Source organism: Oncorhynchus kisutch, linkage group LG16 (genome assembly GCF_002021735.2).
Source record: "Oncorhynchus kisutch isolate 150728-3 linkage group LG16, Okis_V2, whole genome shotgun sequence".
NCBI classification, from domain to species: Eukaryota; Metazoa; Chordata; class Actinopteri; order Salmoniformes; family Salmonidae; genus Oncorhynchus; species Oncorhynchus kisutch.
Genome location: NC_034189.2, coordinates 14,860,685 through 14,990,874, shown reverse-complemented (window position 1 = coordinate 14,990,874; position 130,190 = coordinate 14,860,685). Strand labels below are relative to the sequence as shown.

At 42.1% G+C, this 130,190-nt stretch overlaps 2 protein-coding genes across 9 annotated transcripts; both read left to right on the top strand.

The window, feature by feature from the left end:
* The first annotated feature begins 25,911 nt into the window (after window positions 1-25,911).
* On the top strand, window positions 25,912-81,437 carry LOC109906371 (astrocytic phosphoprotein PEA-15). Its single transcript, XM_020504051.2, has 4 exons — window positions 25,912-26,337; window positions 70,146-70,320; window positions 70,649-70,804; window positions 71,389-81,437. The coding sequence occupies exons 2-4, from the start codon at window positions 70,149-70,151 to the stop codon at window positions 71,451-71,453; spliced, it is 393 nt and encodes a 130-aa protein (XP_020359640.1). The 5' UTR covers window positions 25,912-26,337; window positions 70,146-70,148; the 3' UTR covers window positions 71,454-81,437.
* Window positions 81,438-81,768: 331 nt separating this feature from the next.
* On the top strand, window positions 81,769-110,403 carry LOC109906197 (sterile alpha motif domain-containing protein 9-like). Of its 8 annotated transcripts, none has more exons than XM_031793004.1 (7): window positions 81,802-82,034; window positions 84,677-87,521; window positions 92,725-92,853; window positions 92,965-93,100; window positions 93,208-93,243; window positions 109,643-109,744; window positions 110,085-110,403. In XM_031793004.1, the coding sequence occupies exons 2-7, from the start codon at window positions 87,477-87,479 to the stop codon at window positions 110,150-110,152; spliced, it is 516 nt and encodes a 171-aa protein (XP_031648864.1). In that variant the 5' UTR covers window positions 81,802-82,034; window positions 84,677-87,476; the 3' UTR covers window positions 110,153-110,403. The 8 variants fall into 8 exon arrangements, 7 of the variants coding, with proteins under 7 accessions (XP_031648861.1, XP_031648868.1, XP_031648864.1 ...); XM_031793006.1 differs by lacking the exon at window positions 84,677-87,521 and adding an exon at window positions 90,951-91,150 and having other exon boundaries at window positions 81,810-82,034; XM_031793008.1 differs by lacking the exons at window positions 109,643-109,744; window positions 110,085-110,403 and adding an exon at window positions 95,261-95,984 and having other exon boundaries at window positions 81,799-82,034.
* Window positions 110,404-130,190: the final 19,787 nt, after the last annotated feature.

Sequence of the window (130,190 nt, the reverse complement as noted above, 5' to 3'; positions counted from 1 at the left end):
ATAAATATTTTAATGGCCATTTTGCGACTGTGGTTATTATATTTGCTCAAACCTGGCAAACCTGTCAGTGAATAAAGGTACCTAAAGAGCGAGAGAGAGAGAGAGAGAGAGAGAGAGAGAGAGAGAGAGAGAGAGAGAGAGAGAGAGAGAGAGATCAAAATCCAGAAAAGAGCTGTTAAATTCCACAACCACATAAATGGAAGTGATTCCCAAACCTTCCATAACAAAGCCATCGCCTACAGAGAGAAAGAACACCACTATAGCAAAGCATAGTTTTTAGATAACCTCGTTTTTTGGCTAGTCATCCATGTCTCCTAAGCAAGCTGGTCATGGGGCTCTGTTCACAAACACAAACTAACCCCACAGAGCCCCAGGACAGCAACACAATTAGAGCCAACCAAATCATGAGAAAACAAAAAGATAATTACTTGACACATTGGAAAGAATTTTTTTTTTAAACTGAGCAAACTAGAATGCTATTTGGCCCTAAACAGAGAGTACACAGTGGCAGAATACCTGACCACTGTGACTGACCCAAACTTAAGGAAAGCTTTGACTATGTACAGACTCACTGAGCATAGCCTTGCTATTGAGAAAGGCCGCTGTAGGCATACCTGGCTCTCAAGAGAAGACAGACTATGTGCACACTGCACACAAAATGAGGTGGAAACTGAGCTGCACTTCCTAACCTCCTGCCAAATGTATGACCATATAGAGACACATATTTCCCTCAGATTACACAGATCGACAAAGAATTAAAAAACAAACCCGATTTTGATAAACTCCCATATCTACTGGGTGAAATACCACAGTGTGCCATCACAGCAGCAAGATTTGTGCCCTGTTGCCACAAGAAAAGGGCAACCAGTGAAGAACAAACACCATTGTAAGTACAGCCCAAATGTATGTTTATTTATTTTCCCTTTTGCACTTTAACCATTTGCACATCGTTACGACACTGTAAATATACATAATGACATTTGTCATGGAACTTCTGTGACTGTAATGTTGACTGTTCATTTTTATTGTTTATTTCACTTTTGTTTATTATCTACACTTGCTTTGGCAATGTTAACATATGTTTCCCATGCCAATAAAGCCACTTGATTTGAATTGAATTGAAAGAGAGAGCTGAAGCCAGAGCAAGAGACAGTGAGAAAAAGGGGAGCATGTCAGATATTAGTTTACAGAGAGAGAAAGCCTAACGTTTCCATATTTTTTTTTTAGCTTTGGCTGACTGTGACATATGTTGGCTAGTTTTGCGTGTGTGTCTGCATGCAACACTATATTAGTGAGTGTATATATATTTAGGGGGCTTGGAGAGCCAGAGAGAGAGAGAGAGAGAGAGAGGGGTATTTACACTAGAGCTGGGATGATAAAGCGGAAATTTGAGAAAGGAGAGCTAAAGAGGGAGAGCTTGTCAGATATTAGTTTACAAAGTGAAACAGGAGAGGAGAGTTATTAATAATGGTGTAACCTGACCTCTCCTGACCTCTCCTGCACTCTCCTGCAGTTTAGGCCTATTTAGATCCCAGGCCAAGAGGGTGCAGGAAGATGGTACTGTAGGTATGGGGTAGGTAACTATAGCAAGGTTGGTGGAACATCTGTTTTATTGGTGGTGAGTGTACGAGAGAGAGAGAGAGCGAGAGAGAAAGAAAGAGAGAGAGCGAGAGAGAGAGAGAGAGAGCGAGAGAGAAAGAGAGAGAGCGAGAGAGATAGGCAGACTGGGTGTGTGTCGACCAAGCCTGTGTGCATGTGTGCTTGTGGTGTGTGTGTGTGTGTGTGTGCGTTCGTGTGTGCGTGTGCGTGCGTGTGCGTGCGTATGTGCGTATGTGTGTGTGTGTGTGCATGCGTGTATGTGTTAGGGGTGTGTGTACTAGGACACCCACCCCCTCTAGGATACGACGACCACCGACAGATAGCGTGTACTGTATTGCACCTCAGTGGACAACAGCACCCTCACCTGGCCGTAGCAGTACTGGCACCAAACCTGTTGAACCCCAATCACTATGATCGTCAGTCACCTGCTTTGCACACATCTACAACCCCAGGAGGTTGGTGGCACCTTAATTGCGGAGCATGGGCTCATGGTAATGGCTGCAGCAGAATCAGTACAATGGTACTGATGCCATTCCATTTGTGCCGTTCCAGACATTATTATGAGCCGTCCTCCCCGCAGCAACCTCCACTAGTTGTTTACTCCAGGGATATGTCCACTCCTACTGTTCAAAAGTTTGGGGTCACTTAGAAATGTCCATTAAAATAACATAAAATTGATCAGAAAGACAATGTTGTAAATTACTATTGTAGCTTGAAGTGGCTGATTTGTAATGGAATATCTTTGTAATGGAATATCTACATAGGCGTACAGAGGCCCATTATCAGCAACCATCACTCCTGTGTTCCAATGGTACGTTGTATTAGCTAATCCAAGTTTATCATTTTGAAAGGCTAATTGATCATTAGAAAACCCTTTTGAAATTATGTTAGCACAGCTGAAAACTATTTTGCTGATTAAAGAATCAATAAAAATTGCCTTCTTTAAACTAGTTGAGTATCTGGAGCATCGGCATTTGTGGGTTTGATTACTGGCTCAAAATAGCCAGAAACAAATACCTTTCTTCTGAAACTCGTCAGTTTATTCCTGTTCTGAGAAATGAAGGCTATTTCATGTGAGAAATTGCCAAGAAACTGAATATCTTGTACAACGCTGTGTACTACTCTCTTCATAGAACAGCGCAAACTGACTCTAACCAGAACAGAAAGAGTGGGAGGCCACGGTGCACAACTGAGCATGAGGACAAGTACATTGCAGTGTCTAGTTTGAGAAACAGACGCCTCAAAAGTCCTCAACTGGCAGCTTCATTAAATAGTACCCGCAAAACACCAGTCTCAACGTCAACAGTGAAGAGGCGACTCCGGGATTCTGGACTTCAGTTTCTTGGAAATAACTCGCATGGAATAGCCTTAATTTCTCAGAACAAGAATAGACTGACGAGTTTCAGAAAAAAAGTTATTTGTTTCTGGCCATTTAGAGCCTGTAATCAAACCCACAAATGCTGATACTCCAGATACTCAACTAGTCTAAAGCAGGCCAGTTGTATTGCTTCTTTAATAAGCAAAACTGTTTTCAGCTGTGCTAACATACTTGCAAAATGGTTTTCTAATCATTAATTAGCCTTTTAAAATGACAAACCTGGATGAGCTAATACAACGTAGATATTCCATTAAAAAAATCTGCAATTTCCAGCTACAATAGTCATTTAAAACATTAACAATGTCCACGCTGTATTTCTGATCAATTTGATGTTATTTTAATAGACAAAAAATGTGCTTTTCTTTAAAAAAACAAGGACATTTCTATGTGACACCAAACTTTTGAACGGTAGTGTACAAACATTGTTTTAAATGGAACTTGGACTGGTCACAATATAACCCACCCTCTTCCAAATAGAACTTACACATCAGAATCAACGTTGTTGCCCTCAGTAGCCTCCACCGGTCTACGCAGATACGTAATAGGATAATATTACTGCATCTTAATGTCCAAAACAAAAATCTTAGTGATGTAAACAAAAATAACTAGCAATTTCTGTTTGGCCTCTGAAGCTAAGCGGGGTCGGCCCTGGTCAGTCCCTGGATGGGAGACCAGATGTAGCTGGAAGTGGTGGAAAAAAGTCACAGGTGGGGAAATTATTTTTCACATTAGGGAAAAACATGTGAAAAATGTAACCGTGTGTCTGACTCGTGAAAATATCAAATGTTTTTTTCTTTTACATGTGACATTCTTCACATTTTCTTGTTCATGTTGTTTTTTCTAAGGGTCTCTCTAAAACCAATTGTATTGCTTTTCTCTTATTTTCATTTTTCTTTCTTTCTCTACTCTCTCTCTCTCTCTCTCTCTCTCTCGCTCTCTCTCTCAGTTCCCACCATGCATCTGGTCTGAGGGAGGTGACATTATGTACAGTACATATCATACTGTGCATTTCACAAGGCTTGATTTAGAAGAACCGATTACATGCAATCACTTATTGAAGGGATACATGAGATGATGAAAACCTCCTCTTAGTAGACATGGTGTACTTGCAAGATTAGTGATATGACACTAACACATATGTGTAAACAAACACCTTCTTTGTTTAAGTGAGATCCTGCAATCACGGTGGAAACAGCACACACACAATTTACAATGACTGCAGTAGCCAACCATATACAGTCTGTCTCTTTAGTAGGAGAACTTGGGAGAGGAAGGGAGTATATTCAATGGTTGTTGGTTAATCTTCAGTAATCACATACGTACAGTGGTGATTTTAGCATGTAAATCTTGATGGGGCAAACTGACCATTTTTTTTTTACAATGATTACATTTCTCTAAAACAGGCTAAAGGCTACATGTGCACCACCAAATCAGAACAGTAGAATAAATTATGAGGGGAAAGGGACCAGATATTAGGGTGAGGCACATGGGCTTCTAACATCTTACTACACAACATACACTTAGTATTACTGTCTTAGCTACAGTATACACTCCTCCCTGGCATATTACATCATTTATGCAGCAGCATACAATACATGGACTCACCTTGTTGTGCTGTGCTCACATGAACAGGAAGTTGGCATGGCGGTCCTTCTGGTGGGCAAATTTAGTCATCAAACTTTGTCATCAAAGTCTGGCATTCTCTTGATTTATGGTGCTTTCAAGACAACTGGGAACTCTGAAAAAAAGCAAGTTTTAATCATGACGTCAGTGATCTTCAGGTCGGAGCTCTAGAAAGATCCCCAAGTTTCCGACTTGGAATTCTGAGTTGGATGACCGTTCAAAATGTTCCCGAGTAAGTAATCGTTTTTTTCAGAGTTCCCAGTTGTCTTGAACTCACTGAAGTCTGAGATTTCCCCGTTCCAATTTTACAGTTTCCCAGTTCCAATTTTCCTGCCCTGAATGTCGGGTCGCCACTGCATACATACATACATACATATGCTTAACACCCCGGCAATCCTACAATCTAAGCTAGATGCCCTCAATCTCACACAAATCATCAAGGAACCCACCAGGTACAACCCTAAATCTGTAAACAAGGGCACCCTCATAGACGTCATCCTGACCAACTGGCCCTCCAAATACACCTCCGCTGTCTTCAACCAGGATCTCAGCGATCACTGCCTCATTGCCTGTATCCGCTACGGAGCCACAGTCAAACGACCACCCCTCATCACTGTCAAACGCTCCCTAAAACACTTCTGTGAGCAGGCCTTTCTAATCGACCTGGCCCGGGTATCCTGGAAGGACATTGACCTCATCCCGTCAGTTGAGGATGCCTGGTCATTCTTTAAAAGTAACTTCCTCACCATTTTAGATAAGCATGCTCCGTTCAAAAAATGCAGAACTAAGAACAGATATAGCCCTTGGTTCACTCCAGACCTGACTGCCCTCGACCAGGATAAAAATATCCTGTGGCGGACTGCAATAGCATCGAATAGTCCCCGCGATATGCAACTGTTCAGGGAAGTCAGGAACCAATACACGCAGTCAGTCAGGAAAGCTAAGGCCAGCTTCTTCAGGCAGAAGTTTGCATCCTGTAGCTCCAACTCCAAAAAGTTCTGGGACACTGTGAAGTCCATGGAGAACAAGAGCACCTCCTCCCAGCTGCCCACTGCACTGAGGCTAGGTAACACGGTCACCACCGATAAATCCATGATTATCGAAAACTTCAACAAGCATTTCTCAACAGCTGGCCATGCCTTCCGCCTGGCTACTCCAACCTCGGCCAACAGCTCCACCCCCCCCCCCGCAGCTACTCGCCCAAGCCTCTCCAGGTTCTCCTTTACCCAAATCCAGATAGCAGATGTTCTGAAAGAGCTGCAAAACCTGGACCCGTACAATCAGCTGGGCTTGACAATCTGGACCCTCTATTTCTGAAACTATCCGCCGCCATTGTCGCAACCCCTATTACCAGCCTGTTCAACCTCTCTTTCATATCGTCTGAGATCCCCAAGGATTGGAAAGCTGCCGCAGTCATCCTCCTCTTCAAAGGGGGAGACACCCTGGACCCAAACTGTTACAGACCTATATCCATCCTGCCCTGCCTATCTAAGGTCTTCGAAAGCCAAGTCAACAAACAGGTCACTGACCATCTCGAATCCCACCGTACCTTCTCCGCTGTGCAATCTGGTTTCCGAGCCGGTCACGGGTGCACCTCAGCCACGCTCAAGGTACTAAACGATATCATAACCGCCATCGATAAAAGGCAGTACTGTGCAGCCGTCTTCATCGACCTTGCCAAGGCTTTCGACTCTGTCAATCACCATATTCTTATCGGCAGACTCAGTAGCCTCGGTTTTTCGGATGACTGCCTTGCCTGGTTCACCAATTACTTTGCAGACAGAGTTCAGTGTGTCAAATCGGAGGGCATGCTGTCCGGTCCTCTGGCAGTCTCTATGGGGGTGCCACAGGGTTCAATCCTCGGGCCGACTCTTTTCTCTGTATATATCAATGATGTTGCTCTTGCTGCGGGCGATTCCCTGATCCACCTCTACGCAGACGACACCATTCTATATACTTCCGGCCCGTCCTTGGACACTGTGCTATCTAACCTCCAAACGAGCTTCAATGCCATACAACACTCCTTCCGTGGCCTCCAACTGCTCTTAAACGCTAGTAAAACCAAATGCATGTTTTTCAACCGTTCGCTGCCTGCACCCGCACCCCTGACCAGCATCACCACCCTGGATGGTTCCGACCTTGAATATGTGGACATCTATAAGTACCTAGGTGTCTGGCTAGACTGTAAACTCTCCTTCCAGACTCATATCAAACATCTCCAATCGAAAATCAAATCAAGAGTCGGCTTTCTATTCCGCAACAAAGCCTCCTTCACTCACGCCGCCAAACTTACCCTAGTAAAACTGACCATTCTACCGATCCTCGACTTCGGCGATGTCATCTACAAAATTGCTTCCAACACTCTACTCAGCAAACTGGATGCAGTTTATCACAGTGTCATCCGTTTTGTCACTAAAGCACCTTATACCACCCACCACTGCGACTTGTATGCTCTAGTCGGCTGGCCCTCGCTACATTTTTGTCGCCAGACCCACTGGCTCCAGGTCATCTACAAGTCCATGCTAGGTAAAGCTCCGCCTTATCTCAGTTCACTGGTCACGATGGCAACACCCATCCGTAGCACGCACTCCAGCAGGTGTATCTCACTGATCATCCCTAAAGCCAACACCTCATTTGGCCGCCTTTCGTTCCAGTACTCTGCTGCCTATGACTGGAATGAATTGCAAAAGTCGCTGAAGTTGGAGACTTTTATCTCCCTCACCAACTTCAAACATCTGCTATCTGAGCAGCTAACCGATCGCTGCAGCTGTACATACTCTATCGGTAAATAGCCCACCCATTTTTACCTACCTCATCCCCATACTGTTTTTATTTATTTACTTTTCTGCTCTTTTGCACACCAATATCTCTACCTGTACATGACCATCTGATCATTTATCACTCCAGTGTTAATCTGCAAAATTGTAATCATTCGCCTACCTCCTCATGCCTTTTGCACACAATGTATATAGACTATCTTTTTTTTCTACTGTGTTATTGACTTGTTAATTGTTTACTCCATGTGTAACTCTGTGTTGTCTGTTCACACTGCTATGCTTTATCTTGGCCAGGTCGCAGTTGCAAATGAGAACTTGTTGTCACGAATCCCGTTTCCTGAGTCTGTTTTTTGCCAGTGTTCTGTCCTGGAGTGTTTTTTCCGGCGTCCTGGAACACACCCTGTCTGGTTGCCTGGCAATGTAGCCAGTTGGGAGTTCTGATTACCCGCACCTGTATCCCATCAGCTATCTGCACACCTGGTCCTGATCATCATCTCTCCTCTTCATAAGCCCGGACCTGACAACCATTCCCTGCCGGATCGTTAGCCATGAACAGTATGTTGTGCCATAGCATCAGCCTCAAGTTGGATAGAATTTGTTTTGTTGTTTTGTACGTCTTGCTTGCCTTAAACTTACCTCCGTTTGTTCTGTCTTCAGTTACTCACCTGGATCATTTACCCCATTCCCGCCTGGTCGTCGGAGGATTCCGCTTCCCCATTGGATCCACCTATTTACTCCCATCAACTCACCACCGCTGCCCGCTACGCCACCTGGATATATCTACCCATTCACATTCACTTGTAAATAAATACTCACCTTCTTCCTACTCTCCTTGTCCTGGTCTGCTTCTGGGTTCGATTTTGAAGAAACGTGACACTTGTTCTCAACTAGCCTACCTGGTTAAAATAAAGGTGAAATTTAAAATTTAAAAATTTAAAAAATACATACAGTGCCTTGCGAAAGTATTCGGCCCCCTTGAACTTTGTGACCTTTTGCCACATTTCAGGCTTCAAACATAAAGATATAAAACTGTGTTTTTTTGTGAAGAATCAACAAGTGGGACACAATCATGAAGTGGAACGACATTTATTGGACATTTCAAACTTTTTTAACAAATCAAAAACTGAAAAATTGGGCGTGCAAAATTATTCAGCCCCCTTAAGTTAATACTTTGTAGCGCCACCTTTTGCTGCGATTACAGCTGTAAGTCGCTTGGGGTATGTCTCTATCAGTTTTGCACATCGAGAGACTGACATTTTTTCCCATTCCTCCTTGCAAAACAGCTCGAGCTCAGTGAGGTTGGATGGAGAGCATTTGTGAACAGCAGTTTTCAGTTCTTTCCACAGATTCTCGATTGGATTCAGGTCTGGACTTTGACTTGGCCATTCTAACACCTGGATATGTTTATTTTTTAACCATTCCATTCAAGGGGCCGAATACTTTCGCAAGGCACTGTACATACGTATGTACATACATACATACATACGTACATACGTATGTACATACATATCTATGAGAAAATTAAAATCATTATGAGGCAAATGTAAATTGTCTCTCTGACTTGGCAAGTATCACAGTAATTACTCTCAGTAATGACTGAGTTATACTCAAAGACTCACTGGGAGTGTGTATAGTGCACACACACACACACACGCATGCACACACACACACATTTTGCATGGGCACACACATACACTGAGTACAAAACATTTGCACCCCTTTTGCCCTCAGAACAACCTCAATTTGTCAGGGCATGGACTATACAAAATGTCAAAAGAGTTCCACAGTAATCCTGGCCCATGTTGACTCCAATGCTTCCCACAGTTGTTTCTAGTTGGCTGGATGTCCTTTTGGTGGTGGATCATTCTTGATACACAAGGGAAACTGTTGAGCGTGAAAAACCCAGCAGCGTTGCAGTTCTTGACACACTCAAACCGGTGCGCCTGGCACCTACTACCATACCCCGTTCAAAGGCACTTATATGTTTTGTATTGCCCATTCACCCTCTAAATGGCATGTCTACATCATCTCAAGCCTTGAAAATCCTTCTTTAACCTGTCTCCTACCCTTCATTTATACTGATTGAAGTGGATTTAGGAAGTGACATCAATAAGGGATCATAGCTTTCACCTGGATTCACCTGGTCAGTCTGTGTCATGGAAAGAGCAGGTGTTCTTAATGTTATGTGCACTCAGTCTATATTCACACACATGCTCAAACACACAAACATTTGCATAGACGCAAGCTCAAAAATGCTTCTGTTTGCTCACACACATAGATAGAGACAAACACACACACACCTTTCCGAACAGTCCCTTCCATATTGATGTTGGCTTGAACCTGAGCTCTATCATATCATTAAACCCTCATAATCATACATCTCCTTTTCCTACCATTAGATCTCCATAACCTAAAAATCTAACAGGAACACAGTGTATAACATACCAAACACACACACACACACACACACAAACATACCCTGCTGGGACTGTAATGGCCCTAGTACCTGCTCCCCCTCTGCAGCTCACCCACAGTCCGTATGTTAGTCTAAACGTTGCTAAGCTGTGTGTGTGTGTGTGTGTGTGTGTGTGTGTGTGTGTGTGTGTGTGTGTGTGTGTGTGTGTGTGTGTGTGTGTGTGTGTGTGGGTGTGGGTGTGTGGGTGTATGTGTGTGGGTGTGTGTGTGGGGGGGTGTCTTTCCCCTCTGCTGTGAGCTCACCAAATGGTTTTGGGAAACCTATGCCAGCCTTTTACACTGGTGTCCAGGCAACCACGAATGGCTGAGAAGTGTGTGGGTAAGACACACAAACACGCACGTCAGCCTGAGGAGTATTACTTTGACATTTTAGAGAGATTTTGAAAAGGGTATTGTGTGTGAAGGAACACAAATGATTTTGTATGCTTTGTATTATTATCAAAATCACTATTATTCAATACGCCTTCTATTGGCTTTACTCATTTCAGACCTGGGTTCAAATACTATTTAGGAAATTTCAAATACTTTTTTGTGCTTGATTGAGCATGCCTGGTTTAATTGACCAATACAATAGTCCCCAAACTGCTAATCCTGTTCACCTGGCACTCCAGGCATGCTAGACCAAACACTGAATGTATTTAAAATATTTAAAATAGTATTTGAACCCATGTCTGACACATATTGGCATTTCAGGATGACAAGAAGATGACAATGAGTAGTCACTGTTTGCATCCCAAAAGGCACCCTAGAGTACCCTTGTCCATAGGGAATAGGGTGCCATTTGGGACAAAGTAAGTGTAAAAATGGAAGGATTCTTTGACAGTTTGTTAACGACTCAGGAAAATGCTGCTTGGTAACTGCAGAACCTTACAGAATGTCACAATCTAAACTCAAAGTGTGTGTGTGTGTGTGTTTTACACACTCTCTCTGTCTCTTTCTCTCTATCCACACACATACACACTAAAGAGCTGTATCTGAGGCAGATGGTGCTTTAACCAAAGAGCAATACAGAGGCCCTTTCTTTGTGTTTATCTTAATTCTCTGTTTATCATGTTCTGTGGAAAACATCTTTGTCCGATTAGTCACTTCAGTTCCTGAAATTGTAATTGCTTTCCTTTAGTCTACATGACCTTGAATCAACTTGATGCAGCAATTTTATAGTCAAAAAACATACTGTAGGCCTACTGTAAACAACCTCTTAATTGTTTTTGTAAATTGTTACAAAGTCAATCAAATGGATCACAAAGAAACAGAACATTAATTTAACCCGCTCTAGTTTTGCAACCCGCCATTACTGTTCTTCTCCCTGACCCACACTGAAACTGCAACCATTTTGGATATTTTCCCTCCAGCTGTGCCACACTGAAAATGCAGCCATTTTGGATATTCTCCCTCCACCTGCACCACACTGAAAATGCAGCCATTTGGGATATTTTCCATGCTCCTGCACCACACTGAAACTGCAGCCATTTGGGAACTTCTCGCTCCACCTGCAACACACTGAAACTGCAACCATTTTGGATACAGATTAATGAGGTAAAAGCTGTAGCTCAGCAGGGGTTCTGTGCTGCAGTTGCCAGGGCCTAGTAGCTGCTTAATCGGGTCTGTAATTACAGCGTGGCTTCCAGTCACAGCCCCCGGGGTAGGGGCCTAATTAACGAGCTTCTGGTAATATATACTAATTAGTGTTGCCGTTAGTGTCCCACTCGGGTCTTAGGCCGGTTCTGTGTGGCACCCTATTCTCTATATAGTGCACTACTTTTGACCACAGCCCTGAGAGCCCCAGGTCAGAAGTACTGCACTATAAAGGGAATAGGGTGCCCTGTGACCTGGCCTCGTCGACTCTCACGCAGCACTGGGGAGAACACAAATTGGTGTTGATGCATGGCTGTGAGAAACTCAGGGTCCCATCCAGTTAGTTAAAATGTTTTGCTACGTTTTCTAGCTGTGCATTCTGAATAACACATTCTCTCTGAATAAGGCTGGATAAATTCCGCCTACCGAACATGGCTTCCCAGGGTTTTAAGCAGAAAAGGTCAACTCAAAAAGCTGAAGTACCTCAGAAGGCAATCCAGGAGCAGGGTTGCCTTTCCTACCACTGCACTGGAACACACATCTCTAAGTACTAACTAGATGTCAATATTAAGCACTCTTTACTTCCTTACGCTTGTTATTGACGTTCAATTAGTACTTAGCGACGTGTGTTGGCCAGCCTGTACTTAGACACACGCACGTGCACACGTACGCACACACACACGTACACACACACACACACACACACACACACACACACACACACACACACACACACACACACACACACACACACACACACACACACACACACACACACACACACACACACACAGGACTGTCCGGTCTCTAAACAGGGCTGTCAGATCAGTGTCAGACAGGACAAAAGAGAGTGGTTTAAAACAAGCGAAAGAGCAAGAGTTAAAAGGAGAGAGGGGCAGAATGACTCCGCATTTTCACTTTTTGTCTTTTCTGTCGACTCCACCCCCACAACAAGCGTTCCTTTCAGCAACATCACAGCCAGTGGTCAGGGAGAGGACACACACACACAGACGCTCTCTCTCTGTCCTTCTCCTTCTCCCTGTCTCTCTCTGTCCTTCTCCTTCTCCCTGTCTCTCTCTGTCCTTCTCCTTCTCCCTGTCTCTCTCTCTGTCCTTCTCCTTCTCCCTGTCTCTCTCTGTCCTTCTCCTTCTCCCTGTCTCTCTCTCTGTCCTTCTCCTTCTCCCTGTCTCTCTCTGTCCTTCTCCTTCTCCCTGTCTCTCTCTCTGTCCTTCTCCTTCTCCTTCTCCCTGTCTCTCTCCTTCTCCCTGTCTCTCTCTGTCCTTCTCCTCCCTCTCTCTCTCTCTCTCTCTCTCCTTCTCTGTCTCTCTCTCCTTCTCCCTGTCTCTCTCTCTCCTTCTCGCTCCATCAGATGACTAGCAGAAATGTGTTTAGGCTGTATTGTACAGGCTGCTCTCAGAATCCACAATAACAAAGCTACTTTTCTATCTACAACAGTAAATCTTTGTCTTTATAAATTAAAACAATATATATGTCTCTCCTCTATCTCTCCTACTAATCATTTAGTTTTATCTTTGTATCTAATATTTCTTCCTTACATTCCTTTCCTTTGTTCTCAAATGGCCTTGATAAGCATAGCTCCTAAGGGAGGGTTGTTTTTGAAGAGTTCCTCTGTGTGTGTGTGTGTGTGTGTGTGTGTGTGTGTGTGTGTGTGTGTGTGTGTGTGTGTGTGTGTGTGTGTGTGTGTGTGTGTGTGTGTGTGTGTGTGTGTGTGTGTGTGTGTGTGTGTGTGTGTGTGTGTGTGTGTGTGTGTGTGTGTGTGTGTGTGTGTTCGTCTCTGATAGTCACTTCTTCTTCTCCCTAAATGAGTTGATCTTGTGATGGGAAATGAGAACTTCCCTTTTAGACTTTTTCCTGGGTGTGAACACACAAACAAACAAACACACACACACACACACACACACACACACACACACACACACACACACACACACACAGACACCCACCGCACTATGCAAAACAAACATGCTCTCTCACACATAATACACACACACACAAAACAGACACACACACACAGACACACACAATAACAGAAACAAGCACACACAAAGACAAACAGACACACACACAGACAGGGCCTTGTTTCCTAGTGTGTTCTATGTCTCGACCCAGGAACATGCAGTCCCTGTAAACACAATCCAGACCAGACAGGGAGAGCCAACACAGCACTCCAAATGCACTTCAAAAACACACATTTGCATGCATGCAAACACACTAACAAACACATATGGATTCACACGCAAGTATGTATCTGTGCATGTGCATAAACTCACACACACATATGCGTGCACACACATGCACATATACACACACAAGCACATATATACTCCTGAATAGCACACACTAGCACACACACACACACACTTCTGAATAGCACACACTGGCACACACACACACACATACACATGAACATGGCAGGACACGTGCTGTGTTTGTCAAACAAACACGATCAAATATTAATATATGTGAAAAACAGGTAAAAACACAATCCAGGATCCAGTCAGAATCTCTTGGGAACATTATGTAAAACCACTGCATGAATATTCCAAAACCAAGGAGTCTGCGTTTCTCTATAATACTTCATAGTAATTACTTTTGGGTTACTCTGTAGATCTGCTGTGCTATTCAAACGCTGGGTAACTCTTCATTTAATTAAAGAGTATGGAACAAGATCTGTAAAAAACATACTCATTATCCATTGCAAAGTCACAGAGAAAACATGGATACTTTCTATATTATATACAGCTGAAGAAAGAAGTTTACATACACCTTAGACAAATACATTTAAACTCAGTTTTTCACAACTCCTGACATTTAATCCTAGTAAACATTTCCTGTCTTAGGTCAGTTAGGATCACCACTTTATGAATGTGAAATGTCAGAATAATAGTAGACAGAATGATTTATTTCAGCTTTTATTTCTTTCATCACATTCCCAGTGGGTCAGAAGTTTACATACACAAAATTAGTATTTGCTAGCATTGGCTTTAAATTGTTTAACTTGGGACAAATATTTAGGGAATCCTTCCACAAGCTTCCCACAATAAATTGGGTGAAATTTGGCCCATTCCTCCTGACAGAGCTGGTGTAACTGAGTCAGGTTTGTAGGCCTCCTTGCTCGCACATGCTTTTTCAGTTCTGCACACACACTTTCTATAGGGCTGAGGTCAGGGCTTTGTGATGTCCACTCCAATACCTTGACTGTTGTCCTTGAGCCATTTTGCCATAACTTTGGAAGTAGCCTTAGGGTCATTGTTCATTTGGAAGACCCATTTGCGACCAAGCTTTAACCTCCTGACTGATGTCTTGAGATGTTGCTTCAATATATCCACGTAATTTTCCTACCTCATCTATTTTGTGAAGTGCACCAGTCCCTCCTGCAGCAAAGCACACCCACAGCATGATGCTGCCACCCCCATGCTTCAAGGTTGGGATGTTGTTCTTCGGCTTGAAAGCCTCCCACTTTTTCCTCCAAACATAACGATGGTCATTATGGTCAAACAGTTCTATTTTTGTTTCATCAGAACAGAGGACATTTCTCCAAATAATACGATCTTTGTACCCATGTGCAGTTGCAAACCGTAGTTTGGCTTTTTTATGGCAGTTTTGGAGCAGTGACTTCTTCCTTGCTGAGCGGCCTTTACGGTTATGTGGATATAGGACCTGTTTTACTGTGAATATAGATACTGCTCCCAAGGCTGAACCAGACTTGTGGAGGTCTACAATTTTTCTTCTGAGATCTTGGCTGATTTCTTTTGATTTTCCCATGATGTCAATCAAAGAGGCACTGAGTTTGAAAGTAGGCCTTGAAAGACATCCACAGGTACACCTCCAATTGACTCAAATGATGTCATTTAGCCTATCAGAAGCTTCTAAAGCCATGACATTATTTCTGGAATTTTCCAAGCTGTTTAAAGCCACAGTCAACTTACTGTATGTAAACTTCTGACCCACTGGAATTTTGATACAGTGAGTTATAAGTGAAATAACCTGTCTGTAAACAATTGTTGGAAAAATGACTTGTGTCATGCACAAAGTAGATGTCCTAACCGACTTGCCAAAGCTATCGTTTGTTAACAAGAAATTTGTGGAATGGTTGACAAACGAGTTTAAATGACTCCAACCTAAGTGTCTGTAAACTTCTGACTTCAACTGTATTTCTTTGTTCTGTTTTCTGTTGGCTATTGTGCTGTATCGGCTTCAGCAACAAGGGACCACCAATCAGCCCTTTTCTGTTGGCTATTGTGCTGTAAGGGACCACCAATCAGCCCTTTTCTGTTGGCTATTGTGCTGTATCGGCTTCAGCAACAAGGGACAACCAATCAGCCCTTTTCTGTTGGCTATTGTGCTGTATCGGCTTCAGCAACAAGGGACCACCAATCAGCCCTTTTCTGTTAGATGTATGCAAATATAGAACGGGAAGAGGATTTGCATAAGTCAAAAACAATATGCAAGTGTTATTCTTGAAACCAACTGTCAATATGATGAAGAAAGCCATGGGCCTATAAGGTAGTTGAACAGTGCAGATGCAAAGTTTGGTAACAGAACGACGGCACAAACAGCAGAAACCGTAATTCTCTCACCAAACTTTGCACTTTGGTATAATGATTCCAACTTAAAATAACCAATCTATGCTTTATAGCTACCTATTTTTATTATGTCACATCCGATATCATTGTCATGGAGATATGTAATTATAAAGTAATTGGTCTTGTGGAGTCGAGCTTGTACTTCGTATTATCATTTTGAATAATACAATAAAGATTTTCTTTGCAATTACTTGTCTAGTGTCATCCATCCTAACACACACAAGTCCTTTCACATAAAACATGTCAGGGGTGTGTATTCACATTTCATATTAGGATACCAGATGATATTCAATACCATAATGAGTTTGGATGTAAAGACATGGGGAATAGGGTCAAACGTAGTGCACTACTGTATACAGAGAATAGGGTCCCATTTGGGATGCAGACTCTGTTCATTTCTCACAATTTCTGGCACAGTTCTTAGAGTACTAATGCTGCTTTTAAACAGATCAGGGCATATTCAGATATGGCGACATGCCCTCTTCAACACACACACACACACATACACAGAGAGAGGCAGAGACACAAAGAGACAGGGAGACAGAGAGAGAGAGAGAGAGAGAGAGAGAGAGAGGTATTTACACACTAGAGCTGGGATGATAACGCAAAAATGATCGACACTGACCATACCGATCACTTATCCCAGGCATTTGTTGATATCATTCATTATGATAAGTAGTCTATGCTAGAGAAATGTTAAGTTTGAAAAGAAATATATGGGTGATTGTTAGTGGGACATTTTATGGCTCCATGTCACGACTTCCGCCAAAATCGGCTCCTCTCCTCGTTCGGTGGTCGAGGTCACCGGCTTTCTAGCCATCGACGTTCCACTTTTCATTGATCCATTTTTGTCTTGTTTTGCACACCTGGTTTTCATCCCCCAATCACACTGCATGTATTTATTCCTCTGTTCCCCTCCATGTCTTTGTGTGAGATTGTCGTGTGTTACGTGTCATGTTTGACGCGCCAGACTGGTGTTCGTATTTCCCATGTTTTGTCACGAGGTATGTTTATTTGTTTGAACATAATTATTGTGGCGCGATTTGCAGTTTTGCCTTATTGGCTGGAGGTTCTGACTCAGTTGCGTCCGTCTGTTGGTTTTATTCCTGCCTCAATAAAGTGTGCGCCTGTTCACAGCTCTCTGCTCTCCTGCACCTGACTCCGCTCCCAGTACACACACACCTGACTCCGCTCCCAGTACACACACACCTGACTCCGCTCCCAGTACACACACACCTGACTCCGCTACCAGTACACACACACCTGACTCCGCTACCAGTACACACACACCTGACTCCGCTACCAGTACACACACACCTGACTCCGCTACCAGTACACACACACCTGACTCCGCTACCAGTACACACACACCTGACTCCGCTCCCAGTACACACACACCTGACTCCGCTACCAGTACACACACACCTGACTCCGCTACCAGTACACACACACCTGACTCCGCTCCCACTACACACACACCTGACTCCGCTCCCAGTACACACACACCTGACTCCGCTCCCACTACACACACACCTGACTCCGCTACCAGTACACACACACCTGACTCCGCTACCAGTACACACACACCTGACTCCGCTCCCACTACACACACACCTGACTCCGCTCCCACTACACACACACCTGACTCCACTCCCAGTACACACACACCTGACTCCGCTCCCAGTACACACACACCTGACTCCGCTACCAGTACACACACACCTGACTCCGCTCCCACTACACACACACCTGACTCCGCTCCCAGTACACACACACCTGACTCCGCTACCAGTACACACACACCTGACTCCACTCCCAGTACACACACACCTGACTCCGCTCCCAGTACACACACACCTGACTCCGCTACCAGTACACACACACCTGACTCCGCTACCAGTACACACACACCTGACACTACTAGTAGTAGAAGTTCAAAAGATAATTAAGAAAAACTGTGGTGCACATTGTTCTATTTATTCATTTTATTTAACCTTTATTTAACTAGGCAAATCAGTTAAGAACACATTCTTATTACAATGATGGCCTACCAAAAGGCAAACGGCCTCCTGTGGGGACTGGGATTAAAAATAAAGGACAAAACACACATCACGACACCACAACACTACATAAAGAGAGACCTAAAGACAACAGCACAGCATGTTATCGTTCTACATATCGTTTTCATATCTATTCAAGATTTTTGTCCATATCACCCCTGCTCTAATACACACACACACACACACACACACACACTCACATCTCTACCTCCATTAAACACCCCTGTGAAAGTGTGGCATGTCTGCGTCTAAAGTTACACTTTTAAATAAAGGAGGCCATTCCATTCTCTGTTCTCTCTAGTCAAAAACAGCTGTCCCTTCTCTTTCCATCTCTGTTCCTGCCATCTCACTCCTCTGCTTCTCCCATAATACTCAACCCACCACATCCCACCCACATAGCCTGGGTCTAGGATAGCTACAAGATGACCGTTTAAAGGTGGACTTAGCTAAAGAGCGTTGCCACGAGAAGCACCACAGATATTGAGATGAGCAAGATGCAAGACTTCGCACAGTATCTGCACTGGTTTTCTTTGTAGCCAGGTGACCAAAACAGTGGAGAAGTTGAGTCTGGGCTTCAACCCTATTAGTTGTTGTGGAAATTGACGTGCTGTGCTGTTTACTTTCTGCATCTATGTCATATTTCAGAGTCTACTTGTAATAAACCCTATAGTAGGCTAACCTCATCCCCAGGATAATCACGTATTAAGCGGAAGTGGCTGGTGAATAACAGCAGGCCTACAAATTTGGCTACAACTGCATCACAGTTGAGAGAACATTGTAATTCTAATGTTTTTTAACTGTGATAAACAAACCTATTCCGCAGTCTAGAGAATTCCATGCCATCTCCCTAGCGCTTTTTCTGGCATCTCGCGCTTCCGATGGCACACTGAGATAGTAGAAAAAGAGTTGGATGGGAATTGTGTAGGGGATGGAGGGAGGGAGGGAAAACGAGGTAGGATTTACGAACCGGATAGCGCGGTGACATCAGCTTGGAAAAATGCGAGTGTCTGCAAAGCAACATTATCAGACGGTTTCTACTAGTTACCAACAAAATTGGCTGATAATTCAAGGTTAGGGGTTAGGAATAAGGTTAACAGTGTGGTTAAAATTAGGTTTCAGGTTAGGGTTAGGTTTAAAATCTGATTTTAAGAAGATAAATGGTAGAAATGGGCGGGGTTTATGACTTTGTGTTCATGGTAACTAGTTAGGACCCAGACAGCGCGTGTGACCGGGAACGAAAACAGAGAGAGGATACCGATAGTGTAATATTTTCTGTTAATTTTTTATTGTTTATTTCACTTTTGTTTATTGTCTACTTCACTTGCTTTGGCAATGTTAACATATGTTTCCCATGCCAATAAAGCCCTTGAATTGAAAGAGAGAGAGGGGGAGATTGCCGTTTTCCTAGCAGCAGGATATTATGATGGCTGCACGAACGCGAAATGTATCTTTTCAAAATAAGAGTCCCTCTGCAAAGACATGCTAAACTTTGGGAATGTCGAGAGAAAAAAGGTAGTGGAAGTGGAATTAGTGTATCCTCTTATTCTCTTTCATACTGGCTTAAGGAATCCATAATTGTTCCATTTGATGTAATGCTATTACCGCTAGCATATGTTGCATATCTATAGCTGGCTATAACTGTCCAATGTGACTTCAAGATCACAGGCACTATTACATGATCAAAACACCAGCAGTTTTGGGCCATGCAAGGCACATTTGGCATAACCTTTTCGCTGTCACTAAACAGACTCTGTAATTGTTGACTTGCAAAAGACGCAGGTGACACAAATTGTTCCTTCACACAGACTTCATGTGGTCGATGAACCATTATTTGGTCGATGAATCGTTTTGGTTGTCTTTGGAATTAGAAGTTTAGACACAGATGAGTCATTCTTTGTGCCTTTGTCAGAGCACAGATACTTCTGTCTTTCTGAAAAAAATGTAGTACTTTTTCACTGTGCTTCTTTTCGTATGATACCAGATAGAACACAGCATGCTTCAGGAGCTCGTGGACCTCCTCTAAAGTTAAGCCCACACTTGGTTGGGATACATGAGTGCAGTCAATATAACAGAGCTAATGTGTACGATTTCACAAATGTGTAATTATCGGAAAATGCTATAACACTAGATAATTCAGAGAGGTGTATGCTATATATGCCGGATAGATTCAAGCTCCTGGGTAAACAGCTCTCTGCTGGCCTGTCTACCTTCACAAGCAATGTCTTCAAATCAAAATAAAATAAAATTGTATTTGTCACATACACATGGTTAGCAGATGTTAATGCGAGTGTAGCAAAATGTTTGTGCTTCTGGTTCCGGCAATGCAGTAATATCCAACAAGTAATCTAACCTAACACATGAACCTTTTACTGCAGTGAGCTATAACAGGGTCACACCGAGTGATTCTTGGTAGTCTTAAACAAATCTACTTTGAAACAAAAGAATACACCTCACACACATGGTTATGACCTTAAATTAAAGAAGAGATCTGTACCATGTCAGATATAGAGTTGAAATATGTGACATTTTGAGTTTGCATCCCAATATTACACTTTATATACAGTCGTGGCCAAAAGTTTTGAGAATGACACAAATATTAATTTCCACAAAGTTTGCTGCTTCAGTGTCTTTAGATATTTTTCTCAGATGTTACTATGGAATACTGAAGTATAATTATAAGCATTTCATAAGTGTCAAAAGCTTTAATTGACAATTACATGAAGTTGATGCAAAGAGTCAATATTTGCAGTGTTGACCCTTCTTTTTCAAGACCTCTGCAATCCACCCTGGCATGATGTCAATTAACTTCTGGGCCACATCCTGACTGATGGCAGCCCATTCTTGCATAATCAATGTTTGGAGTTTGTCAGAATTTGTCCACCCGCCTCTTGAGGATTGACCACACGTTCTCAATGGGATTAAGGTCTGGGGAGTTTCCTGGCCATGGACCCAAAATATTTATGTTTTGTTCCCCGAGCCACTTAGTTACTCCTTTTGCCTTATGGCAAGGTGCTCCATCATGCTGGAAAGGCATTGTTTGTAACCAAACTGTTCCTGGATGGTTGGGAGGAGCTGCTCTCTGAGGATGTGTTTGTACCATTCTTTATTCATGGCTGTGTTCTTAGGCAAAATTGTGAGTGAGCCCACTCCCTTGGCTGAGAAGCAACCCCACACATGAATGGTCTCAGGATGCTTTACTGTTGGTAGGTGATGGTAGCGTTCACCTTGTCTTCTCCAGACAAGCTTTTTTCCGGATGCCCCAAACAATAGGAAAGTGGATTCATCAGAGAAAATGACGTACCCCAGTCCTCAGCAGTCCAATCCTTGTACCTTTTGCAGAATATCAGTCTGTTTTTCCTGGAGAGAAGTGGCTTCTTTGCTGCCCTTCTTGACACCAGGCCATCCTCCAAAAGTCTTCACCTCACTGTGCATGGAGATGCACTCACACCTGCCTGCTGCCATTCCTGAGCAAGCCTGCTGCCAGCCTGCTGCCATTCCTGAGCAAGCTCTTGCCCCGATCCCGCAGCTGAATCAACTTTAGCAGACGGTCCTGGCACTTGCTGGACTTTCTTGTGCGCCCTGAAGTCTTCTTCACAACAATTGAACCGCTCTCCTTGAAGTTCTTGATGATCCGATAAATGGTTGATTTAGGTGCAAATTTACTGGCAGCAATATCCTTGCCTGTGAAGCCCTTTTTGTTTAAAGCAATGACGACGGCACGTGTTTCCTTGCAGGCAACCATGGTTGACAAAGGAAGAACAATGATTCCAAGCACCACCCTCCTTTTGAAGCTTCCAGTCTGTTATTTGAACTCAATCAGCATGACAGAGTGATCTCCAGACTTGTCTTTGTCAACACTGATATCTGTGTTAACAAAGAGATTCACTGACATGATGTCAGCTGGTCCTTTTATGGCATGGCTGAAATGCAGTGGAAATGTTTTTGGGGGATTCAGTTCATTTGCATGGATTTTCGAAATTAATTGCAATTCATCATAACATTCTGGAGTAAACACAAATTGACATCATACAAAATGAGGCAGCAGACTTTGTGAAAATTAATATTTGTGTCATTCTCAAAACTTTTGGCCATAACATGTCCACTATCTGTCAAAAGTTTTAGAACACCTACTCATTCAAGGGTTTTTCTTTATTTCTTACTATTTTCTACATTGTAGAATAATAGTGAAGACATCAAAAATATGATATCCGTTTGTGTATTTCCCACCCTGAATCATGGAGGAGGGGGTGTCAGGGGGTGGAGTGCTTTGCTGGTGACACTGTCTGTGATTTATTTAGAATACAAGGCACACTTAACCAGAACAGCTGCCACAAAATTCTACAGCGATACGCCATCCCATCTGGTTTGGGCTTAGTGGGACAATCATTTGTTTTTCAACAGGACAATGACCCAACACAAATGGAAATTGATGGAGTGCTGCATCAGATGACCTGGCCTCCACAATCCCCCAACTTCAACCAAATTTAGATGGTTTGTGATGAATCGGGCAGCAGAGTGAAGGTAAAGCAGCCGACTAGTGCTCAGCATATGTGGGAACTCCTTCAAGACTGTTGGAAAAGCATTCCAGGTGAAGCTGGTTCAGCGAATGTCAAGAGTGTGCAAAGCTGTCATCAAGGAAAGGGGTGGCTATTTGAAGAATCTCAAATATTAAACATAATTTGATTTGAAGTCAGAAGTTTACATCCATCTTAACCAAATACATTTAAACTCAGTTTTTCACAATTCCTGATATTTAATCCTAGTATAAAATCCCTGTTTTAGGTCAGTTATAATCACTACTTTATTGTAAGAATGTGAAATGCCAGAATAATAGTAGAGAGAATGATTTATTTCAGCTTTTATTTCTTTCATCACATTCCCAGTGGGTCAGAAGTTTACATACACTCAATTAGTATTTGGTAGCATTGCCTTTAAATTGTTTAACTTGGGTCAAATGTTTAGGGTATCCTTCCACAAGCGTCCCAAAATAAGTTGGGTGAATTTTGGCCCATTCCTCCTGACAGAGCTGGTAGGCCTCCTTGCTCGCACATGCTTTTTCAGTTCTGCCCACAAATGTTATATAGGATTGAGGTCAGGGCTTTGTGATGGCCACTCCAATACCTTGACTTTGTTGTCCTTAAGCCATTTTTCAACAACTTTGTAAGTATGCTTGGGGTCATTGTCCATTTGGAAGACCGATTTACGACCAAGCTTTAACTTCCTGACTGAAGTCTTGCGATGTTGCTTCAATATATCCACATAATTTTCCTACCTCATGATGGAATCTATTTTGTGTTGTTCTCCATTCCCTCCTGGAAAAATCCTCCCCCGTTTTCCTCCAAACATAACGATGGTCATTATGGCCAAACAGTTATATTTTTGTTTCATCAGACCAGAGAACATTTCTCCAAAAAGTAGGATCTTTGTCCCCATGTGCAGTTGCAAACCATAGTCTGGCTTTTTTATGGCAGTTTTGGTGCGATGGCTTCTTCCTTGCTGAGCGGCCTTTCAGGTTGTGTCGATTAGGACTCGTTTTACTGTGGATATAGATAATTTTGTACCTGTTTCCTCCAGCATCTTCACAAGGGTCCTTTGCTGTTGTTCTGGGAACTATTTGCACATTTTGCACCAAAATACGTTTATCTCTAGAACACAGTCTTCTTCCTGAGCGGTATGATGGCTGCATGGTCCTATGTTGTTTATACTTGTGTACTATTGTTTGTACAGATGAACATGGTACCTTCAGGCATTTGGAAATTTCCCCCAAGGATGAACCAGACTTGTGGAGGTCTACCATTTTTCCTGAGGTTTTGGCGGATTTCTTTTGATTTTCCCATGATGTCAAGCCAAGATGCACTGAATTTGAAGGTAGGCCTTGAAATACATCCACAGGTAAACCTCCAATTGACTCAAATGATGTCAATTAGCCTATCAAAAGCTTCTAAAGCCATGACATTATTTTCTTGAATTTTCCAAGCTGTTTAAAGCCACAGTCAACTTAGTGTATGTAAACTTCTGACCCACTGGATTTGTGATACAGTGAACTGTAAGTGAAATAATCTGTCTGTAAACAATTGTTTGACTCCCCGTACTTGCTTCTCATCCCCAGCGTCGGTCCTTACGGTAATTTGTTAGATATTACTTGTTAGATTTTATTGCACTGTCAGAGCTAGAAGCACAATCATTTCGCTACACCCACAATAACATCTGCTAATCACGTGTATGTGACCAATAAACTTTGATTTGATTTGATTGAACTGAATGCCTCGATGCCTGTCAGCCTGCTTTATATAGCAAGCCACGCCCGGTGACTCACTGTTCGTAGGAGTGTTCCATTTTCGTGAATGGGGTGCGTTACCTAATAAACTGTCCGGTAAGTGTATAACTGTTGCAGTGGCCTCAATATTTGGGTCTTCTATAGAAAATGTCTTAATCTTAAATGAGTCAAATATAAACTGGGCCCAATAGTGTCCTTTCTTGGCTTTTATCCCTGAATGACAGATTACTGAGCTCAATCTGTAGGTCAACCTCTCATTGAAAACTGCTGGAAGATCAATAAAGCGAAATGGGGATACAGGGTTTTGAATTACAGTGGTGACCTTTGACCTTACACAAGTAACAAAAAGTACAAGAATATCTGGAGTGCCGGTGTAAATTGTTTGTCTACTGAGTACTGCTGCACATTTCACTGCATGTGTGTGGTGCTTCTCCCTTTGTAATCATTTGCTTGAAAATGATGTTAAATCTTTTGTCTTTGTTCGTGGAATGCTAAACATGGAAGATTTTAATAAGACAAAGGCCAAGTAATAATCACTTGTATTTCTCACAAATTGCAATTTGGAGAGATGATCAATGATCTATGAATGAGTCCAAGAGGCAAACCTTTGATTTGATTGCGACCAAAGTGTGTTTAAGTAAGTCATTGGAAGGCTTTGCATAATTGAGGTGATGTAAACCTATAGCAACGTGATTTTCCTAGGATACTACCACAAAAAAAACATTTTATTTGTCAGGTCAAGCGATTGACTTGATGCATTTTTTTGGCACATGTCAGGGCTTGCCTGAGGCTGATTTCAATGTGTAATGGTTAGTCTATTACCATCACCATTAGGTTAATCTAGGTCGTTAACAGGTATGCCAGTCCATCATTGTGTGCATAGTGTCTTTGTTTACATTTTATTTCACGCTGGGAGAACAAAGTAAGCAACAACATAAAAGTGTTCAGTCTTTTCAACTGATATTCAACAGAACAACAGTAGATTCATTTATTGTTTTGGAATTCATATAACATGCATGACTAAATACATACGTGTATAACACAGTCCCCCTCCAAAACCAACCATATTTGGTTAGTAGAGAGTAGAAACCCTACTGAGTATTTTCCATCCCACTTTAGCTGAAACAAGTCAATCTGTATCCCATATTACAGTGTATTGCATTGGAGTCTCTGGGTTGGTGGACAAGGAAGTGCTGCTGGGTATGTATGACACAGCCCCCCTCTAAAACGACACATATTTGGTTAGTTAGACCCCACTGAGTATTCTCCACCCACTTTAGCTGATACAGGTAGAACAGTTCTCTCTCTACAGTCCCATTTTCTCAACATACCGGTGTCCAATTTCATTTTTTTCGTTATTGGCCTTAAAACATGTTTTTAAAACCATATTTTTTAAATTTGTTTTCTCAAATTACTTATTGCGTGGCCATTAATTAACATGCAATATAATTTGAATGAGTTATCCACATTGCAATGTTTTGAAATGGGGGCTTTTATTTTTGAAGGATTCCTTATTTGCATACAGTGTAACATCATCGTTTGTGCTGCTGCCAGAATACCAGTAGGAAAAGGCGTTTCCATCCACGATCCGGCAAGACTGTGTAGTTTATCCTACTTACAACCTGACGGACGGATCAAACTTGCCTGGACCAAAAAAACAACGCATTTATCCACACTAGCCAATATAATTTCAACATTGTTTTTGTAATCGCTTTTATATATTTAGGCTATACAATAAAATCCATTACAAGACAGCGGTCTAAAGCTAACAACATCCTAAACCAACTACATTCTGGATAGAGGAGCTGTCTGAGGAAGAGTACTTTGCAGCAAGATTGTACGCGTGTACATCAAATATAAATTACATTTTAATAAAGTTTTGTGATAGAAGTGAACACTTCCTCTTACGCACAGACACAGATCATCTCTCTCGCTTCGCTGACTCATAGCCTACACAGAACCCAGGGTAAGTCACCAAGTCATCTTTTCGTTTCTGTCATCACTCATTCGTTTTGATGTTATAATAATGTTGGTGTTATATATTGTATTGTGTGCGAATGTGTTCGGCTGTAGTTTTGCTTGTGGAACTTTGTCATGATCAAATAATCAATAATCAATCATTGGACTTGCTGTAAACTATAGCCTATCGTCATTTTTGCACCATCGGTGTGCATTCCCACACACAATGGACCATAAACCATGATACTTTCATAATGCTGTGTTTCAAAACGCTTGACATGGTTCGTTTTCATTTAGTTGTCGTTGTTTTTTTTTTGTCTGGGATGATGACCCATTTCCCAACAAGTTAACAATGCCAGTAATTTTCCTTGGTTTGAATGATGGCTGGTTACTCGGAAGAGAACCCGGCTTGAATGAACCGGTTTACATGGACCTGACGGTTGAACCGTTACAGGAGACGGCCCTATCCTCCAACTAAGGACCATTTCATTTAGTTGATTTATGGATTAATCGTTGTGATGATATTGTGTAGGCTGTCACTCCTGCTTTCTACACATTGTTGCGTAGACAAGGTTAACCTCTTCAAATAAAATAAAATGTTATTTGTCACATATACATATTTAGCAGATGTTATTGCGAGAGAAATGCTTGTGTTCATAACTCCAACAGTGCAGTAGTATCAAATCCCATCCTTTAATAAAATGATTTTATTTTGACATCGAATGGCAACCCATACATCTGGAACGTTCTATGATGTTCAATGTTGGACGATAATAATCGATGTTAAAATAACAACCTTCGATCTAGTTAGTGTCAGTTGGTGTTCATCGGTGCCTCGTGAGTAGGAATGAATGGGGAAAATGTCGAGCCTACATCATTCTTAATCGTGAGTGTTGCGCGAGTCCAGCATCACCAAGCACGAATGTGTGCACGACTCGCGAGTGAGAAATTGGGGGGGAAAGTGAATGACTGCTTGCTGAATGACTACTGTTGGGCTATACCGTAATGAATAAGGATGATTATTGAGACAATAGTGTTATTACTAACACTACTGTAATGAAATGATAACAACATTATTAGGTGGTTAATTAGTACTAATGCATTACTAATGTATTATCATCAAGATATAATTTTTGGTCGATTTCATTCTCATTTCTGTCAGTGATTTGGTGCACAGTGTTTATATTTTCCTTGCACTACTAGGCTACAGAGCTGCTTCCATATAGGTAGCATCTCAGAGTAGGACTGCTGATCTGGAAACAGTTTATCATTTTGATTTTTAAATGGAAGGTTGGGGGGGGCTGATCCTAGATCTGCAATGCTACTCTGAGACACTTGATGAAACATATGGTTCCTGATCCTCCCTACAGTAAGTATAGTGATCCAGATTGAACCATTCTGTACGAGAATTAGCCAAACATGGTGGAATACACAAAGGATGGTTAAGCAAAGGATGACAGCTGTCACTGCATTTCCTGTCACTGCATTTCCTGTCACTGCATTTCCGGCCATTGCTTTTCCTCTCAAAAGTGACATTCCAAATATACCAAGTACACTTCCACTAGTTTGACTAATGATATGTATGTGCACAATACTTGTGTACAAAAAAAAAAACCTCATAAAATAATATCTGTTGTAGGCTACCATAACACGTCGTGTCAAATGTTTTATACGTCTGTTGTACCTGAGTGTGTGTACTAGGCCAATGATATTTGGTTACAAACACATATTTGGTAACAGGCAATATTTATATTGTCCAAGGTCATTCTGTAACAGGGTATAACGCTTAAACTGTCACAGCAAAGAAAGTTCTGCTCTGATCTGTGCTATTAGAAAAGGACCAGTTGTTTTTGTGTTTAATGTTTTTAAATGTCTTCCTGAAACCCCTTTTAGTTGACTCAGAGACTGCTGCAAACACTCGACCACTAACATTCCCACAGACACAGACAGGAAGTAGCCAAGGGGAAGCACATTTCTGCTGCACTGGCCATTTTTGTCCACCGAGCAAAAACACTGAAATCAATAGATCAAATGGGAGCACACTGCCCGACCTGGCAGAGAGAGACAGAGACAGAGAGAGAGAGAGAGAGAGAGAGAGAGAGAGAGAGAGAGAGAGAGAGAGAGAGAGAGAGAGAGAGACAGAGAGGATATAGGGGGGGAATCATTCAACCAGAAAGCTGACTCAATGTCACATATCTACCACCACGTCCAGGAGACACACCCTGTTGTTATTTTGGCTTTAGAGATCAGAGCAGAACTTTCTGTACTGTGACCATTGAGAATTTTCTGAATGACTCACTTCACTTGTGGATTAAGGAATTCCCCACTCTCTTCCAGAAGGAAAGGACTCTATAAATGAAATGCTTTGTCATGATATGATTTAAGATACAGCAGTGCTTCTGTATTGGTGTTGGCAGTCTCTGCACATATTTTTTGTTTCCGACAGACAGTAAGGGAGTAAGGGATCGTGACAATGCACAGTATCCGTTATAGCTCTGGAATGTTAACATGTTCATCTCACTCTGCCAGATGTAGAGGAAGCTCTGTCTCAAAGGGATCCTCCTGTTGGGTCCTGTGTTACATCATTTAGTCCCGTGTTACATCATTTTTCCCTGTGTTACATCATTGAGCTGTAACAGTTTATATTGCGTTGAACTCTGGAGAGAATTTTGGAATTGGAAATCTCCCCAAAATCTTTCAAACCATGATTCCATTCTGGAACAGATTTGGATCCAGATTTATTGTGATTCAGTCACACACAAATGTACACAGAAATGCACACGCTCACACACATGCGCAGGCAGACACACACACACACACGGGGACACACATGCGTACACACACACACACCATCAAATGTACATCCTTGACTGGCACAGAGGAGCACAACAACCCACACACTAATGGAAGTCTTTCACTTTAGCCTAATAGAAGAGGAACTAATCAAATGTGAAGCAACGGAGAGACCTTGCATTTTGTGTGGTGTGTGTGTGTGTGTGTGTTTCACCTTGTGCTGTGCTTATGTAATACATGTGAATACCTTATACCGTATCCTAATGCTTTTGCTGCTAGCTCTCAGCTGTAGCATTTTAGGTAACATGTTAGATGGCTGTGTGTGTGTGTGTGTGTGTGTGTGTGTGTGTGTGTGTGTGTGTGTGTGTGTGTGTGTGTGTGTGTGTGTGTGTGTGTGTGTGTGTGTGTGTGGTATGAGGTATGAGGTATTTCCTGAAGGTTTCTTGGGATAACTGCAATGGAATAGCAGCATTACCGTACTGTATATTCCATCGTCATTGGCAACTATGCTAAATTAGTAGTAGTACTGTCCTCTCTGGCTGAACACCAATGTTTCACATGGCATCTATTGAGTGTTTCTGACTGTGGGCGTATAATATGTGTAATAATATATAATATGTGTTTGTTTGTTTTGTCACCACAGTCTGTTGATGGAGACACGTAGCTCAGTCTCAGAGCTGTTGCATTGTGTTATATCATGAGTTTGGATAAAGTGTTTTTATTCTGTAAAGCCAGTTAATAATTGGTTAGTACAACACGTGTGCAGAAGGGTCAGTGTATATGCCAAGAGCTCAATCTGGCAGTTTATCAACAGCTGCTGTTTGCCTGTTACACTGGAAATTCAACACTACTGTGAAAATATGCAGAAGGTAGGGCAATGCACACACACACACACACAAACACACACACACACACACACACACACACACACACACACACACACACACACACACACACACACACACACACACACACACACACACACACACACACACACACACACACACACACACACACACACACACACACACACACACACACACACACACCCCTCTGGACCGCAGCCAGCCCCAGTGAACAGAGCATTAGAGCATTACAGACCCCTTTATCTGTGTGTGTAATGCTCACATCCGGACCAAGGCCTGCTGTGTGTGTGTGTGTGTGTGTGTGTGTGTGTGTGTGTGTGTGTGTGTGTGTGTGTGTGTGTGTGTGTGTGTGTGTGTGTGTGTGTGTGTGTGTGTGTGTGTGTGTGAGAGAGAGAGGGCGAGAGAGAGAGAGAGAGAGGAGCAGAATAGAAGGAAAATGAATGAGGAAATGCTACAGGATGCAATGACCTTTTCCCACTAGCGCACCAGGGTCACAGCTGCAACACACACACACACACACACACACACACACACACACACACACACACACACACACACACACACACACACACACACACACACACACACACACACACACACACACACACACACACAGCCTACTTCCCATTGAATGTAGGCCAAAATCCTGATTATAGTCAACAGCCCAGCTGCATCATGGGAGGAAAGAAGCTTCCGTTTTGTATCTGCATTTATATATTTGGCAGGAATGTGTTCTTAACTTACTTGCCTAGTTAAATAAAGGTTAAATAAAATAAAGAAATAATCAAATAAACCAATGAAGCAGGAGGAAGGTAAGGACAGGCCGTTGGCATGGAAACGTTATATTATTATCCACTGTTTGCTTTAATGACAACACCCAAAGCCTCTTACTCTAACTGCCCTAGTGGTGGAAACTAAAGAGGGAGAAACACCTGTTAGTGAAGCCTTTGACTTTCACCCATGTTGTTTTTCACACGGACTCTGAGTCAGCTGTAACATGTTGCAGAACAAGTGATGTCAGGTTATTTACTGTAAGACCTGATCCCAGTTCAGGTTTCAGGTGTCAGCTGGTTCAGGTGTCAGCTGTATAATGTTCTGTGTCCAACAGATCCAGGGTTGCTTTTGATTCTCAGATCCTAATGGGCAACCTGATCCTACAGTACATCTGTTAATGGCAAGTACAGCCTGCAGCGTCACGTTGCTTTACTTTCCTTTCAGAAGGGAAGGGGAGTAACAGGGAGGGAGAGATGGAGGAGGGAGGGAGAGGGGAAGGAGGACATATTTTCAGAAGGGAAGGGGAGTAACAGGGAGGGAGAGATGGAGGAGGGAGGGAGAGGGGAAGGAGGACATATTTTCAGAAGGGAAGGGGAGTAACAGGGAGGGAGGGATGGAAGAGGGAGGGAGAGGGGAAAGAGAGGAGTGTGTCTGAGTCATCTACAGTTACAGACATCATCGGAGAACAGAGGGAGGGGCGGACGAGAGGAGAGGAGAAGAGAGAAGAAGGGACGAGAGGAGAGAGGAGGAAGTTATCATTCATGGCATCCATTACCTAAGAGGGTTTAGATCTGATGATGTCAGTGTGGGGGCTGCTAGGTGACCTCAACTCATCTTCCCTTCTATCTAGTTTATATCTATACCTTAGTAGTTGTATTTGAGCTACTAACCTCCTTTACTCTTCTATCTGATGTATATCTATTCTATAATAGCTCAAACCCATACTTAGCGTTACCGTCTGTGTTTAACCTAGCAGTATGGCGCAGAGATAAACACTTAATTAGAGTATGACTTTACTCCCAAGCAGAAGCATGGCTGTGTGACTCAACACTTTACAGCATGATTCACAGGAGTGTGTGTGTGTGTGTGTGTGTGTGTGTGTGTGTGTGTGTGTGTGTGTGTGTGTGTGTGTGTGTGTGTGTGTGTGTGTGTGTGTGTGAGTGTGTGTGTGTGTGAGCGCACGTGAGTCTGTGCGTGGGTGCACTTTGTTCTTTCCATTAGTGGAATCAGCAGCATGGATGTAGGAGGAGAAGGGGGACGCAATATGATTCAGAGAAAATGAAACTCAGTCAATCATCCAATCATCGTCCTCCTGCGCGTGCGTTCCTTCTATAGGAGATGAGACATTTATTAAATGACATCCCAGCTAGCATATAACGTTCTGAGAACCATATGTTTCTTAGAGGTTGGTGAGAGCGTGGTTGTCTTATGGTTCTTTTGCATACAACATTCTGGGAAGGGTGCAGTTCTGGCAGGTATCCTAGCTGTTAGAGCGTTGGGCCAGTAACCGAAAGGTTGCTGGTTTGAATATCCAAGCCGACAAGGTGAAAAATCTGCCAATGTTCCCTTGAGCAAGGCACCTAACCCTAATTTCCTCCAGAGGCACCATACTGTTATGGCTGACCTTGTAAAACCACACATTTTACTGCACCTGGTGTATGTGAAAATAAAATTAAAACGTAATAAAATATGGATAGTTGCTTGGCTTTGGAACATTCTCAGCACATTTGAGGAACTTGACAAAAACACGTTCATACAGGTTTACTCTCACTTTTATTTTGAAGTGATGTTCTCAAATTGTTCCAACAACTTTAAACAATGTTCTTCTGTGGGAATGTCAGTACTTCATCATAATGTTCCCTACAGGTTTACCCCATGGTTCTATTTAAAGTCATGTTCTCAAATTGTTCCAAGAATGTAAAGAAACAATGTACTTCTGTGGGAATTTCAGTTCTTCAGCATAATATTTCCTACAGGTTTCCTCATGGTTCTATTTAAAACGGAAATCCATCACTTTCTTTATTCTGCAGAACACGGAAGAGTGCATGATCAGTTTCATAGAAAATTCCATCACAGGCCTTGAGCAAAAAGCAGGTGGGTGCCTTTGACAGCCAAAGATCAACTCCGGAGGCCATGGCCAGGGTTTCACCATACCAGTCATCCGGATTGTCCCTCATAATCCAGAACTGCGCATTGGTAAAGGTAGATGGTCTGCACCAGCCTGGAGGTTGAGTTCCATCTGGTTGGCACGGCCCTCAGTAGAGTCGGCTGCTAGCAGTGCAGCCACAGAGCCAGCCTTTCCGTTGATAACACTCAGACTTAAATTGTTGTGCTATTTTAAATCCCTTTTGACGTAGGTCCCTAAACTCAGGTATTCTTCTTCCATGCCTTATCACCACAATTTTCACGAGATAATCCCACTTTGAAAACTGTTTGAGATGCAACACGTAAGCCATCCCGATCAGCTTACTTTTATCTAGCAGTAAAACGAACGTAAAGTAACCGCCAAAAGGCAGCAGATGACGTATGGCGTCTATAGGCAGGGCTGAACTCTATCCCTTTACTTTTTTAACGTCAATGTATTATTTGAGTGCAATGAAAATGAATGGGACATACCGTAAAACTACAATTAAACGCAGCCTCAAATAGGCACCTGTCCCTTTTAATAGCCGGGCAATAGCAAAAAGTTCAGCAAATAAACACCTTTTTCAAATAAACCCTGGGTTTCAATTAATTGTTTACGAGGTTACCATGAATAATAATTTATTGTTGATGAGGTTTAATGTTTGATTTGTGACATTAAATAACGCAGTAATGATTTTAAAAAATGATGTCAAACTTCAAATGATGGACATTATCGAACAAAACAAATATTTATTGTGGAACTGGGTTTCCTGGGAGTGCATTCTGATGAAGATCATCAAAGGTAAGTGAATATTTATAATGTTATTTCTGACTTCTGTTGACTGCACAATATGGCAGATATTTATTTGGCTTGTTGGGTCTCTGAGCGCCGTACTCAGATTATTTGCTTTTTCCGTAAAGCTTTTTTGAAATCTGACACAGTGGTTGCATTAAAGAGAAGTATATCTAAAGTTCCATGCATAACAATTGTATTTTCATCAACATTTATAATGAGTATTTCTGTAAATTGATGTGGCTCTCTGCAAAATCACCGGATGTTTTTGGAACTACTGAACATAACGTGCCAATGTAAAATTTTATAATAATATGAACTTTATCAAACAAAACATACATGTGTTGTGTAACATGAAGTCCTATGAGTGTCATCTCATATGTCCTATGAGTGACACCGTGCTTCTACACCTGCATTGCTTGCTGTTTGGGATTTTAGGCTGGGTTTCTGTACAGCACTTTGAGATATCAGCTGATGTACGAAGGGCTATATAAATACATTTGATTTGATTTGATTTGATCTGATGAAGATCATCAAAAGTTAGAATGAATCACTATCTCTATTTCTGATTTTTGTGACTCCTCTCTTTGGCTGGAAAAATGGATGTGTTTTTCTGTGACTTGGCTCTGACCTAACAAAATTGTTTGTGGTGCTTTCGCTGGAAAGCCTATTTGAAACCGGACACTGTGGTGGGATTAACAAGAAGTGTATCTTTAAAATGGTGTGAAGTACTTGTATGTCTGAGAAATTTTTATTATGAGATTTCTGTTGTTTTGAATTTGGCGCCCTTCACTTTCACTGGCTGTTGTCATATCGATCCCGTTAGCGGGATCTCAGCCCAAAGAAGTTTTTAACTATGCAAATGAGCCAAAGTTGTCTGCATTGAGGAAATAGACACCTGGCTCAAATAGAAGCCTGTCTCTTATAAGTGCCTGTTGTTTTAGTGATTTAAGAAAATAAATGCCTGTGCTATTAATAGATGTTTTACGGTATTGACACATGAAAGGCATCGTAGCTCTGTGCCTTTTGACGTCCATTAGCTGGCAGTATAAGGTAGAAACACGCATGTGCAAGTCATGTCAATGGCTTGCATTGAGTTTTAAAGGTGAGAAAGGCCCACGCAGAGTCTGCGTTTCCGCTGGCCTCCTTGCGCATTTTGTACCAGAGCACCGCAAGTTTTAGAAGTACTAGTTCAGAAATCAAGGACATTCAGAGACTTTTTCCGAAGCCACTCCTATGTTGACTTGGCTGTGTGCTTAGGGTCGTTGTCATGTTGGAAGGTGAACATTTACTCCAGTCTGAGGTCCTGAGCGCCCTAGAGCAGGTTTTTATCAAGGACCTCTCTGTACTTTGCTCTGTTCATCTTTCCCTTGATCCTGACTAGCACCCCAGTCCCTGTCACTGAAAATCATCCCCACAGCATGATGCTGCCACCACCTTGCTTCACCGTAGTGAACAAGATAATCTTGTTTCTTATGGTCTGAGAGTCCTTTAGGTGCCTTTTGGCAAACTCCAAGTGGGCTGTCATGTGCCTTTTACTGAGGAGTGGCTTTCGTCTGGCCATTCTACCACATAGACCTGATTGGTGGAGTGCTGCAGAGATGGTTGTCCTTCTGGAATATTCTTCCGTCTCCACAGAGGAACTCTGGAGCTCTGTCAGAATGACCATTGGGTTCTTGGTCCCCTCCATGACCAAGGCCCTTCCCCATATTACTCAGTTTGGCCAGGTGGCCAGCTCTAGGAAGAGTCTTGGTGGTTCCAAACTTCTTCAATTTAAGAATGATGGAGGCCACTGTGTTCTTGGGGACCTTCAATGCTGCAGAAATGTTTTGATACCCTTCCCCAGATCTGTGCCTCGGCACAATCCTGTCTCGGATCACTACGGACAATTCCTTCGACCTCATGGCTTGGTTTTTGCTCTGACATGCACTGTCAACTGTGGGACCTGAGTCTAATATCCAAGTGTCTGAATACTTCTGTAAATATGTCACGTCTGCTTTCGCTCTGCCTCGCTGGCACTCGAGGTCACCAGGCTGCTCATCATTACGAACACCTGTCACCATCGTTACTCGCACCAGTGCTTCATCGGACTCACCTGGTCTCCATCACGTCCTTTATTGCCTCCCCTATATCTGTCACTTCCTCAGTTTCATCCCAGTGTCTGCATTGATGTTGTTTTGTTTCTCTTGTCCAGACGCTGTTCTTTTTTAGTTTCATGTCTATTTATTATGAAATCCTCACCCTGTACTTGCTTCCTGTCTCCCAGCATCTGTATTTAAGGAAAAAAAAAAAAAAAAAAAATCATTTTTTTATACAAACATTTCTGAAAACCTGTTTTTGCTTTGTCATTATGGGGTATTGTGTGTAAATGATTTAATCCATTTTAGAATAAGGCTATAACGTAACAAAATGAGGAAAAAGTGAAGGGGTCTGACTAGTACCAATCAAAATTTTGGTCACAGCTACTCATTCCAGGGTTTTTCTTTATTTTCTACATTGTAGAATAATAGGGAAGAAATCAAAACTATGAAATAACACATGTGAAATCATGTAGTAACCAAAAAAGGGACAGCTTTGCACACTCTTGGCATTCTCTTAACCAGCTTCATGAAGTAGTCACCTGGAATGTATTTCAATTAACAGGTGTGCCTTGTTAAAAGTTAATCCTTGTTAATGCGTTTGAGCCAATCAGTTGTGTTGTGACAAGGTAGGGGTGGTATACAAAATATAGCTCTATTTGTTAAAAGACCAAGTCCATATTATGGCAAGAACAGCTCAAATAAGCAAACAGAAACGAATGTCCATCATTACTTTAAGACATGAAGGTCAATCAATCTGGAAAATTTCAGAAGAAGAAGTTTGTTCAAGTGCAGTCGAAAACCATCAAGTGCTATGATGAAACGGCTCTCATGAGGACCGCCACAGGAAAGGAAGACCCAGAGTTACCTCTGCTGCAGAGGATGAATTAATTAGAGTTAAAAGCCTCAGAAAGTGCAGCCCAAATAAATGCTTCACAGAGTAACAGACACATCTCAACATTAACTGTTCAGAGGAGACTGTATGAATCAGGCCTTCATGGTCGAATTGCTGCAAAGAAACCACTACTAAAGGACACCAATAATAAGAAGAGACTTGTTTGGGCCAAGAAACACGAGCAATGGACATTAGACTTGTGGAAATCTGTTCTTTGGTTTGATGAGTCCAATTTCAAAGACCGCCGTGTCTTTGTGAGATGCAGAGTAGGTGAGCGGATGATCTCCGCATGTGTGATTCCCACCGTGAAGCATGGAGGAGAAGGTGTGATGGTGTGGGGGTACTTTGCTGGTGACACTGTCTCTGATTTATTTAGAATTCAAGGCACACTTTACTAGCATGGCTACCACAGCATTCTGCAGCAATAATTCAACCCATCTGTTTTGCGCTTAGTGGGACTATTATTTATTTTTCAACAGGACAATGACCCAAAACACCTCCAGGACGTGTAAGGGCTATTTGACCAAGAAGGAGAGTAATGGAGTGATGCATCAGATGACCTGGACTCCACAATCACCCGACCTCAACCTAATTGAGATGGTTTAGGATGAGTTGGACCGCAGAGTTAAGGAAAAGGAGCCAACAAGTGCCCAGCATATGTGGGAACTCCTTCAAGACTGTTGGAAAGCATTCCAGGTGAAGCTGGTTGAGAGAATGCCATGAGTGTGTAAAGCTGCCATCAAGGCAAAGGCTGGCTACTTTGAAGAATCTAAAATATATTTTGATTTGTTTAACACTTTCTTAGTTACTACATGATTCCATATGTGTTATTTCATAGTTTTGTCTTCACTATTATTCTGCAATGTGGAAAATAGTACAAATAAAGAAAAGTAGGTGTGAAAAGTAGGTGTGTCCTAACTTTTAACTGTTACTGTTTTTAAAAAGTTTTTTTTACAGTCCCTAAACGTTACATTTATAAGGACAATGCTGTACTTTGACATGGGTAGGGTAATTTCCAGAACAATGGTGAAGTTAATATTTAGTTACTCATACCAGCTCTTCAAGTAGCTCCACACAATTCAACTGACTATTCCGTTCCTATGGACATCGTCAGATTCACAGTAGGAAGAGCATAATGTACACATACTCGATTAAGGAGAGAGTATTTCGGTATTGAGTACTGCACTGTTGGGTAGGACTTGCAAGTTAAGTATTTCACTGTACTTGTGCATGTGACACATAAAACTTGAGTGGAGGTAGAGATAGGTGGAGAAAGAAAGAGAGGGAGAATGAAGGAAGAGACACGGAGAAGGGGAGGAGAGTGCTTTAATTCACACACTAGATCTACAAATCAAACTATAAATTAATGTACATATATTTTAGTTATATCTCCTGTTTTTTTATATATATATTTTACTGTTTGCCATATCAATGTTTACTGTCAGAGTTGTGAACATGGAGCTGTACCCATCTTCTGATGTGTCGATACAAGTAGTCGGACTTTGGACTGTTCATTCAGACCAGGAGTGCATTGAAATCAAGTCAACAACAGCCACAAGCCTGTCTCTAATATGTGCCTGTCTCTGTTTCCAGCTATGGAAACCCTCAACAGTCTCCAGTATGTACAGAAGTTTGAGATCTCCTTCTGTCTAAATGTGTTCTCTGACTCAGTCACCACCTCATGTGGACACAAGTTTTGCCAAGGCCTGTAATGAACAAACACTGGGAAAAAGTGACCCGTTCAAGTGTCCACTCTGTCAAGAGCCATTCCAAAGAAGACCTAAGCTACGTGTCAACACAACACTAAGAGATGTTGTGGATCAATTTAATGCAAAGTGCCCAGCTCCTGCACCAGTCCCAGCTACAGCCCCATGTACCAGCCCCAGCTCAAACACCTGTACTAGCCCCAGCTCCAACCCCTGTACCAGCCCCAGCTCAAACACCTGTACTAGCCCCAGCTCCAACCCCTGTACCAGCCCCAGCTCAAACACCTGTACTAGCCCCAGCTCCAACCCCTGTACCAGTCCCAGCTCAAACCCCTGTACCAGTCCCAGCTCCAGCCCCTGTACCAGCCCCAGCTCAAACACCTGTACTAGCCCCAGCTCCAACCCCTGTACCAGTCCCAGCTCAAACCCCTGTACCAGTCCCAGCTCCAACCCCTGTACCAGTCCCAGCTCCAACCCCTGTACCAGCCCCAGCTCCAGCCCCTGTACCAGCCCCAGCTCAAACACCTGTACTAGCCCCAGCTCCAACCCCTGTACCAGTCCCAGCTCAAACCCCTGTACCAGTCCCAGCTCCAGCCCCTGTACCAGCCCCAGCTCAAACACCTGTACTAGCCCCAGCTCCAACCCCTGTACCAGTCCCAGCTCAAACCCCTGTACCAGTCCCAGCTCCAACCCCTGTACCAGTCCCAGCTCCAACCCCTGTACCAGCCCCAGCTCCAACCCCTGTACCAGTCCCAGCTCCAGCCCCTGTACCAGTCCCAGCTCCAACCCCTGTACCAGTCCCAGCTCCAACCCCTGTACCAGTCCCAGCTCCAGCCCCTGTACCAGCCCCAGCTCAAACACCTGTACTAGCCCCAGCTCCAACCCCTGTACCAGTCCCAGCTCAAACCCCTGTACCAGCCCCAGCTCCAACCCCTGTACCAGTCCCAGCTCCAGCCCCTGTACCAGCCCCAGCTCCAACCCCTGTACCAGTCCCAGCTCCAGCCCCTGTACCAGCCCCAGCTCAAACACCTGTACTAGCCACAGCTCCAACCCCTGTACCAGTCCCAGCTCAAACCCCTGTACCAGCCCCAGCTCCAACCCCTGTACCAGTCCCAGCTCCAGCCCCTGTACCAGTCCCAGCTCCAACCCCTGTACCAGTCCCAGCTCCAGCCCCTGTACCAGCCCCAGCCCCTGTCACAGCCCCCAGCCCCAGCCCCCAGCCCCAGCTCCAGCTCCAGCTCTATCCCCTGTCCCAGCCCCCAGCCCCTGTCCCAACCCCCAGCCCCAGCCCGCAGCCCCAGCTCTAGCTCCATCCCCTGTCCCAGCCCCAGCCCCAGCTCCTGCCCCTGTACCAGCCCCAGCTCCAGGCTTAGCTCCTGCCCCAACACCAGCCTCAGGTCCAGCCCCTACCAGTACCAGCCCCTTCCCTGGTGAGACCTGGACTTGTGCTTTGTATGATCATGGCCCTGGTGCTCTGGTTCTGATGATGTATCCACAGACATACCTGCAGTCTGACCAGAGTGAAACATGCTCACTGAAGTACCCAGAGGGGGGTGTAAGAAGCCAGACAAACCTCTGGGGGGAGAGAAGATGTTCAAGAAAGCGAAGGCAGAAATGCAGCAGATGATCTAGGAGCAACTGGGGAACGTTAAGGAGATCAAACACTCTGTGGAGCTCAGCAAGAGTAGAGCAGACAGCGAGCGAGAGATCAGTTTGAAGTCCGTCAGCGATATGAAGCTCTTAATTGAGATGAGCCCGGCTGAGCTCATAGAGATCAAGGGGAATCAGAAAGCAGCAGAGAGGCGGGCTGAAGGGTTCATCAAAGAACTGCAGCAGGAAATCACTGAGCTACACACACACACACACACACACACACACACACACACACACACACACACACACACACACACAGCCATTGTGCAGCCTGACATGTTCAACATCTTACCTGTCCATTTAGGATTAGAATAATTCACTCAGGCATTTGTTTATACTAGTAATTTATAGAAAGGTACATTACTGTTGGTGTGTGTTCCCCCGTTTGTGTGTGTGTGCGTGCATGCGTCCAGCTCCTCAGTAAAGTCTAAACGACTAGGTTCATAGGTGCTTGTGCACATGTTTGCATAAAAGGACTTTGTATTTGAACAGGTAGGAGGCTGTGTGTTATGCTGTGTACAGCAGTATGAACCTTGTGTTGTTGTGATTCTTGGCAGTAACATCCTGTGAGAGGTTGATGTCAGCCAAGCTATAGCACTCTCTCCTTCTCTCTGATTTTCTCTGTCTCTCTATCCCTCCTACACATATTATCTGGAGGTGGGTGATGAGAGAGAGAGAGAGAGAGAGAGAGAGACCAAATTCTGAGATTGCGATAACCCAGCACCGTCTTGAGAGAGAGAGACCAAGTTCTGAGATTGCGATAACCCAGCACCGTCTTGAGAGAGAGAGAGAGAGAAAAGGAGAGCAAGACAGAGGATAAATAGAATAACCATGTGTGAAGAGGGTGATAGGAAGGTGGAGATAGAGGGAGGGGATAGAGAGGGTGTAGGGAATGGTTGGAGACAGAGGGTGTAGGGAATGGTTGGAGAGAGAACAGCAGGATGGGTGAAGGGAAGGAAACAGAAGAAGTGTTGGAGGAGTGAGAAGGTGAGAAAAGAAAATGAAAGGAGCATGTTATCTCTCATTTTATACGTGTCTAATCCTGAAAGCTGATTGGTAAGAAGCGCATTCCAGCCGGTGTCTATTCCACAAATTACCACCGGCTAAATCTATGAATTTAAAATGCCTATTTACTCTGTTCCATCGGAGGCTGACGACAACGAAGCAGAGAATCTTCACTTGTAAACTCAGTTACAGAAACCGATGCACACACACACCACACACCACACACCACACACACACACACACACACACACACACACACACACACACACACACACACACACACACACACACACACACACACACACACACACACCACACACACACATACCACACACACACACACACATACCACACACACACACACACACGCACACACACACACACACACATACCACACACACACACACACACATACCACACACACACACGCGTGCTGGTGAATACTAAGAAATACTCTTGTTAATGCCTGATGATCCCTGACCTCCAGCTTCTTGACTTGATGACTTAATTATTTTTAACCCGTTGTGGTTCCAGGAAATGACCTGGCTCTTGTGCTCGCCATAGTCTCTGTCATTAGGCTACATGCTAAATACCCAATACTCTCTCTATTTTTCTCTCTGTCTCTCTCTCTCTCTCTCTCTCTCTCTCTCTCTCTCTTCTTCCCTCAGGCATCTCTCCTCTTGTCTCCTTTATTCCTGTGTGTTCATCTTTCACCCCATTAGATGATCCAAAATGTCACCCTCAACATAGTGCACAGAGAACCCTATGGGCCCTGGTCAGAACTAGGCCACTATATATGGAATAGGATGCAATTTCGGATGTAGGCTAGGAGCTACCAGACAAACCCCCAGACTGATTTAGACCAAAATGTCTGTCTGAGCTTCCTTACTGGCAAGTTGTCCTCAAACTGTCTGTGTGTGTGTCTGTCAGTGTGTGTCTCTCTATCGTTAGGTGATTCATTCTCTCTCTCTCTCTCTCTCTCTCTCTCTCTCTCTCTCTCTCTACACCTACCTCTCTCTGTCCATGATGTATTGTTAGCTCTCATTAGCAGCAGTAGTCAAAGTTGTCACCATGTTTCACTTGGGTGGCCCTGTCTCTGTGTCAAAAATGACACCCTGTACCTATTCCTAGTATACTGCACTACTGTCTTCCTCTAGTCAGAGTAGAACAATTACAATCATAAGCACACACACACACACACACACACACACACACACACACACACACACACACACACACACACACACACACACACACACACACACACACACACACACACACACACACACACACACACACACACACACACACACACACACACACACACACAGTACTGAAAAATCACAAATGATCAAGTGAAGTAAACTCACACCTCTCTCTCTCGCTTTTTCTCTCTCTCTCCACCCACAGGCAGAATTATATTTTTATCTATTGTAACGCAGAGCCACTAATGAACCATTAGAATACAGAAATACATTTCATACCCCGCTACTAGAGCTCAACTCTCATCCATGTTAACCTACATTCACAGTCTCACACACACACACGCACACACACTCAGTGTCATCCACAGTCAAGAATGATCCATACACAGTCATCTGTGTTTCTAACTCACACATTCTGCCACATTAGTACTTTGACATTATCTGGATTTTTTTGTTGCAATTTATAGATAGAAGCGATTTGTATAGTGTTTTTGGGATGCCTCCAGACAGTCTCTGCATTATACAATATATTGTCATTGAGGACAGAGAGAGAGGAAAGAAGAGACAGAGGGGGAGAGAGGGAGGGAAGGAGAGACAGAGGGAGAGAGAGGGAGGGAGAGAGAGGGAGGGAAGTAGAGACAGGGGGAGAGAGAGGGAGGGAAGTAGAGACAGGGGGGGAAAGAGAGACAGAGGGAGAGAGAGGGAGGGAAGGAGAGACAGGGGAGAGAGAGGGAGGGAAGTAAAGACAGATGGAGAGAGAGGGAGGGAAAGAGAGACAGAGGGAGACAGAGGGGGAAGGAGAGACAGAGGGAGAGAGATGGAGGGAAGGAGAGACAGAGGGAGAGATAGGGAAGGAAGGAGAGACAGAGGGAGAGAGAGGGAGGAAAGGAGAGACAGAGGGAGAGAGAGGGAGGGAAGGAGAGAGAGGGAGGGAGGGAAGGAGAGACAGAGGGAGAGAGAGGGAGGGAAGGAGAGAGAGAGAGGGACAGAGAGGGAGGGAAGGAGAGAGAGAGAGGGACAGAGAGGGAGGGAAGGAGAGAGAGTGGGAGAGAGAGGGAGGGAAGGAGAGACAGAGGGAGAGAGAAGGAGGGAAGGAGAGTCACGCATCACTACCAATCCCTACCATAATAATTTTAATAGCTGTAGCGTGTTGATACCTTCATGTGCTTTTTCACTGACAGATTCAGTTGGTGCTTTAGATGTAAAAATTATGCCACTGCTAAATACTAGTCTTTGACAATGGAGTTGAATGTCAATTAGAAAATGCATGTTTCTTTGTTTCTGAGGTAGGCTACAGTGAATCTGAAATGTTCAACCACACTGACCATACAGAACACTAGCTTATGCTAAACTATGCTATGCTCTGCCTTCAATCAGTCCAAATGCTAGGAGTTCATTCTACTCACGATGCTAGCTAATGCTAATCGTAAACACTAGTGGCTTGCAGCTATTCATGATCCTCATTTTATGCTAGCCACTAATGCTAACAGTAAAAAATGATTGGCTTTGAGTACTTAGTGACTTCTTACTGAAGACTCTGCTGTTATTTAGCCCTCTGAACATGGGGTTATTTCCAGGATGAAGTAATTACTGTAGACCTGGGTATGCAATATGTCTCCGTTAAAATGTGTGGAATCCCTAAATAGTGCACAACTTTTGACCAGTTCAAAAGAGGTGCACCACATAGGGAATAGGGTGGCATTTGAGACACAGACACAAAGACACTGTGTGTGCCAGTATTGTCAGAGTGAACTGTTCATCCCTTTGCCCTCTTCCACTGATCTATTCACCCTATCCCTCAATTCCTCTGTCATTCTATCCCTCTCTCTCTCTCAACCTCAAATGCACTCTCTCCTTTTGTATGCCTCCTCTGTCTCAGACTCTCTCTGTCTATCTCGTTCCCTCTCTCTGCCCCCCCCCTTTCTCGCTCTCTCTCTGCCCCCCCCCCCCCTCTCTCTGCCCCCCCCCTTTCTCGCTCTCTCTCTGTCTATCTCGTTCCCTCTCTCTGCCCCCCCCCCCCTTTCTCGCTCTCTCTCTGCCCCCCCCCTCTCTCTGTCCCCCCCCCCCCCCTCTCTCTGTCCCCCCCCCCCCCCTCTCTCTCTCGAATTCAAATTCAAGCTGCTTTATTGGCATGGAAAACATTGTGTCAATATTGCCAAAGCAACAATGTATTCAATATACATTGTAGTAAAATTATAAACGATAATAAATAATCATATAAAATTTTAGTAAATAATAATACAAAATTAAATACAAAAATAATAACAATATAATGGTAACAGTCAATAGAAGAAATGTAATAAATATAAAAATATAAATTATGGAAAATGAAACTATAACTAACTAACTAAATAACGGTCATCTTCACCATTACATCAGTACTACAACAACTATCATCATTACTACTACTACCATCACTAAACTGTCATCATTACCATTACTACCCATACCACTACTATTTGGAATGATAAACAGCAATAGTAATAGTAATAACAATAATAGTAATAATAAGTAAGTTACTGCTTACTATGCAGATGTTATTATTCAGTGTCCCTCAGGCTATGGCAGGAAAATACATATTTGGCTGCAAGAGGAGCCATTGCTCCTTCACCCATGAGGATTCTTAGTTTTTCCTCTGGGTTTAATAAGTTCAAATTTGGAATAAATGTAGTCATTTCTGTGAATAATGAATCTCTTTTTGAGGAATATTTCTCACAGTAAAGGAGAAAGTGCATCTCTGTCTCTCTTTGGGTAGCCATGTCTTTTTATGTCTGCCGGTTTCTATTGCCAATCGGTGGTCACTCAGCCTGTACTTGGTAAGGATCTGTCTCTGCTTCGTATCTCTGACAGAGTAGAGATAATCAGCCAATTCATATTCTCTGTTTAGGGTCAGATAGCAATTTAGTCGGCTTTTGGGATTTTGTTTCGTTTTTTCCAATGTTGTAAATATGAGCCCTTTGATTGGTTCATGATTTTGTTTATTGTAATTCTTTATTTTGAAGCAGTGCTGGTGTCAGCTTGGTTGGTGAGGTCCAACACCAGCTGACTGAGAGGGCTCTTTTCTGGGCTCAGCCTGGTTGGTGAGGTCCAACACCAGCTGACTGAGAGGGCTCGTTTCTGGGCTCAGCTCCTGGGTTTGAAGTGCTTTAAATTGCACACTTCAATTTGGACTTGAATTTAGATGTAGCCAACATTTTTAGGATCTTTTCTGAATTTTCATTACTACTGGAAAGCAGCCCAATTCTTCCCTACGTGCATTAGTTGGTTTATTTCTCTGGAAATAAACTTTCTCATTATTGCATACAATGATCTGCGGGCTTTTTCTTTGAGTGCATTCACTGCCATATTAAAGTTTCCCGATGCAGATATGGTCAGACCAAGGTAGGTGTAATTTTTAGTGTGTTCAATTTTGGTGTTGTTCAGGGTGAATTTATATTTGTGTTTCTGACATATGTTTTTTTTGTGGAAAATCATGATATTCAATTTTGGGCCAGAGCCCAATTATGGCAATATTGTTCTAGAATATTAATGTTCTGTTGAAGACCTTCTTTGATTGGTGATAGAAGTACCAAGTCATAAGCATATAGCAGGTATTTCACCTCTGTGTTAAATAGTGTCCTGGGGCTGGAGAATGGTCCAACATGTCTGCTAATTCATTGATATAAATGTTGAAAAAATTTGAACTCAAACCTCAGCCTTGTCTCACACCTCGACTTTGTGAAAATAGTTATGTTCTTTGGTTTTTGATTTTTATTGCACACTTGTTTTCTGTGTACATACATTTTATTAAGTCATATACCTTACCACCAAGCCCACTTTGGAGAATTTGGTAGAATAGCCCTTCGTGCCAAATAGAATCCAATGTTTTTTTAAAGTCAATAAAGCAAGCAAAGATTTTGCCCTCTTTTTTTGGTGGATGTGTTTATTAATTAGTGTGTGTGAGGTGTATATATGGCCAGTAGTGAGATGGTGTTTATTAATTAGTGTGTGTGAGGTGTATATATGGCCAGTAGTGAGATGGTGTTTATTAATTAGTATGTGTGAGGTGTATATATGGCCAGTAGTGCGATGGTGTTTATTAATTAGTATGTGTGAGGTGTATATATGGCCAGTAGTGAGATGGTGTTTATTAATTAGTATGTGTGAGGTGTATATATGGCCAGTAGTGCGATGGTGTTTATTAATTAGTGTGTGTGAGGTGTATATATGGCCAGTAGTGAGATGGTGTTTATTAATTAGTGTGTGTGAGGTGTATATATGGCCAGTAGTGCGATGGTGTTTATTAATTAGTGTGTGTGAGGTGTATATATGGCCAGTAGTGCGATGGTGTTTATTAATTAGTGTGTGTGAGGTGTATATATGGCCAGTAGTGCGATGGTGTTTATTAATTAGTGTGTGTGAGGTGTATATATGGCCAGTAGTGAGATGGTGTTTATTAATTAGTGTGTGTGAGGTGTATATATGGCCAGTAGTGCGATGGTGTTTATTAATTAGTCTGTGTGAGGTGTATATATGGCCAGTAGTGAGATGGTGTTTATTAATTAGTATGTGTGAGGTGTATATATGGCCAGTAGTGAGATGGTGTTTATTAATTAGTATGTGTGAGGTGTATATATGGCCAGTAGTGAGATGGTGTTTATTAATTAGTATGTGTGAGGTGTATATATGGCCAGTAGTGAGATGGTGTTTATTAATTAGTATGTGTGAGGTGTATATATGGCCAGTAGTGAGATGGTGTTTATTAATTAGTATGTGTGAGGTGTATATATGGCCAGTAGTGAGATGGTGTTTATTAATTAGTATGTGTGAGGTGTATATATGGCCAGTAGTGAGATGGTGTTTATTAATTAGTATGTGTGAGGTGTATATATGGCCAGTAGTGAGATGGTGTTTATTAATTAGTATGTGTGAGGTGTATATATGGCCAGTAGTGAGATGGTGTTTATTAATTAGTATGTGTGAGGTGTATATATGGCCAGTAGTGAGATGGTGTTTATTAATTAGTGTGTGTGAGGTGTATATATGGCCAGTAGTGAGATGGTGTTTATTAATTAGTATGTGTGAGGTGTATATATGGCCAGTAGTGAGATGGTGTTTATTAATTAGTATGTGTGAGGTGTATATATGACCAGTAGTGAGATGGTGTTTATTAATTAGTATGTGTGAGGTGTATATATGGCCAGTAGTGAGATGGTGTTTATTAATTAGTGTGTGTGAGGTGTATATATGGCCAGTAGTGAGATGGTGTTTATTAATTAGTATGTGTGAGGTGTATATATGGCCAGTAGTGAGATGGTGTTTATTAATTAGTATGTGTGAGGTGTATATATGGCCAGTAGTGAGATGGTGTTTATTAATTAGTATGTGTGAGGTGTATATATGGCCAGTAGTGAGATGGTGTTTATTAATTAGTGTGTGTGAGGTGTATATATGGCCAGTAGTGAGATGGTGTTTATTAATTAGTATGTGTGAGGTGTATATATGGCCAGTAGTGAGATGGTGTTTATTAATTAGTATGTGTGAGGTGTATATATGGCCAGTAGTGAGATGGTGTTTATTAATTAGTATGTGTGAGGTGTATATATGGCCAGTAGTGAGATGGTGTTTATTAATTAGTATGTGTGAGGTGTATATATGGCCAGTAGTGAGATGGTGTTTATTAATTAGTGTGTGTGAGGTGTATATATGGCCAGTAGTGAGATGGTGTTTATTAATTAGTATGTGTGAGGTGTATATATGGCCAGTAGTGAGATGGTTGGGGAGAAAGCCAATTTGCCATTTACTTAGTACATTTTTTTTCTTGAAGAAAGGTTTGAATTCTTGAATTCAAAATGCTACAGAAAACCTTTCCCAAGTTACTGTTTATGCAAATTCCCCTAATGTTGCATTTCTTTCGTTTTCTCAGACTTGCTTTTTGGAATATGCAGTTGATGTTTTGAGTAGCCAAATTGACATCATCTTTATTGTTTTGGTATTGTGAGTTATTGAGAATCTTTATAGAGTTCATCATTTCATTTGAGTTCAATGTTTCATTGAATCTCTGCACTGTTTGGAGCATATGAATATTGAATATTGCCAGTTCATTTCTTCAGAAACACGTTGATCTGACTGTGATCTGACAGTGGTGTCTGTGGTCTGACAGTGAATGCACTAATGGAGGAGGAGTCAATGTCAGTGATGGCATAATCGACTACACCTCTCCCCCTCTTCCTATCTCTCCCTCCCTCTTCCCCTCTCCCTCCCTCTCCCCCTCTTCCTCTTTCTATGATGATATGATTCCATGTGGGACTTTTACTGGTGAATCAATTGACATATTACACCAGACAAAACCAACAACAGGGAACTGAGAGCTGCACAAATACAACATTCAAAGAGAGACAGACATATAAAGGGAGAGAGACAGGCAGAGAGTGAGACATACAGACAGATACAGAACGAAAGAGAGAGAGATAAAGAGTGATAGAGAGAGAAGGAGGCGAAAGAGAACGAAAGACAGGTAGGGAGATAAGAGGGGGGAGAAGGAGAGAGAGAGGTAGGGAGATAAGAGGGGGGAGAAGGAGAGAGAGAGGTAGGGAGATAAGAGGGGGGAGAAGGAGAGAGAGAGGAAGAGGGCGAGAGAAAATGCAAAATCCCTCACATCTCCTTCAAAATGTAACACTGCATTCAAAATGCCATAAACACATGTTTGAATGAAACATTTGCATCAAATGGCAAACACTGCTTTCATAATAGTACATTTTTGGATATACCATGTAAACACTGTTGTTCTAAATCTAAAGCTCTTTGGTCTTTCATAGGCTTATATCTACATTTCAATACAATGTTCTACTGTGAAAGTAATCTGCTGAGAGGGGTAACAAGTACACTGTAAACACCAATGCAATGTAGAAACAGAAAATATTTATTAGGCCAAACATTACTGTTGTATACAGTAGCAGACAACAAAACCATAAACATATGTAAACCAAAAAAAAGTATATTCTTTAGAATACAATAAAGAACAAAATTGTGTATGTGGGGTCCCGGGGGGGGGGGCAGTCCAGGAATTGGTAGGGGGGGGCAGTCAACAGTGCTAAGCTACGCTTCATCTCTTCTCCGGTTTGAGTCTGACCACAATACTTCATAAACATCACAAGATACGTTTTCTCTTGCCAAACATCGAGGGAAGTATCTCCTAGCATGGCGTATCCAACCTTGGACAGAGGCAACCTCTATGTCCCCACATGCGTCCTCCATTGCCTGGAGAAGCGGCATGCGGGCATAGGGTTGGCGATCATACACTTTCCAGCGCCAGGCTGAGAAGAATTCCTCTATGGGATTTAGAAAAGGTGAATATGGGGGTAGGTACAAAACTACAAATTGTGGATGGGTGGCAAACCAGTTTTGGACCAGAACAGCCCGGTGAAAACTAACATTGTCCCATAAAACCACAAATCTAGCAGGCTCCTGATCTGGATCAGGGACAAGCATTGTGTAAATTGCATCCAGAAAATTGAGCATATGGCCGGTGTTGTACGGACCCAGTGTGGCATTGTGATGGAGGACCCCGTTTTGAGTGATGACAGCACACATTACCCCCACGCTGTCCAGGGACATTGGTAATTGCCCTCTGTCCTATTACATTTCTTCTGCGGCGCCTGGTTTTGGTGAGGTTGAAGCCAACCTCATCCACATAAATAAATTCATGGCGAATTACATGGGCATCCAGCTCCAATACTCTCAGTAACAGACAAAAGGATATACAGATGAGTAAATATGGTATGTCTGAAGTACTGGAAGTAGTGTTGCATACATACCTCTACAAAGTCATGTCGCATATTCTTGACTCTGTCAGAGTTTCTCTCAAATGGCACCTTGTAAAGTTGTTTCATCGTCACTCGGTGCCGTTGGAGGATGTGTTGTGTGGTCGACAGGCTTACAGCATTGATGTTGTTAAATATGGTGTCATTATTCAAGATATCCTCTCTTATCTCTCGAATCCTAATTGCATTGTTGGCCAAAACCATATTTATAATTACAGTTTCTTGTACATCTGTAAACAAGCGTTCTCGTCCTCCATGATGTCTTTGCCTTTCCACTCTGTACAGAATTCAAACACAGTAGGTGTTCAGCACAGGAACTGTAAACAATGTACAAAAAAATGTAGTACAGCATGATAACCAACCTCATTCATTCAATGCAGTGCAGTAAATGGATGGCTTAGAGTTACAAATGTTTATGCAATACTATGCAGTCATAAGTATTTTATAGTACATTACTGTGATGGTTGTGTTTGGAAAAGGAAAGCAAGTCACTTCCTGTTAGATTCTTGTGTTTTAGGTGTTTTTATTTGTTGTGTGTTTTAGAATTGTGTGTAGTGTTTTGAAAAAAGTGTTTTATGCAATTGACAACTGAGTCAAAGGCTGAGAAATAGCTTATGGTTTTGGATATTTGGTGTGTAGTTTTGCACTTTGAGTGAGAGGTTTCAAAAATCGTGTGACATGAAAAGATTTTGTGTGTAAGCAGTTGGAAAAAACTGTAATACCGATGGTAAATCCAGCTGCTGTTTTTTCCTCTGCTGCCCCCCGACAACCAGCCAGGAAGTGTTTCTATGGTGATGGCAGGAAGCAAGCTTGTGTTGGTCACTTACAGCTGGGTTACCACGACAACCAGGCTTGACTCCTTAAGCCCAGAGAGAGAGCGAGAGAGCGACGATGAGGGAGGGAGGGAGGTTTGGGAGGGAGGGAGGGAGGGAGGGGAAAAAGGAAAAGGTGGTTAAAGGAAGAAGAAATGGAAGCAGGGGAGAGGAGGGGAAAAGGAACAAGGGAGGAGAGAGGGATGGGAAGGATCTCATAGTGGTGGTGAGCTGTTTTTTAACTAGGCAAGTTAGGTCAGTGAAGAACAAATTCTTATTTACAACTGCATTGGTGTTTGTGTACTACTGTATGCCACAGTACATTCAACTCTCATCCTCTCTCCATTCTCTCTTTCCCTCCTCTCCATCCCTCCCTCTCCATAGTGTGTGTGTGTGATTGAATGTGTATCTGTGTGTGAGGAGGAAGTTAGTTGGTCTGTTTGTTGGACGTCTCCCATGGTTTCTGTTTGACCTTAGACCCTCATCTTATACAACAGCTACCGCCAGCGAGCATCAGTATGCCCAACACACCCACCCACCCACCCACCCACCCATACACACACACACACACATTCACAAGCAACAGTCATCACGATTGTTAAAAGTTATAATAATTGTTATAAATGCCACAAAGGACAATGGATCAACATACTCCATAAACTTCTAGATTTAAAAAACAAATCCATTAGGTATTGAAGGAATCATAAAACACTTTACTGGCACAGGCAAATAAAGACATTCAGTTCAGGGATTTTGGTCAGAATTCAGGTTTTCCATTTATTGTAAAATGTTCCAGTTTTTTATTTATGGATGGCACTCCTATATATATGTGCTCTAATCATATCAGGTATTTATTTTATATTTTGTATTAAAAGAACGAAAATAATATGTGCCTCATTTGCATAAATACACGGGAGGTGTATTTGTACATATGCATTAATTAACATAAAGGGGTGGAACAAGGCCGCAACCACAAACAACTCCTCTGTTTAGGTGTACCTGCACTCAGCTACGCTGTCTAGACCACTTCATTATTTACTGTTGTTGTCACGTTCTGTTGCATAATTCAACAATTACAAGTCAAAACGCTTGGCTCTAGATTACACCCATCTATACATACATGACATTGTTTTCCAGATCAGACATAATATCACTATAAAGTGTTCATTTGCTTTGATTTCAGCGCATCTAATTTGTAAATATTTCCACTGTATCAAATGATCACTTTTTTCAATTCCACAAAACGTTTCCATCCATCAAAATATACTTATTGGGATTTAAAATGGAGATAATGAGGTAAATCCCAGACGAAGCTTTAGCGTTCTTATAGATGGAACTACTGACTAACTACTGACTAACTGCAAACTAACTACTGACTAACTACTGACTAACTGCTGACTAACTACTGACTAACAGCTGACTAACTACTGACTAACAGCTGACTAACAGCTGACTAACTACTGACTAACTACTGACTAACAGCTGACTAACAGCTGACTAACTACTGACTAACAGCTGACTAACTACTGACTAACTACTGACTAACAGCTGACTAACTGCTGACTAACTGCAAAATAACTACTGACTAACTACTGACTAACTGCAAACTAACTACTGACTAACTACTGACTAACTGCTGACTAACTACTGACTAACTGCTGACTAACTACTGACTAACAGCTGACTAACTGCTGACTAACAGCTGACTAACTGCTGACTAACTGCTGACTAACTACTGACTAACTACTGACTAACAGCTGACTAACAGCTGACTAACTACTGACTAACAGCTGACTAACTACTGACTAACTACTGACTAACAGCTGACTAACTACTGACTAACAGCTGACTAACTACTGACTAACTGCTGACTAACAGCTGACTAACAGCTGACTAACTACTGACTAACAGCTGACTAACAGCTGACTAACTACTGACTAACAGCTGACTAACTACTGACTAACTGCTGACTAACAGCTGCCTAACTACTGCCTAACTACTGACTAGCTACTGACTAGCTACTGACTAGCTACTGACTAACTACTGGGTGTCTTTTAGTATTGAGGTTAATAATATGTGTGTGAGTCTGTTTATCAGTGCGTGTGCGTGTGCGTGTGCGTGCGTGTGTGTGTGTGTGTGTGTGTGTGTGTGTGTGTGTGTGTGTGTGTGTGTGTGTGTGAGAGTGAGAGTGTGTTTCACCACTGAGCAGTAATACCAGATGTCCTCTATCAACAGGGGAGACTTTTACCTGTATGTAACACACACACACACACACAACACACACACACACACACACACCAAAACACACACATACACTTTGCCACAAAGTTAAAAAGATTCAAAGTAATCAACAGCTTCTCTCTCCCCTGTGAGTTATATCATTCAATAATAATCCATTTTTATAAAGGCACACAGAGCCTACATATAAATACACACACAAACTATCTAGGTCAAACAGGGGAGAGGCGTTGTTCCGTGAGGGGAATAGATGAATGGAGAAGCATCTGGAAGTTCAAACAAAGGACCCAGATCAGGGAAGCTCAAGTTTCAGCCATTTCCACCGATCTAATGTCCAACAGTTGTTTTCATCTGTAGGTAATGATACATGAAACATTCTTACCAAATGTTTGTCATTTTATTTAACCTTTATTTAACGAGGCAATTCAGTTAAGAACTAATTATTATTTGTTTACAATGACGGCCTACCAAAAGGCAAAAGGCCTCCTGCGGGGACGGGGGCTGGGATTAAAAATTACAAATAAATTAAATAAAAATATAGGACAAAACACACATCACGACAAGAGAGACCTAAGACAGCAAGACTCTCTCTCCCTTTTCACTTTCTCCTTCTCTCCCTCCGTCTCTCATTCTTTACCCACTGAACACACACACTCCCACTGTAGGGTAAATAGGGTCGGAGAGGAAGGGAACATGTTGTTTTTAAAGACTGGTTGGCCGGTTGGATGGAGCGCTTAAATCCTGTAGCTGTCGAGGAAGGCAGTTGGAAGCATATGGCATGATGGGGGAGTGAGAGAGAAACAGAGAGAGAAACAGAGAGATAAACAGAGAGAGAAACAGAGAGAAACAGAGAGAGAAACAGAGAGAGAAACAGAGAGAGAAACAGAGAGAAACAGAGAGAGAAACAGAGAGAGAAACAGAGAGAAACAGAGAGAAACAGAGAGATAAACAGAGAGAGAAACAGAGAGAGAAACAGAGAGATAAACAGAGAGAGAAACAGAGAGAGGGAAAGAGAGAGAAACAGAGAGAGAAACAGAGAGAAACAGAGAGAGAAACAGAGTTAGAGGAGGAGATGATGTGGTAGAGAGGGTCAGGGACGTGGGAGGGGAGGAGAAACGAGGGGAAAGAGATATAATTATGTTTACATACCCTACATTACTCATCTCATATGTATATATACTGTACTCGATACCATCTTCTGCATCCTGCCTATGCCGTTTGGCTATCGCTCATCCATATATTTATGTGTACATATTCTTATTCATTCCTTTACACTTGTGTGTATAAGGTAGTTGTGAAATTGTTAGATTACTTGTTAGATATTCGCATTATTGTCTGCTAAGCTTGTGTATGTTGATTGATTTGAGGTGAGAAGGAGAGGAGAGGCGAATGGCTGTGACCTTAAACGTGGCCTTTAACCTTTAATTGGCTGTGGTGAGATCAAATCTTCATTTGGTGTGTGGGCGTGTGTGCATGGATTCACATGACAATGCTTAATTGAAGCCCTCTAGCTGTAAAACAGAGAACAGACAGAGACACAGTCAGTGGAATAGTGCTTCACTGTTAGCTCATTTTCCCCCAACATCGGACACCCCCTAACTTTAGACACTCTCTAGTGGTTGGAGGATCACCTCGAGCTCAACGTTTCAATGCCCTAAAAAACGGTACGTTTTGCGACTAAAGACACCCTCTCGCTAGCTGACCACTGATTTTCATTGCCGTTTAGGTATGTTGTGACAGGTCGTTAAATATCCAACTTTTTACCAAAATTATTCATGCTCATTTATATGTTATTATTAAAATGTTATCTACGTTCTCAAAACATAAGATTAATCTGTAAAACAAATAATGAGACATTATTTGGTTAAAACACTGAATTAGTGAAGAGTCTACAGGAGTGTGCACCGGGCTACGCAATGACAAGTTGACAGACAAGTTTTACTGGAAGGCTAGCCAACTCCTCAACTATCTAGTAAACACTTCGGATACGAGGTCGGTGTCTCTTTTTTCAACTAAATTCAACTGATAAGCCAATAACTGGGGACCGTATGCCGATAATACCGGACTTATTTTTTTTGCTAAACTGCTGATAGTCGTAGTATTTCCACTGAAATGTTCAACATGCTAATTGCTAACACGTTAGCTAACATTTTTACAACACCTGTCACGTTCTGACCTTTATTTCCTGTGTTTTTGTATTTAGTTAGTATGGTCAGGGCGTGAGTTGGGTGGGCAGTCTATGTTAGATTTTCTATGATTTGGGGTTTTCTATGTTTCGGCCTAGTATGGTTCTCAATCAGAGGCAGGTGTCATTAGTTGTCTCTGATTGAGAATCATACTTAGGTAGCCTGGGTGTCACTGTGTGTTTGTGGGTGATTGTTCCTGTCTTTGTGTTTTGCACCAGATAGGGCTGTTTAGGGTTTCACACGTTTCTTGTTTTGTTGTATCAGTTGTTCATGTTTACTTATTAAAAGAACCATGGACACTTACCACGCCGCATATTGGTCCTCTGATCCGTTTCGCCTCTCCTCTTCGGAAGAAGAGGAGGAAATCCCTTACAACACCAATAATCCCAAAACATTGACGGCTTGATCACAAGATAACAGTGTTGAAGGTAATATATGTCTTAAAAGCTGTTGAATATGCCGATAATACGGGTTGCTAACGCTAGTATCAGATATACGCTATGGTTCTCGAAAAATGCCAAGTGGCATTCAATAGCCCAATTTAATTCCCAAGTCATCTCAAACCACTGGTAAATTGGAATCAAGAGTCATGAATCAAGTGTCACAAATTACATAATAATATGTGAATATAGTATAACCAAATAGTATTCTTTCCATTTCAGTTGGCCACCGGTCTGTAGTGTAGTTTGGACAAAGTGGATCTGTGTTTAAAGATGTTGGAGTAGTACCTTCTGTTCCGCAGGGTGTATCAGCCAGCTGTGTGTGTGTGTGTGTGTGTGTGTGTGCCTGTCAGCGACCCAGCAGTGGACAGAGATATGCTGTGGCACCATGCAGAGAGTCTGAATTGTCCCCTGTTGTCCTGTCCTAGTTTTGGGAGTGGGTGTTTGTTTATGTTTTGTTTTCAGCAGCTCCACACGATGTGACAATTCAACACTGTAGCGGAGAAGGAAAGTGGGGCTGCCGTGGGGGGACTGAGTTTAGAAAAGATACAGGATCATTTAAGATTATGAGAGTGAATAGAATAAAGACTGACAGGGAGGCATACAAAGATACTACAGTTTACTATAGAATACTACAGTTTACTATAGAATACTACAGTTTACTATAGAATACTACAGTACTTACTATAGAATACTACAGTTTACAATAGAATACTACAGTACTTACTATAGAATACTACAGTTTATTATATAATACTACAGCACATACTATAGAATACTACAGTTTACTATAGAATACTACAGTACTTACTATAGAATACTACAGTACTTACTATAGAATACTACAGCACTTACTATAGAATACTACAGTTTATTATATAATACTACAGCACATACTATAGAATACTACAGTACTTACTATAGAATACTACAGTTTACAATAGAATACTAGAGTACTTACTATAGAATTCTATAGTAAACTTTAGTATACTGTAGAATATTATACTACACCCTATAGTATCCCTTGATCTTGGAAAGTTAAGCCTGGCAATTTTGAGGATTTTACTTAAATTCATCAGAAAAGTTAGCTTATAACAGTGAACCTTTTTTGTGGGATACACATAAGGCAATTCTAGGTATTGTGGCATATTTTAGTTAAACTATCACCAATTCAATTCAACCCTCTGCATGCACAGTGCATTCTCCCATCACATGTGCAGTGCACTCTTCCATCACATGTACAGCTGATTCTCAAGATCTTGCACACTAATGAGATGCTATTGAGCCCCCACTACTACACTGTCTGAGCCAAGGACTACATGCTTTCTGGTAAGTTTTTATTACAATACTGAGTGGGGTGAATATTTTTTAGATGACATACATAATTTTTTGTTAACTAGTAAATAGTAGCCCACAGCAACATGTGTTTAAATAATTTCTAACTTGTTAACAATTTCTGCTAGTTAGTTTTTGCTACCATGTTATTTTTAGCTTGCTTGAGCCTGCTAACTGAGGAGTGTTAATTCACCTGTTTTCATACATGTTTCATTTTAAAACATGTATCTTACAAAGGAGTTGTTTAATCTATATGCTTAACTATTTATCTGTACATGTAATAGTATTTTTTCTAATCTTTACAGGAAAACGCCACGGGCACTATCTGATGTGTGGAGACATTTCACTGCAGCTGTGTATATGTTCAAGTACTGTGGCAAATCATATGTGAAGGATGCAACAAAGATTCAGAATCATCTGGCCAAGTGCATAAAGTTCCCTCAGCAACCTCTGACAAAAGTCCCTCTATTTCTATTTGAGGTGAAAATTATGAATCAGAAACCTTATTGATAGCAACAACTCATGGTCCTCCTGGAATCTGAAGTTGTTATTGACTCAATGGAGGAACGTAGTCAGAGAAATGCTGATGAATGTCTTACTCGAGCTGTGTCTGCAACTGGTTCACCACTGATGCTAACAGGCAACGTGTATTGGAAGAGATTTCTGAATGTTCTTCAGCTAGCATATGCCCCTCCAACCAGACATGTTTTATCTACTCATTTGCTGGATGCAGAGTTCAAGTGAAGGTCAAGCAAATCATAGAGAAAGCAGACTGTATTGCAATCATCTCTGATGGGTGGTTGAATTTTCGTGGGAAAGGAATAATTAACTACATCATCTCCACCCCTCAACCAGTATTCTACAAGAGCACAGACACAAGGGACAACATACACACCGGTCTCTACATTGCAGATGAGCTGATGGCAGTCATCAATGACCTTGGACCACAGAATGTATTTGCAATGGTGACAGACAATGCTGTGAACATGAAGGCTGCTTGGTCTAAAGTGGAGGAGTCCTACCCTCACAACACACCCATTGGCTGTGCTGCTCATGCATTGAATCTGCTCCTCAAGGACATCATGGCACTGAAAACAATGGATACACTCTACAAAAGAGCCAAGGAAATGTTTAGGTATGTGAAGGGTCATCAATTTAAAGCAGCAATCTACCTCACCAAGCAAAGTGAGAAGAAAAAGAGCACCACATTGAAGCTGCCCAGCAACACCTATTTGGGTTGTGTTGTCATCATGTTTGACAGTCTCCTGGAGGGGAAGGAGTCTCTCCAAGAAATGGCCATATCACAGTCTGCCGATATGGACAGCCCCATTAGAGGATCCTCCTGGATGATGTATTTTGGGAGAAAGTTGTTAGCAGCCTGAAACTCCTGAAACCTATAGCAGTAGCCATTGCACAGATTGAGGGAGACAATGCCATCCTGTCTGATGTTCAGACTCTGCAGATGTAAGAGAAGAAATCCATACAGCCATGCCCACTTCACTGTTGCTCCAAGCAGAGGAAACTGCAGTTCTGAAATACTTCAAAAACCGTGAAGACTTCTGCCTGAAGCCCAAACACGCCGCAGCGTACATGTTGGACCCCAAGTGTGCTGGCAAGAGCATCCTGTCTGGTGCAGAGATCAACAAGGCCTATGGTGTCATCACTACCGTGTCTCGCCACCATGGCCTGGATGAGGGCAAGGTTCTTGGCAGTCTGGTGAAGTACACTTCCAAGCAAGGGCTTTGTGATGGAGATGCAATATGGCAGTCGTGCCAACATATCTCATCAGCCACCTGGTGGAAGGGACTTTGTGGATCTGAGGCTCTTTCCTCTGTTGCCTCCATCATCCTCCAAATCCCACCAACATCAGCCGCCTCCGAGCGCAACTGGTCCTTGTTTGGGAACACACACCAATACAAGGGTTGAAAAATTGGTGGCCGTCTGCAAATTTTGGGCTTTTTGAGCCTGACAACGAGCCATCCTCAACAAGGTTGGAAAGTGACAATGAAGATGAGGCCTCAGAATTGAGCAGGTCCAGGGAGAAGACTTGGAAGCCTGAGAGGAAGACAACCAAAGCTTTAGTTTCTAGACTATCATTTTACAGATGTATGTTGATAATGTTTCTGGGAGATGTGATGGATCATTGAGGATCATTCAATATTCCCTTTCTTTTGTTGTTCAGTGAAATCATCCCATGTGAAGAGTCGACTCGTTTAGTTAAAGTAAAATTTGTAACTAAAATGTTTGTTTTTCTATTAGAAGGATTTAAAAATGTGCAATTATTTATTATTATAGGTTTATGTTTCTGTCTCCATGTGGTATGGTAAATATATCCAATGAAAAAAAACATCTACATTTAAATGGTATTAATATTCATTCCCATATATCCCCTTTAATTCCCACGGAAAGTCTCCACCTCTGGATATTCTCCAAAATGTGCAGCCCTCATCATGTGTAGTACTTAGTGTAGAATGTTGTAGTATACTGTAGAACAAAAACATTACAGTCAACAACAACAGAAACATTTAGCCCTCATCATGTGTAGTATTTAGTATAGAATGTTGTAGTATACTGTAGAACAAAAATATTTAGCCCTCATCATGTGTAGTACTTACTATAGAATGTTGTAGTATACTGTAGAACAAAAACATTACAGTCAACAACAACAGAAACATTTAGCCCTCATCATGTGTAGTATTTACTATAGAATGTTGTAGTATACTGTAGAACAAAAACATTTTGCCCTCATCATGTGTAGTACTTACTATAGAATGTTGTAGTATACTGTAGAACAAAAACATTACAGTCAACAACAACAAAAAACATTTTGCTCCTTGACCCCTCTCCCTGCTCTGTGTCTCAGATGGTGGCCTTTCTCTCACCGAAACCCACACAAACACACATAGAGAGAGAGAGAGATGGAGGTATTTTCTTTTCTTCCTAAATCCTTGTCAGAGTGATTTTTGTGGCTCACATCACAGTAACGCGGTTGTCATGGGTACATGTAAAGATGGCGATTTAGCCATTCCACTCTGGTTAAGCTTTGAGACCCATGGTTCAAAAGTGTGCGCACATTCGTACACACACACACACACACGCACACACACCATGTCTAAAGAAGAGATATTTAATGGTAGAAGGGGTCCATGTTAATCTGGCATTGTTTAAAAACCCCTAAGGTCGATGTCCACGGCCCCACCAACATCTATTTAGCATAATAACATCATCCTCATAAACATCTGTCAGTTTCAAGCTGGAGATATCTGTTCATTTGCATTGGATGCGTCTCAATTCACCACATCCACCGATGTCGCACTTCCGCGGTGAAGGGTGGCAGAGCTAGATCGGTGTTTGTCAGACCATGAGACATCTGTGGTGAAGGGTGGCAGAGCTAGATCAGTGTTTGTCAGACCATGAGACATCTGTGGTGAAGGATGGCAGAGCTAGATCGGTGTTTGTCAGACCATGAGACATTCCGAAATTCGGTCTTTTCACAAAATTGTCTGTACCTTCCGAATGGTTTGTTCTGCAAACTATTATGAGATGAGCCTCTCATGAACACGAAGGTGTTCTCCGCTCTGCTCTACGACCACCTACAAGCGTGTTGAGTCTCCTCTGAAGTCGGTAAAGCTGATCTGCCAACTTCTGTATGTAGTGTCAGAACAGTTTGGGCTACACACTAATACGGTGAGACTCTCTAGTGTCAGAACAGTTTGGGCTACACACTAATACGGTGAGACTCTCTAGTGTCAGAACAGTTTGGGCTACACACTAATACGGTGAGACTCTCTACACGTACATGTCCGTTGTTCTGTTCTAGGACACTCACAGGTCTCAAAATACTTGTCTAAAGGTCCCCAGGTACCAGCTGAAAACATGATGGAAGGATAAATGGAGAAGGTTTCATGCCAAAAAAACAGTTAAATACATGTAAAACAATAATAACATGTTTCCTGAAATGTCTCTCCTATATCTCTCAGATATAGGAGAGACATTTAATTATTGGATATAGGGGGCGCTCTTTTAATTTATGGATAAAAAAACGTGCCCGTTTTAAGCGCAATATTTTGTCACGAAAAGATGCTCGACTATGCATATAATTGGCAGCTTTGGAAAGAAAACACTCTAAGGTTTCCAAAACTGCAAAGATATTATCTGTGAGTGCCACAGAACTCATGCTACAGGCGCATTTTCTCCTGGGATTCAGAGGGGAAAGCACACTTCCACGAACGATATATCATCCAAGAGATATGTGAAAAACACCTTGAGGATTGGTTCTAAACAACGTTTGCCATGTTTCAGTCGATATTATGGAGTTAATTTGGAAAAAAGTTCGACGTTTTGAAGACTGAATTTTCGTTTGTTTTTGGTAGCCAAACGTGACGCACCAAACGGAGCAATTTCTCCTAAACAAATCATCTTTCAGGAAAAACGGAGCATTTGCTATCTAACTGAGAGTCTCCTCATTGACATCTGAAGTTCTTCAAAGGTAATGATTGTATTTGAATGATTTTCTGGTTTTTGTGAGAATGTTGCCTGCTAATGCTAACGCTAATGCTAACGCTAAATGCTACGCTAGCTAGCTACTGTTACACAAATGATTGTTTTCCTATGGTTGAGAAGCATATTTAGAAAATCTGAGATGACAGTGTTGTTAACAAAAGGCTAAGCTTGAGAGCTAGCATATTCATTTAATTTCATTTGCGATTTTCATGAATAGTTAACGTTGCGTTATGGTAATGAGCTTGAGGCTGTATTCACGATCCCGGATCCGGGATGGCTCGACGCAACAGGTTATTAAACTGTTGAATCTAGGGGTCATTTTTTTATATTTGGAAAAATAACATTCCCAAAGTAAAGGGGCTATTTTTAGGACCAGAAAATAGAATATGCATATAATTGACAGCTTAGGATAGAAAACACTCTAAAGTTTCCAAAACTGTAAAGATATTGTCTGTGAGTATAACAGAACTGATATTGCAGGCAAAATAATGAGAAAAATCCAATCAGGAACGCAGCGGTTTCTAAATAAGAGTCCCTTCCTATGCTTCCCTATTGAGCAGTGAATGGGATATCAACGAGATTCCTTTTTCTATGGCTTCCTTAATGTGTCTAGCAACACAAGACATAGTTTCATGCTTTTATTTTGCTTTTATTTTGAAAAATGAGCCTGAGCGACAACATTGCGTCAGTGTCCACCTGATGGCTTTGTGTGTATTTCTCGCGCAATAGACAGAGGTAGCCATTTTTCCACCCGGTCTTACTGAAAAAAGCTCTGTTTGAAGGTGTGCCTTTGAGAATCTGAATAGTAGAGACCAACAACGTCTCTTTGCTAGCAGTGGAAGTGGTGAACAAAACAATTAAAATATCCAAGAAACACGAGGATACCAACTTTTATGCCTGTGGGATTTGTTTCTAAAAATTTAACTTTCAGAACATCACTCACAGTGCGCACAGCCTCCCAGACAGGCAGTGTTGCTGCGCAAGGTGGAATATAACATTAGGATTCCTATTTCTTTGTGCATTTCCAGATATGAAACAAAATGGCAGAAATACTTTGAAAACAGCTACTGCAGTATAGATTTAGCTATAAATTGCAAGTTGCACATGTGTCCATTCTTCTGACAATATTTATGAAATGCTTGCAATGTAGAGCACTGAGAGGGACCACCCTTCAACGTGGTCGAGTAGCCATGGTAATAAAGTGATGGAGGCACAGAGAGAGAGGGAGAGAGAGAAAGAAAGAAAGAAAGAAAGAGTGAGTGAGCAAGAGAAAGAAAGAAATAAAGAGTGAGTGAGCAAGAGAAAGAGAGGGTGAGAGAGAAAGAAGGAGAGAAAGAGAGAGAGCATTAAAGGAGAAGGCTTAGTCGCCCTCTCAGGTGTGTGAAGCATGTTTTCCCCTCCTATTTTCCCCGCTGGTTCCTTTAGCTCCTTGACAATTGTGTGTGTGTATGTGCGTGCTTGACAGAATGTGCATGCGTGTGTGCATGTGTGTGTGAGAACAGTAGGTCTTGTCTGCGAAATAGATAATAGCACAGTGACATTGCTCTCTTGTCAAATTAACAGTTTCTATGGTGTGCTAGGCTCTAGGCTGCCACAACTGGGTTCAAATAATTTGTAAAACATTTAAAATAACTTTGAGCGTTTACTCTAGCCTGCCAAGAGGTATCAGATGGGAGGAGATTACAATTTTGAGACTATTCTATTGATCCATGAAGCCAGTTAAGCTCAATCAATCACAAAGTGTTTGGAATCATTTCAAATACTGTTTGAACCCAGGTCTGCTAGGCGCTAGGCCAGAAGGATGCCAGGGGGTAGATTTAGCAGTTTAGTCACGGTGGAGAGGGGCTGCCTGAGCTAGGCAGGCGGCCATGTCCCCCCTCTGCACCCTCCTTACACTGGGATGGAGGAAGGAGAGAGGGGAGAAGGAAAGAAACAGAGAAGACCAGCAGAGGTTCTCTCCCCTCTCCAACCTCCAAACACTGGAATAGAGGATGGGAGGGGTGGAGAGACAGGGAGAGAGAAAGCGAGCGCAGAAGAGCAGGAGACAAAAGCATGTTTGTGTTCATGAGAACGTGCTGGATTTAGACAGGGGCTCTACTATGTGTGAAAGTAGTGTCAGCCTTGTCATAGAGTGACAGAGAGAGAAGGGACGAGAGAATGGGAGAGAAAGGGGGGTAGAGAGAGAGAGAGGGGGGATAGGAGGAATGGAGAGAGAGAGAGCGAAAGAATGGGAGAGAAATGGGGGTAGAGAGAGAGAGGGGGGATAGCAGGAATGGAGAGAGCGAGAGAGAGAGAGAGCGGAAGAATGGGAGAGAAAGGGGGGCAGAGAGAGGGGGGGTAGGAGGCACAGAGAGAGAGAGAGAGAGAAAGGGGGGTACAGAGAGAGAGGGGATAGGAGGTGTGGAGAGAGAGAGAGAGAGAGAGGAAGAATGGGAGAGAGAGAGAGGGGGAGTGGAAGAATGGGAGAGAAAGTGGGGTTGAGAAAGAGATGGGGTAGGAGGCACAGAGAGAGAGAGAGAGAGAGAGAGAGGAAGAATGGGAGAGAGAGATGTAGAGAGGGAAGGACAAAGTACGAGAGACAAAAAATAAGAAAGAGAGCGAGGGAGAGACAGAAAGAAATAATAAAAATAAAGGGAAATAGACTACACTGTAACGTAAAACTGTAAATGATAGTCATTTTTTGGCATTATTAACAGTAAAATACTATATTATGTTTTACTGCAGTATACTGTAAATTATGGTGCATTATGGGAAAATGTTAAGAGCGGGGAAAGAATGTATTTTGAATGGTACTATAAATCAATCTCACGGAATACAGTAGCGTACTGTATCTTTGGAGCTCAAAAAAACTTTTGACCAGCAAGTCTTAAACCTTAAATGTTGGAGTATTTTGCAGTGTCCAGTTGGTCAAAATACTCATTAATATACTGTAATGCACACACCCTCCCAAACACATACACCCTCTCTCCCACACACACACATCCTCCCAAACACATACACCCTCTCTCCCACACACACACACCCTCCCAAACACATACACCCTCTCTCCCACACACACACATCCTCCCAAACACATACACCCTCTCTCCCACACACACACACCCTCCCAAACACATACACCCTCTCTCCCACACACACACACCCTCCCAAACACATACACCCTCTCTCCCACACACACACACCCTCCCAAACACATACACCCTCTCTCCCACACACACACATCCTCCCAAACACATACACCCTCTCTCCCACACACACACACCCTCCCAACACATACACCCTCTCTCCCACACACACACATCCTCCCAAACACATACACCCTCTCTCCCACACACACACACCCTCCCAAACACACACACACACCCTCCCAAACACATACACCCTCTCTCCCACACACACACATCCTCCCAAACACATACACCCTCTCTCCCACACACACACATCCTCCCAAACACATACACCCTCTCTCCCACACACACACACCCTCCCAAACACACACACACCCTCCCAAACACATACACCCTCTCTCCCACACACACACATCCTCCCAAACACATACACCCTCTCTCCCACACACACACATCCTCCCAAACACATACACCCTCTCTCCCACACACACACACCCTCCCAAACACACACACACCCTCCCAAACACATACACCCTCTCTCCCACACACACACATCCTCCCAACACATACACCCTCTCTCCCACACACACACATCCTCCCAAACACATACACCTCTCTCCCACACACACACATCCTCCCAAACACATACACCCTCTCTCCCACACACACACACCCTCCCAAACACATACACCCTCTCTCCCACACACACACACCCTCCCAAACACATACAACCCTCTTCTCCCACACACACACATCCTCCCAAACACATACAACCCTCTCTCCCACAACACACACATCCTCCCAAACACATACACCCTCTCTCCCACACACACACACCCTCCCAAACACACACACACCCTCCCAAACACACACACCCTCTCTCTCCCACACACACACACCCTCCCAAACACACACACACCCTCCAAACACATACACCCTCTCTCCCACACACACACATCCTCCCAAAACACATACACCCTCTCTCCCACACACCACACACCCTCCCAAACACATACACCCTCTCTCCCACACACACACCACACCCTCCCAAACACATACACCCTCTCTCCCACACAACACACCTCTCTCCCACACACACACACCCTTCCCAAACACATACACCCTCTCTCCCAACACCACACCCTCTCTCCCACACACCACACACCCTCCCAAACACATACACCTCTCTCCCACACACACACACCCTCCCAAACACATACACCCTCTCTCCCACACACATACACCCTCTCTCCCACACACACACCCTCCCAAACACATACACCCTCTCTCCCACACACACACACCCTCCCAAACACATACACCCTCTCTCCCACACACACACACCCTCCCAAACACATACACCCTCTCTTCCCACACACACACCCTCCCAAACACATACACCCTCTCTCCCACACACACACACCCTCCCAAACACATACACCCTCTCTCCCAACACCACACCCTCCACACACCACCCTCCCAACACATACACCCTCTCTCGCACACACACACTCCCTCCCAAACACATACACCCTCTCTCCCACACACACACACCCTCCCAAACACATACACCCTCTCTCCCACACACACACACCCTCCCAAACACATACACCCTCTCTCCACACACACACACACCCTCCCAAACACATACAACCCTCTCTCCCCACACCATACACCTCTCTCCCACACACACACCCTCCCCAACACATACACCCTCTCTCCCACACACACACACCCTCCCAAACACATACAACCCTCTCTCCCACACACATACACCCTCTCTCCCACACACACCCTCCCAAACACATACACCCTCTCTCCCACACACACACACGCTCCCAAACACATACACCCTCTCTCCCACACACACACACCCTCCCAAACACATACACCCTCTCTCCCACACACACACACCCTCCCAAACACATACACCCTCTCTCCCACACACATACACCCTCTCTCCCACACATACACCCTCTCTCCCACACACATACACCCTCTCTCCCACACACACACACCCTCCCAAACACATACACCCTCTCTCCCACACACACACACCCTCCCAACACATACACCCTCTCTCTCACACACACACACCCTCTCTCCCACACACACACACCCTCCCAAACACATACACCCTCTCTCCCACACACAACACACCCTCCCAAACACATACACCCTCTCTCCCACACACACACACCCTCCCAAACACATACACCCTCTCTCCCACACACACACACCCTCTCTCCCACACACACACACCCTCCCAAACACATACACCCTCTCTCCCCACACACACACACCCTCCCAAACACATACACCCTCTCTCCCACACACATACACCCTCTCTCCCACACACACACACCCTCCCAAACACATACACCCTCTCTCCCACACACATACACCCTCTCTCCCACACACACACACCCTCCCAAACACATACACCCTCTCTCCCACACACACACACCCTCCCAAACACATACACCCTCTCTCCCACACACACACACCCTCCAAACACATACACCCTCTCTCCCCACACACACACACCCCTCCCAAACACATACACCCTCTCTCCCACACACACACACCCTCTCTCCCACACACACACACACCCTCCCAAACACATACACCCTCCCAAACACATACACCCTCTCTCCCACACACATACACCCTCTCTCCCACACACACACACCCTCCCAAACACATACACCCTCTCTCCCACACACACACACCCTCCCAAACACATACACCCTCTCTCCCACACACATACACCCTCTCTCCCACACACACACACCCTCCCAAACACATACACCCTCTCTCCCACACACACACACCCTCCCAAACACATACACCCTCTCTCCCACACACACACACCCTCTCTCCCACACACACACCCTCCCAAACACATACACCCTCTCTCCCACACACACACACCCTCCCAAACACATACACCCTCTCTCCCACACACACACACCCTCCCAAACACATACACCCTCTCTCCCACACACACACACCCTCCCAAACACATACACCCTCTCTCCCACACACATACACCCTCTCTCCCACACACACACACCCTCCCAAACACATACACCCTCTCTCCCACACACACACACCCTCCCAAACACATACACCCTCTCTCCCACACACACACACGCTCCCACACACATACACCCTCTCTCCCACACACATACACCCTCTCTCCCACACACACACACCCTCCCACACACACACACCCTCTCTCCCACACACACACACACACCCTCCCAAACACATACACCCTCTCTCCCACACACACACACCCTCCCAAACACATACACACTCTCTCCCACACACATACACCCTCTCTCCCACACACACACACCCTCCCAAACACATACACCCTCTCTCCCACACACACACACCCTCCCAAACACATACACCCTCTCTCCCACACACACACACCCTCCCAAACACAAACACCCTCTCTCCCACACACACACCCTCCCAAACACATACACCCTCTCTCCCACACACACACACACACACACACCCTCCCAAACACATACACTCTCTCTCCCACACACACACCCCCTCCCAAACACATACACCCTCTCTCCCACACACACCCTTCCTAACACATACATGCTCTCTCCCACCCACACACACCCTCCCAAACACATACACCCTCTCTCCCACATACACACACCCTCGGCACCCTCCCAAACACGCATTGTCACATAGCCCTGCGCTATATCCCCTCTTCCATTCACCTGGGCAGTGTGTTTCCCCAGGCAGTCCTCGGTCTCACCTGGGCAGTGTGTTTCCCCAGGCAGTCCTCGGTCTCACCTGGGCAGTGTGTTTCCCCAGGCAGTCCTCGGTCTCACCTGGGCAGTGTGTTTCCCCAGGCAGTCCTCGGTCTCACCTGGGCAGTGTGTTTCCCCAGGCAGTCCTCGGTCTCACCTGGGCAGTGTGTTTCCCCAGGCAGTCCTCGGTCTCACCTGGGCAGTGTGTTTCCCCAGGCAGTCCTCGGTCTCACCTGGGCAGTGTGTTTCCCCAGGCAGTCCTCGGTCACATTTCAGTTGAATGCAGTTGTACAACTGACTAGGTATCCCCTTTACCTTCCCTTTATTGAGTAAAAATGGCTTTTGATTAAGCATGTGACATTTAAGGTGATGACTGTGTGTGTGTGTGTGTGTGTGTGTGTGTGTGTGTGTGTGTGTGTGTGTGTGTGTGTGTGTGTGTGTGTGTGTGTGTGTGTGTGTGTGTGTGTGTGTGTGTGTGTGTGTGTGTGTGTGTGTGTGTGTGTGTGTGTGTGTGTGTGTGAATGAAGGGAGGGCCTGTTATTATACCTCGCTCCTTTGGGCACAGATCTAGGATCACCGTACTATAACCTTACCTTTTTGAGGGAAAATGCCACAAACTGACCTGAGATTAGTTTCTGCCAAGAGAGAGATTACAGTGAAGGGTCGGGCTGGTACTCAGATACAGACTCATTGCAGAGAAGTAACTAACATCTGTGAGCGTGGCATTTGGCCGGAGCGAGGAGTCTGGGCAGCTTAAGGGAGAGAGGGCACACACACCATTGCATCTATAGATCAGCCACTGCCCCCTGCTGGTAGAAGAGAATATGACACTTATAGTATTTAGGCCATCCCTGAGCCTTGTTCATCTCACACACACGCACACTAAATCAGACTTTGGAGAGAATCACCAAGCATTTGACTTCACCTTTCACGTCTAGACAGTGTGCATGCGTGTGTGACAACTGAAAGCCATTGTTGTGGATGTCACACGATGCTCCTTAATCCACCATTACTCATTTTATATTGTACGCAGATGCCATTGTACAGAAGTCAATAGTGCACACACACAAACCCACACACAGACTTACACAGAGAGATAGACAGAGAGACAGACACACACAGACACACAACTGTCTCAATGTCTGTTTTGATGTTTCTGTGGCTTCCTGGCTATGGTAAGAATAGCCACTTTCTAGCCTGCCATCGGTAGAGTGGGAGAACTTGTTGTAACAGAGATCACAATAGAAGGACAGTGTCCAATAGAGTCTCTCTCTCTCTCTCTGTCTCTAAAGAGATAGAATTGTGGTCTCAGTTCCATGTAGGGGGTGTCCGTAAACACAGCTCTAGGATCAGAAATAGAACTGACTGTGGAATAGGGGTAAGGGGTAATGTCTAGAGAACAGACCATTGACAGACTAAAGGAATGTAACCAAACATTCATGCTCTTATGTACATTATTTAATAATAGTTTACTAGTTTTGGCAGCAAGAGGCTAGCATGGTCATAGATCTGTGTGTGCTATCGTTCCACTCTTTGCCACTCCTTGTCATTCCAAGCCTTGTCATGCAAAACTAAGGCTAGCAAGATGCCTCTGTGACCCTCAAGACCTGGGCTGTTTTCATCCTGTTTTTTCTCTGATAAAGAACCAGAATTGACTAACGTTCATCCTCACTTTCTCCCCTTCCTTCCATCAGACCATGTCGGAGTACAGCTCTTTGCTCAGCGACCTGTCTGAAAACATCACCAATGAGGACTTGGACCAGCTGAAGTCTGCCTGCAAGGAGGACATCACAGAGGACCAGAGCAACACCATCACCTCCTCCAAGGAGTGGTTCAACTACCTGGAGGAGAACCAAAAGCTGGCACAGGGTGAGGGAGACGTTTCCAGGATTCCCAGCTCAAAATTTGGGAAGGGAGGGAAGGATGGATGGATGGATGGATGGAAGGGAGTGGAGAGTGATTTAATTACCTGGCGAAGAATGACAAACTGGCACAAGGTGAGGGAGGGAGAGAGGAGGGAGAGAGAGAGGGAGAGGAGGGAGAGAGAGAGGGAGAGGAGGGAGGGAGAGGAGGGAGCAGGAGGAAGGAGGCTGCAAATGAGCACAGATCTTATAACGCACGTTGAAGAAAATCAAAAAATGTAATCACACTGCCATGTTTTTTTGCACCTTAAAAATGTCCTATGTTTCCCTCGCAGATAACCTGTCGTACATTGAGCACATCTTTGAGATCTCACGGCGACCAGACCTGCTGACCCGTGTCATCGAGTACCGCACCACGGTTCTCAAGATCTCTGAGGACGATGAGATCGACACCAAACTCACACGCATCCCCTCCGCCAAGAAATACAAAGGTCACTTTACTATACCTCTTTTTTTCTGTTTCTAACGTTCTGGCTCTTTTTTGCATTTCTTCTTCCTTATTCCTCTTGCCTTATCTTTCTCACTCCACTTTTTGTTTTTTTCTCACTTTCTCTCCCTCTTCTCTGTATTTCTCTGAGCTCGCTTTCCTAATCTGTCTCAAACTGTAAACTGTATTTCTCTGAGCTCTCTTTCCTAATCTGTCTCAAACTGTAAACTGTATTTCTCTGAGCTCTCTTTCCTAATCTGTCTCAAACTGTAAACTGTATTTCTCTGAGCTCTCTTTCCTAATCTGTCTCAAACTGTAAACTGTATTTCTCTGAGCTCTCTTTCCTAATCTGTCTCAAACTGTAAACTGTATTTCTCTGAGCTCTGTCTTCTTTAGTCCTTCCTCGAGGCGTTCCTCTCACTTAACCTCAGATTTCTAAATTCTTTCTTTCTTATTTGACTTTTTCTTCATTTATTTTCAGTAATTTTCTCACGTCTGTTGCAGCAGTTTACTGAGACCTCTCTCTCTCTCTCTCCTCTCTTTCTTTCTTTCTCTCTCTCTCTCCACTCTTGCTCTCTATCTCTTTAGATATCATTCGCCAACCCTCTGAAGATGAGATCATCAAGCTGGCTCCTCCCCCTAAAAAAGTGTGAGGTCTACACCTCTGACCTTTGCACTTTGACCCCTGGCACTCCAACCATCTCGTCCCCCCTCCTCCTCCCGCCTCACCCCAGTTCCACTAACACAAACCATTTTACACAGAGACGCTAGCAACACCTCTCCAATCAACCAATCAGATCGCCATGATGCTTCGCCGCCCCTTTATCCAAGGCTAAGGAAGAGCTGAAGATGAAAGATGGAGAGAATGAATCCCCCTTGTTAAGAGATGTGTTGGTCAGTTTAGAGCTTGTGTACGTACCTGTACTTGTAACACTGTTTTAAGAAAATGTGTAAGTGTGTGTCTGAATGCATGTCCGTGTGCGTGTGTATGTGTGTGTCTGAATGCATGTCTGTGTGCGTTTGTATGTGTGTGTGTGTGTGTGTCTGAATGCATGTCCGTGTGTATGTGTGTGTGTGTGTATGTGTGTGTCTGAATGCATGTCCGTGTGTATGTGTGTGTCTGAATGCATGTCTGTGTGCGTTTGTGTGTGTGTGTGTGTCTGAATGCATGTCTGTGTGCGTTTGTGTGTGTGTGTGTGTGTGTGTGTCTGAATGCGCGTGTGTGTGTGTGTGTGTGTCTGAATGCATGTCCGTGTGCGTGTGTATGTGTGTGTCTGAATGCATGTCCGTGTGCGTGTGTATGTGTGTGAGCGTGTGTGTGAGTTTAAACATATCTCTCTTTGTGTTTGTATGGGATCCCCTCTAGTTCGACCTAGAAATGTTGCAGGAAAAGCAGCATTATATCAGATACGGTATTCGCATGACCAGTGTTAGGCTATTAGGATGAACATGCTGCCATTAGGTACATAAATTTGCAAACATATCCTTCAATCACTCTTGCAATACACTTGAATTGCTATTCCACTAAGAGACAAATCAATGGGAGACTAAGTGAAAATGTCACTTAAGTGGAAGTAGGATTCCACTTAACTTAGCATTATGCATTACGATTTATCAGTGGAGCAAAAAGAAAGCTATAGTACAGGTGTCATATTTCCTTCACTCATAATTCAGACGAAATCATCAGATCATTGGATATTAAAAAGTGTTTCGTTAGGGATTCATAGAAAAAGCCAATATTTGCCTTTAGCCTAGCCATAGCCATGGAATTATCGAAGAAGAAAATGTTATATTACATGTATTATTATATTTATATGGTATTACACCATGACAATAGTATCATTTGATTGTCTTTTTGTTTTGTTGACTTAAAATGAACATGCTATCCTATACCCTACATCGTTATAAGGACCAATAGAATTCACATGCAGTGGGGAAATAAAGCCTATTGGCTACTCTCTGTTTTGTTCATACTAAGCTTTGAGTATGTAATATATAATTGTATGATTATCTATTTTATATACATATATAATTATATATATACATATATCATTATTGAAGTCTATGGTATGAAAGCTAACTCTAAGGCTAGGTTTAGGCTAATGCTAGCAGGGAACTCTCATTACAGTGCTGTGTAACGTGATTCCAACGGTAATCCAACGTCTGTCAAATAATATTGTTTTTAAACAGTGATTTTACACAAAGATTCAATGTTCCTTTAATGTGAAATAGTATTTTAAAAAGACACCTTATTGTAAACCTTATTATAAAAACATATACAAAATTCTTGTATTGATCAATTTAAAAACTCTATATGAAACACTATGTAATATTAGAAAAACTAAAATATATATATTTTGTAAGGATATAAAATATGTATGATATTTACTGTGTTTGAATAAGAATCGACATCTTTCTGCTCCGAAAGTGCCACTCAAATTCCAAGCCCAAAGTTTTTCAGGACAGAAAACAATGGACCAATCAGGGGGAGGGACTGCAGCCTCTGAAAGAAATGTAAGGGAATAACAAAACGGTAGATAGACGCTGAAAAAGAAAAACTCCCGCAATATCATGACAAAAAAAGGACAATATATAAACCAATGATATACATACATAGTTCATCATCTGTTTTGTGAAAAGCCCAAGTACTGCGTTAATCATTAACACACACACACAACAGTGCACTACACTTTAAATCAGGGGTGTCAAACTCATTCCATGGAGGGCCTAGTGTCTGCAGGTCTTTGCTTTTTCCTTTCAATTAAGACCTAGACAACCAAGTGAGGGGAGTTCCTTACTAATTAGTGACCTTAATTCATCAATCAAGTACACGGGAGTAGCAAAAACCCACAGACACTCAGCCCTCGGTGAAATGAGATTGACAACTGTGCTCTAAATATCCTAATCCCTAACACATTTTGGGTCTCAGTCACCATACATAAAACAAAGCAAGATTGTTAATTCAAATAAACAAAATACTCATATATATTACACTGTGTTTCCTCCCTACGAAGAATTCTTAGCAGAATTCGGTGTATACACTCCATGACAACTAATGTGTCAAATGTGAAAATGTGTGTGAGCATGTGTGGTTGCACCCACACACTTGTACAGTCAGTACACATCACGTTCAATCTCACTCGTAAAGAAGGGGGACTTTTTAGCGAGTTTGCTGAGGGCTTCACACCTCACAACTGGTCTGTGTGGATGTCTGCCAAACTAAAGGGTCTCGGCAGGGATACTGATTATAAGTGTGTGAGCTGAGGGCTCCTGATCCTGATGAAACCTTCACAGAGGTCCTAAGATCTCAAAAACACCTATACAACGAATTCTATAATTGCACAGTCACGGCCAACCACTTTCTTTGGGGGGAAAAAACTGCCTTTTCTCTCCTATAGCCTCTACTCTCACCTCTCCCCACACCCCCTCTTTCCCTACCCCCAGTGCCAATGACCAAGACTTTTATTTCCATCGCAGTTTCTGTGATCTGGTTTTGTATTGCTCGCTGTTAAACGTATAGTGTTGGAACTTATTAGTATCCCATGCACTTATCTTTGATATATTCTCCTCCACATGTATTATCCTCATTATGTAAACTGTAATCATGAAGCGCTTAATAATAGGATTCCTGATCTAGGATCAGGTCCCCCCTGTCTATATAATCATAATGCATTATAATTTAGATCAGCACACCTACTCTGAGACTAATGAATGCGTCCCAAACTACTGAACTGAGTAAAAAATAGTATTGTAAATATATTCAGGGCCAATTATTTGTAAGGTTGACTGTCAAGCACGGCCCCCTTAGGAAGCCAGCACCCCTTTATGGTGAAGCGGTGGCTGCTGTTAATGAACCCTGTGCCAAATGTGTAATCTGATCCTAGATCTGTTCTTTGTTGCGACTTCTAATCTACTGTAATTTGTGCTGAATAGGTTATGGTTAGGATTACCTGTTGCTAGGGAGCAGCAGTTCGTCTTGCAGGCAAGGGCAATCAGTTGTACTTACCGCTATGATCTGTGGGTGCTGGTAGACAGGGTAGACATGTGTTCACCTTGCTGGAGGAAGAGTTTGTGTCAGATGACCATTATAGATCCTCTTAGGCTTACTATTTCACTTACCACTAACAGATCTCTGAAGAAAAGCAGATAAATTGTCGTAACAGTAATAGGAAGTTATAAACAAAGTGTGTCCAAAAAAAAAAATACATATTTAAAAAATAATAATAATTGTAGATTCTTATGAGGATCGCAAGGGAGGTGTTGTTTTCTTGTTCGTTTTTTGTCTTGTTTTTGTTTTGTGTGCTAAAAAATATATATATACTTAAACAGTAAGTAGGGATGTTTGAATCTGTGTTTATGACCATGTTACTTAGGTATTTTTTTCATGTCAGAATTCCACTATGAGTAATAATGGACTGTGCCATGTTAGCGATTGTGTGGTAGGATGTCAGTAGATAGAGTGATGGGTGAACCTCACTCACACACACACACACACACACACACACACACCGATAAACTCAATAATACAAATCAATTGCCCTATACCAATAAGAACCAACCTCCACTTTACAACATTCACGATTATCCTCAAATCTAAACACATTTGTATTTGGGATTGTTTACGTGTTGTTGTAGCTACTGTAGCCTATGCATATTTTTATATTTCAGCCCAGAAAATGAATTCAAGTAGTGAGGAAGTTGCCATATGTTTTACTAAGAATGCAAACCCCCCTTTTATTCCTGTTCTCAGAAAAAACACTGAAAGCACTGCTTCTCTCTTTCTCCCTTCCCCCTCTTCCACATATCTTCTTCCACTCCCTTCCTCCCTCCCAATGGCAACTCTGATATAGTCCTTTCCCCATTGGCTACAATGCAAAGACAACAAGGAAGGACTCACACTGTGTGAGATACAACCATACGTTCTTAGGTGACGTTTTCATTTCATGGTTTCTTTTTAATCCAAGCTTACATATATGCCATGTACAGAAAAATCGATAGAACTGGTCGTAGCTAAGAAGGCCGAGAAATTGTTCCATTCTGATTCATTGGGGCTTCATGACATCAGCCTAATGTTCAATACCTATGGTAAAATCTCAAACCCATACGGCTCTGTGTGGATTTCATATCTTTCTGATTGGTTAGAAATTATGTGTATGACATCGTTTAGCTTTTTATGTGGCCATTGGCACATACAATAACTACATATCACTCACACATGATGTCAATTTGGAATGACATATTACATATCAAGTTACAAAGAAATGCTGAGAAAAATATAAATATAAAAATGCAACAAGAAAATTATAATAATGATAATAACAATAATAATAAATATAGCATATATGACAAATATCTAAGAATATAACCAAGACATTACTTACTGTTAAATTGAGCTCATCAAACTACAATTTAAATTCAAACTTTTCAAACTAAGAGTTTTACCTTGCCCTTTTCCCTTAGATTGCATTCAATACACTTAAATTATGATTGAAGGAATTTTTAAGATGTTAATTTTCCAAAGTTTTTTCTTTAAAAAAAAAATTAGGTTGTACATATATATTGTGAATTTATATCCATGTGCTTGTTTTGTAATGGATTAATGTATTTAATGCCAATATATTGTTTGTTTTTGATTTTTTTAAGTATCCTGATATGTTAACTAACTGGAGACAAATCATGGGATAAAAACGTGTCACTTAGCTGATGTTGAGTAAGAATTTAGCTCTATGTTTTCATCTTTATATATGGATTTAGGGGTTGCATTGCTTTTAATAATTAGGAGATATGACCACCTTTTCTTAAAAAACAACAGATTATATTCCAGTATTTTATTTTACATTTATTTTGATCATTTAAGGTATTTAAGGGTAGCAGGTAGGCTAGTGGTTAGAGCATTGGGCCAGTAACCGAAAGGTTGAAAAACCTGTCGATGTGCCCTTGAGCAAGGCACTTAACCCTAATTTGCTCCAGGGGCATCAAACTACTATGGTTGACTGACCCTGTTAAACAGCACGTTTCACTGCACTTATCGGGTGTATGTGACAAATAAAACATCTTCCCTTTTTTGGGGGGTGGACTACACACCCAAAATACACCCAAGATTATCCAGACAGTTGCTAAATTACAACAGAAGATCCATTGTGATAATCCCTTCACATCATTGTTGTGGCTTCGTTGGGATCGGATTATTGTCATTGTTTTTGATAGAAATGCTTTTCTTTGTTGTGTCGTGAAATGTAATGATCAATAGGCAGGCCACTGAATAAGAAAGCGAAAATCAAAAGAACTCTAAATACCTATTCTCACTCAGACGTTTGTTCCTTTATTTAAATGTTTTGTTGTAGAATAAAGTGTTGATCTGCAGTTGTGACCACATGGATAGAGAGGTAGAGACAGAGGAGGGTGGATTTGGGGGCAGTGCAGTGCAGTGAACTACTAGATGAAAACTCAAAATTCAATCAATCACAGATAACTGGGAAAACTGTACTATGGGTTTATTCTAAATGTTTGGGTTGTTTTTCTAAGAACAGGTGTGGTTTCGTCTCAATATCCAATGGCAATAAGGTCTGCGAGAGGAACAACTTACTGGGTTTATCGGTTTAAATGTTTTTTTACAGGTTAGCGGTTTTACACTTTCGAGCATGTTAACAATGTGCAGGACCCCACATTGTGGTTTTCCTTTATCTGCAATAGATTGAATCCAGGGTCTGAGTTGGATTTGAAGTGGCTGGTGAACTATAGATTACAAAGGTTTTAGGATTAATTCAATATTTTACAACTTAAGGTTAGATGGTTCCTTACCATGAAACCAATCCGAAACATGGATGACAGTTTCTGTTTCCAAAGAATACTATGGAAGGAACCATCCGCTACTGAAATAAAGAACTTCTAAGGTGTTGACTGTTCAGAACTTGCACATGATGCTGTACAATAGGCCAGGCAGATTGTGTTGGGTATGTTTGTGTGGAGCTCTGTGTTGTCAGAAAGAAGTTAGTGAAGTTGCGGATGTTGAATGTCTGAAAGATTTGTTAAGGAGAAACAGCAATGACAAACATGTTTGATTTTGCAATTACCACTGTTCATCTTTGAACCACGAGAGAAAGAGAGACTGGGTTTAAAAAAGTGCAAATTTTTATTTATTTATTTTACTAGGCAAGTCAGTTAAGAACAAATTCTTATTTTCAATGACTGCCTAGGAACAGTAGGTTAACTGCCTGTTCAGGGGCAGAAGGACAGATTTGTACCTTGTCAGCTCGGGGATTTGAACTTGCAACCTTCCGGTTACTAGTCCACCGCTCTAGCCACTAGGCTACCCTGCTGCCCCACTTTTTTAAACCATCCCTATTCAACCATCTAGGACTAAATAGCAACATGTAAAATGTGAAAATTGACAAATAAATGTTTACATTAAGCAAGCTTTCACACCAGAGAAAAAAGTGCCAACTTTAGTTTAGTTGCTTATACGTGCTGTTGACATGAATGAATCCAAAATTGGTATGTGTACTCAACAACCTCTCAGAGGCTACACTCCAAAAATCCACACTAGCATACTATCTAGATTGCATTCCAAATAGGCCAAATACATTGCTCCAATGTATGTGGAGTATGTTAGTGTGAATATTGGGACGTAACCTCTATATGTTAGACGGAAGTTGAAGACGGAAGTTTTTGGTGGCTGTAAGAAGTCATTTTAAAAGTGTGTGCTTTTGCATTAGAGACTAGCTAGCGGCATTTGTGTATCGTTTTTTGAGGTGCTCATTGAGAGGTGAGTTCAACAAGGTGGACAAGGTTTGCGATTGTTTGCTAACAGAAGCTAACACATTCCATTTGGGTTTGTGTTAACTGCAAATATTCACTAACATTAGCTTGCTAACAGCTATTAGCTAGCTAACAGCCAACAGGTAGTGTGCGGGAAACATAATAGCATAATGTTGTGGGTCTAAACTTCCACTTGAAATAATCATGTGGTGATGTAGACGTTCTAATACATGTAGTAAAAATAGCAAACATCTTCTTCTGTTTGAATATTGCTGCTAAACTTCCACAGTAATCCCTTCAAAAGATTTTATGGCTTCACTGTAACATTGGAATGTTCATTTGAATCATTCATCTGAAATTGTTACTAGATAGAATAATATATTCGCGGCAAATTAAATCCTTGTTGAACTCCCCTCGTGTCGTTGTCAGAGACGTATATTTTAAAATGTTGACAAATCACCAGCCATGTTAGCTCCCCATTATTATGTGGGCAATGTTGACAAATAGCAGGTCATTGAATTGTCTACATTTCACCAATGCTATAACTGAACATCTAGGATTACAATTACAATCCAAACATTTGTCATGAATGGATAATTAGAATGCTTGGATGTGCTATCCATTCTAAAAGTTGGCCAAACTCTCTAAATGTAGGGCACTGATCAAGACTCTGATCAAGAAGTGAATAAAATAAATTTGAAAAAACGACCAGTTTGAGAAGGAAAAACATTGTGTATAATAACCATAAATCGGTAATCAATATGATTTGTGGTGAGGGACTTCAGATGTGCCAGACATATGAGAGGCTAGCTAGATAGCTGGGCTAGAAACATCTGGCTAGAAAAATTAATATTCAGTCAATGCAAGCTAGCTAGCTAACTAGGTGCTTTTCTGAAAGAGTTAGCTTCAGACAGTAGGGTTGTTAACAGTGTCTACTCCTATTAAATCAATTGCAGCAAGTTACCTAATAATGTTGCCAATGTCCATAGTGAAATCCAAAATCCATAGTAAAATCCTGCACTGTAGCAAGCTGATCTGCTAACATCACCAGCTAGCAAAATATCCATCAATGTCAACTGAGCTTGCCGTGGTTTTGGACTAGCTCGCTAGCGATGATAACCCCCTTTGCACAGTACATTTTTGTTGTTGTTCAATTTATCATTCATACCATGTTACCTGGCCCGTCTCCAACAGGATATCCTTAAAAGAAATGCACTTATTTTCATTTTTTTTTAAAATTGTTATCAAAATGAAAACAATGAGGCTACTAACATGTATTGTAATCTGGGCTGCCTATCAGAGGAACCACTCGAATGATGACGTCATTAAGATGGCGGCAGTTTTCTAAACGTTTTAACATAAATATGAGTTTTTCAGCCGATTTAAGGGTAGGAACATGCATATTGATCACATTTGGTTTAAAAAATTACCTTTACTTACTAAAATGTTTCCGTTCGTCTTTTAAAATGTAATAATTGGAACTGCAGTGGTGTGGTGTTGTCCGTCAACGTGAGTAGAGGTCATCGTAAGGTCATGAGTCACAACATTCCTGTGCTTGGGTTGGATAGACTAGGGTCTGCGTCCCAATAATATCTCCTTCCTCCTGAAGTGTACACTTGTTCACTTCTTCCCACATATCTAAAAACACTGTATTGGTGGAGAAATGGGGCAGTTATTTTCTTGAAATCAGCAAAGGGAGGTGAACAAGTCCACACAGGAGGAGGGATAGATAATTGGGACGTAGCCTAGATAGAGGCATCTAACTGTTTGATTTTACCATGTAGGAACTTTATATTTCCGGGGGAACTCAGGCAGTGTAGTATAAAGCAGGCAGGAGGTATCCAAAGTGAATACAAGTAAGAAAAGGTTTTCCTTATGGATCACTGCATTTTATCTGGCTGTTTTAAATGTGGTTGGAAAGTGTTCTGTTTATGATCCTGTTTCAATATGATATCACAGACTGAGACTGACTTTATTGAGCCACAATATAATAGGTGTCCAAAGTCCAAAAGCATCAGTCATCATGCTGTCTCTTGCATCATATCGAATCATATCTCAACCACAACATATCTGTGGTAACAAACCATTAGGTAAATGCAGGTCAAAGGTCAGGTTTTCTCTGATTAGCCAATGAAACGGTCTCATTCTTACCCCCATGACAGGATGTTGCATCAATCTGAATGAGAGATATGGCTTGGGAGAGGCTATACGGTAAGCTAGCTGGGAAGGGCTCATCAGGACGACTGACTAAATGAACTGACTTAACCGAATCCGTTCATCTCCACTTGACTCTCAATTTGCAACATAGGTAATCAATTTGGGTGTCAGGCGTGTCCGTATAGCATCTCCTGTGTTGCTCGTCTTGAAAAACTCTGTTCTAACCATGTGATAAAAGATTGGTCATGTTCCAGGCTGACCACATTGCAGACGTTGCACTGCATTTACCAATGGTTGCGTGCCACGTGATGGACTGTGAAGTTGGGCATCAGATTGCTATATCATTTGATGGGGTTAGTTTAAATGTTAAACACCTATCCATGCATTGTGCGATCTGGCATGCATCTGCAAAGTAGTCAGCCTGGAAAACAACCACTACAACACGTTTTATTGTTATCATATCGCCCACTGGATGCCGTAGGCTTTATGCTGTTAGATTGGATTAGGATGCTTCTTTTACAGGACCAAAAGAACATTCGAATGATTTATTTTCCAACGACAGCAAACAAATAAATAAATAAAAGACAAGGTATTAGCATATGTATTTAAATGTGGCTTTTGTTCTGATTGAAATGACATTAAACTGAAGTGATGCCATTTTATCATTGTGCTAAAATGAATATAAATATTATATTATATATTAAAATATATTTGCTAACCTACTGAGAGCTGTATCATGTGATCATTTAACCCTAATTCCCTGGGCTCTGGTCAAAATTAGTGTACTATATAGGGAATAGGGAGTCATTTTGGAGGCAGAATATGGTTTCATCATCCACCTTTACTATCATCCACACCAGGGACACAGGTACAAGTAAGCCTACACTGATGTGAGTAAAGATGATCTTTGTCCTGCCACATTAACATCCAGTATGTGTCCTATTCCTCATATAGAGCATAGGGCTCTGGTCAAAAGGAGTAAAGATGATCTTTGTCCTGCCACATTAACATCCAGTATGTGTCCTATTCCTCATATAGAGCATAGGGCTCTGGTCAAAAGGAGTGCACTGCAGGAGCGCAACCTTCACAGGGGACGGGGAGGACATCATTCTGAAATTGCTTTTTTGTCATCTCCTCCGGTTTTATCATTGCACTGAGATGCAAAACAAGGCTCTGGTGTGCGTTAAGACCATGCAGACACCTCAGAGCATTTGGGTAGGCTGTTTTCCGGTTTGGCTGTGTGAAGGTAAAGCTTCTGAAAGGCTGGCGTATAGGACCAGCAAGGAGAGCAGAAACTGGCTACTGATCTACCTGGCAAGGTAACTCCTGTTTGACAGAACAAATTATATTTTTAAGGTTTGGATATACCTACTCAATCTAAACTTACGGTACTGTATATATCAAAGGTGGTCAGGAAATATGAGATTGAGTAACTCCCACAAACACCCATAATAAAATACAGCCGTGCCCTTCTGGGAGAAGACTGAATTGCTGCTGCTTGGCTAACTTTCCAGTTTGCTAGTCTACTCTCGACAATATGTATTTTGATGGTCTAGATTATTTGCTTGATTATCTGGTTTGTAAATAATATTAGCCCTACATTCTGGATATGGGGAGACACCATGGAAGGAAGTATGATGAAGACACTGTGAGTACTGTAACCTAATATTCTGTGAAAACAATGTCTCTGTCCCCTGCAGTGAGTAGGCTAACATCAATCGTGTTAAATGTATTTAAATGTGTTAGTAGTATTTTTTTTAGGTTTTGTTTACACATGAAGCCTACATCATTAATTTTAAACTGTGTAAGTTTTCTAGCATGGTTACTGTTATGTTCATGTTAAATAGGTGTTTGTCCCTTTAAGAGTACACAAGCGTTATTGGCTAAGGGCGACATAAACAGGATATAAAATGTAAAATTAGCCTACGAGACAAAATGCAAATAAACAAGCCCAGGGTTAAAATATTCCTCACAATGGATTCCCCTCTTATCACTAACAGGATGGCAGGTACCCTAGTGGTTAGAGTGTTGGACTAGTAACTGACATGTTGCAAGATTGAATCCCTGAGCTGACAAGGTAAAAATCTGTTGTTCTGCCCCTGAACAAGGCAGTTCCTAGGCCGTCATTGAAAATAAGAGAATACATTTTTAAAACAGCTACACAACAGGTACCAGTATGTTTGTGCTAACATGCCACTCCGCTGCTCCTTGCCATGACAAGTTTGGCATATAACACAAGCTACAAGGAGTAGAATACCAGCACAAAACAGGTCTGGATTTCATGCAAACTCAGATATTGTCAGTCAAGGATGTATTCCCATTTACAGTTTTTTTGTCAACCATAGTAGCCAAGTTAGTTTTGACTTAAATCTGCTTGAAATTCTATAGCAAGACTTGCAAATGTTTGTCTAGCCATTATCCCCAACATCTTGACAGAGTTTGAATAATTATGAAAAGAATAGCGGGCTAATATTGCACAATCCAAGTGTGTAAAGCTCGTAGAGACTTTCCCATGAAGACTCACAGCCTTAATCCCTCGCCAAAAGGAGTTTCTAACATGTAATACAATGTGAAGAAATCCACTGGGTATGAGTACTTTTACAAGGCACTGTCATTAGCATCAGAGGCACCATAGATACTAGTGCAAGAACTATTGATCAAGCGGACTGTTAGATTAAAAGTAAGCAGGCAAACAGTGTGAAATATTGTGATTAGTATAGCTGTACAATCACATATTGTTGCCCATAATGAAAAGTGGATCTTGTATTCGGTCAAATGAGAAACCGGAAGTCCTACCACTTGCTCTGTCAGAGTATTAAAGCTGTGAGATTGCATTGAAGTATTTTGAACGCTAATGTGGAGTGTACTGACATTTAAATCAACAGGGTCACTGATTGGACATAAAGGAATATAGTTCCTGCATGGTAGAGTACTTCCTTTATTATCAAACTGATATTTTGTCCTTTCTGTCATCCTATGAACCCTGTTCATTGCTGCTCGCAGCTATATTTGGTATAGCTGCGAGTAAAAACTTTTAAACTATTCACAAACCTTAACTTTTTCCACATTTTGATTAAATGTAGATTTTTGTCACTGGCCTACACAAAATACCTCATGATGTCAGAGTGGAATTATGTTTTTAGAAACCTTAACAAATTAATTACATTTGAAAAGCAAATTTATTACATTTGAAAAGCTGAAAAGTCTTGAGTCAATAAGTATTCAACCCCTTTGTTATGGCAAGCTTTCCACCAGACACTGGGAGATTAATTCACCTTTGAGCAGGACAATAAACTAAAAAACAAGGCCAAATCTACACTGGAGTTGCATGTTCCTGAGCGGCCGAGTTACAGTTTTGACTTAAATCTACTTGAAAATCTATGGCAACACCTGAAAATGACAGTCTAGCAATGACCAACAACCAATTTGACAGAGCTTGAAGAATTTTTCAAAGAATATTTGGCAAATGTTGCACAATCCAGGTGTGGAAAGCTCTTAGAGACTCACAGCTAATATTACTGCCAACGGTGCTTCTACAAAGTTTTGATTCAGGGGTGTGCATACTCACGTAAATTAGATCTTTCTGTTTTTCATTTTCAATAAATTTGCAAACATTTCTAAAAACATGTTTTCACTTTGTTGTTATGGGCTATTGTGTGTAGATGGTTGAGGGGGAAAATATACATTTAATCCATATTGAATTCAGGCTGTAACATGTGGAATAAGTCAAGGAGTATGAATACTTTCTGATGGCACGGTACTTGTGAAAAAAAAGTTATTGAAAAAAACGTATACGAGAGGGTAGCAACAAGAAGCAAAACACACACCGTCTGCAATTATCAGCGGCATGCATTGTCAGAAGATAAATCCAACAAAGTCAAAGATACAGCCTTTTTCTGTACACAGCCTTAATTAATGTCCTTCGACATTCTTACTTAAACATTATTGTCTCCTTTTTTAGAGTCCATGACACCACATGAAGAACAACTAACATTCAGAAAACTGGTTCAGCTTGCGAAAGGAGACAAAAAAGATGGCACACAACAAGGGGTCATCTCTGTCCAATGCCCGTGGTCGTGAAATGTATGTTGGAAGTCAAATCAGGGATTCCCTTTCACTTCTGGATGTTTTGTACGCAAATGCATTTGAAGAAGAGGACATAGACTCCAAAGTAGCTAAGAAGACCGAGGTAGATTTTTACAGAGGAGCCCCACCTCAATGGCTTAACTTCTGCTGGGCTGAAAGGGCAACTTCAGCTGATAAAACAACAACCTTTATAAAAAGAGACGGGTACACTGAGCTGATACAAAATATTAAGAAACCATGTAAGGGTGACCTGACTTCTACCATGAATCTGATGTATCAGCCAGGCAGTGGGGGAACCACTCTGGCCAAGCAGGTTCTCTGGGACATGAGGAAAACACTGAGGTGTGCTGTTCTAACAGGCCCTACCTCAGATATTACTGCTATCGCCAAGCAGGTGATTCACCTTTTCACTGCAGGCGGTCAAGGCCACCAGAACACTGTGCTCTTACTGCTGGAAGATGAGCGTATTCTGGAGAATCTGCAGGATGCCATCATCAAAGAGATTACAGACCGAAACATTACAACCCACATGCCTGTGGTCATCATTTTAAACTGTGTGCGTAAGGAAGTTATCAAACAAGAGGACCATAACAAATCAAGACATGTTATTCTCAGGATGGAACTTTCTGAAGCAGAGAAACAACAGTTTGAGGAGAAACAGATTGAGATCAGTCGAAGCTACAGCAATGAACACAAACAGTTTCATGGCTTTAACATAATGCGAGAAAATTTCAGTGGAGATTATGTTAAAGAAACATGTGCCCTTTCAGGAGATGTCAGGAAAAATAGAAGACCTAAAAATCCCCAGGTTCTTGCATTCTTATCACTGGTGAATGCCTACGTTCCTGGCTCCCACCTTCTGCAGTCTCATTGTCAGGCATTCCTGGGGCCTCCAGATCCCATTTATGGAGGTCCTTCCTTTGAGCAGCGAATGGAGCCTTTCACTCATCTGATAGTGACATTCCCTGCACGACAGGGACAAGACAAACATGTCCGCATGGCTCACCCACTGATTGCACAGCAGTGTGTTGAGTTACTGGCTACAGCAGGTGTGACCAGGAGTGATACAGCAAGGAACTTTCTGACTGAATTTTGTAGAGAACAGGTACAACAATTTTGTAGACATGTTAACGAAAAGGGAAATGGGAGAAGAGAGAAAAGACACGTTTTCCAGGTTGATTCAAGATATTGAAGGCGAAGAATCCAAAAGGAATGTTGTATCTGTTTTACAATTAGCTTCAGAGAAATTCAAGCAAAACCCATTCTTTCATCAAAATATTGCTCGTTTTCTTTACATTGAGACGAGCCTATTTTAAAGCGGAGAAGTGGGCAAAAATTGCGAAAGACAGAGATCCTAAAAGTTCATTTGTTGCTGATACACTGGGGCAAGTATACAAGAACAATTTGAAGAGCAGGGTCCATGATCCTTCCATCTCTGCACAAGAAATTTTGCAACTGTCAAAGAAGGCCTTTGAGGCTTTCAGAGATGAGGAAAGGGCTGCTGAAAATTAACAGGGAGCAGACATGCAAGATGATGGTATGACCAAAGTCTCACAGATCTTTAACAACAGAGGACTATTTGGATATCTACAGGTTGCCAACATTGTTTTTGACTCGCTTGTCTCTCTTGACAATACCTGGCAAAAAGTCCTTTCTATGGAAATATCAGCTGACACCTTCTTCATAAAAATCAGACAAAAAAAGCTCTTCAAGTACAAGCCACTCATCATCAGCCTCAGGGATGAGGTGGAGAGGAAATGTGTGTTTTTTGACAGTTACTTGACTTACTCCAAACCCAGCATGAAAAAAGACGAACCGCATTACTTTCAGACTGATGTCAAGAACTGCTACTGCAAATACGTGGGGACATGTACACCTATACACTCAGTCTGCAATAGATGTACCCCTCCAGAAGCTCAAAGAAGAAATGGCCATTGCCTTCCCTGGACTGCTTTGCTGTCTTGATAAGGGCTATGATAAAACTCACTTGCGCCAAATAACAATTTTGTGGGAGGAAATAAAAAATGAATGGGAAAAAAAGAAAGATGGTGGTGGTGAGAACAAAGCTGCCCAAAACTTCATCCTTGCCAACATCATCTTAAGCAAAGTGGAAGCAGCATCTCCAATGCTTACCCCTTTTCCAATCCTAAGAGGTATTCTGGAAAGACACCTATTGGCCAATTTCGGTAACCAAACCCCAGAGTTTTACGTCTTAGTCCTTTTGCTGTTTTGGCCCGAGGAGCATAAGAAAATGGGATTCCATGTTGACCTCAATAAATGTGTTCTAGAGATGCAAGAGTCTTACAACAACACATACAAGAAGCATCTTCGCTCAAGGTACCTTCGCCCCCTTATTTTCCAGGGTAAGGGTGAGGGTTTGAGCAGATTGGTTCATAGAGCAAAAATAGAGAAACTATTGGCAAGGGAGAATCAAATGGCAAGGCCAGAGGCAAGGCCAGACACTATAGTTCAAAAGTGGAGCAGTGGTGAGGTGTGGAGAAAACCCAGTGTCCAGGACCTTCTTCTTCCAGTCAATGGAGTGGTTAGACAGCACCGGGTGTTTGCGTGTGTTGATGGCAAGGAGATTAACGTTTGTGCCGACCAACGAAGAAAAGTTTGGAAGTCTGGAGACGTCTGCTTCTACCTAGGCTTCACCATTAGAGGTCCTGTGGCCTATGGCATACAGTACCCATCCCATCACGGACATGTCTTCTATTCAGGTATGATGACAGGGGGAGCCTCGTACATTTTTGGAAGTAACTGACATCAAATCGATCAAAGACGGTAAAACCATTCTAATCCTAATTTCTCATTTTCATCTCTATATTCTCTCACTCATGTTCAAGTTCTTCATATTTTCATGTGCTAAGTTTTCCACAATACAGTGACGTCCAAACCCACCAATATATTTGTCACTCATCTCATAGAGATCATTGTTAGCACTGAATATAATTGTTATTTTATTTGTGATTTTAAAATGCTTTGTGTACCAGGAAATTAAGACCACTGTATTATCACTGAGGTTAATGCTTGGTGTGGTTGATTTTCTGATTGATGTGTCTTTCCCCAGGGCCAGTGAGAAGTTGCACAACCTGTGCTAATGTGATGATGAGTTAATATTTGTTACTGTATTCATAGAGTGTACACTAGTAGTCGATAAATGTTTGTCAAATGTTTGCCCATCACCTATGTTGACTGTGCTCTGTATTCATGAATATTTTTTTAATATCATGAAAATCAAAAATATGTTGTGGAAATCCTACATTTTGCTCCAGTTTCACACAGCTGGCAGCTGCACTCTTAGAAAATAGCAGTGCTTCATTTGTAAATTCGGAGGTGCCGGAAGAAAAAGTGAGAGCGTTAAGAGGGGGGTGAATGCGTTCTCAGGTACCAGAACGCATTCAAAAAATCCCCTTCATAATAAACCATTGCTTGCATTATCATCGTATTTGCATTCTGGCATACAGCAGTAGAGTAGAGATTCTTGAAGAAGGGTGAAACAAAAAACCGGTTTGGGAAAAATGTGGCCTTTTTATAAATGCATTTAATACAATTTCACATCATTTTAGATGACTGGAGATTTGAGAAGATTATTTTTTAGTAACTCACAAATTATCAAAATGACAGGCTACTTTGACCATGACAAACTCAGAATCTGAGATCAATTAAAAGGACCCTGTCCTGAATCCAGAAATAGATTAGGCCTTGGTGTGTGGAGACACACATATTGTACAATTTAAGGAGGAAATTATAATCCTAAAAAAGCTTTCCAGTTTCAGTCACTCACCCAATGATGCTCAGTTCACTCACCTGCGATGATGCGTTCATTCTTAAAGCCATCTCTTTCTTGTTTTACTCTGTAAAATAATGCTGTTTGCTCAATAGGCCTATTTTTGGTAGCTTAGTCTTTGGTAGGTTAGTCTTCCCTTTTCAGTAGAATAATTTGCTTTCCAACTGGTGCTTTCCCCCGATTGTATACTGAACGAAAATATAAACGCATGCAACATTTATAAACATGCAACAATTTCAAAGGTTTAACTGAGTTACAGTTCGTATGTATAAGGAAATAAGTCAATTTAAATACATTCATTTCGCCCTAATCTATGGATTTCACATGACTGGGTATACAGACATGCATCTGTTGGTCACAGATACCTTAAAAAAGGTAGGGGTGTGGATCAGAAAACCAGTCAGTATCTGGTTTGATCACCATTTGCCTCATGCAGCCAACACATCTCCTTCGCATAGCTTGTTAAGGATAGCCCTCCAGTTTTTCTCAATTTCCGCCTGAAAACATACCCTAATCTAACTGCCTATAGCTCAGGCCCAGAAGCAAGGATATACATATTCTTGGTATCATTTGAAAGGAAACACTGAAGTTTGTGGAAATGTGAATTGAATATAGGAGAATATAACACAATAGATCTGGTAGAAGAAAATACAAGGAAATAATCAGATGTTTTCTGTTCTTTTACTGTTGTTGCATCTTTCAAATGAACAAGAACAGCCAAACATTCAGATATGATGCTGGGGATCATTTCAAATAAGAACATAAGTGGGTAACCGTATTTGAGCAAATTTCCAGACAGATACCTTCAGGAATAAGTGAGGTACATGCCATTGAGCATGAAGTCACCCAGGTGTCCCTCACAAGTTTCCCAAATGTACCCAAGTGGCCGAATTGGTACAGTGATACATTGATGCAAATAACTATATATATACAAAATACAAAAAATCTATTCTAACATACCCCCCAAAAAATATACTTGGAAAATTCAAAATTTAAATTCAAAATTAATATTTAAAAAATGAAAAATAACAAGGGTAACTATTTACACTTTCAATGTACAATAATGTGAAGACCCTCAGTCCTCTACACAATATAGTGCTGCTGATGCCATAGCCCATAGCAGTTTCTTTCTGGTGTGAAGCAGAGGGTCACCGAACAGGTGGTGCAGGTGACAGGGGATTTCTTGTGGCAAAGAGCACATTCTTGCCTGCAATGATGAATTTTGGCATGTGAACACCACTGGTTGGAGCCGAAGGGACTGAGGTAGAGGGGACAGAAGGTGCTACAGTGCTCTTGCTGTAGCTAGCAACCTCCTGGATGAGCAGCTCCCTGAAGGCTAGTTGTGAGATGGGGGGCTGTCCACAACTCTTAGCCATTTCCTTCTGGAGTATGAAGGCATTCACCACAGCAATGTCAATGAAATGATAAAACAATGTCTTGTACCATTTCATGGTCTTGTGGAGAACATTATAGTAGCCTATCAGCGCATCTGACAGGTCCACACCTCCCATGCTCTTGTTGTAGTCCTTCACAGCAGCTGGAATTGGGACATTTTTGGTGGTACATCACAAAGAGCAGACCATCCTCGCGAATCCATCTCATGGTGCCCCAATCAGCCCGCTTAGGCATGTCATTCACTCTGGTTTTCGGAAATCTCACTCTGTTGGTCCGAATGGTGCCACAGGCCCACATCTCCAGCTTCCTCAGGTCTATGAACAGGGTAGGGCGTGTGTAGAAGTTATCCACAAACAGTTTGTAGCCCTTCCCTAGCCGCTGAAAATCGAATAACTCCATAACGGAGTCATAGCTAAGTCCCTTACCGGTCGCACAACTGCTCTTCCCCTCATAGACAAACAAATTGCACGTGTATGCACACGCAGAATCGGCTATATCAAACAGTTTGTAACCCCATTTAATTGGTTTGTTACGCATGTACCTTTTTAGGCCAATTCTGGCCTTTGAGGCTACCATTCTCTCGTCTATGGAAAGGTTCTGGGTGGGCTGAACATAAGTCTTGCAGGCCTCAACGATGTTATGGTGGAGAGGATTAATTTTGCAGAGCTTATCAAAACTTGCCGTGCCGTGCTTCTTCTCATTGTCTTCATCAACTTTTGGGACACTAATATGAAGCGCCCGTGAGATTGTCAGAAACCTTTTGCACGACATGACCGTGGTGGGGAAAAGGCAGTTGATAGAGGCGTGCAGATTTCCAGTAGTCCTTCAGGGTTTTCAGCTTTACAAGACCCATGTAAATTACCATAGAAAGGTAACGAAAAAGATCTGACATGAAAATGGGCTTCCATGTCTCTTTCTTGCCTGCCTGCTTCTTAGCTCCTTACTTATTTCTGTTCAACACTAGGGAATCAACAACTGCCGAGGTGAAAAACAACTGAAAAAGTTGCATGGGACTGTACTTGGAGGTCATGTCCAGCTGAGGTCCTGGTGGCCTTTTTGATCTGAATATTGGAGGTGGAGTGCCAACGACCCTCCTCCGCTCTGCCAGCAGGTTCCACACTTCCCTTCCTCCGCTTCTTCACACCTCTAGATGGTCGGGCAGGGGTAGGTGTGGTGCCGGATTAGGTTGTACATATATATTGTGAATTTATATCCATGTGCTTGTTTTGTAATGGATGAATGTATTTAATGCCAACCGGATGGTTTAGACCCTTTCTTCAAGGTTACTGCCTCTATCATCGCCAAGCCTATCGATTTTTCCCTTGCCCCGTGTAGTGGAAAATCGGTTCAAATATGACAACCAAGAACTTTGTATTCAATGATAGACTTTTAATACACCAGCATCAGAAGCTGGAGAGCCCCGCGGGACCCACCCCTTTTCCAGAGCCCTGGCTCCAGTATTTATCCACATATTACATATAAGCCCATCCCACATGTAAATTACGTTACATTTCAATCCGTGCATCCTGCTTGTTCAGCCCAGTAACGCCCACATCTGCTTTCAGCCAGATTATATGATGTCAAGACCCTTCCTTTGACCTAAAGATAATATACATCCCCCTTCCTGTGGCCTGTGCTCAGACCCTGTAATTAACCCTGTGTCCCTATTGTATGTGTCTTTCATCTCTTTTAGCTTTAGGGTTCCCAGCTGTTCTGGTCACCTTCTTTTCATATGGTTGTCTAAGATCAAACAGACTTATGTCTCCCCTGTGATGTGACTGATGCCTGTAATCCATCAGTTGGTCATTTGGCTGACCCCGTCCTTAGGCAACCTCTTTGATCCTTGTATGTCCAGTCATTTCTAGGCGTCTATGTGTCTGCATTACTTTAGTGTTCCCGGCTGTTCCATACTCCCATGGTCTTTCTCGGCTTTCTGTCCTATACAATAGACAATGCATTTTACCAGAACAGGAAATTAACCCATACATGTATATTTTCTTGCATTACTATAATCATGTATATGATTTTCTCCCACATAACCCCCCTCTGGTGCTTTAATAAGCACCACAAAACTTAAAAAGGACATATACAGATCATAATATTAACAGTTGATTAACAAAAATAAATAAAAACTTTTTTTTTTTTTTTATCAATAAAAAATAATTAAAAAATAACTTACTAATCACCTACACCAAACATCTCTAGTATTTCACAAGAGTAAAATATCTAGTTCGGTATAACAATCCCAGGGGTCATGCAATTCAATACTCATCATTATAACAAAAACCGTTTCTGTCAAACGAGTTCACATTAATAAAGGAAATAGAAGAATGGATGGATAGCAGATAGATAGCAGATGGATAGCAGATGGATAGCAGATGGATAGCAGATGGATAGCAATTAAAACTGTACCATAGAGGCACATAATAAGTTAGAGGAAAAACACAAATACATGGAGGAACTTATTTGAGAATGATCCAAGTATAATGTATTCTAAAAAATTGAAAAAGCTGTAAAAACGAAGTTTATTTCTGTCCTCCAAAGAGGGCGACGGGCCGTAAAAAAAAGTTAGATATGGTGTTACTCTGTCACAACATCTTGTGGCAGTTTTCTTGGGGTTTCCAGTTTAGAATATATTATATAGTTCATTCATTGAAATCAGTTTCACACCACAAAATCCAACAAAATGGCATGTGTTAATGGTTTTGACAATGACATTTTGGCTTATGCTTCTTCAGGCAATGCAGAAAAAGGAGCAGTCTTATGGATACAGGAGTATCAGAAAACCGCAACCAGTGAAGTCCCTTCGGATGAAGGATTGGTTCAGCCTCACAACGTCGTCTCCCTCTGCTGAAGTTAAACCTCCTGTATGGTTTGAGCTCCCACAGAATATCAATCTAATCCAAAAAGCAATAGCAATTTTTAATATCCTAAAAAAATATATATAAAAAAATAAAAACACCCTCTCTCATCTACAGAAAATGAAGCTGAGATATGACAACACTACACCAAACTTCTTTGAGGTGTTCATAGAAGATGCAGATGTTGACTTCAGTATGAAGCTAATCAGTGATGTGGAGGGGGAAATCGTATGGGATCACACAATACAAAGAGGTGAGAAAAAAGTTGATGCGAAAAAGATCAGTGTCTCAGCAGGCACCATGTCAGTTAAAGTCAAAGATTATAATAATAATTCAATTTTGTGTGTGTTTTTCCCCCAGCTGACTTCAGACACAAAACCACTCAGAATGCACAAAGTAAGTGCTGTAACATTCCTGTAAACAAAAAAAAAGGTTTCTTTCAGCTTGGAGCCCATCTGCATTCGATGCATGCCTATTAGGGACAAGTGAAGACAATACAAAAATAAACAGTGATGGGTGGTACTTGAATTGTTATTCTTTGCATAATACTCCTTTAAAAATAAGTGGAAATATTTGGAGAAGAAAGTGGCAAGATTACCAGAATAATATAGTCAAAATAACATTTTGTGAATAAAGGAGGAGAACCTTGTTTCTCCAAAAGAAAACGTGACGGACACAGACGATTTAAGTTTTCACCACTGGGAATGGTAAGGGTGGAAAAAGATCTGTTAAAATCAATCAATTAAAGGAACTAACAAGCTAAAAGGGACTTTGAAACGGACAATAATGAATTTAAAAAGACTTGCAGACACTAAAATAGGCATGAATGATCAGTTCCCGAAGGAAATTGCAGAACGGCGCAAAGTTCTGTATCCAATCTTCAAGGAGAATAGATTAAAAGTGAAATGTGTAGCTCTCGTAGTTGATAAACTGTATATTGATAACCAAAATGTTCCGAGACACAAAGTCTACTCCATGGTTATTTTAAATATTTCCATGTTCCCATAGAGCAGTCAAATAATGGACTAATACACTAACCATATAAAAATGCTATAAAATACAACAATTGTTAAATAATTAAATTACAACTACACTAGACCATTCCAGATAGGGAATGTGGGAAAACAATTAGTATTAGACTTTTCATTTCATAGTATTTCCTAAATTGACAGCATTAGAAGGATAATTAGCTAAATAATACATCTTCAAATATAAGGAACTGGAACACAAAAGTACTGAATCAACATAGTAGAGATAAAACACAGAGGACATAGAAGGTACTGTATGTGGGTATGTACGGATGTGTTGTGATGGAAGGTGGGGTGTGTGTTTTTGTGTTTGGAAAAGTGTGGAGTTAAGTGAGTGAAAAAGGGTTGCAAATCCCAGAGCCCATGTGTGTTTGTAAGCAGGGTTTGTGAGAGAGCTTTCAATTTTGTGCAGATATGGGATATACATTCAAAAATACAGTTTAAATGTAGTTTATTTATTTGTTGTCCTATCATGATGGAATTGTTCCCAAACCTATATCCTAGACACCCACCTGAGCGACCTTATCTGTTTTATGGGGCTAATATAAGTAGCCTATAAGCAGCCAAATCAGAAAGATGAATGAGGTCAGAGACCTACTAAAGCAGCACCGCCCCCTCAAGATTCTGATCTGCCTGGCCGGGTTGGTCCTACCTGCAAGGGGGCTCTTGAGTGGCGCAGTAGTTGAAGGCACTGCACCGCAGTGCTAGATGCGTCACTACAGACCCTGGTTCGATCTCGGGCTGCATCACAACCGTCCGTGATTGAGAGTCTACATAGGGCGGCGCACATTTGGCCCAGCATTGTCCTAGTTAGGGTTTGGCCAATGGGCCAAACATTGTAAATAATAATTTGTTCTTAACTGACTTGCCTACTTAAATAAATATTACATTTAACAATTTTAAAAACAAAGCCAAAGCCCTAATCAACTTCATCAGAGTGCGAAGTATGTGTGTTGTTGTTGAACGCTGTCGAACGCCGAAACCTGAACTAAAGGCCTCGGTTTAAAAGCCGACAGTGTTTTTATATACTTTTATTTTATTTTGAATCCTGCGGTTCTGTTGGGATAAATTGCTGTGAGCGTTGCTATCTGTCCCGGGATCCTGACAGATTCCGTATAGGGGGAGAGATGCGAAAGCCCAGCTAGCCTAGCTGGCTCTGCGGTCTCAAATGGAGGCAGCTATTGATCGTTTCCAGAGTTGCAGGAGCTGTGTTTACTTTGCTTTGTTCCGGGACAATGTGGACCGTGCTGACATTCAATGTATAAACTGCTTGCTTGCGGAGGACTACAGGCGCAAAGTAGCTACTCTTGAAAAGCAAATAGCAAACTTACATAAGCTTCTGGGGAACCCACGCCCACCTACTTTGTCTTTTTCTTCCACCCCAGTAGCCAAAGCCGCTCTGATCTGGTGGAAGTTTCCCCGCCGTATCGGCTCTCCAAAGCCAACTGGCCGGTGCAAGGCAGGGTTCCATCCCTAAAGGGGTCTCCCCCTTCCCTGGAGAACGGAGCTGTTCTCGACCCAACCAATCAGCCAATGAACTGACATAGACCAGAAACAGCTTTGCCGTCCTGGATCAAGAGGTTCCGGCACCTTCGTCCTCGATGGCTTCCCAATCAAGATCGGATCCGGATGTACCTGCGTCTTGGTCCTCGTTTCCATCTCCCTCTCCGGTGGCTTCTACCTCAAGTTCAGATCCTTGGAGCTCCCAGCCTCACCAGACCCTGAGGCTGCCTGAGGGTCCGGCCCATTCAACTTCACCAGCTGTCATCATATGGTGAGAAACATCTCGGTCCCCAAGGCAAAAACCCTGTGCTACCCAGGAGCACGAGTACAGGACACAACAAGGCTGCTTCCAACTGTTCTTCCACAGATGCTGGTAGCTGAAACTGTCGTAGTGCATGTGGGGTCAAACGACATCACGAGGGCTAGCTCGGAACATTTGAAAGTGGATATTAAAGAACTGATTTTAGCAGTAACCTCTCTTGGATAGGGGACGCTAGTGTCTCACTTGGCCAACAGCCAGGGGAAATGCAGCGCGGCAAATGAAATAAAAAACGATATAAAAATCTAACTTTCTTTAAATCACACATGTAAGATACTAAATTAAAGCTACCCTCGTTGTGAATCCAGGCAACATATCAGATTTTAAAAAGTATTTTCGGCGAAAGCATAAGAAGCTATTATCTGATGATAGCACAACAGTAAACAAAGAGAGAAAGCATATTTCAACCCTGCAGGCGCTACACAAAACTCAGAAATAAAATATAAATCATGCCTTACCTTTGACAAGCTTCTTTTGTTGGCACTCCAATATGTCCCATAAACATCACAATTGTTCGATAAATTCTGTCCATATATATACAAAATGTCCTTTTATTTGGCGCGTTTGATCCAGAAAAAAACAGCTTCCAATTTGCGCAACGTCACTACAAAATATCTCAAATGTTACCTGTAAACATTGCCATAACATTTCAAAGTACTTTTGTTATACAACGTTAGGTATTTTTAAACGTTAACCTTTTGCGTGTAGGGGGCAGTATTTTAGTTTTTGGCAACAAAAATTTTTTTGCCCATTTGAAACGACGTATTTCTCAGCCACAGAATCTAGAATATGCATATAATTGTCAGATTAGGACAGAAAACACTAAAATTTCCAAAACGGTCAAAATGTTGTCTGTGAGTATAACAGAACTGATATTGCAGGCGAAAACCTGAGGAAAATCCAATCAGGAAGTGCCTCTTATTTTGAAACCTCTCTGTTCCTATGCATGCCTATCCTCCATTTAAAGGGATATCAACCAGATTCCTTTTTCTATGGCTTCCCTAAGGTGTCAACAGTCTTTAGACATAGTTTCAGGCTTTTATTTTGAAAAATGAGCGAGAAAGATCACATTGCGTAAGTGGATAGGTGGGGGCTCTCAGAGTGAGTTTTGCGCAACAGAGTAAAGCGGCCATTGTTTCTCCCTGTCGTATTGAAAAACCTACACTCCCGGTTGATATATTATCGAATGTATATTTTAAAAACAACCTGAGGATTGATTATAAAAAACATTTGACATGTTTCTGTGGACATTATGGATATTATTTGGAATTTTCGTCTGCGTTGTCGTGACCGCTCTTTCCTGTGGATTTCTGAACATAACACGACAAACAAAGGTATTTTGGATATAAAAATAATCTTTATGGAACAAAAGGAACATTTGTTGTGTAACTGGGAGTCTCGTGAGTGAAAACATCCGAAGATCAAAGGTAAACGATTAATTTGATTGCTTTTCTGATTTTCCTGACCAAGTTACCTGATACTAAGTGTACTTAATTGCTTTCGCTGTAAAGCATAATTTCAAAATCTGAGACGACAGGTGGATTAACAAAAGGCTAAGCTGTGTTTTGCAATATTGCACTTGTGATTTCATGAATATTAATATTTTTTGTCATATTATTTCACTGTGGCGCTATGCTATTCAGCGGTTGCTGATGACAATTATCCCGCTTAAGGGATTGGCAGCGTCAAGAAGTTAATAATCGATCAAATTGAAGAAGATGGGTCTGTGTTCAATACAGGAAGTCAACAAACCAACGCTACTTTTCAAGTCTTGCGCAACTCTCAACAGTGTTACCCAGTTCCTAGATGGCCGTACTTCTTCATTGCACAAAGGAATAACCTCAGCCAAACTCTCAACAGTGTTACCCAGTTCCTAGATGGCCGTACTTCTTCATTGCACAAAGGAATAACCTCAGCCAAATTCCAAAGACTGGTGATATCCAATGGAAGGGGTAGTCACTCCATACAAGTGCCTAAGAAATATCGTTTCCCAATGAGACCTCACTGAACAGACAGAGACCTAAAAAAGAAACATTTCTGAATGGTTAGTCCTCGGGGTTTTGCCTGCTACATAAATTCTGTTATACTCACAGACATGATTCAAACAGTTTTAGAAACTTCAGAGTGTTTTCCATCCAAATCTACTAATAAATATACTAATAATATGCATATCTTATATTCTTGGCATGAGTAGCAGGAAGTTGAAATTGGGCACGCTATTTATCCAAAAGTGAAAATGCTGCCCCCTATACCTTGAGAAGTTAAAAGACTCCAAAAAACGGCCAACATTTTGAGGTCCAGTGCCATCGTTGGGCCGCGGGTGTGAAGGATTCAGCAGACTGTTGGCATTACACATCTGGCTAACAGAAGATACTCTACATGAATGAGGGAGTCTATCCAAATCATCTTGGCTCCTGGACTCTGTCCACTCATTTCAAGGCTGCGTTGAAGCAATGACTGGTAAATGATCCAAGACCAGCTCAGTTAATCCCTACCATTGTGACAATGAGTCGTCTTAATGCTGCATCAAATATACATGATCTTAAGGGCATTGGCAAACACAATATATGTAATTTAATGTATGTGACCCTAATTGCACCGAACACATCTGTTTATCCTACAGCTATTGTAAGCCGTAATCATGAACCTATAAACCAGAGTTACACTGTTAGCACTGAGCTCACCCTGCACTATCAGCTCCAATGTAAATAACATTAGTAAGTCTACCTCTGATAAGCTTCCCAGTAAAACATGAAAAACAATCAAGCAATCCAGGAAAGTGCTAAAAATAGCACATATTAATATATGTAGCCTAAGAAACAAGGTCCATGAAGTCAATAACTTGCTTGTAACAAATGACATTCATATTCTGACTATCTCTGAAACTCACTTAGATAATACCTTTGATGATACAGTGGTAGCAGGACATGGTTATAACATCTACCCAAAAGACAGAAATGCCAACGGAGGTGGTGTTGCGGACTATATTCAGAACCACATTCCTGTAAAGCTTATAGACGATATAATGTTAAATACTGTTGAAATAATATGGCTACAGGTTCATCTGCCTCACCTAAAGCCCAATATTGTGGGAAGCTGCTATAGACTACTAAGTGCTAACACTCAGTATCTGGATAATATATGTGAAATGCTTGATAATGTATGTGATATCAACAGAGAAGAACCTTTTCTGGGTGATTTAAATATTGACTGGCTATCATCAAGCTGTCCACTCAGGAAAAAACTTCAAACTGTAACCAGTGCCTGCAACCTGGATCAGGTTATCAGTCAACCTACCAGGGTAGTTACCAACAGCACAGGAATTAAGTAATCAACATGTATTGTTCACATCTTTACTAATCCTGCAGAAATGTGCTTTAAAGCAGTATCCAGATCCATCGGATGTGGTGATCACAATATAGTAACCATATCTAGGAAAATCAAAGTTCCAAAGGCTGGGTCTAATATAGTGTATAAGAGGTCATACAATAAGTGTTGTAGTGTTTCATATGTTGATGATGAAAATAAAATGTGCTGGTCTGTGGTGTGTAATGAGGAGCAAACAGACGCTGCACTTGATGCATTTATGAAAGTAATTATTCCAGTTATTAATAAGCACGCACCCATTAAGAAAATGACTGGAAAAACTGTTAAATCCCTTTGGATTGATGAGGAACTGAATAATTGTATGGTTGAGAGGGATGAGGTAAAAGGTATGGCAATTAAGTCAGGCTGCCCAAATGATTGGCAAGTGTACTGCAAATTAAGAAATCATGTGACTAAACTAAATCAAAAATCAAAATAAACTATACTATGAGTATATGTCACGAGAATCTTCAATCCCAATGATGTTAACCTCTCTAGGGTACATGGGACACTAGCGTCCCATCTGGCCAACATCCAGTGAGATTGAAGAGCGCCAAATTCCAATACAGAAATGCTCATTATAAAAATTATGAAAACAAAACATATTTTACATAGGTTTAAAGATGAACTTCTTGTTAAACCAACCAAAGTGTCATATTTATAAAATGCTTTTCGGCGAAAGCATACCTAGCCCAGAACATACCTAGCCCAGAACATACCATAGCCCAATTGACAAATTATTACAAACAGTAACCAGCCAAGCAGAAGCGTTGCAAAACTCAGAAATAGAGATCAAATTAAACCCTTACCTTTGACGATCTTCATATGGTGGCAATCAGAAGACATTAATTTACTCAATAAATGTTCCTTTTGTTTGATGAAGTCTCTTTATATCCAAAAACCTCAGTTTTGTTAGCGCGTTTTCTTCAGTAATCCACAGGCTCAAACGCAGTCAAAACAATCAGACAAAAAAATCCAAATTGTATCCGTAAAATTTATAGAAACATGTCAAACGATGTTTATATTCAAGCCTCAGGTTGTTTTTTAGCCGAAATTATCTATAATATTTCAACCGGACAATAAGGGTAGGGTCCACTCGTTCAGACTGGTCTTACTTCCTAATTTATGAGAATACAAGCCTGAAACGATTTCTAAGGACTGTTGACATCTAGTGGAAGGCATAGGAACTGCAAATGGAGTCCTAAGTCAATGGATACTGTAATGGCATTGAATAGAAAACTACAAAACCAACAAACAAACAAAAACTTCCTGAATGGATTTTTCTCAGGTTTTCACTTGCTAAATCAGTTCTGTTATACTCACAGACACTATCTTAAGAGCTACCCCCCTACTTTGTGCAATTTCCGCCTGAAGACATACCCAAATCTAACAGCCTGTAGCTCAGGCACAGAACCAAGGATATGCATATTCTTGGTACCATTTGAAAGAAAACACTCTGACGTTTGTGTAAATGTGAATTGAATGTAGGAGAATATAACACAATAGATCTGGTTTAGATAAAACAATGGAGAAAAAAAAACACTTTTTTTTGTATCATCATCTTTAAGACTAGATCATTATGTTAATATTTTGCAATATGTATAACGGTTTTCCTTAGGTGAAGGAGAGGCGGACCAAAACGCAGCGTGGTGGTTATTCATGTTTTTTAATAAAGACACTAGACATGAATAAACTAACAAAACCAATAAACTATCTGGTGCAAAACACAGAGACAGGAACAATCACCCACAAACACACAGTGAAACCCAGGCTACCTAAATATGGTTCCCAATCAGAGACAATGCCTCTGATTGAGAACCATATCAGGCCAGACATAGAAATAGACAAACAAGACATCCAACATAGAATGCCCACTCAGATCACACCCTGACCAACCAAAACATAGAAACATACAAAGCAAACTATGGTCAGGGTGTGACAATATGAGCTGGATAGCGTTGAGACATTCAAGGCCAACTGAACTGTCGACATGTGATAACTCCAAAACAAAGTATCAGGAAAGAGGACTCCCCAACTTAGGTAGGGGGAGTAACTGTTAGGAATGGCTAGGCTTGTAGAAGATAATGAGAGATTATGTGTTAGTACTGTGGAAAAAAACAGCCCACCTAAAGAGAGGTGGAGTTTCTACTGGTGTGTGTGTGTGGGGGGGATTATAAAATGACTGTTCTCATTTTTAGCATCAGAACGTTCTCTGAATAAAGAATTGATTTATTGCAGACTGAGACTTTGTCTTAACTTCTTGTGTGTATTTTTGGGGGGATGAAAAACGTGCCCATTTGAAATGGCCTATTTCTCATTCCCGCTCATTTATTCAGAATAAAAGCCTGAAACTATGTCTGAAGCAGAACCTGTGTATAAAAACAAAACAAACAAAAAACAATGTATTTAGTCAGCCACCAATTGTGCAAGTTCTCCAACTTAAAAAGATGAGAGAGGCCTGTAATTTTCATCATAGGTACACTTCAACTGTGACAGACAAAATGAGAAAAAAAATCCAGAAAATCACATTGTAGGATTTTTTATGAATTTATTTGCAAATTATGGTGGAAAATAAGTATATGGTCACCTACAAACAAGCAAGATTTCTGGCTCTCACAGACCTCTAACTTCTTCTTTAAGAGGCTCCTCTGTCCTCCACTCGTTACCTGTATTAATGGCACCTGTTTGAACTTGTTATCAGTATAAAAGACACCTGTCCACAACGTCAAACAGTCACACTCCAAACTCCACTATGGCCAAGACCAAAGAGCTGTCAAAGGACACCAGAAACAAAATTGTAGACCTGCACCAGGCTGGGATGACTGAATCTGCAATAGGTAAGCAGCTTGGTTTGAAGAAATCAACTGTGGGAGCAAATATTAGGAAATGGAAGACATACAAGACCACTGATAATCTCCCTCGATCTGGGGCTCCACGCAAGATCTCACCCCGTGGGGTCAAAATGATCACAAGAGCGGTGAGCAAAAATCCCAGAACCACACGGGGGGACCTAGTGAATGACCTGCAGAGAGCTGGGACCAAAGTAACAAAGCCTACCATCAGTAACACACTACGCCACCAGGGACTCAAATCCTGCAGTGCCAGACGTGTCCCCCTGCTTAAGCTAGTACATGTCCAGGCCCGTCTGAAGTTTGCTAGAGAGCATTTGGATGATCCAGAAGAAGATTTGGAGAATGTCATATGGTCAGATTTTGGTAAAAACTCAACTCGTCGTGTTTGGAGGACAAAGAATGCTGAGTTGAATCCAAAGAACACCATGATGAAAATTACAGGCCTCTCTCATCTTTTTAAGTGGGAGAACTTGCATAATTGGTGGCTGATTAAATACTTTTTTGCTCCACTGTATGTGTTGACTGAATATAAGCAAGTGGTATCTGCTAAATATTCAACTTGATGGTGGTCATATAGCCTCGACACCTCCATAAAGCTGAGTGACTCAGTCATATAGCCTCGACACCTCTATAAAACTGAGTGACTCAGTCATATAGCCTCGACACCTCCATAAAGCTGAGTGACTCAGTCATATAGCCTCGACACCTCCATAAAGCTGAGTGACTCAGTCATATAGCCTCGACACCTCCATAAAGCTGAGTGACTCACTCATTCATGGCTTTGAATCTTTAATAAAGAAATGTTTTGGTTGTCTTGATCTGGACACCATGTATTATAGAGTCCATTATGGGCTGTCAGCAGGACAACAGACTCTTGCCAACACCTCTCTGTGCCAACACCTCTCACCTCACCTCTTTGATACTTTGTGTAAGGCAAATGATCAGCATTAAAAAACTTTCTGGATGGGGCCTCCTGAGTGGCGCAGCAGTCTAAGACACTGCATTGCAGTGCAAACTGCGTTGTATCCGTGCCAAGAAATAAATTATTCTAAATAACAAGCTGGCTATATTTACATCTGAGTAATAATGTCTGACCCCAAGTTCAAGAATGGCCTTTTTCTCGCTCACTTTAAGTTATTTGAAAACGAAATCATCTCCAAAAGGGGGGGTGGGCATTGCGGTGGGGACCCCCACCCCGCCCCACTGGGTAGCACACAGCAACACTTTAAGAGACATTGCACTAATAACGGCGCTGACTAGGAAAATGTTCCCGCTGTTCTTAGTGCCTGTCTGCATGTTCAAACTAAAACAATGTAGCTAATAATGGGGCAGAAAATACATCTTAGATATGAAGTCGGAGGGCAGAAATGATTAAATATTAAAGCATTAGACCTCTCACTAAAGGCGTCAGTCAAAAGTTCAACTTAAATCCGAACTGGATAAAACAAAAAATGATATGAAAAGCACACATTTGTAAATCCCAAACTCTAAAAGTAATTGGAAGGTAGATACAAATGATTTGTGACATTGTGGTTACAATAAAGAATGTAAACAAGATGAAAACAAGATGCTGTGTTTTGAGTCTATATTGCACTCATAGAGGAAAAAGAGGACTCAAAAGTGTAAGTCGATCCAAACATTGTTATCAAATAAAATGCAAGTATCTTTACTGTGCTGTATTCCTCTGATCATGCCACCCAAAACGCACACAAGGACTCTGCAGTTTGGGGAAGGCCCTTTCCTGTTTCAGCATGACATTGCCCCCGTGCACAAAGCGAGGTCCATACAGAAATGGTTTGTCAAGATCGGTGTGCAAGAACTTGACTGGCCTGCACAGAGCCCTGACCTCAACCCCACTGAACACCTTAGGAATTAATTTGAACACCAGCTGCGAGCCAGGCCTAATCGCCCAACATCAGTGCCCAGCCGTATTAATGATTTTGTGGATGAATGGATAAACAAGTCCCCTCAGCAATGTTACAAGATCTAGTAGAATGCCTTCCCAGAAGAGTGGAGGCTGTTATGACAGCTAAGGGGAGACCAACTCCATATTAATGCTCATGATTTTGGAATGACGTGTTCGACGAGCAGGTGTCCACATACTTTTTGGTCATGTGGTATAAATTGTTCCTGATGGTCGCTAGTATTAGTGTATCATATTAGACTAACGTTGAGCAATAATTTGGGACATGTAACCTATTTGAATCATTATGAAACTCAGACCACACATAGCAGGCTAAACCTGGAGCCATACAAGCTAGAACCGCCACTGTGCCTGGCGCACGGTTCACAACGACTGGACCGTACAGTTCCATGATTAGTGAGAGTAGATTTAAAGGATTACTGTTCAACCCCTATTATACACGTCTTTCCACCTTCCAATATTTCATGGATTGAACATGAATATGACAACTATCAGGTTGAAGTAAACCGCTGTATTTTTTATTCATTAATATATTTTGTCCGTAAAGGCTCTCCAAACCAGTTTTTTTTTTAGGATTCATACATACAGTGCCTTGCGAAAGTATTCGGCCCCCTTGAACTTTGCGACCTTTTGCCACATTTCAGGCTTCAAACATAAAGATATAAAACTGTATTTTTTTGTGAAGAATCAACAACAAGTGGGACACAATCATGAAGTGGAACAACATTTATTGGATATTTCAAACTTTTTTAACAAATCAAAAACTGAAAAATTGCGTGCAAAATTATTCAGCCCCCTTAAGTTAATACTTTGTAGCGCCACCTTTTGCTGCGATTACAGCTGTAAGTCGCTTGGGGTATGTCTCTATCAGTTTTGCACATCGAGAGACTGACATTTTTTCCCATTCCTCCTTGCAAAACAGCTCGAGCTCAGTGAGGTTGGATGGAGAGCATTTGTGAATAGCAGTTTTCAGTTCTTTCCTCAGATTCTCGATTGGATTCAGGTCTGGACTTTGACTTGGCCATTCTAACACCTGGATATGTTTATTTTTGAACCATTCCATTGTAGATTTTGCTTTATGTTTTGGATCATTGTCTTGTTGGAAGACAAATCTCCGTCCCAGTCTCAGGTCTTTTGCAGACTCCATCAGGTTTTCTTCCAGAATGGTCCTATATTTGGCTCCATCCATCTTCCCATCAATTTTAACCATCTTCCCTGTCCCTGCTGAAGAAAAGCAGGCCCAAACCATGATGCTGCCACCACCATGTTTGACAGTGGGGATGGTGTGTTCAGGGAGATGAGCTGTTTTGCTTTTACGCCAAACATAACGTTTTGCATTGTTGCCAAAAAGTTCAATTTTGGTTTCATCTGACCAGAGCACCTTCTTCCACATGTTTGGTGTGTCTCCCAGGTGGCTTGTGGCAAACTTTAAACTACACTTTTATGGATATCTTTAAGAAATGGACAGTGCTCCTTGGGATGTTTAAAGCTTTGGAAATCTTTTTGTATCCAAATCCGGCTTTAAACTTCTTCACAACAGTATCTCGGACCTGCCTGGTGTGTTCCTTGTTCTTCATGATGCTCTCTGCGCTTTTAACGGACCTCTGAGACTATCACAGTGCAGGTGCATTTATACGGAGACTTGATTACACACAGGTGGATTGTATTTATCATCATTAGTCATTTAGGTCAACATTGGATCATTCAGAGATCCTCACTGAACTTCTGGAGAGAGTTTGCTGCACTGAAAGTAAAGGGGCTGAATAATTTTGCACGCCCAATTTTGCACGCCGATTTGTTAAAAAAGTTTGAAATATCCAATAAATGTCGTTCCACTTCATGATTGTGTCCCACTTGTTTTTGATTCTTCACAAAAAAAATACAGTTTTATATCTTTATGTTTGAAGCCTGAAATGTGGCAAAAGGTCGCAAAGTTCAAGGGGGCCGAATACTTTCGCAAGGCACTGTACTTTCCTAACCCAAAAATGTGCCTAAATACTCTACAAGATCAGAGTATTTCTTTGTTTACCATTTGGTGTTGAAACGGATACTAAGACACATAGATCCCTTTCATTGATCTCTATTTTCGGAACCCGTTCTCTCAATGCATTGTAGTCTGTCGACAAAGTTCTAATTACAAGTACACCATTCTTAAAGGGATGGATTAAGATAAATGTACTGAAACCCTATTAAATGAAAACTGGTGATTGGTGATTTATTTGTCCTCCAATATATTAGAGCAACAATGTTGTTGTTTTTTTACATTGTTGGACATAAAAGACTGCACAACACCAGCAAATCAGCTACAAGTGATTTTAATTTTGAAAATCTGTTCCAAAGAATTCCCACGCATAATAGATATACAGTGCCTGCAGAAAGTATTCATACCCATTGATTTATTCCCCATTTTGTTGTGTTACAGTCTGAATTAAAAATGATTTCAATCATTTTTTCTGTCACCCATCTACACACAATACCCCATAAAGCTAAAGTGAAAACATTTATTGAATATGAAATACCAAAATATCTCATTTAGATAAATATTCACACCCCTGAGTCAGTAGATTTTAAAATCTTCTTTGGCAACGATTACAGCTGTGAGTCAAGAGTTTTACACACCTGGATTGTACAATATTTGCACATTATTCTTTTAAAAATGTTCACGTTTTCTCAAAGTTGTTTGTCGATCGTTGCTAGACAGCCTTAGATTTTCAAGCCAATTTAAGTCAAAACTGTAACTAGGCCACTCAGGAAGTCTTGGTAAGCAACTCCAGTGTATATTTGGCCTTGTGTTTTAGTTTATTGTTCTGCTGAAAGGTGAATTAGTGTCCCAGTGTCTGTTAGAAAGCAGAATGAACCAGGTTTTCCATTCGCATTTTGTCTGTGCTTAGCTCTATTCCGTTTTTCCCCCCTTTTTTTAATCTCCCTACTCCTTGCCGATGACAATTATACCCATAACATGATGCAGCCACCACCATGCTGGAAAATATGAAGAGTGGTACTAAGCGATGTTTTGTGTTGGATTTTCCCCAAACATGTCGCTTTGTATTCAGGACATAAAGTACATTTCTTTGCCACATTTTTTACAGTTTTACTGTAGTGCCTTATTGCAAACAGGATGCATGTTTTGGAATATTATATTGTACAGGATTCCTTCTTTTCACTCTGTCATTTATCTTAATGTTGTGGGGTAACTACAATGATGTTGATCCATCCTCAGTTGCCTCATATCACAGCCATTAAACTCTGTAACTGTTTTAAAGTCACCATTGGCCTAATTGGGAAATCCCTGAATGGTTTCCTTCCTCTTCTTCACCTGAGTTAGGAAGGACAACTGTATCAATGTAGTGACTGGGTGGATTGATACACCATTCAAAGTGTAATTAATAACTTCATCATGTTTAACCCTCCTGTTGCGTTCGTTTTATGTTACTGAATTCTGTGTTCCAGGTCCCCATTATAGGTGATTATATTATAGCTGATCTTTTTATCAACATAAGTTCTTGTGAACATTACATGTTTTGAACTTCTATTTGCTATTTATGGCCTGTAAGCCTTATTGACCTGAGCTATTACAACTCGTTTTTGAGTTTAAAAAAAAGCAGAATGTAAGGATTATTTTGACAATAACAAATACTTGGATGAAACATATTGTGCTATTTATCACAGATCAATCAATCAAATGTATTCATAAAGCACTTCTTACATCAGCTGATATCTCAAAGTGCTGTACAGAAACCCAGCCTAAAACCCCAAACAGCAAGCAATGCAGGTGTAGAAGCACAGTGGCTAGGAAAAACTCCCTAGAAAGGCCAGAACCTAGGAAGAAACCTAGAGAGGAACCAGGCTATGAGGGGTGGCCAGTCCTCTTCTGGCTGTGCCGGATGGAGATTATAACAGAACATGGCCAAGATGTTCAAATGTTCATAAATGACCAGCATGGTCAAATAATAATAATCACAGGCAGAACAGTTGAAACTGGAGCAGCAGCACGGCCAGGTGGACTGGGGACAGCAAGGAGTCATCATGCCATGACAGATGTGTCGTCTGATGTGCCATGACAGATGTGTCGTCTGCATAGCAGTGAAAGTTAACATTATGTTTCCCGAATGACATCACCAAGAGGTAAAATATATAGTGAAGACATTAGTGGTCCTAAAACGGAGCCTTGAGGAACATCAACATTCACAGTTGATTTGTCAGAGGACAAACCATCTACAGAAACAAACTGATATCTTTCGGACAGATAAGATCAAAACCAGACCAGAACTTGTCCGTGTAGATCAATTTGGGTTTCCAATCTCTCCAAAAGAATGTGGTGATCGATGATATCAAAAGCATCACTAAGGTCTCGGAGCACGATTACAGAATAAAAGGTAATTTACCACCTTCACAAGTGCAGTCTCAGTGCTATGATGGGGTCTAAAACCAGACTGAAACATTTAGTTTACATTGTTTATCTTCAGGAAGGCAGTGAGCTACTACAGCTTTTGCAAAGAAATTCAAAATTCCATTTTTTTTTAGAGGAATGGGAGATTCGATTTAGGCCAATAGTTAAGGGTCAAGGTTTGGCGTTTTCAAGAGAGGCTTTATTACTACCACTTTTAGTGAGTTTGGTACACATCCGGTGGATAGAGTCGTTTATTATGTTCAACATTGGAGGGCCAAGCATAGGAAGCAGCTCTTTTAGTAGTTTTAGTTGGAATAGGTCCAGTATGCAGCTTGAAGGTTTAGAGGCCATGATTATTTTCATCAATGTGTCAAGAGATATAGTATTAGAACACTTGAGTGTCTCCCTTGATCCTAGGTCCTGGCAGTGTTGTGCAGACTCAGGACAAATGAGCTTTGGAAGAACACGCAGATTTCAAGAGAAGTCCGTCATTTTCTACAGACTACTTTGTGTCAAAGTTTAACAAGGACTCTCCTCCTCACCAGTGTCATGATCAAAGATATGATAAGAGCCTCACATACAGTATATGGTTTGGTCATTGTGCTGCCACAGAATGAATTGTGAGGAAGGCCTCAATAATGCTTTATATTCCAGAGCTGCAAGAAAAGTTCTATATATTATTGAAACAATGTTGCGATTGTTTGTGAGAATGCCAACAGGTGTGGTTCCTGTGGGGGAAAGATTCTATTGGGGAAAGGTTCCTGTGGGGGAAAGATTCTATTGGGGAAAGGTTCCTGTGGGGGAAAGATTCTATTGGGGAAAGGTTCCTGTGGGGGAAAGATTCTATTGGGGAAAGGTTCCTGTGGGGGAAAGATTCTATTGGGGAAAGGTTCCTGTGGGGGTTGCCATGGAAGCCAAGCAGGGGAGTGAGATGTGTGTGTGTGTGTGTGTGTGTGTGTGTGTGTGTGTGTGTGTGTGTGTGTGTGTGTGTGTGTGTGTGTGTGTGTGTGTGTGTGTGTGTGTGTGTGTGTGTGTGTGTGTGTGTTCAAACACACATGCATGTGGGGGTCTGGGAGAGAAGGTGTATCCATCTGATGAATGCGCATGTGCCTGAACTCAATTTTATACACTAATTGTAGTCTCACCCATTTATTTCTAATGACCGGTCATTTTTGGCACCACAGGTGTACAGAAGTTAAATAAAATACCCAAAGTGTTATCAAAATTATTAAAATGTATTTTGTGCTTGCAGATGCCCTGTGTGGACAAAGTCATGGAACCTTATGACAATCAGATTAAATTAACTACATTTTTCAGAGAGAAAACTTGTAAATCGGTCCAATTCGACCGGAACAAGGCTGGAGTGTTAAAGGGGTTTTGTCTGCTTTTTAATTTGTACCCATCTACCAACAGGTGCCCATCTTTGCAAGGCATTGCTTTGCCTAGCTGACACCTTTGATATCCAGCCCAGGACTGGCAAGAGACGAGAAAGACAAATAGAAGACTCCTTCAGAGGTTTTAATTAAATAACGGGAAACTTTTAGTTTCACTTCCAGTGTTAGCAGTGGTCTAGACTGTAGAATACAGGGGAGAATAACCACTTGGCCTGATCAGTTCTGTTCCAAGAGGTGTATTTTAGTAACAGAAGATGGAAACTTGGACTTTTCAACGTAAAATAATTTTGTGGAACATTGATAGCACCTCTTCATATTTGCCTTGGGATTGTTACATCCATGTTGTTGACATTTAAAAATCTAACTTCCAATTGTTGCTGCCGAGGAAAGCAGTTTAATGCTCATGTTATGTAATGGCTATATATCTGGTTGAAAGTAACTAAGGTATTTATCTCTATTAGATCCTGGAAATTCTATTGACTCGAAGAGAACAGAAGGCAGCCAACCCAGTATAAGGATCATCAACTAGATTCAGCCGTGGGCTGATGTTTACTTAAGCGGATGGTCAGGTTGGACAGAACATAATCACAAATCATTTGTAGACTTCAACTTGACCGCAAGAATCTCAGATAAACGTAATATTTGACTAAAACAAATCTTGCTTACATTTGCAGGTGTCACATACCTTCAGAAAGTATTCACACCACTTGACCTATTGCACATTTTGTTGTGTTACAGTCTGAATTTAAAATGGATTACATTGAGATTTTGTGTCACTGGCCTACACTTAATGTCAAAGTGGAATTATGTTTGTAGAAATGTTTACAATTTAATAAAACATGAAAAGCTGAAATGTCTTGAGTCAATAAGTATTCAACTCAATAATTTTTGGAGTACATATTTGCTTAACAAGTCACATAATAATTTGCATGTACTTACTCCGTGTGCAATAATAGTGTTTAACATGATTATTGAATGACTACCTCATATATGTACCCTACACACACAATTATCTATAAGGTCCCTCAGTAGAGCAGTGAATTTAAAACACAGATTCAACCACAAAGACTAAGGACATGCTGATCTCTGGTGGCCAAACCAGAGTCGTACACCCAACATCTCTGTGACCAAAGGATCTCGACGATCAAGGACAGCTCAATCATAAATATAATCATTTTTCCAAATGAGTGGTTATTAGAGTGCTTAGGATTTGATTCCAATGAGCGTAGTTTACCAAAGTCCAATAGAGAAATGCCTTTGTCTATCTTCCTCCCCCCTTCCTCTCTCTGAATTCGCCATTGTGTTATAACCAAACTGTCATGTTTTGTTAGTCTTCTAGAGACTGGATTTACTGTATAATGGTAGTATACTTTGTGTATTCTCTAATTGTTTAATTAGTTAGTAAATAAATAATTGAGCCAATTTGTGTATCGCTGATTCATAAATAAAGTAGAGTTCGTGCAGACTACAAGAAATTACTATGTTCAAGGCGAGACTGACCGAGGTAATTATCCATTAATAAGCGACTGTTATCTGTGATATGAAAATATCTTAGGAGATTTCAATTCGGGAGATAGTAACTCTTTAAACAGAATTTTCCTGTGATGGTCCCGACTTCCTAGTTAATAAATGTTTACATGATTAGTTTAATCACGTTATAATTAACCATAGAGTTACATTAGAAGTGCCCTTCCAAGAAGGCTCAAGGTATTTTGCCACAGATAAAATTATGTCAAATCACATTATATGTACAGTAGCTTTGATTGGACTGATAATGTCAGCATCTTACTTTCAAAACGTCACGGATCCTTCCGGAACTGTGTCATTACACAAACCTGGTCCCCATTCCCACTGATTGTAATTGTATAAATGTTCCCTTTGGTTCACCATTGGGCTGTTGATTATTGTTCCCATGTCCATTGGTCGTGTGAGTACCTATGTGTTGTCTCAGCCTGTGCTGCATGTTCTGTTCTTTGTGTATTACGGGTCTCATCCCATGTCGTTCTACGAGGTTTATCCGCGCTTTTTTGTTTGGGTACATCCCAGTGTTTTGTATACGTGTTTGTTTTGGGTGTATTAAAATCCCAGATGATGTATTCCTCTGCCTGTCTCCAAATCGTTTATACCCGTGTGACACAAAATCTTAGCTAGCAGTCATCATGAATCAAGTCGACAATCTACTGGCAAATCCTTTTTAATCCTTGTCAATTGGAGATAGATATTGAAGATAAATTATATATAAAACATATCAGTGCTCATCGGCCATTGGACATGAACATTACCCACAACAAGTTGGAAATCGCAAATTCAACCATGAGTGGTTTGTGCCTCACGCTAATAATTTGTAATTTTTTATTTTTATTTGCACCTCTTAATTTCATCTACTGTTCTTACTTGATGGTGCACATGCAGCCTATAACCTGTATTAGAAAAATGTTTATATGCTTATATGCCCACTTTATTTATCCTAACTTTGATTTGGTGTACAGGGAGAACACTGTAAGAATGCCCCATGTTCTAAATTCGGTCGCTGTACATTTCAAAAGTGCTAAACAAATTGTTATATTGACTACGTCTGTCCTAGCTCGCTCATTAATGTCTTAATCAAAATTATGGATTGCCTCTTATCTGCTTGTCGTCTACTTATGCCACAGTTTGTACATCTCAATTGTCGTTAGAAACGACATTTGTTTAAGCAAGTCAGCCATATCAACTATGTTTTTTTAGAAGGCAGTAAATGAGGCTGAATGAAGTGTTTCGCTGCCAGACAAGGCTCTGCTGATAGCCAGGTGTAGAGTGGGAAGATGTTGGGACAGCTTTATGTAAGCCCTAACAGTTTGTGGGCACCATTTGTCCCCGTTATAGTTCAATTAATGTATTGTTAAGTGTTGTGTTGTGTAGTGGCTTTGCTCGCATGCATCCCACTTTAATTAATTCCCCCCCCCCCCCATGTTTTACACGCTAGAATCGCCATTTGCTGGGATACACAGTAGCAGATATCTGTCATTACATCTAAACCAGGCCCCTGTAACTGACTGAAAATGGCCACATCAATGTACTAAGGTGAGGGTTATACTGATACCCTAAGTTTACTATAGTATGTATAGCAGTAGGGACTATTGGTATTTCATTGTAGGTAAAAACGACATGTGCTATAAAAAGTGTGTGCTTTTATAACAGGTTATTAATAACAGTCAATAACAGGCTATTAATTATATTACAGCGAGTGTCATGCCCTGGCCATAGAGAGGCTTTTATTCTCTGTTTTGGTTAGGCCAGGGTGTGACTAGGGTGGGCATTCTAGTTTCTTTATTTCTATGTTAATGTGGTTCCCAATCAGAGGCAGCTGTCTATCATTGTCTCTGATTGGGGATCATATATAAGTTGTCCTTTTCCTTTGGGGTTTTGTGGGTAGTTATTTTCTGTTTAGTGTCTGCACCTGACAGAACTGTTTTTTCTTTTTGTTCTCTTTGTTATTTTGTTCTAGTGGTTTTTGATTAATAAATCATCATGCACACTTACCACGCTACGTTTTGGTCCAAGCATTCCGACAAGAGCCGTGACAGCGAGTAAGGAACTTTCAGAGACAAGTACAAACAGTAATTTCCACAAAGATGATAGCCTTCCCAGAAGTATCTAAAGCTATGTGAAGATAAAGTTAATCAAACGTTAACTTATTAAACAAAACATTGGGATGACAGATTATTTGTTAATTATTACATGGATGAATTCATTCTTATAGGTTATTTGGTTGTTTACTGGATGGATACTGTACATTGTCTGGCGATTTCATTCCTTAATATCAATTGTGACTATAGATCATCTGTGGGAATGTTTGGATTGCAACCTTTTTGTTGAGGAGAGGATTAAATATTATTATTCTGAAAATATGTATTATTCTACACTCACAGCTCTTAGCTGTTGTTTCTATTATTTAAAAATGTTTTAGACAGCTGAAACTACATTTAGTGCTCTAAATTGCCCACAGAGCTCTGAGAACTGGATTGCTCTAGATGCCTCAGTGTCTACGGAACATAAGAACCCAATCTACAGGTAAAAAACTTGGACGTTCTCCCTTATCTCAACCATAAACTGTACAAACAAATCACGGTCCCAGATTTGATGCACCTGTACTGACCTCGCCTTCTGGTTCACCCCAATACCATCCAGAAGGCAACTTCAGTACAGGTTCATCAATGCTGGGACAGAGAAACAGCTTCTATCTCAAGGCCATCAGACTCCACCCAGTACCCTGCCCTAAACGTAGTCACAAAGATCTCTCCCACGAAGATCTCCCCCACGGCATGAACCCAGGGAGGCCCCAAACCCAGACAGGAAGATCTCGTCAGTGACTCAACCCACTCAAGTGACGCACCCCTCCTAGGGATGGGATGGAAGAGCACCAGTAAGCCAGTGACTCAGCCCCTGAGACCGGGATTCTCTGCCTCTAACCCTGTGGAGAGAGGGGAACCTAACCCTGTGGAGAGAGGGGAACTGGCCATGCAGAGACAGCAAGGGTGGTTCATTGCTCAAGTGCCTTTCCGTTCACCTTCAGACCCCTGGACCAGACAACACTCAATCATAGGACCTACTGAAGAGATGAGTCTTCAATATAGACAGGACCAAATCGGAGCGATAGGTAGGAGCAAGCCCATGTAATGCTTTGTATGTTAGCAGTAAAACCTTGAAATCAGGCCTAGCCTTGACAGGAAACCAGTGTAGAGGCTAACACTGGAGTAATATGATCACATTTTCTTTGTTCTAGTGAAGATTCTAGCAGCGTGTTTAGCACTAACTGACGTTTATTTACTGCTATATCTGGGTAGCCGGGAAAGTAGAGCATTGCAGTAGTCTAATCTACTGTAGAAGTGATAAAGGCATGGATTAACTTTTCTGCATCATTTTTGGATAGAAAGTTGCAGATTTTTGCCATGTTCCGAAGATGGAAAAAAGTTGTCCTTGAAAAAGTCTTGATACGTACGTCAAAAGAGAGATCAGGAAATGATTCCATTGAAACTTTTATCAAATCAAATTTCTTTGTTCGCACATATTTAGAAGATGTTGTCGGGGTTTAGCGAAATGCTTGTGTTCCTAGCTCCAACATTACAGTGTGATGGGATGTATAGACATTATGGACAGTATGTGGATAGAATAGTATATATTCAGCAATTATTGAATAGGATGGCCTTGAATAGAATACAGTATATACATATGAAATGAGTAAAACAGTATGTAAACATTATTAAAGTGACCAGTGTTCCACGTCTAATAACATAGGGCAGCAGCCTCTAATGTGCAGGGATAAGTAATCGTGTGGTACCCAGCTTTTCACAGTGTGGGCTATACTCAACATTGTCTCAGGGTAGTAAGCTGGTGGTTTGAAGATATCCCTCTATTGGTGTGGGGGCTGTGCTTTGGAAAAGTGGGTGGGGTTATATACTGCCTCTTTGGCCCTGTCCAGGGGTATCGTTGGACAGGGTCACAGTGTCTCCCGACCCCTCCTGTTTCAGCCTCCAGTATTTATGCTGCAATAGTTTGTGTCGGGGGGCTAGGGTCATTCTGTTATGTCTGGAGTATTTATCCTGTCTTATCCAGTGTCCTATGTGAGTTTAAGTATGCTCCCTCTGATTGTCTCTCTCTCCCCTCCTGGAGGACCTGAGCCCTGGGACCATGCCTCAGGACTACCTGGCCTGATGACTACTTGCTGTCCCCAGTCCACCTGGTCGTGCTGCTGCTCCAGTTTCAACTGTTCTGCCTGCGGCTATGGAACCCTGACCTGTTCACCGGATGTGCTACCTTGTCCTGGACAGGCTGTTTTCGACTCTCTCTCTCTCTGACGCACCTTCTGTCTCGAACTCTGAATGCTCGGCTATGAAATGCAAACTCACATTTTTACCCTCTACAACCACTGTGATTAGTATTATTATTTGACACTGCTGGTCATCTATGAACATTTGAACATCTTGGCCATGTACTATTATAATCTCCACCCGACACAGCCAGAAGAGGACTGGCCACCCCTCAGAGCCTCCTCAGAGTTTCTTTAACCTTTATTTAACTAAGCATGTCAGTTAAGAACACATTCTTATTTACAATGACGGCCTACACCCCGGCCAAACCTGGACGATGCTGGGCCTCTTGCACTGACTTGCAGTGCCTTAGACCGCTGCGCCTGTAATGAGCACGAAGGGAGACAGAGAGCTGGGTTCCAGCGCAGGGTGCTGCAGGTGTTTAGTGTAAAGGCCCCCAGGAGGAGGCAGGTAACCGGGTCCAGCAGCAGGTCAAGCACAGGGGGTCGAAAAAGGCAACAGTACAGATAGGGAAAAGGCTAGTAACTTCGTCCGGGAGATCAGGCAATAGGTTGATAACAGGACATCTGATAGGCTAAGGTACAGGCAGGGAATAGGCAAAAGGCATCGTTAGTGAGGCAGGCAAAAACGATCATACACAGGAAGCGTAAAGTACAGGAAATCCAGCGCTCCGAATAGAAGTGTATCACAAAACAAACAATACCTCACAAAGATGGGGTGCAATGAACTGAACTAAATAGTGTGTGATAATGACATACAGGTGTGTGAATTGGTGATCAGAATTCAGGTGATTGGGATCTGGAGAGTGAGCTGCGTTCAGGGGATCTATGTGTTTGAGAGTGTGAGTTGGAAGCAGATGTTACAGCGCCACTCGGAAGCCATGGTTGCTTCTATTTAAAGTATTTATTCAACCAGGATTATCCACTCTCTGCAGCACACAAAACATTAAAACAAATCTGATCAGACACACATAAAACAATATTAAGAATAAAACGGAATTGAATGTATACAGTGTACATTATAATACACAGGACATCCTGTCCTTCTGATGGTGACCATTCTGAAGACCCTTTGTAACGACGGGAGAGTGATGGGTGTGGAGTCAGACGCAGAGAGCAGAAGGTAAATGCGAAAAACGCTTTAATGTCCTCCGTAACAGGAACAGGTACAAAATAGGGTGAAACCCAAAAACACAGGTGCAAACAACAACCCAATACCACTGTTACAAACACCGGACAGCGAAAACCCTAAATCAACAATACACCACTAACATACAATAACAACAAGCCCGCACAAACACCAGCGGGCTAAACAAACTTAAATAATACCCACCCCAAAACCCCAACAAGGAACAGGTGAAAACAATTAGACCAAAACAAACGAAAAAGATAAAAGGGATCGGTGGCAGCTAGTAGACCGGCCACGACGACCGCCGAGTGCCACCCGAACAAGAAGGGGAGCCACCTTAGGTAATATTCATGACACCCTTCCGTACGGTGTCCCCACAAGTCCTATATCGAAATAACCTGAAAGGCCGCTCAGCAAGGAAGAAGCCACTGCTCAAAACACCCATAAAAAACCCAGACTACAGTTTGCAACTGCACATGGGGACAAAATGGAAATAACCTTTCCGAAATGTAAATAACCTTGTGTCAGAAGAAACTGTAGGCTCCATTTCAGTCTTCAGCTATAGTTTTATAGTCTCTCTTTCTCATTCTCTCTCTTTCTTTCTCTCCTTCTCTCTGTCTCTCTGTTAAATCTATTGTCTCAACAGGAAATAGTCCTGAGATATGTCAATCTAACACATTTATTTGAGTTATAGAAGATGCAGATTTTTACTTCAGGATGGAACTAATCCCTAAACTGAAAGGGGTACATCACATGGGCCCATACAATATGGAAAGGTTAGAAGACTATTATCCAGTGATTTGTATACAGTACATGTCCTCAAATATGATTTCAATGTGTGTTTAAGGTCATTCAAGTCATATGTAAAAGGAATAGTAATTGTATCTGTTTCCTTTTCAGCTGATTTGTTTATTTGCGTTGTTTTTGCGTAAGTTATTTTTTTACTTATTTTGTACATAATGTTGCCGCAACCGTCTCTTATGGCCGAAAATATCTTTGGGGCATCAGGAATGCGATTACTCACCACGGACTGGAAGAATCCTTTTTTTCCATTAACGAGTCTGACGAGCCCGACACGAGAGATCAATGCTTTATCGGGAACAGGCTCAGATCCCTGTGATTTGCGTAAAGAGGAGGCGGAGAAAAAGGGGCTGGAGGGTGGGCTGCCATCTGAAAATTCGTAGGCGATGGAATAAACCCCACTTCCTTCCATTCTGCTAGCAAACATGCAATCAATGGACAATTAAATGATGACTGACATGGAAGATTAAACTACCAACAGGACATTCAAAACTGTAATATCTTCTGCGTCACAGAGTCGTGGCTGAATGACAACACTATCAGCATTCAGCTGGCTGGTTATACGCTGGACCGGTAGGATAGAACAGTGGCGTCTGCTAAGACAAGGGGCGGCAGACTATGTATTTTTGTAAATAACAGCTGGTGCACGATATCTAAGGAAGTCTCGAGCTATTGCTCGCCTGAGGTAGAGTATCTCATGATAAGCTGTAGACCACACTATCTACCTAGAGAGTTTTCATCTGTATTTTTTGTAGCTGTTTACATACCACCACAGTCAGAGGCTGGCACTAAGACAGCATTGAAAGAGCTGTATTCTGCCATAAATCAAATCAAATCAAATCAAAATGTATTTGTCACATGCGCCGAATACAACAGGTGTAGATCTTACAGTGAAATGCTTACTTATGAGCCCCTAACCAACAATGCAGTTACAAAAAAATATGGATAAGAATAAGAGATAAAAGTAACAAGTAATTGAAGAGCAGCAGTAAAATAACAATAGTGAGACTATATACAGGGGGGTACCGATACAGAGTCAATGTGCGGGGGCAGCGGTTAGTTGAGGTAGAATGTACATGTAGGTAGAGTTATTAAATTGACTATGCATAGATGACAACAGAGAGTAGCAGTGGTGTAAAGAGGGGGAGAAGGGGTGGGGGGGCAATGCAAATAGTCTGGATAGCGAATTGACTAGATGTTCAGGAGTCTTATGGCATGGGGGTAGAAGCTGTTCAGAAGCCTCTTGGACCTAGACTTGGCGCTCCGGTACCGCTTGCCGTACGGTAGCAGAAAGAACAGTCTATAACTGGGGTGGCTGGGGTCTTTAACAATTTTTAGGGCCTTCCTCTCAAAAGGCCTGGTGTTGAGGTCCTGGATGGCAGGCAGCTTAGCCCCAGTGATGTACTGGGCCAAACACATTACCATCTGGAGTGCCTTGCAGTCGGAGGCCGAGCAATTGCCATACCAGGCAGTGATGCAACCAGCCAGGATGCTCTCGATGTTGCAGCTGTAGAACCTTTTGAGGATCTCAGGACCCATGCCAAATCTTTTTAGTTTCCTGAGGGCTAGGCTTTGTCGTGCCCTCTTCACGACTGTCTTTGTGTGTTTGGACCATTCTAGTTTGTTGTTGATGTGGACACCAAGGAACTTGAAGCTCTCAACCTGCTCCACTACAGCCTCGTCGATGAGAATGGGGGCGTGCTCGGTCCTCTTATGAATCAGAATCAAAACGCCAAATGTATGGTTGTAAACAGAGTTTACAGGGGATAATAACAAACATAGAATGCCAAACGACTTACCCTGTCATTACTGTGGTTCAATACATGACAAAGCCAAATGCCCAGCATACAGTGTCACCTGTAAAGCATGTGGCAAACAAAACATATTTTCCTGAGTTTGTAAACAAGCACAACACAAACCTAAACTCAATCTATTAGAGGAAGATAATGAGCCAGATGACCGAACAACAGATGCGATGTGATACATCTCACATGTTAATTCTGTGGAAGACAAGGCAAAACATTTTTTTCACTAACCTTAAGCTAGCTCCACTCAGTGATGAGCCATAGACATATGACCCCAGCCATACAATTAAATGTCAACTAGACACAGGATCAACAGTTAATGTCATAAGCTAGCTACATACAGTGAGTCATGGAAGACAGCAATGCAGTTCTCCTACCCAGCAAAGCTACACTCAAGCTAAATGACGGCACACTGATAAAGCCAACAGGTCATGGAGACATCCCAGCTTCCTCTGCTGACACTTGTGAAAGACTCAGCCTAATACATGTGAACCACAGCCATGTGTTACATCACGTGAACACCCCAAGCACCACATCCACTGTGGTCATCATGACAACTGAGGAGATCATCTCTAAGTACAAGGACATGTTGGATGGGCTTGGCTGCCTTCCTGGAGAGCTACACCTGGATGTAAACAATGCAGCCCGGCCTGTGTAGCAGCTACCAAGACGGATACCTATTCCACTGAAGGAAAGGATCACACAGGCCATAAATTCAGTGGACAATGCAGACATCATCACGAAAGTCAAAGGGGCCAACACCGTGGATTAGCAATGTGGTTGTCATGCATGGACCCCAGTGCACTCAACGAAGCCTTACTGAGATCTCACTTCCAGATGCCGACAATAGAAGAGATTCTACCAGAGATATCCAATGCAAAGGTATTCTCAGTACTCACTCAATGGCAAAGATGGATATTGGCAAGTCGAAGCTGATGAAGTGAGCAGCTATCTAACAACTTTCTAGACAGCTGTAGGTAGGTATACAGTTGAAGTCTGATGTTTAAATACACCTTAGCCAAACACATTTCAACTCAGTTTTTCACTTAATCCTTGTAACAATTCCCTGGCTTAGGTCAGTTAGGATCACCACTTTTATTTTAAGAATGTGAAATGTCAGATTAATAGTAGAGAGAATTATTTATTTCAGGTTTAATTTCTTTCATCACATTCCCAGTGGGTCAGAAGTTTACATACACTCAATTAGTATTTGGTAGCATTGCCTTTAAATTGCTAAACTTAGGTCAAATGTTTCGGGTAGCCTTCCACAAGATTCCCACAATAAGTTGGGTGAATTTTGGCCCATTCCTCCTGACAGAGCTGTAGGCTTTGTGATGGCCTCTCCAATACCTTGACTTTGTTGTCCTTAAACCATTTTGCCACAACTTTGGAAGTATGCTTGGGGTCATTGTCCATTTGGAAGACCCATTTATGACCAAGCTTTCACTTCCTGACGGATGTCTTGAGATTTTGCTTCAATATATCCACGTAATTTTCCATCTATTTTGTGAAGTGCACCAGTCCCTCCTGCAGCAAAGCACCCCCACAACATGATGCTGCCACCCCCGTGCTTCATGATTGGGATGGTGTTCTTCGCCTTGCAAGCGTCCCCATTTTTCCTCCAAACATAACGATGGTATTATGGCCAAACAGTTATATTTTTGTTTCCTCAAACCAGAGGCCATTTCTTCAAAAAGTACGATCTTTGTCCCCATGTGCAGTTGCAAACCGTAGTCTGGGTTTTTTATGGGTGTTTTGAGCAGTGGCTTCTTCCTTGCTGAGCGGCCTTTCAGGTTATTTCGATATAGGACTCGTTTTACTGTGGACATAGATACTTTTGTATCCGTTTCCTCCAGCATCTTCACAAGGTCCTTCGCTGTTATTCTGGGATTGATTTGCACTTTTCGCATCAAAGTACGTTCATCTGTAGGAGACAGAATGCGTCTCCTTTCTGAGCAGTATGACGGCTGCGTGGTCCCATGGTGTTTATACTTGTGTATTATTGTTTGTAAAGATGAACGTGGTACCTTCAGAGGCGTTTTGAAATTGCTCCCAAGGATGATCCAGACTTGTGGAGGTCTACAATTTATTTTCATAGGTCTTGGCTGATTTCTTTTGATTTTCCCATGATGTCAAGCAAAGAGGCACTGAGTTTGAAGATAGGGCTTGAAGTACATCCACGGGTATACCTCCAATTGATTCAAATTATGTCAATTAGCCTATCAGAAGCTTCTAAAGCCATAACATAATTTTCTGGAATTTTCCAAATTGTTTAAAGGCACAGTCAACTTAGTGTATGTAAACTTCTGTCCCACTGAAATTGTGATACAGTGAATTATACGTGAAATAATCTGTCTGTAAACAATTGTTGAAAAAAATAATTGTGTCATGCATGAAGTATATGTCCCAAACAACTTTGCAAAACTATAGTTTGTTAACAAGAAATTTGTGGAGTGGTTGAAAAACGAGTTTAAATGACTCCAACCTAAGTGTATGTAAACGTCCGACTTCAACTGTAGATGGCTGAGTGCCATTTCGAATCAAGACAGCAGCTGAAGAACACCAGTGCAGACAAGCCCTACAGGGACAAAAAGGAGTGTGTGTGATCGCAGATGACATTCTACATTATGGATGTGGTGACACACACGAAGAGGCGATGGCAGATCATGACATATACCTTACAGCTCTCTTGCAGAGAGCAAGAGATGTCAACCTGAAGCTGAACAAAAGTAAACTCTGTTTAAAGCTACCTAGTGTGACATACATGGGTCATATTCTCACCACAGAGGGCCTTCGTACTGAACCAGCGAAAATAACAGCCATTTAGAACACGGGTACACCGACCGACGTCAAGTCACTACAGCAGCTTTTGGGATTTGTGAACTACGTTTCAAAATTCATGCCCCGCCTATCTGATGGGTGTGAGCACCTCAGAAGACTGACTGACAAGGACATTGAATGGACATGGCTACCACAGCATGATAGAGCATTTGAGACTATCAAACAGTAAGTCACACAACACCCAGTGCTCAAATACTACAAACTGAATGAGGAAGTCACACGGCAGTGTGTTGCCAGTGAGACAGGTTTGGGCACAGCCCTTCTACAGAAAGATCAACCTGTTGCATTGCCTCCCAAACATTTACTCAGACAGAACAAAGATATGCACAGATTGAGAAATAATGTCTCTCCATTGTTTTTGCATGGGACAAGTTTGATCAGTATCTGCCAGAGAGTTCAACACAATACACAGTGAAAACAAACCGCTTGAGATGATCTTCAAGAAATCCCTACTCACAGCACCCAAGTGACTGCAGAGAATGTTGCTAAGTCTACAAAGATACCAACTCTGCGTGCAATACAAACACTGCAAATAACTACATCAAATCAAAATCAAATCAAATCAAATCAAATTTATTTGTCACATACACATGGTTAGCAGATGTTAATGCGAGTGTAGCGAAATGCTTGTGCTTCTAGTTCCGACAATGCAGTAATAACGAACAAGTAATCTAACTAACAATTCCCAAAAAAACTACTGTCTTATACACAGTGTAAGGGGATAAAGAATATGTACATAAGGATATATGAATGAGTGATGGTACAGAGCAGCATAGGCAAGATACAGTAGATGATATCGAGTACAGTATATACATATGAGATGAGTATGTAAACCAAGTGGCATAGTTAAAGTGGCTAGTGATACATGTATTACATAAGGATGCAGTCGATGATATAGAGTACAGTATCTACGTATGCATATGAGATGAATAATGTAGGGTAAGTAACATTATATAAGGTAGCATTGTTTAAAGTGGCTAGTGATATATTTACATCATTTCCCATCAATTCCCATGATTAAAGTGGCTGGAGTAGAGTCAGTGGCATTGACAGTGTGTTGGCAGTAGCCACTCAATGTTAGTGGTGGCTGTTTAACAGTCTGATGGCCTTGAGATAGAAGCTGTTTTTCAGTCTCTCGGTCCCAGCTTTGATGCACCTGTACTGACCTCGCCTTCTGGATGACAGCGGGGTGAACAGGCAGTGGCTCGGGTGGTTGATGTCCTTGATGATCTTTATGGCCTTCCTTTAGCATCGGGTGGTGTAGGTGTCCTGGAGGGCAGGTAGTTTGCCCCCGGTGATGCGTTGTGCAGACCTCACTACCCTCTGGAGAGCCTTACGGTTGAGGGCGGTGCAGTTGCCATACCAGGCAGTGATACAGCCCGCCAGGATGCTCTCGATTGTGCATCTGTAGAAGTTTGTGAGTGCTTTTGGTGACAAGCCGAATTTCTTCAGCCTCCTGAGGTTGAAGAGGCGCTGCTGCGCCTTCTTCACGATGCTGTCTGTGTGAGTGGACCAATTCAGTTTGTCTGTGATGTGTATGCCGAGGAACTTAAAACTTGCTACCCTCTCCACTACTGTTCCATCGATGTGGATGGAGCTGACTTCCTGTCCAGAACAGCTCAATCAACCACAGGCACAGACAAATACAAACACCAGCCACGGTCTACTCTAGGGGTCTAGCCACAACTGACCTGGAACAGGTGGATCACACCAGTGATGTCAACATCTCACCTAAGACAATGGAGTCAATTATTACTTGATTAATACTCGGACTACTGAGAGCTCGATGAGCTGACTGACACCACATCATTGAATGCTGTAAAAAGCTGTTCAGCAGACATGGCGTTGCCCACACTGTTATTTCTGATAGTGGCCCCACCTTCTCCGGAATGACTTTCAAAAATGTTCTGATAAGTGGGACTTTAAACATGTGACGTCATCACTGTATCACAGCCAAAGCAATTGCAAAGCTGATTTAGTGGTGAAGATTGCCAAAACACAGACCCATGGCTGTGATGGATGCTGAACACCCATGGCTGTGATGGATGGTGAGGAGCATGACTATGATGGATGGTGAAGACCCATGGCTGTGATGGGATGGTGAGGAGCATGACTATGATGGAAAGTGAAGACCCATCTCCCTTTCCTCCACTGACACTGACCAAAAAGGGACACCATCATACAGCTGATGGCGAAACTCGAGTCGTACTGTGTTATTTCTGCCTCATGCACAAATTCATGTTGTTACACCTATGAACAGAGTATTCCTCGATATTAAAAAAGACCCAAGCCGCTAATAATAACAACGCAAGCCCATAGATACACTTTCCTAGTCATTCATTACTGATGCAGTGCTTGTTGTAGCGCTGAGTGGAAATAGGAAGAACACACATTTTATGGCTTATAAAAGTGTTGAATTCAAATTGTTGACATTGCTGAGTAAGAACTTAAACATGAACTCAGTCAAACACAGCATCTCTTTGCTGTATTCATTGACAGTCTCTCTCTAGTTGTGGTTTTCAACGTTTTGAAATCTCACAGTGTCAACTTCGCTGTAGATTTATTTTATGCCTGCTATGTTACTGCAGACAAGGTAATCTGAGCCATCCGATTGGCCAGTGGTTGACCTTAGAGTGCACTTGATTTGCTCTCTGGGCCCGCCGGGAAAGCAGAGTTAGTACCTTCAGGCGCATGCAATGGTTGAAAATAGCAACAATTAGCCTACCCCGTGCGCAGGGCAGCTGAATCGTGTGCACCTGCCGCCAACAGCCCATGACAAATAAATCAAAATAGGAGCACAAGGCTTTATCGTTGGGTTTTTACATAAATGTTTAGTGATCGACTAGTAATGCCTTGGAGATCGACCAGTCGGTCACGATCGTCTGTTAGGTGACAACTGCTCCAGAAAGTTGAGTGAAGTGTACGCGGGCAGTTTAGATGGAACTTTGATGGAGATGTGTATATCTGAGGTGTATTCACTAAGAAATCAAAAGGAACAAAATGTCCAAAATGGGGAGTGACTAACCTAAACTAACCTGCCAAACGGTTTCAGTTGCAAAACATATTACTACAGTGTGCACTAATGAATAAACCTGTCTATTAAATCTGTCTCTGCCACTCAAATAGACAACTTGGCATTGAGAGGAGTGGCCGCTCAATCTTCCCTTTGGGATTCGTGGTGTAGTCCAAGCAAAGTCATCGATGGAAACCTCTGCACTGCAGCACTGCATTTAACACCAACCCCTGGTGGAGATTGGACCTGCTGGATGTGTACAGAGTGACAGCTGTCACCATCACCAACAGAGGACAATGCTGTCCTTATGGTGCTGAGATCCGCATCTGTAACTCACTGGAGAACAAGGGAATCAACAACTCCGGGGGGGAAATAGACATCAATACATTTTTATGTCCTGTCTTGAAGATATTTGGATACATTGGTCTTGATCCATGCTTCTGTAGCTATTCAGTGGTTATATATTTAACACAATGACTATTCTCTATGGTACATTGTAGAGCGTCCTCATTCCCTCTCTCGCTCTCTCTCTCAATTCAATTGAATTTCAATTTAAGGGCTTTATTAGCATGGGAAACATATGTTTACATTGCCAAAGCAAGTGACATAGACAATAAACAATTTACAGAAAACATTACACTTACAAAAGATCGAAAAGAATAAAGACATTTAAAATGTCATATTATGTCTTTACACAGTGTTGTAACGATGTGCAAATAGTTCAAATAAAAAGGGAAGATATGTAAACATAAATATGGGTTGCATTTACAATGATATCTCTCTCACACCCTTCTCTCTGTCCCCCCACTCCCCTTCTCTGTGTCCCCACACTCTCCCCACCCCCACTTTCTCTCCCTAACCCTCTCTCTCTGTCCCCCCACCCCACCACCCCATCTCTCTCTGTACAATAATCACGTCCATTGCTCTTTCCCCCATCCCATCCCATGCTCTCTCTCTCTCTCTCTCTCCCCCTCTCTCTCCCACCCCCTTTCTCTCTCTTTTACACCCCACCCCCTCTCTCTCTACCCCACCCCTTCTATCTCTCTCCCCACCCTTCTCTCACTCACTACCCACTTTTCTCTCTCTCCCCCTACCCATCCCCCCTCACTCTTTAACAATAAAAGAGTGAGAGAGTTTATTTAACAACACGGTAAAGCAAACCAGTCTGGTGCGTCAACAATTAACACGTAACACAAACAATTCCACACAAAGACATGAGGGGGAACAGAGGAATAAATACATGCAGTGTGATTGGGGAATGAAAACTAGGTGTGCAGGGAACAAGACAAAACAAATGGATCAATGAAAAGTGGAGCGGCGATGGCTAGAAAGCCGGAGACGTCGACCGCCGAACGCTGCCCGAACAAGGAGAGGAGCCGACTTCGGAAGAAGTCGTTACAGTACCCTACCCCCGCCCCCCTTGACACGCAACTCCAGCGGCGCGCCGACACCGGCCTCAGGGACGACCCGGAGGGCGAGGCGCAGGGCAATCCGGCCGGCGACGGTGGAACTCCCGCAGCAGTTCAGGGTCCAACACATCCGCCACCGGAACCCAGCACCTCTCCTCCGGACCGTACCCCTTCCACTTACTGAAGGGCCCTAGCCCGATGCCTCAAATCCAGGATGGAACGGACGGAGTACGCCGGGGCCCCCTCGATGTCCAGAGGGGGCGGAGGAACCTCCCACACCTCCTGGAACTCATCGAGTGAACTCCTCGAAGTGGTCCAACGGCGCGTCTCCCTCACCCCACACGGCGTATGCCCACTCCCCGACAGGCATGAGACGAGGGCGGGCACCCTCTCCCTTCCCGAGGGAGCTGGGTGAACGGTGGCTGCAGTAGTTTGTGTCGGGGGGCTAGGGTCAGTTTGTTATATCTGGAGTACTTCTCCTGTCCTATTCGGTGTCCTGTGTGAATCTAAGTGTGCGTTCTCTAATTCTCTCCTTCTCTCTTTCTTTCTCTCTCTCAGAGGACCTGAGCCCTAGGACCATGCCCCAGGACTACCTGACATGATGACTCCTTGCTGTCCACAGTCCACCTGGCCGTGCTGCTGCTCCAGTTTCAACTGTTCTGCCTTATTATTATTCGACCATGCTGGTCATTTATGAACATTTGAACATCTTGGCCATGTTCTGTTATAATCTCCACCCGGCACAGCCAGAAGGGGACTGGCCACCCCACATATGCTCTCTCTAATTCTCTCTTTCTTTCTCTCTCTCGGAGGGCCTGAGCCCTAGGACCATGCCCCAGGACTACCTGACATGATGACTCCTTGCTGTCCCCAGTCCACCTGACCGTGCTGCTGCTCCAGTTTCAACTGTTCTGCCTTATTATTATTCGACCATGCTGGTCATTTATGAACATTTGAACATCTTGGCCATGTTCTGTTATAATCTCCACCCGGCACAGCCAGAAGAGGACTGGCCACCCCACATAGCCTGGTTCCTCTCTAGGTTTCTTCCTAGGTTTTGGCCTTTCTCGGGAGTTTTTCCTAGCCAGCGTGCTTCTACACCTGCATTGCTTGCTGTTTGGGGTTTTAGGCTGGGTTTCTGTACAGCACTTTGAGATAGCAGCTGATGTACGAAGGGCTATATAAATACATTTGATTTGATTTGATTTGAATAGGTCCAGTTGTAATAGGAACCCCTGGCACCGTGCTGCAATCTCATCATACTCCCTGGGAAGGGAGAGACGGATCCCACTGGGACTGGATCCAGGAGGGACGGGTAAAGGTACCCCCGGTTGCGCTGGTCGAGGTGCTGGAGAGACTTCCTGTCTCTCCCAGCGGTCCATGGTCTGGACAACGCGATCCATCATAACACCAAGATGTTGTAGCATTGCCGAATGTTCCTCGGACGCGCTCCTCGACTCCTCTGACTGGTGTACCTGCTCCTGCTGACTCCATGGTCTGGACAATGCGATCCATCATGGCACCGAGATGTTGTAGCATTGCCGAGTGTTCCCGGACGCGCTCCTCGACTCCTCTGACCGGGATACCTGCTCCTGCTGACTCCATGGGTGGTGTGGAATTCTGTCAGGTGTGTGTGTACTGGGAGCAGAGTCAGGTGCAGGAGAGCAGAGAGCTGTGAACAAGCGCACACTTTATTAAGGCAGAAGAAACCAACAGACGGACGCAACTGTGTCAAAACCTCCAGCCCATAGGCAAAAGTGAAAAACGCGCAAAACAGTCACAATAATTTATGTTTAACAATAAACATCTTCGTAAACAACACTGTATAAGCAAACCAGTCTGGTGCGTCAGCAATTAACACGTAACACAAACAATTCCACAAAAAGACATGAGGGGGAACAGAGGAATAAAATGGATCAATGAAAAATGGAGCGGCGATGGCTAGAAAGCCAGTGAAGTCAATCGCCGAACGCCGCCCCGAACAAGGAGAGGAGCCGACTTCGGCGGAAGTCCTGACACATCCTCCAAGTCAAAGAGAGGGGGGGTATTTACATCCTCCAAGTCAAAGAGAGGGAGGGGGGGGTATTTACATCCTCCAAGTCAAAGAGAGGGGGGGGGGGTATTTACATCCTTCGAGTCAAAGAGAGGGGGGGGGGGTATTTACATTCTCCAAGTCAAAGAGAGGGGGGGTATTTACATCCTCCAAGTCAAAGAGAGGGGGGGGGTATTTCTGAAGCAGGGTGTGTCTTACGTTCAACTGCGCTGGAGGCCTCAACCAGATGGACCGCTAGCTAACTGGCAAGCACGAAACCAGTCAACAACTTCGGGAGTACAGACCCACGGAAATCGTAATAATTGACTAAAATGCACAGTCAAAGTTGCCACGCAGAAATGTAGTTAACATAATAAAAAAATCCCCATCAAAATCAGAGATATCTGGGTTTTTTTCATGGGCTACGTCTCAATCCACCATATCCACCAATATCGCCCTTCCTCATCTCACAAAACATCTGTAGCATACTATCGGTTTGGGCTACACACTAATATGACCCCTCTGTGGAAAGCTGAGACCATGGTGTTTACTCTAGAACGCCTCACAAGACTCGTCTGAAGGTCCCCAGTTTCAGTAAACAAAATGAATGGAAGTATAATTTTAATTGTTTCCTGATCTTTCTTATATCTCTCAGATATGGGATAGAAACTTCAGAACAAAATCTCTTTATATTTTTTCAATCTGCTATTTAATGTGTTTCTATTGGGTAACAGCATTAATGCCAAATTCAATGTGTCATCAAATATATATTTTGATACCTTAAAACGTCTTATAATTAAAAATCAAATAGCTAAATGATCCTTGGTATGACCGTCTTAAAAACAATTCCATATGTTAGCTTAGTAGACCCCCCCCATTTAATATGAATAAATGAAATAACCTTAGAAATATCACAGTGTATCGTCTGCTCTTGGAATATACCTGCTGTATTACAATGGATATTCACTAAATTTTTTATTTTATTTCACCTTTATTTAACCAGGTAGGCTAGTTGAGAACAAGTTCTCATTTGCATCTGCGACCAATCATTACTGTATTTAAACTGATATTCACTCATTTATAAGTGCCAGGGTAGACCATTGTGACAAGAGATGAAAAGAATCTGCCCACTCCATCAAGCAATGGGGACCACAACACAGGACATTCACGGGACCTCATGGAACCATGGACCGCACCTGCAGAAACTGGACAACGGGGGGAAGCAGAGGAGATACCTATCATAGACTTCTCCCAGCTGACGCTTGACATACCTCCTACGCCACCTCCAGTGGTAGAAACAACCAGCTGGTATGATTGAGTAGAATCAGCCAACAGTAACACGGAAGCAGCAATGTAACAATGTAAGAGTCAGTAGTGCATGACCTTAAATGGTAATAATAGGAAGCTTCCGTTTAACACACAGGCCTAAGATTAGGTAGGTCTACAGCCCCTGTGGGAACTTCCCCTTTAAAAAAGATATATAAAGAGAACAGAGATCATAAGACAGTATGATCCTCGTTAAACATGTGAGACAGACTTCATATGGAGGATCATCACAGGTAAATTTACTATTGCACTATACTCTTTTTGTTGGACTATAACAATATTAGAACATTGGCTTATTTTGTCTATGTACTTATTGGATCACTATCTGAATATACTTGGTTGAACTTGGTGACCCCGAGACTGAGTCTACGAAAAACAGAGGTCTAAACACCTCTTGAATAC

What these genes read in the sequence shown, in the direction of transcription:
- LOC109906371 (XM_020504051.2), top strand. Translation starts at nt 70,149, where the DNA reads ATGTCGGAGTACAGCTCTTTGCTCAGCGACCTGTCTGAAAACATCACC. An exon ending in GAACCAAAAGCTGGCACAGG is followed by an intron (nt 70,321 to 70,648) that starts GTGAGGGAGACG and finishes TTTCCCTCGCAG; the next exon opens with ATAACCTGTCGTACATTGAG. An exon ending in CTCCGCCAAGAAATACAAAG is followed by an intron (nt 70,805 to 71,388) that starts GTCACTTTACTA and finishes CTATCTCTTTAG; the next exon opens with ATATCATTCGCCAACCCTCT.
- LOC109906197 (XM_031793001.1), top strand. Translation starts at nt 84,749, where the DNA reads ATGGCACACAACAAGGGGTCATCTCTGTCCAATGCCCGTGGTCGTGAA.